Source organism: Eumetopias jubatus, unplaced genomic scaffold (assembly GCF_037043125.1).
Source record: "Eumetopias jubatus isolate StellerSeaLion01/CBP00866 unplaced genomic scaffold, mEumJub1_p1.0 scaffold_3, whole genome shotgun sequence".
In the NCBI taxonomy this organism is placed as follows: domain Eukaryota; kingdom Metazoa; phylum Chordata; class Mammalia; order Carnivora; family Otariidae; genus Eumetopias; species Eumetopias jubatus.
The window spans coordinates 5300372-5443269 of record NW_028274809.1 but is presented as its reverse complement, the minus strand read 5'-3'; the positions used below and the strand labels follow the sequence as shown (position 1 = coordinate 5443269).

The 142898-nt window shown below is 48.8% G+C and overlaps 3 protein-coding genes across 8 annotated transcripts in view; 1 reads left to right on the top strand and 2 right to left on the bottom strand.

The window, feature by feature from the left end:
* AGAP1 (ArfGAP with GTPase domain, ankyrin repeat and PH domain 1) overlaps nucleotides 1-4416 on the top strand; it is a 520576-nt gene extending 516160 nt beyond the window's left edge. For all 5 annotated transcript variants that reach the window (XM_028105330.2, XM_028105329.2, XM_088021480.1 and 2 more), the window contains 2 exons: nucleotides 2612-2867; nucleotides 4119-4416. In XM_028105330.2, the coding sequence (XP_027961131.1) occupies nucleotides 2612-2867; nucleotides 4119-4322 (460 nt within the window). In that variant the 3' untranslated portion in view covers nucleotides 4323-4416. The remainder of the gene's footprint in view (nucleotides 1-2611; nucleotides 2868-4118) is intronic.
* A 33840-nt stretch (nucleotides 4417-38256) lies between these two features.
* On the bottom strand, nucleotides 38257-40319 carry GBX2 (gastrulation brain homeobox 2). The gene is made up of 2 exons (XM_028105069.1): nucleotides 39797-40319; nucleotides 38257-38780 (listed from the first exon to the last, which is right to left on the bottom strand). The coding sequence occupies exons 1-2, from the start codon at nucleotides 40317-40319 to the stop codon at nucleotides 38257-38259; spliced, it is 1047 nt and encodes a 348-aa protein (XP_027960870.1).
* A 19348-nt stretch (nucleotides 40320-59667) lies between these two features.
* On the bottom strand, nucleotides 59668-119748 carry ASB18 (ankyrin repeat and SOCS box containing 18). 2 transcript variants are annotated; one of them, XM_028105087.1, is made up of 7 exons: nucleotides 119544-119748; nucleotides 118058-118060; nucleotides 99860-99979; nucleotides 96058-96325; nucleotides 76499-77003; nucleotides 60599-60712; nucleotides 59668-59853 (listed from the first exon to the last, which is right to left on the bottom strand). In XM_028105087.1, exons 1-7 carry the CDS (start codon nucleotides 119746-119748, stop codon nucleotides 59668-59670), a joined length of 1401 nt encoding a protein of 466 aa, XP_027960888.1. The 2 variants fall into 2 exon arrangements, with proteins under 2 accessions (XP_027960888.1, XP_087878138.1); XM_088022012.1 differs by lacking the exons at nucleotides 99860-99979; nucleotides 118058-118060.
* Nucleotides 119749-142898: the final 23150 nt, after the last annotated feature.

Sequence of the window (142898 nt, the reverse complement as noted above, 5' to 3'; positions counted from 1 at the left end):
CTTGGTAATAGTCACCTCGCTCCAGCTCTGCGGGGTCGCAGGTGGACCAGCCGTGAAGAGTTCAAGCCTTGGGCCTTCCCTTGCAGGAGCCCTCTCCAAAAGCCTGTTCCTAATTTCACACACATGACATCAGAGTCTTCCTCCTGAAGAAGCTCCCAAGATAGTATTCAGCTCCCTAAAATCTGGACCCACCCTTGTGACGTATTGTAAACAGCACCAACTTTGAAAAGCAAGGAACAGTGTAATAAACAGGACAATCGTTGAGACGTGTGTTGATTTCCGTGAAGCCAGGTGAGCTTGTTTGTGGGGTGACCCAACCCCAGGCCGGAAAGTCACCCTCACTTACCTGGGAGAACACGCCGGCTGCCGGACGGGGCTCAGAAGCTGCAGTCTGTCCTCAGTCTTAGGCCGGAGCGTCCGAATATTAAAAAGAGAATTGGATAATTACAGTGAGGACAATAGTTACCGTGTTCGGGTCTCTGTTTTATCCCTGGGTGATTTGGCATTGCGCATTAAAATCCACCAGAGCAGAATAAAACAGTTCTGATTTTAATGCCTACCCCCGGAAACGAGAGTTAGCAAATTGGAACTTGAAAATCTGGGCGCATCCTTCCCCGCTGTCCCTTTTCACTGCGTTCACGTTTTGCCCTTCTCTTGGGTGATTTATGAAATGCATCAACGTATGTTAAATACATTTTAAATAAGGTTTTTTTTAATACCATGAGAAACACGATTTGTTTGGAGCATTCTTTCTCCTGCCCTTTGCTTTTGTGCTTGTATTTTGTCCCAAGTAGGGACAGGGACAGGGTGCGGGCTGCCTCCCGCCACGGAGTCCCCAGTGGGGTGTGGGGTGTGGGGTGTGGGGTGGGTTCTCAGCTGTAGCCCAGTGTTTGTCCTGGAAATCTCCCCATGAAAAGGGTCGGGGGTCACTGTGGGGTCGCTCGCATGTACCAGGAAGTGAAGCAAAACTAATCCAGATTTACTCCTGGAAGAATTTGTTTGCCTAAGTATTTAAAAACAGATTAGGGCTAACCCGACACTAGATCACTAGGAGCAATGTAAACATGGGTAAAAGGTGTAAACAGGGCCTTTCTTCTGTACTTCGGAAGGAAAAATGTCACGGTTAATGAGTTTTCTTTCTAGAGTATCGCGGAGGCCCTAAGTGATTCTCTGTGTGGTGTGTAGCTATGTACCCTGATGCTTCTCCGGGGGGAAATGCTGGATTTTAGGAGGGGGCAGTGGCGAAGCAGTGTGTTATTTAAGTCTTGGTAATGACAGTCACTCTGCTCTCCAGGGCTGTCCTTTCATCTCTCATGGTCCTCATCAAAAAGCATCTGTCCGGCTAGCAGCGCCCCACCCGCCCCCGCCCCGGCGCGCTCGCCCCCCAGACTTGCTCGCTCCCCATGCTCGCCCACCTCAAGAGCTACTAGTGAAATCTCCCTCCGGGCTCCTGCCCTTCCTCTTTGCCCCAGGCAGAGCTGCAGAGCTGTGAGGATTGCTGAGGTGTTTTCAGTGTCTCTTGCACCCCGTTTTGAGAAACGCGAACACACCTTGCAGTTAGTTTCTTCCTTTCTCTCTCCGCCTTCTCTTCCCATTCTCCCTCCTCCTCTTTATGCCCGGCCCTCATTCCAGATGTCACAGGCGGCATCTTGTCCCGCTTGGACCCGCCTTCCCGCAGTTCAGGAGGCATGGTCCCGGCAGGCCGGGGCTCCTGGGGGAGGGGCACCTGCTGCAGCTCGTTGCCGCCTGTGTCCCCAGGCCCTTGCCCTCTCCTCCCTGCTGTCATCCCCTCCAGCACCCTTAGCTCAGCTCTGGCCCCGGGCCCCCTGCCTTGTCTCCTGGCCTGGACCCCCGAACACCTTGACGCTCTCCGCTTCAGCCTTCCTCAGGTCTCCAGAGAGATTTCAGAGTCCAGTCGTAACTGAGTTCGTTTGCTTGTCTTTGCCAGACCTCCCCACTGGGCTCTCTGTGGTTTCATACGTGGGTCTGTAACAATATGTTCCTTAACTGAAGCATTGGGAGACCCCAGGGAGTTCACACACTCCCTTCCTGGATGAGGCTCTAAGAGCTAAGAGTTCCAGGTCACACCCAGGTGGGGGGAGCCCACTGGCCATCCGGTCCCCTGGCCCTGAACTCCAGCAGGGTCCTCTAATCCCAACCAAAAGTTGTCATTGCTTACAGTAGAGCGGGCCTCCGGGCTGTGCTGCCTTGCGTCGGACCTCGGGCAGGAAGGGGGTTCCTCTGGCCACGGCTTCTGCACGAAAACCAAAAGAAATCACATGAGAACTCAAGGCCATGGGCCTCTGTGCACACCTTCAGGCATCAGAAACCCCCTTCCCCGAGAGGTTCTGATTCAGGAGGTCAGGGGCAGAGCCTGGGGATCTGCATTTCTATCAAGTTTCCCCAGGTGGTGCTGATGCTGCTGGGCCGGGACCCCAGTCTGGGAAACATGTCCCTCAGGGGGCTTCCTTGTGCTCTGTGAGGACACTCGTCTCCCACTATTGCACTTCTGCCCTGAGGCCTCCGGACCACCAAGGTTCTGGAGCAGAGGGGGGTTTTGCCTCAGTTGTCCTTCCTGACGGTGACCACGCCCATGTGGTGGCTCTTGCAGGGAAGAGAAGGAGCGGTGGATCCGGGCCAAGTACGAGCAAAAGCTCTTCCTGGCGCCGCTGCCCTGCATGGAGCTGTCCCTGGGCCAGCACCTGGTGCGGGCAACCGCTGACGAGGACCTGCGGGCCGTCATCCTGCTGCTGGCGCACGGCTCCCGGGAGGAGGTGAACGAGACCTGCGGAGAGGGGGACGGCCGCACGGCGCTGCACCTGGCCTGTCGGAAGGGGAACGTGGTCCTGGCGCAGCTCCTGATCTGGGTAGGTCACCCAGGGGCCGCGCACCATGCCGAGATGCTGGCGGGGGGGGGGGGGCGCGGGGCGCCTTGTTCTGCTCTGTGGGCATCTTTCTGGTGGAGGGTCACAGGTCTGAAGGTGGGAAACGATGTGGGCAGGGCATGGGGGATTTCGGTGTGGAGGCCCCCGGCTCTCAGGCTCCACTGCCTGAGGACACCCCCGAGGACTGAGTAAAGGGCGGGAGGAGGTGAACAGGACACGCTCTCCCCGCCAGGGGCAGGGGGTCTGCAGAGTTCGTGTTTCTCATGACCCCTCTGGCTCAAGCGTGGCTGGAGGTGTCCCTCTTGTTCCTTTTACAACAGACTCCCAGCATCTTTGTTTTGGAGCCGGGAGGACACAGCTGGTTTATGTGGTTTTGCCTTGGCCGGACACAAAAATACTGAGCCCAGAGTTCGATGTTTGATATGGTACGACTTTACCAAAGGGCTTCTTCTGGACTGTTCTGGTTAACTTCTACTAGGGAAAATTATTTCTTAAATTTCTATTGAAGCATTTGTCATAAAGCCTGAATAGGGACAGGGAAGGGAGAGTGTGCAGAGCAGGGCACTGCCTGCCTGGGCCACGGGGGGCAGCCTGCACACCTCTGGGGCTCAGCCACTGTGGGTCCCCATGGAAGGTGGCAGAAAGCTGGTGCTGAGAGGTGCCTGGCGGGCGCAGAGGGAAGCACTTGCCAGTGGTCGGACCGAATCGCACGGTAGTAGCTGACTTTCCTGCGCTCTTACGTATTACGTGTGTATTTCCTACAATGGAAAGGAATCACCTCCGAGATCAAGAAGTGATTATTTTTTGTTTTTAGAATTGGAAAGTCAGAATAGAACTAGCAACACAAGAATTATCCTTGGTCTGCTGCAGAAAGGAGGGGCTTTTACTTGTAAAGAGCATTTTTTTTTAAAGGTTTTATTTATTGGACAGAGAGAGAGCATGAGCAGGGGGGTAGGGAAGCAGGCTCCCCACTGAGCAGGGAGCCCGATGAGGGGCTCGATCCCAGGACCCTGAGATCATGACCTGAGCCGAAGGCAGACGCTTAACCAACTGAGCCACCCAGGCGCCCCAAAAAGCACATTCTTTCAAAGAGCACGCCATGGGGCGCGTTGTGGCACCCGGCCATCTGCCTCCCCTCCGGCCCATCTGTAGCCCGTCCCTGGGGGTCCGTGTCCCTACATGAGCTGAGCTGCCCCCCACCGGGGACCTAACGGCCCTCTGTTGCCTCCGCAGTACGGAGTGGACGTCATGGCCCGGGACGCCCACGGGAACACGGCACTGGCCTACGCACGGCAGGCCTCCAGCCAGGAGTGCATCGACGTCCTGCTGCAGTACGGCTGCCCCGACGAGCGCTTCGTGCTCATGGCCACCCCCAACCTGTCCCGGAAGAACAATAACCGGAACAACAGCAGCGGGAGGGTGCCCACCATCATCTGAGGGCCGCGCGCCCACCCGCCCGCCGCACCCGGGCGCCCTCTCTCGCAGAAGTCACGACACGTGAGTCCCGTCCACCCCCACCCTCTTCCCGGTGGTCACCCGCCCTCCCCCCACACGAAGTCACAAAACCTGACTGTCCTCGTGGGGCGAAGAGGAGGCCAGGAGGCTGCCCAGCAGATTCCTTTTCATAAACTCCCCTAACGACAAGCAGGAGCTCCCGGTGGGCCTTGGTTTGCTGACGATAGCACACGGCGAGGCACCCCCTGCCGCCATCCGTCCGCGGCCTGGAGACACAGAGCACGGTGCAAGGGATGGGGACGAGAGGGGGAGGGGAGGCGAGGAGCAAGGAGAAGGGTAACTCTCCTTAACTGGCAGTTAAGCACATCAGTACATTTCACCTCTACCAAACGGAACACTCGGATTTCATCTCCTCTCCGAGGAGCTTGACGGCATAAATCAGAAGCAAGCAGAGTTTGTCAGGTTTGAAGCCCCTATGATGGTATGTGTCAAATCAGTTGTAGCTAATCTGTCCAGGGAGAATACTGGCTTCATTACACTTGTATAGTTGAGTTCTTCCAGCATTACCGCTGTTTAATAGAACATGATTAGTCATCACCGAGAAGAAAGCATATTAGCCGAGGAGGTAGTTACGCAGTGCGCTCTGATGATTGCCACGATGTGATTGCAATACTTCTTAGCAGCACCACATCATCCCAGACGTGTTCTTTCGAGCCCTTGGAGCCCTCCTTTCTAAATTCACTGTCATAATTTAGTATCTGTTTAATTTTTCAGTCCAAAGAGAGGAAATCAGTTGCTGAGTATCATTTGACTGGAGTCTCCTTGGTGCAAATACAAAATGGAAAAAATAAATAAGAGTAAGTCAGAAATTCAAAAGGAAATCACGAATTCAAGCTAATAACATTTCGAGACCACGTAGTAAACTCAGTAAAGGCATAAAAGGCTACCCCCCGCCAAACCTAGGAGATATTTTACTTCCTTTTGCCAAGGTGGATGTCTTGGGTCTCGGTCACTGCCGGGCCACGCCAGAGTGTCCCACAGGCTTCTGTGTCATGTCTTTAGCTAAGATTGTGAAAATCTGTTTGAATAAAGGAAGTTCATAAATATGCATTGATTTTTGTACAGACAAATGGCACCTCTGTTAATTTATAAATTGAACTGGATGTGAACTAATAACACGCAACTAGTTGAGATAAGAGGGTTACAGATCATTGTACATGGAAAGCGCTCCTGGCAGCAAACGCTTCCATTACTGTGATCGACGGCTTTGAAAAAGGAACCTACCCGAAGAAGATGGTGGTACAATTTGCTTATTAAAATCGAGAAAGAAAAAGAAGACACTTAGATCCTATGAGAGAAGAGGGGGTGGGGAGGCGGCATGTGATTTCGCCTTACTTAGATCTGATGCCGCTTCTGCCAGCCTGGAGGAAGAGGCCGTGGGGAAGCCGGGGGTGAGTTTCTGAGTCCCGGCCCTGGGTGGTGGGCAGAGGCAGGCCATGACCGGCCGCCCACAGCTCGGTGGCACCAGCTGGCCCGCGGGCCTCGCTAACACTTCCCTGGGTGGCCAGGCCCTCCATCTCCTTTACTTGGTCACCTGACCTGCTGTGTCCAAGCTGTGGGGTGGCTTCAGACTTCCGCCACCTTCAGCCTGCTGGCCAAACGAAGTAAAAACCAGATCAAGACACCTTAGGTTAAAAAGGAAGCGGGGGGGGGGGGGGGGGCGTGCCTGGAGCCCTTTAGCAAGTCCGAGCAAGAAGAGGGTCGTCCCCCTGGCAGGCGACCCTGGCCCTGCTGCCACACAGGAGCAGGGCCACGTCCGCCCAGCAGCCTCCAGGCAGGTCCTTTGCTCTCCTACATTAAACCTTCTATTTTGTAAGAGTTTTTCCTCTTCTTTCACTTTTTAAGAAAAAAAAATTTAGGTGGGCAAAAAATAAAGCTTTACACAGAATTTATATGTGGGTCAGTGTTTCATGGACATTTGTAACCTTGATTCCGCTGCATGGAAGCCAGGAGGCTCCGGGAACAGCAGGTGCAGAAGCCACGAGGCTGAGAGCCTTGACAACAAGTCCCTAATCCTCCCTCCCCACCCCTACCCCCGCGATTTTTAATTCTGTGTTTCATCACTGTGTAGTTATTTTAAATGTGAATAGGAAAAAAAATGTCTGCCTATTTTTGAAGAACGCGTTACTGTTCTAATCCAGCTATACACATTCGCCTCCACACAGCCTTTAGCATAGAATTTATGTAGTGAACGCAGATATAGTATAAATGAAATTCTTAAATTATTTCACTGTAGTTAATTCCCACTATAGGAATGCTCTATCATATAACGAAGCCTTGTTTTGAAAAGAAACGGAATTCCTTGTAAGGCTTCTCTTTGAGATGTATATGAGTGTGTACATATTATTATATGTGTTTATAATATAATATTTTCCCAAATGACTTCTTTTTTCACTTAGCCTTTCACGACCTGAATGCCAGATTTGTTTGGGGGGTTTTGTTTTTGTTTTTTTCTCCCTTCCCTCTCTCCGGCGCGGGGACTTCATTGATTCCTTCTCAGAAAACTTGACCCCTCTTCTGCTATTTCTAGCAATGTTGATCTGCGCCAGGAGGCGGCCAGCCTTCCTGAGCCTGAGTTTGGGCAGCAGGGCAGGGGCGGTGGTGGGTGTCAAGGGTTTTCCTCAAAAATAAAGGTGGCTGGTGGCCGATCTGTTTGTATTTCAGCGTCACACCAGAAGGCCTTTCTTCACCGGCAATATGCTCTCATTCCCATCTTAAAGCCTTGCTAACACTCAGGCGGGGAAGCAAAAAGCCACAAGGGCCGGTGTTAGAAATGACCAGCTCAGGAAGGCGGCCGAGTTGTCACTGCTCCCACGGAAAACACCAGTGCATTATCTTCATAGCCTTTTCTCTTCAGAAGTAAATTCCCCTGAACTTGAAACCACCTGCTGGGGTAGGCACAGGTGCACATGGTCACCAGGGAGGGTAGCTTCACCATCTGGCTGGATTCCTTCTGTTGGCCACAGAAACCCTGCAGAGGAGGAGCCTTGATTCTGATCCTGTGGGAGCAGACTCCCAGGCCTGGTAGGAAGATGGCTCACCAAGCCCAAAGCCCAGTCATGGGGCCCCGGCCCCTCCTGTCTCCTGTCATCCCAGGAGATGAGCAGCTCGAGGGTGAGTGAGTGACACGTTCATGAGTCTTGGGCCCCATGAGCGGGCGCCGTTCCATGTCTCCCTGTAAGAGCACGCTGCGCGACTATCCCAGAGAACAGGGGAAGGCAGTGGGGTGCTTGCTGATCCCAGGGCTGTCAAGGGCCCTTGTTGGATTACTCTTGACCAGAATCCTAAAAGGAGCCCATTCTCTGCCCGTGAGCCCGGGCACCGAGGCAGGGCCTTGCTGTTCACCTGTCTTTTGAAGTTTCGTCTAGCCTGATGAGGTCGGCTCACACCCAGCCTCTGCCATCTGGCCTCAGGACCCGTCCTCCCAGTTTTGTAACACCTGCCCCCTCCCAGGGTCATTCTCTCCATCCGTGAAGGAGCGGTCACTGACCTGATGAGGGGGAGAACAGGGTCCGGTGATGAGAAGGACAGCCCTGGGGCTGAGCAGACCCGGCCTCAGCTTTGCTGCCCCTCCTGGGTGGCCCTGGCCAGGTACCCAGCCTTGGGGCGCTCTTTCCTCAGCTGTGAAATTGGGGGGAGTGGCCTTGCAGCACCCGATGACCGGTTGGTTTCCAACCAGTGTGATCACTGCCAGCCAGACACTCCGCCGGGGCTGGATGCTCAGGAAATGGGAGTGTTCATTAAGAACAGAAATGCTGACGGCCCCAAAGCCAGAGCGCCGGCCTGGAGAGCTTGCTTCCTCAAGCCGGCGCCCTAGGGAGCCCGGGACAGCATGCTCGCCAGCCCCCCTCCCCTCTGCTGAGCCAGCAGGGCCCTCCCCCACCCCCGCGGGCAGGGAGCAGTGTCAGAGGAGGGGTGAGGCTCTTTGTGAGCCCCGACGACGCCTACAGAGCCCCTCTCCCAAGGGGTGAGCCGCACTGCGCACTTCTGGCGTTTATCCCCGATTTTTGTAGTCTGAGTTTGCTTTCCCAGAGGCAAAGGAAAGGTTGAGTCTTACCCTCATGTGTTCACTGAGGTCACTTGAGGCCCAAGATGACCCCTTCTGTCCAACACCCTCTTGGGTTGTTGGCTCAGACAGGCCTCCCGCTCTTCAGAAGCCACCAGGAAGCTGCTGTCCGCACTGGGTCCTCAGAGCGCGCTGAAGAGCACGCTTTACTGGCAGAGCGCCGGGCCTTGCGGCCTCTTGCCTGGCGTGGACGGTTGGACGGTGAGCGAGCACCACGCTGTGAGCTACTCCCCCTTTTGAGGCTGGCGCTTGGCTTGTCTTGTGCCTGCGCTTGGTGGACGCGTCCTCCCCTCTCGACGGTGGCCATGGGGTCCTGCCCGGCCCCCAGCCCCAGCTGTGCTCCAGGGTGACATGAGTCACCGTGGCTCCAGCTCTGCCATTCCTTCCTCCTTGCATTTAGAATGTTCTGGAAATAAGAAATCCACATTCCCACCTAGGGAGGTTCAGAAGCCTTGCACTGATGTAGAGCCTCTACAAGTAAGTATGATCTAGGCTCCAAAACTTCTACAAAGGCAAAGATAATTTGAAAGCAAATCCATTACCCCTCCATGGGCTGTTTCCCCCTCCCCCACCTGCTCTATTTCCATCCCTCACGCGCCCCACAAGGTCGGCATGACTTTCTAGAACTCCCCTGGATTGTATTTATGTCCTTCAAGCAAACAAACTGAAAAGCAGTCAGGAAGGAATTCAAATAGAAATGTGCTGAAGATACACATCTTTCTTTCCCAGGAAATATAATTTATTCAAACTGCCTCCTCAAACGTGGGCTTCACACATTGTGAGGTACTGTCTTCAAGTGATTTTCACCCTCATCCTTCACCAAAAAGCTAAATAAGGGCCTTTGGCATCCAGAGTTGGATTTTTTCACTTTGGGCCATTATCGACACGTTGCTTTTTTGAATTCCCAAGAGGCTTTCTTCTGGAAGTCCTGTGGTCAGTGAGTCTTTGGTGTGGGCCCCGCCCCTGCCGTGGCCCCGCCAGGCCCCCAGGTGTGTGGCTCACGGGGGCAGGGGTCTGGCTTCCCCACCTGGCCCGCTGGGGGGTGGGGTCGGCTCCCTGCCCTGCTCGGTGCCCTGCACCCTGATGGGTCCTTCGTGGTTCAAGCATCTCAATCAGGTCGCCTTTCAGTCAAAACGTGGAATTGCTTTGTTACGCAGAAGAGAGAAGGGGGAGTGGGTCAGTCCATGGAGCAGACAGGAACAGCGTCAGGCTTTTATTTCCACCGCGGCCCAAAGTGATCCCTGGAAGCCAGAACGGCCAGGCGGCTGGGGAGGAGAGAGCATCCGTGCGGCTCGGGGTCAGCAGGCCCCCGCCGGGCCCTCCCCTCCCACCTCTCCAGGAAGAAGGGACAGGTGACAGCTTAGAACTCGTATTTCAAAAACACAGATGTTCTTCCCCTTAGAGAAAGGCTGTCCTTACAGAGATTTTTTTTAAGCAATATTAATGGATTCCCCATTTCATTTCTGATGTCTGCTGCTTTTTGAGCACAGAGTGACACTTCTTTCCAGTTCCAGTGTTTCGGTGTGGGTCAGAGTGGAAGGTTAGGGACATTTCATCAGCACGGGATTCCATGAGACCACAAAGTCTGGGTTTTAGTCCGTGATTTTTAAGTGCCCAAGTTCTAGAAGTAATTCAGTTTCACTGGTGTGGGAAACACCCTCCCAAATCAAGGATTCAGGACCGCAGATTTGAAAGCCTCTCCTTTCTGCATTTCATTTGGGGCCGGGGGCTGGTTTTGCTCTCAGAGGACAGCATTTGTTTCTGGGGCTCACACCTTGTTGGTAAAAACGCCCTTGTCCAAGGCCCTCATCCCATGCAAAGGGCCTGCGGTGCCCAGAGGCGGGCAGGGTGAGGCAGGCGTGCCCAGCAGCGACCCGCCGTGAGCCGCCCCCGCCAAGTGGACAGACAAGCTCGGGGTCTGGCCGGGTGTCACCCGGCACCCGGCAGCTGTGGGGTCCTTGCGGGGCAAGCCACCTTCGTCGGGGTGCAACAGGTCAGCTCGGGGCTTGTGTTTCGTGTGGGCCTGGTGTGTGGCTTCTGCAGAGAACGCCCCCCGGGGGTCATGATGGCGCCATAGGATAGAGACTCGCCTGTCAAAGCCAAGCGAGGTCTAGTCTAGAATTCATGGTCCGTGGGAATTCCGCGTCCTTTATCTTGAGACACAGGTGAAAGAAAGGAACCATCCTAGATGTAAGAGCTTTGGGGAATCTTCCAAACGGAACAACCAGGTGTTGGGAGCAGCCGCCCCCAAATAAGAGTGTGCCCTGATCTCCCCGTGCCAGATGGTGTCCACGATGGCCCGGGAAGCGAATGTCTGAGTTGGCCCAAACTCGAGTAATAGGATGTGGCACCAACCCCTAGAAGCTCACGTAGTCAGTGATGCCTCAGGTAAGCTGGTGAGTGTCCAGGCTTGACGAAAGACGTTGAAGGGCTTTCCACCCCTTGTCCAGAACCCAGATGTAGAGAGCCTGAGTGACAGGCCTCTTTCAAAGACGCTGGGGGCAGCCCAGCTGACGACCACTGCACCTAGCTCTGCACCTGACATTCCACTGAGTGGCCTGGGGGAAAGGTTCGTCCTGCCTGGGCTCTTCGAGGGTCAGAGGACAGAGGGGCCCAAGGGTGCATGAGCTGGAGCCAGAGCAGGGAGTTAGCCCTCACTGACCACTCCCAGGAGCACATCACTCCCTCCCCGCCCCGCCCCAGGGCGCACGGGCAGACCCGAGTGAGGATTGGGCTGTTCCATGGTGCATAGGCAACAGGTATGTTTAGAAACTGCTTTATGGCACATCACAAGTCTCGAGGTTAGAAGTAATGCCTTCTCCAAACCCTGAAAAACGTCAGCGGTTTCCCTCCTCCAACTGGGCTTTGGTCTAAAATATATCAAACTCTTGAGGCTGCAACCGCTGTCCTGATCTGAGCACCCACGTGCTGGGGAGGATGCCATGTGGCCTTGGCCAAGGGCACTGCACAAAGCCTTGGGAGCCATGAGCTGGCTGCCCTGGGAAGGGCTGGAGGAGTTGGCCGCTCCAGCCCCAGGCACGGCCACGTGGGTCCCGAGGGTGCTTCCTGCCCCCAAACAGCCCCCCACTCTCCTGCCGGTGACCTTGAACAGGGTACTCATGGGGCCATGGGTGTGTTTCTGAACGGGAGCCCGAGGAGGTCAAGGGTGACAACCGAGAGGCATTTCTCAGAGGGAACAGGGAAGGCCAAGTCTCTGCCCACCTCTCAGCACATTTTTCTGTTTCTGTAAATAACAATGTACAGAAGATGGAAGAGTGGCCCAGGGTTTATCCAGAGATGGGTTTGGTTTCTTTGGGGGTTTTTTTGGTCGTTTTTATATTACCTCATTCAGCAAGTTTGTTTCACAATGACTCAATGATGCTTTATTTATATTGTTTGTACTGTAATTAAAACCATTGACAGACATTTCACTTTGCTTATTATTTCATATGATTTTGTTTTGATTAAATATGCCAGTTTGTATTTTCCTGCATTGGGATTTTCTTTGTGTCAGCTGTACAGTATTCTAAGGGGGAAAAAAAGAGAAAAAGAAAGATGTGTAAAGTAAAGGGGAGAGGTGGCTATAGGGTAGAGGCCTCTTTCTAATAAAGAAAATATGTCTACACTGCTTCCGTGGAGGTTTTTGTGGGGCTTGGGGGCGGGGGGGTGTTGGCCATTGGTCACGACTAATTGGATGTGTGTGCTCAGGCGAGGTAAATCAGAGAGGAGAGGTGCTTACAGAAGGGAGGCGCTAGGCCCAGGCCACCTCTCTCGAGAGGAAACTGATGCACACACACGTGCTGTAGTCACGGCGTCAGGATGATAAGGAGCATCTCTTCCCACTTGTTCGTCTCCAAGCCACTCCGAGGGGCCGTGGCTCCCCAGCCAGGGATTGGCTGGGCCTGAAAGTTCCCGATGCTTGTGAAGTGTCTTTCGCTGGTCCACGCTGCCCCAGATGTGTGATAAGGACTCCCAGGTGGCTAGGAAAGAAAACTGTTCCGGAATGCTTTTATCAATACTCTCTGTGTGAGAAAAATCACATTTTTCTCACACAAAATACATTGTATCTTTACCCCCAAACTCAGAAAATTAAAACACCCAACTGCCACCACCCAGACATCACCAATTTGGTGAGCACCTTCCAGATGCTTCTCTCTGCAGACAGGTGGGTGTCCTCCCCCCTCACCCACGCTCGCAGGGCAATAAACATAAAGCCCTGTGATCCCACGACATGTCCGTTCTGATACTGGCTGCGGAGATTTTCTCACGGCATGGGGGGGGGGGCCACAGCATCCCACCCGGCCACACAAGGTCCCACGGCCCCTGGCAACGTGACCCCACAATAGCCGGCAGGCCACATGCAAAATGTGACGAAGGCTCCTCGTCTTACAGGGGAATCAAAGCAAAAGGAGGACAAAAAAGTGCTCGAGGAGGAATCTGTTGCACTTACACGCATGTTGGTTCTCTTGGATCTGGTAACCGGTGGCTTAAATGAAGTAAGGGACTGGGCAGCAAGCCAGGGCAGGCACGGGCACCCAAAGACCCCTCCGGGGCCCAGCCTCCTCCTGGCCATCTGGTCAGCCGTGGTCCGTGGGTGCGTGTTCCCTCCAGGGCCCCACATGAGGCTCTTGCATTCCACACAGGAAGGAGAGAAAAGGCAAGGGGAGAGGCAGCAGCCTGGCCCCTCCTACCCAGTGTTCCCCAAAGCCCCACTCGTGGCTCCATTGGCCCCCCATTCCTTGGCCACACCGGGCGAGGTCATTTGGGGCTGTGAAGGAGGCCGGGGGATGTGGCTCAAGGGGGCAGGTTCTGGTGGTAAGGAGCGGGGAGAACGGGTGTTACACAGGAAGCACGCAGTCTCTGCCCATCCACCCTATGGTTCCCCAAAACGCCCTCCATCACTACCCAGAACAGTGGCTCCCCCAGAGACATGCCCGGTGGGCTGCCTGCCCCGGTCTTGCTGCTGCTCGGCGGCTCCTCAACGTCCCAGTCGGCGCTGCCCAAGACCGTCCCCACCTTCCGTCCAGCGCTCCTGAGTCGACCTCAAAGGGTCCGTCCAGGCCCTGGAGCACTTTGTCAGACCGGCCAGGGAACACACGCAAGACTGAAGCTCTAGATTTTACAGCCGAGGGTCTTCTAAAGCGATCGTCAGCACTGGCCTGACTCCGGTGGGACTGACACGAACACGCCATTGAGGGAAACGAAGTCGACCCGCATTTCTGCAAAGCCGTACGGGATCGTGTAAAAGGCCCTGAGAGCCTTCCCTCGGGCGCAGGAGCCCGGGGCCTACACAACACCTCCACCCGCTAAACATGTGGTGACTACGTGAATGGATTTGATGCCTTGGAATGTGCCCGAGGAGTAACGTGGCTACTTCAACATTTGCATGAGAGACGTTCGTGACTACGGTATTTGTCATACTATATGGGGAACAAGCCCAAAGTCTAACAGGAGGGGGATAGTGAAATAAATCAGTGTACATCTATAAATGGAAAGATGAGTCATTTCAAATGTATTTATCGCATGGGGAAATGACACCACGTAAATTAAAAATTAGGATACAGAATATACTCTATTAGTAATGTATATAAGGTGTCTTAAAGATCTTTTTATATCCTTATTTCATATGGAGGAAAAAAAATCCAAAATGCTTGCAGTGCCACCTCTCTGGGGAGTTACTGTCCACCTTTTCTCTGTATTTTTAAAAAGTTATTTTGAGGTACATTTTAAAGCTCAAGGTTTGCCATTGACTTTGAAGAAAGTGGTTGGGTTTTTTATGAATACATTTTTCACTCCTACTAAAATCGGAGAAATGGTTGGTTAATTGATTAATAAATGCCTGAAACAAATTGATTAAAAATTAGGAAGCATTCGGGCTAGGAGCAAACCATAATTCGCAGAATCCGGAAGAATAAAGTTCAAAGAGACCTCTCACTGCTGACTCAGCACATAGAACCTTCTGGAAGGCCTAGCCACCCCAAGCCCCCTGGCCTCCTCCCCTCCCCTTGCAGGTGCTCTCCCTCTGCTCTCAGCCTACCCAGCCCTGCCCCAAGGGGCCACAGCTGCTCCCTCTGCCTGCTCTTGTCCACCCCACAACAATCCTGGGGATCTGATCTCGCTGCTACCTGCATGAGATCCTTTCACAGCTCCCCACTGCTTTGCTTTTCCCTTTTTTTTTTTTAAGATTATTTATTTTAGAGAGAAAGCAGGGAGCAAGGGAGAGGGACATGCAGATGCCCCACTGGGCACGGAGCCTTACCCTCAGCTGGATCCCACAACGCTGAGATCATGACCCGAGCCAAAGTCAAGAGCCCGATGGTTAACCAACTGAGCCACCCAGCCGCCCCCCAACTCCCCACTTCTGACAGCAAGTCCGCAGTCCTAAAGGTGGTCCCCCCCGTCTGCTTGCTCTGCCCTCCTCTCCCCCTCACCTGCTTCCTCAGGCCTCTTGGCCCTTCAAGGTCAGCTCCAGCCATGCCCCAGCATCCTGGTCTCTCCTGCTCTGGACCTTGGTCCACCTTTCCCTCCCCCCGGAAAGACCCCACTGTTTGTGGCTAGCTCCTTCTCATCTTTGGGGTCTCAGATGAAACGCCCCTCTGAGAGACATCCCCCACACTAACCCGGGCTCCATCAGGCCTCCCTGCACTTGCTCTTGGCACCCTCCCTGACCTTCCCTGTGCATTTTCTCTGTGGGACAAGTCAGCCCCCTCCTGTGCCTCCCGTGGTTCCAGGACCCTGGGTCTATCTGGGTCTGGGATACTGGCCCCGTTAAGTGTCCCCTGACCCAAGGCAAGCATGAAGAAAGGAACAAACTCCAGCCGCCCACGGCCTGCCCCACCCGGGCACCGGGGCGCCCAGGGTCCACTTGCACCTGCCATGTTCTTCAGGTCGGTCTGCTTTTCAGGAAACCGAGCCTCGTCGTCACCATGGAAGGTCTGAGGAGTGCCCCCCGCTGGACGCTCGGGGCCTGTGGGGACCACGCCCCACCAGGCCTGTCCCACATCCCCCCCAGCCATCCCAAGGCATGCGGGTGGGACCTCGATCGTGGCGGGTGGGCCAGGGCCCCCATCCGGGGCTGGATGTGCGGAGCTCGCTCAGGCCTCCCTCACACGAGGCCCCCCGCCCGGGGGGAGATGCCCCTGGTGGGTCCTGGCCTGCCCCCTGCCGCGGCCCACAACGGGACAAAAGCCTTGCTCGCCCGCTGGGCATGCCAGTGGTGAGCACGAGCTCCAGTGGCCCCACATCCCCAGCACGTTCCCAGAAGCCGTGGAGTCACAATTTATCACCGTGCCAGTCCAGTAAGGCGCCTAATTGGCCCATAAATGTGGCCCAATAACCGCACCTGACACCCAGAGACACTGCAGGCAATTAGCGCTTATTTATTTGCATATGGTATTGACCAATCCCTAGCTCCTTTCACGTTCAAGATCTGTTTATTTGCAAAGCTGGAGGGACACGAACCTCATTTACCGCACTAGACAGAGCACACTACAAATACACACCCATCCGGGCAGACACACACACACCCCACAGCCGGACAGACACACACCACACACACACACACACACACCCCACACATCACACACATACATACACACCACAGACACACACACACCCCACACATCACACACATACATACACACCACAGACACACACACACCCCACACATCACACACATACATACACACCACAGACACACACACACCCCACACATCACACACATACACACCAGACACACACACAACACAGACACACATCACACACACCCCACATGCCACACACATAACACATACCACACACACACAGACCACACATATACAACACAAACACCTTCACACATACACACCACACACAAACACACCACAAACATCACAGATGCACACACAAATCACAAACACACAACACAGACACACACTCCACGCACATCATAGACACACACACACAACTCAGACACATACACACATCACACACACACACCACACACACCACACACACCACAGACACACACCATACACTACACTCACACCATCCACGTTCACACATATACACCACAGACACACATACAAACAGAGCACGCATTCTCACACACACACACACACGCAGGGATGATGGGAACTTGGCACTGCTGCTAGCTGAGGAATTCAGTGATTAACATGTGTGCAGGGCCCTCTCTCGTGAAATACTCAACGGATCGGGCACCAGAGTGGCTGCCGGCTCAGGGCAGTCTGTCCAGGTGACTCTGCATGGGGCAGGCTGGGGAGAGTGGCCCGGGACCTGTGGCCTGGTTGTGCAGACTTTCAAAATGCACAGAGATTTGGTCACTTCCATTCTGTTCCATTCATCTTGGTTTTGCCAAACCTCACACAGGAAAACGACTTCCTGAAAACAAGCGATGGCCTTGTTGCCGAGTTCCCCAGAGAGCTGGGGCTGCAGCTTGTCCCAGCCCCTGAGCTGTTGGGTATGGAAAAGACATTACCTTCGAATGGGGGAATGCCATGCTCATTGCCAAAGCCACGTACTGGGCTGGTGAAGGCGGGGGCTGTGCACCCAGACAATCTGGGCTTCCGAGGCCCTGTGAGCGCTCATCTGTAAAATGGGTGTGAGTTGTGAAGACTTAATGAGTTAATAATACATAGAAAGAACTCAGAACCGTGCTTGGTCCTTCAGGAGCTCACAGTAAGTATTAAAACTCATCATCATCATTATTGTCACAGAAAATTTGGAACATCCAAATAAGGAACATCATACATAACATTAAAATTCTCCCTAATCCAGGTGCGCCTGGGTGGCTCAGTCGTTAAGCATCTGCCTTCGGCTCAGGTCGTAATCCCAGGGTCCTGGGATCGAGCCCCACATCGGGCTCCCTGCTCAGCGGGAAGCCTGCTTCTCCCTCTCCCACTCCCTCTCTCGCTGTGTCTCTCTCTGTCAAATAAATAAATAAAGTCTTAAAAAAAATAATAAAATTCTCCCTAATCCATATGCAAGGAAAAAAAACTATCCGAGATGGAAAAATGTTTATAAAGCAGAAGGAGAATGTGCAAAAGCAAGTTATCAGACAGCATGGATAGTGTGAGTCCTTTCTTAGCAGGAAACTATGTAGAATTACATACATGTAAACATCTATATACATAGAGACCCTCCTGAAGAACGTGCAGCAAGTGTTAATGGGAGTTCTCACGGAGATTAATCTTGATTTTAATTTGTTCTCTGCCTGTTTGGATTTTCTGATTCATCTGAACATCGATGACTTCCATAACTATTTTTAAAAATAAAGAAAATGAAATGAACAATTTCCACCCCACCCCCACCCCGGATAGTCACTCCCCACTTGAATGTGTGTCTTTCAGCCTTCTGAATTCACATATATGTGTACTTTTATTTGAAACACAAAATAGGGGTGCCTGAGTGGCTCAGTCGGTTAAGTGTCTGCCTCCGGCTCAGGTCATGATCTCAGGGTCCTGGGATGGAGCCCTGCCTCTCCCTCTCCTCCCTGCTCATGCTCACTCATGCTCGCTCATCTTAACTCATGCTGTCGCTATCTTTGTCTCTCTCTCAAATAAATAAGTAAAATCTTTAATAAAAAAGAAAATGAAATGAACAATTTCCAATCCCCCCAATAGTCACCCCCACTTAAATGTGTGTTTTTCAGCCTGCTAAATTCATATATATGTGTACTTTTATTTAAAACATAAAATAGGGGCACCTGGGTGGTGACGTCAGTTGAGCATCCGACTCTTGATTTCGGCTAAGGTCATGATCTCAGGGTTGGGAGATCGAGGCCAGTGTTGGTCTCCACACTGAGCGCAGAGTCTGCTTAAGATTCTCTCCCTCTCCCTCCCTCTGTCTCTCCCCACCTCTCTCAAACCAAATAAAATAACATTCTTCAAACTATTTTGTAGCCAACTCTTCCCTTCAAATATTGGTTTTGAAGCTTTTCAAGCCAACAGAAAAGTTGAAGAATGGAATATTTCAGCAAACACTCAGAGAAACCTCATCTGCATTCACCAATTATTCACATTTTCACATCTTGGTGATGTACAGATAGATGATACAGAGACGGTACATGGATGATACCTAGATGACAAGAAGTACACACACTTGCTGAGCCATTTGAAAGTAAATCACCAACATCATGATTTTTCACCCTTAAATAAATAAGCACAAGGACTTTCTCTGTCATAACTACAAGACCATTATCACTCCCCAGATAGTTACCATTGATATGATATAATATGCAGTCCATATTCAAATCTCCTCAATTGTCCCAATAATGTCTTTTATAGCTGATTTTCCTCTCATCCAAGATCCAATCAATAATCACACAGAGCCCTTAATTGTCACGATAACCTACTTCTTTAAACTTAAATGAGCATGAACAACTTTTCATGTCAAAAAAAAAAAAAATAGCTAATATGATTTAAACACTCACCAGCCAGGAAGGAGGCTGCCTGGTTCCCGGCACTTCACCAGGACCAGGACTAACATTTTATTTAAGTTTTTCCAAATTTAAAGGCAAAAATTAGTATCTCTTGGTTTTTCTGCATTTCAACACTGCTGGGTTGCGATTTTTTATGTTTAATGACACCTGGCATTTTGTCATTGTTCCCCCTGCATCTTCTCTGCTCACGTTTCTTTTGGAGCATTTATCTTTCTCTTAATGATGTGTGAACTTGGAGGGCGTTACCCCCTCATATGTCACATGTTATAAAACGTTTCTCATGGTTTTATTTCCCTTTTAAACTTTGCAAGTTTTTAATGTGCAGAATTTTGACACTTGTGACCTCCACTCAGCGTTTACTTTTATGATTCTTGGCCATAGTGCTACAGTTAGAAAGTCCTCCCTCACCTCCATTTCTCTTCTAGTACATTCCTATTGTTTTCTGGTACTTCATTACAGTTTAACTTTTCATCCCTCTTCCGTTTGTGAAAATTGTATGTTTCTCCAAATGGTTAGCTAATCATACCAATCCATTCATTTTTCTTTTACCAATTCCATTTATAAACAACAGGAGGGAAGTCCTTATTAAATGAATGACACATAAATTATGGAATTTCCATGTAATGGACTAATAATTGGCCGTTAAAAAGAATAAGGTAGACAGATAGGTCTTACAAGGGAAAAACAAAATTTCAAGCTGCAGAGCAGTGCACATACATGTAGCATGTGACCCCCAAAGCAAATGTGTATTTGTGTGTACACACATACACACACACAATACGCTCTCTTGTCCCTCCTGCTCTCCTTTGCTGACTGTTCCTCCTCCTCTTTTGACTTCCAAATATTTGGAGTCCCAAGACTCAGGCCTTGAGCTATTCTGTACCTACAGGGTCTCCCGAAGTGACCTCATCTAGGCCCATGGCTTTCAATATTTGCCCCTGACTTCCAAATTTATCTCTAGCCTTCCCTCTCTTCTGAGTTCTAGACTCTTCTATACATTGCTAAGTAGATACTTGGATAGTGTATAGTTAGGAATGCTTTTGGCTACAAATAATAGAATACTCAAGTAACAGAGGCTTGAACATTACAGAGATTGAATTGTATCACATACAATATTTTGAGGCAGACAGTTCAGGGCTGGTTCTGTGGCTCAGCAGTGTTATTTAAAAAAAAAAAATCAGGTTCTTTCATGCTGTTATTGTTAGCAAGATAGCTGCCACAAGAAAGGGGAACCCTCCTACACTGTTGGTGGGAATGCAAGCTGGTGCAACCCCTCTGGAAAACAGTATGGAGGTTCCTCAAAAAGTTGGAAATAGAGCTACCATACGATCCAGCAATTGCACTGTTGGGTATTTACCCCAAAGATACAAATGTAGGGATCCGAAGGGGTACGTGCACCCCAATGTTTATAGCAGCAATGTCCACAATAGCCAAACTGTGGAAAGAGCCAAGATGTCTATCACCAGATGAATGGATAAAGAAAATGTGGTGTGTGTACACACACACACACACACACACACACACACACACACACACACACTGGAATATTATGCAGCCATCAAAAGGAATGAGATCTTGCCATTTGCAGTGACGTGGAAGGAACTGGAGGATGTTATGCTGAGCAAAATAAGTCAATCAGAGAAAGACATGTATCATATGACCTCACTGATATGAGGAATTCTTAATCTCAGGAAACAAACTGAGGGTTGCTGGAGAGGTGGGGGTGGGAGGGATGGGGTGGCTGGGTGATAGACATTGGGGAGGGTATGTGCTACGGTGAGCGCTGTGAATTGTGCAAGACTGTTGAATCACAGATCTGTACCTCTGAAACAAATAATGCGATATATGTTAAGAAAAAAAAAAGAAGAAGATAGCAGGAGGGGAAGAATGAAGGGGGGTAAATCGGAGGGGGAGACGAACCATGATGGATGGTTCGATGGACTCTGAAAAACAAACAGGGTTCTAGAGGGGAGGGAGGTGGGGGGATGGGTTAGCCTGGTGATGGGTATTAAGAAGGGCACGTTCTGCATGGAGCACTGGGTGTTATGCACAAACAATGAACCATGGAACACTACATCACAAACTAATGATGTAATGTATGGTGATTAACATAACAATAAAAAATTTTAAGAAGAAAGAAGAGAAGAAATAAAAGCTGCCACAGCTCCAGACATTGCATTCACATCCATGGGATAAATGGATGGCAAAAGCCACGTCTATGCTTTTTATCAGGAAAGCAAAGATGTTCCCAGATTTTCCACCACCCTCCAGCAAATTCTCCCTATATGACTGTCTCATTGGGCAGAACTTGGTCATGTAGTCATATGCAGAGACATCGTAAGAGAAAATATGGGAGCTCTCCTTTCCAGCCTCTGTTCTGTGGGTGGAAAAGAGAAAATAGAGGCTGGGAATAGGTGTTGGGTTGGCCAATAATAGTGCCTCTGATAACTATCAGTCATCTCAAGTGCAGTTTCCAAACAAAAATCCAGTATTCCTTTCCAACACAACCCTCCCACATATGCCTCATCTTAGTAAGTAGCACCTCGTTCTCATCAGCACCTCTTGCCCAAATGCACAGGAACCATCAGGGACTTCTCTCCTTCTTTATCAGCCTGTTCTCTCTTCTCCAAAGATACAACCTAGTGCTGACTGCGTCTTATTCTCTCCAGCTCGGCACCCATATCCAAGCGCCAGGTTACTCCCATAGCCCCAGGCTGCTCTTCCTGCTTCTTCTGCTGACCTCTTTGTTGAATCTCCGTCTGGAAGCCAGAATGACCCTTTTATTTTTTTAAAATTTTTAATGAACAAATAACGTATTATTTGTTTCAGGGGTACAGGTCTGTGATTCATCAATCTTACACAATTCACAGCGCTCACCACAGTACTTACCCTCCCCAATGTCCATCACCCAGCCCCCCCATCCCTCCCACCCCCTCCACTCCAGCAACTCTCAGTTTGTTTCCTAAGATTAAGAGTCTCTTATGGAAAAAAAAAAAGAGTCTCATGGTTTGTCTTCCTCTCTGGTTTCGTCTTGTTTCATTTTTCCCTCCCTTCCCCTATGATCCTCTGTCTTGTTTCTCAAATTCCTCATATCAGTGAGATCATATACTTGTCTTGCTCTGATTGACTTACTTCGCTCAGCATAATATCCTCTAGTTCCACCCACATCATTGCAAATGGCAAGATTTCATTTTTTGATGGCTGCATAGTATTCCATTGTGTATATATACCACCTCTTCTTTATCCATTCGTCTGTCGATGGACATCTAAGCTCTTTCCACAGTTTGGCTATTGTGGACATTGCTGCTATAAACATTGGGGTGCACGTACCCCTTCGGATCCCTACATTTGTATCTTTGGGGTAAATACCCAGTAGTGCAATTGCTGGATCGTAGGGTAGCTCTATTTCCAACTGTTGGAGGAACCTCCATACTGTTTTCCAGAGTGGTTGCACCAGCTTGCATTCCCACCAACAGTGTAGGAGGGTTCCCCTTTCTCCGCATCCCCGCCAACATCTGTCGTTCCCTGACTTGTTAATTTTAGCCACAGAATAACCCTCTTAAAATGTAAGCTCCTAAAACACTTGTGTTCTCAACGCTGATGGCTTCTAGCATCCCTAGAATAAAATCCAGTCGCTTACCTTGTTCTGCCCTTCTCCTCCTCTGACCGCTCCTCCACAAGCTGCCCTCCCACAGGTGCCCTGGGCTTGCTCTTCCTCAAATGTGTCATTTGATGGCCTTCCCATCTTTGTACATGCTGTCCCCTCTCCCATTCTGTTCCTTGTCCTGTAACAAAGATATCAAAGTTTTATCTATGTTCTAGGAAATGGACCAGAGACAAGGGAATTTAGAATATGATAAAAGTAGCACTTCACATCAGTGGAAAATATGAACCATTTAATAAGTGAGGAGGGACAACTGGCTATGCATTTAGGGTCAAGTATACTTCAGCTCTTACTCCACCATAAGCAAAAATAAATCCCAGATAGATTGAAGCAAAACATAAAAACAGAAGTTACAAAAATACTAGAAGTGGACAGAATATTTTTATAATCCTGGAGAAGCCTTGTCTCATTGAGACATAAAAACCAAAAGCTTAGAAAAATGGAGAGTTTGACTACATAAAAATGAAAAGTTCTTATACAATAAAATGCACTGTTTTTCTTTTCTTAGAGCCATCCTATGCCCCAGGGACTTTAATTACCTATAGGAAACACACAGGACAGAGAAAGAAACACTATTTGGACAATTCTAGTCAGGAAGGCATTCTGTGAGAATATTCGCCTAAAGCCTTCAAAAAGTCAATGTCAGGGTCCCCCGGGTGGCTCAGTCAGTTAAACATCTGACCCTTGATTTTGGTTTAGGTTGTGATCTCAGTGTCATGAGATCAAGCCCCATGTTGGGCTCTGTTCACGTGGAGCCTGCTTGAGATTCTCTCTCCTTCTCCCTCTGCCCCTCATGCTTGTGCTCTCTCTCTAAAGTAAATAAATCTTAAAAAAAAAAAAAGTCGGTGTCAGGTGTGTAATTCTAGAGTAAGAGAGACTAAAATTTATAATCACCAAGTGCAATTTATGAACCTTGATTGGATGCTGGTCTTTCATGAAGCTATCACATGGGAGATGTTGGGGGGGGCGCGCCTGGGTGGCTCAGCTGATTGGGTGTCTGCCTTAGGCTCAGGTCATGATCTCAGGGTCCTAGCGCTTGCTCTCTCTCTCTCAAATAAATAAATAAATAAATAAAATCTTAAAAAAAGAAGTGAGGTGGTTGAGGAAATCCAAACATAGGCTGGGCATTGGAGAATTCCTGTTAGTCTTCTAAGGGCGGTGATTGTTCAAGTAATGTGGGCCCATGTCTTTACTCTCAGAAGATGAATGAAGCTTTAGAGTGACTCAACAGCCATAAATTATAAAAATAAGTTGTTGACAAATGGAGAATGTAAGCAAATGGTATACAGATGTTCACATGCTGTTCTTTTAACTTTTCTATATGTTTGAAACTTTTCAAAATAAAAATCGGGAAACATTTGTAATTAGATGAGGTGCGATAATGGAATGGAGTAAATGTAATCAGCTATGAAAATGAATAATAAAGTAACCCACCATCCCAGTGCCTCCATTGGAGATAAACACTACCTTGAATTTTGTGCTCATCTTTTCCTTGCTTTAAAAAAAATACTCTAGTCATATAGCACATTGCTTTTGTTTGTTTCTGGGCTTTCTAAGTCTGAAATCCTATTTTTTTCCCACTCAACTGATTTTCTAAGATTTATCTATGCTGTGTGTCACTGAAGTTCATCCATTTGTACTGTTCCAGAATGTGAATGGACCACAGTTTATTTATTCATTCTCCTCCTGATTTGAAGTTCCAGTTTTTGCCATCACCAAGCAGGCTGCCAAGAATATTCTCATACACTTTTCCAGCACAGGTTTTTGAGAGTTCCTGCAACCTGGTGTAATGCACCTAAGACTGGGCTTGGTGGAGGGAAAGTGGAAGACGGTGTCTTGGTGAAAGCAGAATGGGTAGAAAGGAGGACATTTGGAAATTTGATTAAATAGGTTCCCTTAAAATCATCAGTTTCTCATTACTCCTTGGAAAGTCTTTGTATGCACCACTGTTCTAGAATAAATACGTAAAAGTAAAATTGCCACATGGCTGTGTGCATGTTTGACTTCACAATACAAGAGACAAGTCATTTTCCAGCATGGTTGTATGAATTTACATTCCCACCATCTGTATGTGAGGGTTCCAGGTCTCCACACCTTTGCTTTTAAGTTTTTGCCAATCAGATAGATGTAAAATGATATTTCATAGTGGCCTTAATTAAATTTCTCTGGTTACAAACTAGATTGAGCATATACTCATAAGTTTGCTTGCCAATCATGTTTCTCATCTATGAAATATGTACTTTTCTTATTTCTTCCTGACCAGTCTGTTCCTTTTTCACTAGTAGCAGCTCTTTTATTGTTTTTTATACCAATTCCTTACAAAGATTTTCTTCTAGTTTGTGGCTTTTAAAAAATGCTCCCATTTGATGAGCAGTACATTTTGTAAACTGCTGAAGAAATCTTTTAGAAAACAATAGTCTTCTCTTTTTGCTTCTAATTTTTCTTTAACATGGGGCTTGAACTCATGACCCTGAGATCAAGACCTGAGCTGAGATCAAGAGTCAGACACTTAACTGACTGAGCCACCCAGGCGCCCCTGCTTCTAATTTCTTTTAGATTTTGTCTTTTCCATCAATATCTTTAACCTATTTGTAATTTGTGTGTGTGGTGTATGGGGGAAGCATCAGTTTCATTTTTTTTCTGGAGAGATAATCAATTGCTTTAGCACTATTTATTTAAAATGCTGTGATAAACCAAATTTCCATATATACATGGGTTATTACATGCACTAGGCCTTCAATTCTGTTTCACTGTTCAATTTGTCTATTCCTAGGGCAATACTACATTTCCTTAACTACCAGAACTTTATAAGACTTGATATCTTATAGGATATACCCCTCCACTCCACCTATTTTCTTCTTCAGGTGTATCATGGTTATTCTTAACCCAAGTTCTTCAAAAATCCTCCTAGGGTTTTGATAGGAATGACTTTGAATCTTAAAACCAGTTTGGGAATAATTGACACATTTATGACACTGAATCTTTCCATCCACAATCATGGTGTCTCTCTCCATTTATTTTTATATTCTCTAATGTCTCTCAAGAAAAATTTGTAATTTTCCCCAGTTACCTTATATCTTTATCGTTTTTAAATGTATGCTTTCATTTCCCCCTCTTCATCTTTACACCTTTTAATTTTTCTTATCCTACTGCTTTGGTTAGGACCTCTAGTTACAATCCTGACTAAAAGTACTAATGGTGGTTTTTTATTCTTTTTTTTTTTTTTTAGATTTTATTTATTTGACCGAGAGAGACACAGGGAGAGAGGGAACACGAGTGGGGGAGTGGGAGAGGGAGAAGCAGGCTTCCTGCAGAGCAGGGAGCCCCACACAGGGCTCGATCCCAGGACTCCCGGATCACGACCTGAGCCAAAGGCAGACAGACGCCTAACGACTGAGCCACGCAGGCGCCCCTTCTTATTTGTTTTTTGATAGTAAAGTTTAATGCTTAACAAATTTAAAATAGACTGAGAGAAAATTTGCCCTACCTCTTGAGCCTGGATCCTTTGTCTCTCTTGCCCACAACCACCTCTGTGGCTCCTTGAAGTCTGGCTTATGGTGGCTGCTCAATCATTATTCATTGAATGGACGTGCTTCCTCCAGCCATGAATGAGTGCCACCTCACTGTCCTGTATCAGTGTCTGGTCTTACAAACTTTTTGTATTGTAAATTCTTCTATTATTTTTATATTATAAACTTTGTTAAAGGATTAAAGTGTTACTTCATTTTAGTCTTAATTTATATCTCTTTGAGTTTGACCTATTTTATCTTTTTTTTTAATTTAAAGATTTTATTTATTTATTTATTTATTTATTTGAGAGAGAGAGAGAGAGCACAAGCTAGAGGGGGAGAGGCAGAAGGAGAGGAAGAAGTAGACTCCCTGCTGAGCAGGGAGCCCAGGGTGGGGCTTGATCGCAGGACCCTGGGATCATGACCTGAGCCTAAGGCCGACACTTCACTGACTGAGCCACCCAGGCGCCCCTGAGTTTGGCCAATTTTATATGTTTATTAGCAAGTAAAGAAAAAGTATGCATTCCTCTGCCCAAACCCCTCCAGTGGCTTCCTGTATCACTTGAAATAAAATCCAAGCTTCTTTCCAGAGCCTCCAGAGCCTTCCATGATCAGATGCTTGGTTAGTACCTCTGGGACCCCAGTGTCCCACACACCACTCTCCTCTTCCCCAGTTTGCTCCAGGCGCAGTAGTCTCATTGCTGGTCCCTCTGCCTGGATTGTTTTCCCCCCAGATCTGTACATTTCTTGTTCCCTCCTTCTTTCAGGGAGCTACCCACTGTCACCTTATCAACGAGGTTGCCCGTGACCTTCTTATCTAAAATAACACCTCCCACCCCCGACCTCTTTACCTAGGCTTGTTCTCCTTCCTATCACCTACTTGTCTGCAAAACACCTGGTATTATATGACATTCACTTATTGGCTTGTTTAATGTCACTCTCACCCCCCGGAATGCCAGCTACATCCCAAGACCAGAACAGTGTCTGACAAGTAATGTGTCCGCATAAATATTTGTGGGATCAATGAGTTTGCTTTTCACCTGCCGTGAAAGGCCCATCCATGCCCCTTCCCAACTTCCTTTCCCTTTTACTCTAGTCATTGAAGTGGAAACGTTTCTGACAAAGTATTTTTCCCAGTTGCTCCTGATATTTTTAATTGTTTTGTCTTTTTAATGAAAAGGAGGTTCCGTTTTTATATGTAGACAGCTTTGCTCTTCTTCCCTGTGTCCTCCCCACTCAGCAGATAATTATTTAGCTAATCCTCTTTTGGAGGTTTTGAAGGTTTCCCTTTATACATTGAATTCTGTAATCCATCTGTAATTGATCCATGGTAAGGTGGGAGGTGAAGATCTTCTCTTTTTTCCCAATTAACCAGTTTTAGCAAATACCATATATGTAATAATTCTTCATTTTCCACAGATTTGTGGAACTTTATCATAGATTCAATCTTCATATATTCTAGAGTCTATTTCTGAGTATCTAGTCTGTCAATTATATAATGTAATCTCATGAACCCTAACGCTACAGCCAGTCTGTCTGGATATATATTCTGAATCTACCAATTGCTAGCTGTGTGAACTTGGGACCATTACTTAGCCTCTCTGTGCCATGGTTTTGCCATCTGCAAAATGTAGGTGACAATAATACAAAATTGCCACTTTGTAGGTTCAAAATGCTAGCAAATACCAGCCATTTCATATGGTGAAACATAATACCTACCTCATTGGGTTGTTGTGAGGATTCAAGTAATTAATAAATGCCAAGTGCTCAGAGGAGGGCCCATCACCCATGGATGTCAGTTGTTTGCTCTTATTAGAGCAAATGCCCCTCCTCATTAGGCTTCTCTTTAAAAATTCCTGTCTTGGGGCACATGGGTGGCTCAGCGGTTAAGCATCTGCCTTCAGCTCAGGTCATGATCCCAGGGGCCTGGGGACTGGGCCCCGAGTCAGGCTCCCTGCTCAGCAGCGACTCTGCTTCTCCCTTTCTCTCTCCCTCTGCCTCTGCCCCTGCTCATGCTCGTGCACTCCCTCTCTCTCTCAAATGAATAAATACATCTTTTAAAAAAATAAAATAAATAAAATAAAATAAAAATTCCCCAGCCACATTCATCTTTTTGCTTTTTCCAGATGTACGTTGGAATCATTTGCTCACTTTCACGTAAGTCTTCTGCGACTCTGGTTGGGACTGCATGGAGGTAATCAGTTCATTTGGGGAGCCCTGGCGGCCTTAAGATTCCTGTGCTCTCCCCAGCCACGGGCTGGTCTCCAGCTGACTCCAGTCTCCTCCCATGTTTCTGCACAGAGCTGAGGGAGGAGCAGGATGAAGTACTGGGAACTCTCCCGCCTGGAGGGGGAGTCCGGGGGGGTGGGGCGTGGATCTGACCTAAGGGCTGGGGGGGCGGGGGGGGCACAGGGGGTCATCTTACTAAATCATTATTTCAAGACCAAGGCAACCCTGTCAAGGAGAAATCACGTCAATGAGAAAATTTCCTGAAAGCATCACCGAATTCCTCCCGCTGAGGCAGGTGGAGGCGCAGGGATGTTGGCCTGCTACAGGCCTCATCTGCTGAATTGCTCAGAATCTGTGGGCTCTGACCTCACCAAGGACTTCGCTAAATGTCTCCATATTAGGCTGTAAACCCCTCCACTTACTTGGCTGCCAGGTGGCTAGAGCAGGGTGATGCGGGGTGGAAGGACCATTATCATTAGTGGTGGTACTGTTATTAGGAGCAGGTGGGGAGCGGGGCCAGCACAGCCCCCAAGAGCTCAGGGCAGCCTGGGGCAGCCCACCATGGAGGCCCTCATGCCCCCAAGACACACCGAGGCCATGGCTGTCCTAAGTCCCAAGAAGTGGGATGCTGAACCAAGTGTGTCTCAACCTTTGGGAGCGGGAGTTGTCTCTGAAGAGAGAGACTGCCCCCGAGGTGGGTTCGTTGTCAGCTCAAAGCCCAGGTGCCCTGAGAGCTGGGTTTCCACAGGAGCTAGCCCAGCTGCTCAGCTCAAATGGGTGACGTTACTCCTACAGCTTCCGAAGCAGGATGCGGCTTATCCGGAGCAGGAACGCTGGAGCCAAGGGGGCATCTGCGTGGAAGAATCGGGTGACCCCTGAGGGCACGGAGCTCTAGGCAGCGAGTCTGGGGGAGGCTTGGACACGAGCCCTGCTCTGTGGATTCCACGGGGGACCTGGAGCTGCCCTGCACAGACTCATTGCCCGGGGAGCTGGGAGAGGTGCTGGTGAATACCTGCTCATCCCACAGCCACTGCCCAGGCTCCCCCAGCCTGTTTACCCTTTTTGTCCATGCTGGCTGGGGATGAGAGCCTTGCCTTTAGCCTCAGGGCACACTGGTCTCTCCACAATCAAAGTTGCTGTTTCACCCTTGGCTCCAAGGGCCCAAGGGCGTATACAGCACCCCGACAGTCCCGTCGGGCCCCCCATGCCTAGCACAGTGCCAACAGAAGTACTCTCAACCAGGGACAGTTCCCCTCTCCTTGAGGGCACTTTTGGCTGTCAAATGATGGGTCACACCTCTGGCGTTCTTGGGACACTCCCACACCACCACAAACAAAGACTGTTGTGCCGGCCAATGTCTGGGGGGGGGGCGGGGAGGCGCTCTGCATACAGGTGATGCTGGGGTAGGCAGAGTGCAGCCTCAGGGGCGCCCTCAGGAAGCCGGGACACTACTAGGGTCCTCTCATCTCACCCCCAGGCGGCCTCCACTCCTTCTGGAGGGAGAGAGTAATTAGGGGGAAGAATGGAAATCTCCTGACTTTACAAATGTGACTTTGCAAAATGAGGCAGGAAGACAAATCTGTCTTCACTATTATTCATTAAGGAAAGTCCTTTATAAATCCCAAATTAACAATTTCTCATTTAAAGATGGGCAATTATCATTCTTTTCTGGCAATTTATAGCTTTCAAAATGCCAAAATATGAAAATTATTGGCGAGAAAATTCCAGCCATGGTCATGGAAAATGGAAATCCACTTCAAAACTATTGATAAACATTTAAAAAATGACCCATCCTCTAAAGTCTAAAACCAAAAATCACATGCCTACCCGTGAAAGGACTGCTTTAGTATATTTCAGATGACCCCATGAAGGTCGACACACTGGATGGCACAGAGCTCCCCGTTCCTGGAAAACGAGTCTAGCCAGATGGTATACAACCCGGAGATTCACTGACCAAGGATTGTGACACCACGGCGTTTGCATTCTGAGTTTTTCAATGCTCAGGCTCCTACCAGCTTTCTAAATAATCCCTCCAGACACCTCTGGAGGGAGATGGGTGTCTGTGCAAAGGAGTAACGGCAAATATTAGAAATGATGAAGGCCTTTCTGAAATGAGACTTCACGTCATTAGTCATGATTTACACATCCACCGAGACCTCCCCTGCCGGTGTCCTGCTGAAGACTAAGAACAAGCCAGAGGAGGACTCCCGTGGACAGCCATGCCTCTCTCCCCCAGGGGCTCCTGACTCTGGGGGGTGCTAAGGTATCCCTGCACATGCTGAGATGGTCTCCGTGGGTTAACAGAAGAGGCAGCCTGCTGAGGTCCGAGACTTCATTGGCCAAGGATGGGAGCCCAGGCGGTCTGAGTTTGAGGCTGTGTACCTGGCCCTCCGTGGGCTGCTACCGTGGCAGGACGTTACTATTCACCTCATCTGAGTTATATCATTAACCTCCCCAGAAACCAAGACATCTTGAAGGTTGTGACCCTTGTGCCAGGTCATCAGGTGAAGAGACAATGGTTCAGATGGGTGAACTGGTTTGATCCAGTCCAGCTAAGGGGAGTCTCTACAAGGATCTGCCCCCCCCCCTTCCTGTGCCCTTTGCACTGTTCTGTGCTCCATCTCCCCCAAGATCTAGCCAATCCCAAGGAAAGATGCTGGACTCTGTGAAGAAAAAGGGAAACTTGAAACAGGACCAAAGTGCCCCCAGCACCCACCCCACCATCCCAGATCCACCAGCAAGAGTGCCGTCTGGAAGCCCTTTCCTTCCACCGGCCTCCTCTTCTCCCACCTCATCTCCAGCAGGCCTATGGCTCTGCCTCCGCCCCTGACTGGGGGGCCGACGGCCTTGTCCTGAGCCCCCAAGGCCTGTGCAGAGACAGAGATCAGGTTTTGCAGTGATCCCAGGACAGACCCCACTGCAAGCACCACCCAGCTGGAGGCGCCTTTCTTGTGGCCTAGCTACTACTGCAGACAGGTGGCCTCACCCCTGCCTCCCCCAGCAGCTGTGAGATCTGAGTGGGCAGGGCCAAGCGCTGAGTACAGGGTGGTGTCATTCCTGATTCTATTTGCACTCTAGGCCCCAGCTACCCTGGCTGGAGCCCTGGGAGCGGTGTCGTGGAAGCTAAGAGGCTGAACCACCCAGCTTGGGTTCAGACAGGCTGGGCTGGGCTGACCCTGCCTGCAGGGAGGCCAGTCCAAGGCCTGGTGGGGTCACCCCCGCCCCCCACCACCGCTGGTTTCCATCGCCATGTGGCCGGGCTCGGTTTTTGTCATTCAGAGCCAGGGCCATGCTCCCACCCTGGGGTCAAGCGGCCACTTCCAAACCCCCAAGGCGCTCAGCTCCCTGCAGGGCCGCCACACCAGGTGCTTGGGCAGAAGTCGGGTTGGGGGCGGGGAGAGAGGGAAGGGGCAGGGGATCCGAGTCCGCCGGAACCCGGGCCCTCCGGCCGGGCTTGGGGAAGCGAGGGTGGGGGAGGGAGGCTTAATGGGATCAGGTTGGTGTAATCCCATTTCAGTCTTTGTCGTTCCGGCGGCCGCGGAGACCAAGCTGGGGGGCCGGGCCCTTTAAGACGACGTGCGGCCACACCAGAGACAGACCAGCACGACAAAGGCCCCGAGGGATCCAGTGGCGGGAAATCAGGAGAGGAAGGCGGGTGGAGGAGGGAGGGTGGGTGCCCAGCATGACGTCCGCCTCCGAGGCTGGGCTCTGCAGCCTGGACACCAGGCCGCTGTCTCCAGCCTTGGGCGCGCCTTTGGGCAGGGCCTGCAGTATTGGGCGCAGGGCCCGGGAGAGTTACCCCAGCAAGGTCGGTTAGGGTCGAGAATGAGAATCACAGCGGGATGGGCAGCCGCGTCCACGGACGGCCTCCCGGCCTCCATCAAGCTCTGAACTGCGGGGGCCCCGGGGTGAACAGATCTGCTCCTCTCTCCTTTAGGGCCCATGGGGTGCACGATGGATGGTTCGGGCAGAACAGCCTCTCCTCGTGGTCTGAGGACCCCTCCCTGAGCTGCCCTGGCCTTGGCTTTCCCCCTCCTTAGCCCAGCGCATCACGCAGCTCCGGGGTGGACACGTGGAGTCGTTGGGATCTGTTCCAGGAAGAGCACAGTGGGAAGGAGTAGGCCAGGGTCCGAGCACTGGTGGAGGTGGGGGTCGTTGGTGGTGGGCTGCCAGGTTGGGAAGGAGGGACAGCCCAGAGGCCACACTCGGGGCTAGCTCAAAGGCCAGAGGGGGTGTGACGGAGCAGGACATGGACCTCAGAGGGGGTCATCCCAGAGACTAGAGAGGGGGGGGTTGGTGCCTGCATCGTGGAGGTCAGGGATGTGTGGGAGAGCACAGAGGCCAAATGCAGTGAGGGGACCCGGACTCTGGGGTAGGGGGGCCAGAGACCAGACTCTGGGCCTCCATGCAGTGGGAAAGAAATAGGGTGGAGCACAGAGGTGCAGGCCCCTCCCGTGGGCTTATGGCGGTGGACAGTGTGGTCCACGAGTCGGAGGAGCCCCAAGGCCAGGCTCGAGTGCACAGTGGGCGCTCAGCTTCGATGGGCGCCTCTGAACGGCGTTTTTGGTTCCTCCAGTGGGGTGGTTCTCTTGGCCGTTGGGGATCCAGGAAAACGGAGAAGCACGGCAAGGCGGGTAGAGACGTAGCAGGGAATTGCACGACTCCACACGCTCACACCCCCACCCACACGCACTCACACCCGTGCTCGCCAAAGAGCCCACTCCGTGGGGAGGGAGCACTCGCAGGGACCGCCGGGTCCGAGCTAGAAATCCAGCGGCCTCAGGGCAGCTAGAGCAGCACGCGCGGGGGGCGGAGGGGGGGTGGGGTCCTGGGACCCAGACGGGGCGGTAAGCCACTGCAGCCCCACCGGCACCGTGCCTCGCAGGGCGTCCATGGTTGCGGGCCTGTCCCCTTCCTGGGGCGCGGAGCTGGAGTGTGCGCCCTGCATCAAGTGCGCTTCCCGCCCTGGCGCCACCAAGCCGGTCCGCAGCTCCCGCAGGAGACTCTAGGCCCAGTCACCGGGTCTGCGGCCAGTCGGGGGGAAATGCGCTCCCTGACCTTAAACCAAAGCCACGGAGGGCGGAAGTCAGCTGAGGTCTCTCACTTCTGAACTATTCAAATAGGCAATCCATTTTTATGATGTAATTTATAATTTATGCAGGTTGTCTTCATACATATGGTGTTGCTTTTGTGTGTCGGGGTTTCAGGTGCTTTATTACTCTGACGCTGCGATTTGCATTCATGTTAGGTTACCAAGATCGTATTTCTCCTGTTTACACCATAAGGGCCCAAAATGAAGATTAATGCCTCCTCCCTTCGCCCGGGGCCGCTCCCCGTAGACCCTAGACCGCAGCTTCCCCCCTCGACCCCAGAGCCTGGCTCCCCGAGAGCCCCGGTGCCGAGCTTCCGGAGAAAGAGGCCCTGGCCTCAGGGTCTTCCAGGAAGCCCTGCCCTGCAGAGGGTCCAAGCAGGCCACCTGCTTAGGCTGTGCACGCTGGAGCAGAGGCCTGGGGTCTCCGGGGACAGAAAACAGGGGGGCGCATACAGGAGCCTCCTTCCCAGGGAGGCCATAGCTGGGCGTGGGCAGGCCATTTGGCTGCATGGTCACTCCAGTATCCCACAGAGCCAGTTGAGGTGGACTCTACTGCTGGGCTGCCGGCACCACACACCGCCCCCCCCCCCCCCCCCCCGCCAGCCGCAGATGGCAGATGAGATCTGGGAAGGCCTAGGATCGGGGAAGGTGGTGACCAGATCCTGAGGTTCACCGGAGTGACCCACCTGACTTCCAGTACATCCAGAAGCCCCTGCCAAGGGTGGGGGGGGGGACAGCGGACGACTCCACTTGGGACAGACCCAGGCGGAGGGAGCCGCCTTGGGGGCCCTCTGCCAGGCTTGCCCGACACAGCTGAAATGATTAAGCCAATTAAGCTCAAACAAACAGACGCTAGGCTAAGCGGGCTTTGACCCCGAGAGAGACCGCAGTCTTGGAATGCAGGTGCTTGGGCCAGCCATAGGCCGAGAGGGAACTGCAGAGGCTCAGGCAGCCATAGACTCGGGATGATCTTGGGAGGCACACCAGACCTGGAGGGCCCCCACCCCACCCCAGTCCACCCCAGTTAGCTGAAAAGCTCCTGTGAAAGAATAATCCAGGGGGCTGAAGACTAGGAGGCAAAAGCTGGATGTAGAAGCATGTGCTAAATCTCAAAAATTCCCTCCGGAATGGGGTTGGGGGAGGATCCAAGCGCTGGTGGCCCAGGCTGCCCCAAGGATGTCCCCAGCCCCTGAAGAGAGGGGTGGGAGGGGTTGCTTGGGGGCCGAAGACCAATCTCAAAAGGGCTCTGCTCAAGGAAGTGTAGATGTGTTTTCAAAGTACCCTTGGTTCTCCAAAAAGCGGGGGGGGGGGGGGTGTCACCCAACTCCCTGGGGAGCTAGGGCAGAGGGTCCCCGTTAGTGTGGCGGTTCCTTCACCCCCCTGCTACACACCCCTGTCCAGGTTGGTGGACAAGGGGTGCCGGCAGCCCCGGGGGGCTCTAGAGGATGGCTGGGGGCGCAGGGCCGGGAGCTCCCAAGCGTAATTATTTGATCTGCAGATGTAAGTGGAATTTATTGTAACAACAAATATAGTGATGTCAAAACCCAACCTTGGATTAAAGCCGGCAGCCAAAGGGGAAGTGTATTAATTTCCAACAGCATCTCAGGCCAGAGCCTATTAGAACAAGCTATTCTTCAGGCCCCCCCATCAGAATTAATCATTGGGAGTTAATTTGAAGCTCAGACAAGTTGCTGTTAATTTAGTGCAGGGAGGACGGGATGGAATAAAAAGCTGAGGTGCTGGCCGAGCCTCGTGGGTCTCATTAATCAGCCAGCTGAGACGGCCTGGCTTGATTACAATTTGCAAAAAAATTCATTAGGGCCCGGGCGATTGACAATTTTTCTCTCTGCCTGTGATGTGACTCATTAGGCAGCCAAATGAAAGCCATGATGACGGCCATGATGACAGCGGCCATCAAGGGCTGCTTGTTTATCTTCCTCCCCTCGGCCTGTCTCTCGGGCCTCGGCCTCCGCACCGAGCTCTCGGGGGCGCCCCGGCATTCAGGGGTTGGGGGGAGCAGCTTCCCGAGAGCGCAGAGGGGCTCCGCATCCATCCGCAGGCTGGGGGAGCCCTGGCCCTCTCCTTGTGCTTCCAAAGGGCGGGAGGGCCGGGCAACTTGGTGCCCCCGCAACCCCCAGCGGGGTGGGGATTCCTGAAGGTGGCCCCCAGTTTCTAGGGAGCTTCATTTTCCCGCGGGGTCCGTGTAGCCAAGGCTCTGGGTCCCTCTGTGCCTTCTATCCCTACCTTGGGCTTCTGGAGAAGATGAGTAGGAGTTACACCTGTTATGGTGTCAAGGTGTACGGGAAGTGAGGACACTCCAGGATCTGCCGCGGGTCCGGGGCTCTCCATACCCAGGGTTCTTCCCGCAGGCCCAGAGTGCCGAGTGGGGGCGCCCCCGCCCGGGAGGCCGCCGCTCCTTCGGCTGGGACTCCGCACCACCAGCCACAGTTCCGCCGGGGGCGCCTATCCTTCCCGCCCGGGACCAGCGGGCTCAGGGGTGTGGGGTGGGGGTGGGGGGGACGGGACGCGGTGGGGGCGGCGTCTCCGCTAGCCTCGAATGCGCGGTAGCGGCGTGTGGCCGGGGCAACCTGCCTCGAGCACATGACGCCAACGCGCGATCCGGGTGCGCTCGCCCGAGGGCCACTGGCGGGATCCCGGCGGGCGGCCGGGCCTGGCGGACCGGGCGCCGGGGCCTTTTGCCCCCGGGCAGTGGCCCTCCGGCGCGGGGTCAGCAAAAGGCCCCGGCGCAGCCCCCAACCGCAGGCCCCAGGGCCCTGGGGGGAGGGACCTCAAGGAGCCCTCAAGCTCTCCGCGCCCCGCAGAGCCGGCTGAGGCCTTCGGAGGTCTGGCCACTCCGTCTTATTGTGCTCGAAAACCAAGTCTGGGCCATTTTCCGCCCCTGGAAATCTCGGGAACACGGTGGGAAACGCTGCCTTGGTCGCCTCCGTCCCTCACCTTGCGCGTCAAGTGCCGGCGGAGGCCTCAGGCCCCATGGCCCTCCGGCGCGGGGAGGTGACGGGCTGTAAGCCGTGTAAATTAAGTCAATACCAGTATTGACCAAGGGCGACATGTCTCCCCTTCTAGGGCTGAGATCCGTGGTGGGCACCGCGCGCGGCTCCTTTGGAACCTGCTCCCCACGCGGAAGGCCGAGGTTGGCGAAGCCTCTGGCTTCTTTCTCTTCGCCCTTCAGCCTGCAGGTTAGCGGGCCGCGCTCACTCTCGCTCGCTCGCTCCACGCCCCTAGAGCAACCCCGGGCCCGTCCACGACAATCTCCAGTGGGCCTGGCTCCGCGCTTCGGGGTCGGGAAAGGAGCGGGCGTTCTGGGCTGGGCTCGGGGGCGCGGTGCCCAGGGGTGAGGGCAGTGGGACTTGGGGGGATCGGGGCACGCCCTTCCCGCGCCCGGTGGGCCGCCCCGCCGAGGCGGGAAGCTGCCCAGCTCTCGGGCACACTTGCGGACCCGGCCGCCACCCCGCCGGCGTTCCTCTCCCCTACCCTCTTTGTGCGGCCGACGGCCCCAGAGCCCTTGGGGTGGGGCGGTGGCCGGGGCCCGCCCCTCCGACCCCGCCCGGAGAGGGAGGTGCCCGGCCCGCCTGTGCTCGCTGCTCGCCTCCTCCTTCGAGCTGAGCGCGGCCGGCAAGCCCAGCTCGCTTGGGTGGGTTTCTGCTCCCGTTGCAAGATAACGCCCGGAGCCTGATTTATGGGCGCTTGGCCCAGCTTGGGGAGCGAGCACAGCTCCTTTTCCGACCGGGGATGTTGGTAAGAAAACGCGTTTCCTCCCTGGCAGGGGTCGGTTTAGAACATCAGGAGTTTGTGAAAAGCCGCCAATACCCGCACTCGCTTTCTCTCCTCCGGGCGCCCGCCTCCTCCTCTGGCCGAAGTTTGCCAGCCTTCTAGGTATTGATTAGATCATGCAAAAGGGGAGATGTCAGCTTTCTAAGATGAAAATTAGGTTTCCTTAAATTTATAACTCAAGTAGAGCTCTTGCTCTTCACGTGAAAACCTGGTAAGGTGCAGGGTGGCTAGTGTCCAGCCAGCCTGCAGAGACCAGGACAGCAGACCTTTATCCACTACTGGCCCCAGACCAGCCACCTGGTCATACCCTAGTAGTAGCCTCTAAACAGTCAAATCTGGACACACTTATGAGACCCAGAGATTGGTCCTTTTTTCCCCTTCTCTCTCTCTCCTTTTTATTATTCACAAGACTGCGATTGTTTAAATGTCATAACTTATAATAAGCTACATTGAAATAAATTAAACACAACGGAGACGTGCTTCAAACATGGCTCAGATAGGATGTGCAACCCCAGGAAAGAAAGCCAGGCAAAACCAAAGCAAAGCAAATTTCCAGGCTGCCCAAAAACATCTGCTTTTCAGTCAACTAAAAAAACAAAAAAAAACAAAAACAAAAACCAAGATAGAAACAAAAATGAGCGTAAACCCCATGGTTTGTTCTTGAGTGTCATGTTTACCTTTGGAAAAGTATGGAAAGGAGGCTGCTATGCATGGCGGATTACAGCAGAGGTTTTGTTTTCTTCTGGAATGTGAGTGGAGAATATTACTGGGTAGTTTGGTCCTATAACTTTCAAAATACTGCAGCTGAGATCCAGTTTATATAGATATATATGTACAAAGTAGGATAGTATAATAAATATTTAGTGTGTCTTCAGGTGTAGCTGTAGCCCCTTCAAAAGCAGTCTTTTAAGCCTTTTTAATGAATATACTCTCAATGTGCTTGGGATGTCCAAAGTTGAGGGGGGGTGACTTTGAGTTTTGCTTCAAACGTGGCAGAGGCCACCGTGGTTCCCTCCAGAGCTATGGCTTCTCCACGGTGGTCCAGGCCCTGGCTCTCCCTGGGCCCTCAGGGTCGGGCCTGCTCCAGCTGCTGATGCTGACTTCTGATAGCGAACCTGCTGACGTGGACGGGGATGGGGACGACGATCTTGGGGTTCCTGGAGGGCTCCCCTGTCTTGGAATTGGCATTGCCAGCCTTCACGCGTTTCCACTTGGCCCGGCGGTTTTGGAACCAGATTTTCACTTGCACCTCGCTGAGTTTGAGGGCGTGGGCGATCTGAGAGCGCTCGGTCAGCGAGAGGTACTTTTTGCAGTGGAACTCCTTCTCCAGCTCGAGCAGCTGCTCACTGGTGAAGGCAGTCCGCCGCCGCCGGTTCTTGCCGGTGGACGTGGTGCTGCCCGCGGCGCCGCCGCTCGGCGGGGTCTCCTCCAGCGCATGGCCGGGGTCTTCCTCCTTGTGAGCCGCCTGGCCAGTCAGATTGTCATCCGAGCTGTAGTCCAGATCACTCTCCAGCGAGAAACTCTCCTCCTTGCCCTTCGGGTCGTCTTCCACCTTTGACTCGTCTTTCCCTTGCCCTCTGACAGCCCCGACTGAAAGCAAAACCAAACGGCGTTTTATTACATTTCGCACACTGGCCTTCCTTTCCCCTTCCCACCCTCACTTGGGCCTTTTCCCCCCTTAGCGGATTGTCTTTCTATGACATTAACACATTGTGATTTCCTGGCCTTTGAGGGGCAAAGAAGGGGGGGGCGTGAGAAAGCTCAAAGGAGGAAAGAAGACAGTACAGACGACGGCCCTTTGCCCAGAACCATCACTCAAGGGGCCGCCAGGCCACGTCTGCACCCTCCCAGCCTCCGGCAGCTTAAGGCAGAAGTAACAGGAGGCGTGAGGCCCAAGAGATTGTCCCCTTTGTCCCCAGGGTGGGGGCTGGGTGAGGACGGAGGGGGAAATTCATGATCCATCTTGTGCCCCCCAATGAATATTTAGTGAACCTCAATTTACATCGCAGTCAAAGTGGGGACACAGGGAGGTACAGATCCCAGACCGTGTCTTTTTTTTGAGACAGATAATGTTGGTAAAAGGGAAGTTCTGTAGCCTTAGGAGAAGTTCCCACCAGACACCCCAACACACAGGCAGACGCACAACCTCCCAGGAATCCGCTTCTTCCGGGCAAGCCCAGTGAAGGGGTTTAATAGGTCTGGGCGCCCCCTTCCCCCCTCCTCCCGAGCACACGCACTGCTGAGACGCACAGCCCAACCCACCACCCCTAAGGGCTGAAACCTATCCAGGATCCCAGGTCTAGGCACGCGGGAGGGGGGATAGACTCATCCAAATTCGCCTCGAGACATCAGCCGCCCCGCGCAGCAGCTGGCCCCGGGAGCTAAATGCCACCCCACCCCCTAGCTTGTTGCTCGGCTCTAAATGCCCCCCGGAGGCCTCGCGGCACGGCTCCGCCGCGTCCTCCTGCTGCTCAGGAGCGGGGAAGCCGGGGCGGGGGTCGGGAGGGGGCTCGGCCTCGCCCCCTCGGCCCCAGCGGGAACCCGGAGCTGGCTCGCCCCCGCCCCCTCCCGCCCCCGCGCCCGGGTCGCGCGCGCCGCCGACTCACCGAGCGACGCCTGCACAGCCTCGGCCGCGGAGAAGGCAAGCAACGAGCCCTCCTTGGCCAGGAAGCCTTTGCCGTCCTCAGTGTCGGCTTGCAGCGCCTCCGCCTTGTCGAAGTTGCCGCCACCCGGCAGCGGCTGCGGCGCGAACTTGCGGGCGGCCGCCGCCTCCTGGTGCTGGGGAGACGCGGAGAAGCCTCCGGGCAGCGTAGCCATGAGCGTGGAGGTGAGCGCCATGCCCTGCGCCAGGCTGGAGCAGAAGCCGGTGGGCAGGCTGGGGATCTGGTGGTGAGGGTGCGCGGGCGGCAGCGCGGGCTGCAGCGCGGCCTGGGGCAGCGCGGGTGGCGGCGGCGGTGGTGGCGGCAGCACCACCGGCCGGTAGGGCATAAACATGGGGTAGCCGGTGTAGACGAAGTGGCCAGGGCTGGGCTGCGGCGGGCTGCCGATCAGCGAGTCTATGCTGAAGGCGGTACTACTCCCCAGCGGGCGCTGCATCATCATCAGCGACGGCGGGAACGCTGCGCTCATAGACGCGCTCGGGAGAGGCCAGCGAGAGGCGAAAAGTCCCCGCGCCGCGCCGCCGCCAGGAAGCCCGCCGGGCGCCGGGAGCACAGCCGGGTGCGCCGGGCAGGGACCGGCTGGGACCCTGAAAGCAGGCGCCGCCGACCCTCAGTCCTGGGCGGGTTGCATGCCCGGCGGGAGCGCGTGTGGGCGGTGCGCGGGGTGAGGCCGTGCGCCCGGGAGTGGAGAGGGCACCCGGGCCCCGCGGGCACGCTGAAGCCGCTGCCCGCCGCCTGCCCGTCGGAGCCCGCGCGCGTCTCGTCTGCCACCCTCGGCCCCGGCTCGCAGCCGTCGGTGCGTCCGTCTGTCGGATCCGCAGTCCGTCGCCTCCCGCGGGCCGCTGGGGAGCGCGCGAAGCTGGCGCACTTGTCTTCGGCGGGCGCCGCCAGCACCTTTAAATCGCGCTCCTCTTTCTCATTCACATTTTGCCTGCTGCCAGGCCGGGCTTACCTCACGTGGGGCCGGGCGCCACCGCCTATTGGCTGCGCCAGGAGGGGGCGGTGTCGAAATCGGGACTCCGCCCCTTCCACCAGGGCTGGCGGAGAGCGGGCTGCTGGCGCCACCGGCGGAGCGCGCGGGCCCGAGAGCCGGAACATGCGCCCCGAGCCCGCGCCGCGCAAACTTGAAAGGGGGCTGTTGGTTCCAAAGCTCCACGGCTCGAACCCCGCGGCCCGACAGCCTTGTCGAGGCCTCCTCCCAGGGCAGCTTCCGGAGTTAGGACCTACCGCGGCTGGGCCAAGGGCGTTTTATTTCTTCCTCAAATGCACTGGAACAAACCTGCCCGCGGCTCACCCTAGCGTTGGGTGCTGCTGCTGCGCCCGTGGTCCAGAAGAGGTTCCTGGAGTTGGGAACAAGGTCCTGCCCCTTCACATCCGCCCCTAGGGCCCTGGTCGGGAACTGGAAGGCCCCGGCCACCGGCGGGAGCTGGCCGGGTTGCTCGCTGCGCCCCCCGCGCTCCCAGGCGGGGCGGGGAGGCTGCTGGTTCCCCCATCCCGACCTGGGCCCTCCTGTAAGCGATCCCTTCTCATTTTTCATGACATTCTTAATCATCGCACCTATTTACACACTTTGCCTGCGCGCACCAAAATAACAGCCACGATAATTATGATAATAAAGCGAGTCCTTTATCTGCTCCATCCTCGGGGAGGAAGGGGGAGTTGCTGTGCCTCCAGATTGTATAACGTGAGATTATCCTGATGAAAGCTTTATGATGTTTGCTCAAATAAAAGCTGCGTTTTGTAAATAGGCGCTAATTAAGCACGTTGAGAACGGAGGGAGCGCTCACCCCGGCGCCGCCACCCGGTTTCCTGAGCGAAGACTCGAGCGCGCGCGGTTCCCCTTTGCCTACTGCAGGATGGAGCCAATTCCCTCAAGATGTTTCCCCTGTCTCAACAATGGTAAAACCCCAGAATTTGGGAGTAAGGGAACTGGCGGGGAAGGGAGTGGGAGCTAGGGAGGTGCTTATCTTCTTCTCTATGACAAAAACAAAAACTTCCAGGGCTTGAATTTCTCTTTAAAAATGGAATCGTTCGTGGCAAAGGCAGCCCGCGCAGTGCGCGCCAGCGCGCGCGGGGCTTCCACGCGCCTCCAGGGCCTGGGCTCCAACTTCCCGGGTCTAGACGTTCGCCCCGAACCGCTGACAAGCACCTGGCTCGCGAGGAGAGGAGAGAAGGGCATTGTTATATCAGTCATTAAAAATCAGCTCACGCCGAGGAGCTAGTGGTTGGGGAGTTGGCCCGTGTTGGACGTGTGTTATGTATCACTTACAAGCACATTTAATTGGGAGATAAAGATAAATCGATCTTTATGAATTTATCGACCCTATTCTTTGAAGCTCTTCTTTCTCGCTCTTCTTTCTCCCGCTCTAACCCCAAGGCCCCCAGGGGGACGTCTTAATTCCAGACCGCCTCTTCAGCCAGGAACCCACTGCCCACCCAAAGGGGCCCGGAGGAAAGAGAGGAGGGTGCATCCCCGGCGCCCCAGAGTGCTGGGAAAACTCGCCGGCCCCGCCGCCAGCCGCCCTCCTCCTGCTCGCCGCCTCCCCCCCCCCCCGCGCCACCGCCACCCGGACAAAGACGTCTCGAGCGCGTTTCCCCACTCCAGGCCGCAGTAATAGATGGCTCCGGCAGCAGGCGGTTTGAAAGGAATTCATTAGGACGCTGCTGACTGCACCGCCTGCACTCCCTTCACGCCCAGACCCCGAGGTGGCTTAGGCGGCGTGAGGGGGAATCGTTGGAATCCGCGGGGCAGGAGGTGTCTGTGGGGTCTCTAAGCTCTATCCCTCTTTCTCCACTCCTACAAAAGAAGAAAAAGAAGAAAAGGAAAAGAAACAAAAAAAATCGAAGCCCAGGGCAAAAGGCTGGTTTCTTTATGGGCATAATAAATACTCCATCTCATTATGAGATAGTTAACAGACACAGAGTCTCTGGTATGGTTACCTTGTTTTTTGAATACTAAGGAAAAATGTTCGACTCCTTGCTTGATTTACGTTGCTACAGCCGGGTCTTTTCGCCGCTTGACACTGGGCCTGTGTAAGCTGTTACTCATTTTACCTAGGCAGATTTGCCATTCACTTTGCTATTTCGCCGGAAAAATATTGTTCTAGGGACTTCCGTCGCCTGATTACCCTCCGAGAGAGACAGGGATTCCTTTGATTATTTTGGTGATAATTCTACATTTAAAGTTCAGCAAGAAGATTTAGGTCCGTTGAATTATAGCTACACTTGAAATAATTTGATGGCATATTATTTGCATCCATAAATTGCTGTGGAAAGTATTGACTGCGGGGGTTACAATACTAATCTTCTTTTATTAGTGAGTTCAGAGAATTCTCATCAATATGAATTTTATTTACTAGTGTGCTTTTTCTCGAATGCAATGCAGTGATATTTTCTCATCTAATGCTTAACTGCTCAGAAAACGACTGTTGGCGTCAAAAAAGGATTCTTGTGCTTCGCCGTGATTAACAAGATTCATTCGGGGCACCTCAGCTACCTGCAAAGCGTTCAGAGCACGGGGACTGCGTATAATAAAAGCCCCTAGAGTTCTTCCTCGTCTCCTCGGAGAGATTTATGGGTAGCGAGCGACAGGTACATGGTTTATCCATCCTTTGGATTCCTACCTGCTTACCTCGGAACTGCCTCAAACTGCAGAGCCCTTGGGGTGACTCGGCTCAGCCCAGGCTGCGTAGGAAAACCACCGGGCGCAGATCTTTGCAACTTTGCCTTAAGAGGTCCCCCACCCCCAGCTCCCTGGGATTAGGAAAAAGGAAGGACACAACCGCAGGCACCTCTAGGTCCTCCAACTCTAGTTAACTTCTGCGAACCCCCCCACCCCCCCGCAAGGCTCCCGCGGGGATGAAGGTGGCCCACCCCCTGGGCACTTTCCTTGGCCGGTGCCAAGCTGGTGTCAAGATCGTGTTAAGGCACTTAAAATCTCAGACGTCAGTAATACTGAGGGTAATTAAGTTGTATCCACGCTTCGGGGCTGTCCCAGTCAACGTTTGCATGCAGGTGTATGGAGGCTGAGTATAAAATGCTAAATGCACAAGTAAATGAATATTCATGTGGCAAACTTGCGTTGGCCCACCGAGTCCAGCACCGAGGAGGAAGCACCGCGAACCGCGCCTTTTCACGCCGCCGCCAGGGTGGAGGTCGCGGGCGGTCGTGGAGAAGGGGCAGCGTGGGCGCCCCAGGTCTCCGTGGGTGCGGAGACACCCGCAGACCTAGCGGGCCGGGTGCTCCCACCCGCCACCCAGTCCCAGGAGACAGGGTGGTTTCTCTGGCAACCGTGTTGTTTTTATTTATAGAGACTTTGAGTGGCCTGATCATTCGGTCATTGCAGCAGCTCTTGCTCCTGGCAATCGTTGGGAAATAGCTTGGGATGGGTTTTATTTATGGAAGGGCACTTGGGATTCACACCCAGCAAACCCACAACAGTCCCTCCCAAGCCCAAGACGCACTTACAAAGGGGTGCTTGTGTAAAATTCCCCATCAGACACACCAATTTGCAAGTAGCAGAAAGCATTGAAGCCTCATCTTTTTTAACTATTTTATTCAGTCTTTTTTTTTTTTTTAAATCTGAAAGCCCAAAATAGACTCCATGTGGTTCTAAGTGAAGTCAGCCCTTGGCTGGCTTTGAAATAGCTCCTGCAATTATGTAAAAGAGCCATTCACTAACAGGACGGAATTAAAAGGGATCTCGCCCGCTTCCCTTTCATTGCCAACTTCTCCTGTTTGGCTTTTCAAAGCACTTCCAACACGATGTCTTTCTCCAGGACAAAAGGCAGAACAAAAAAGTCTCCAAACTTGTAAATTGAACGTCAAGGGAACTTTAAACAATTTAAAGCCCATAAATAATGATAAAGGGGACTGGCAAAAAAGGCAAACCCATTCAATTAATAGAGTTTCCCAAGCAAAGATCAAGTGGTTTATAAAATGAAAGTCTTTGGTTTCATTATCCTCCTCCTTGACCATGCAGAAAGCAGGACAGGGGGTTTTTCTAAAGCGCCCTGAAGAAGAAACACTTTACGGGACTGTGTGTGCTGCGACATTCTTATGTAGAAAGTTTTGCTTTTTGTCCCCCACCCTCAAAGTAGCAGAAACAAAACCGCAAACCAGAAACGTGAGGGGGAGGAGACTTTTTTTCCTGGTGCATTTTCTTGGGGAAGTTGGAAGATGTTCCCGGCAGGCCTGAAGGCCGGGAAACCTGACCCTTAACACCTGCGCCGCCCTCCCCACCCCAGTGCAGAGCAACACGCGGAGCCACGGCCCTCTGGCCTGCGAGCGGTGCCCTCGTGGGATCTAGAGGCCGGGGTGAGGGGGTTCCTGCACCGCCTAGGAGCCTGGGGGCTGCGGGCCTGGACTCGCCGACCTGTCACCCTATCCTGGGCTCGGCTGCAGACCCCGGGCCTAGGCGTTCCAGGGTCACTTTTGGGAATAGTCGTACAGGTTGGAGTGGGGAGTGCGTGACCACTGGGGGTACTGGATGGCCCGGGAAGCCCCGCGCCCGCGCTCAACGCTAATCGCCCCGGGAATACCCAGCCCGGGGCTGGGGGGGGGGTAGTGTGGGGAGAAGGGGTATCTTCTGCAGGGACTGAGCCCGGCCGCCCCGGGGTTCCCAGCATGGGAAGAGGGCGCTCCAGGCGGAGGCCCGGCGCAAGCCGGGGCCCCAGGGCTGCAGCTGGGGGACGGAGGCTGAGGCGCAGACGACAAGGGACGGCGAGGGCTCTGGCTGGGCTGCACAGGAGGAGCGTCCACTTGGGTCCGGCCCGGGGCTGGCTGCTCGCGGGGTCCGGGAGGCCGTGCGGTCTGCGAAACCCCGGCCCTGGGGCGCTGGGGGAGGGAGGCGCAGGCCGCGGGGCGTTTCTCACCTGGCTCTATCTCCTCGCATCTGCCCCCTCGGATTCCCGCGGCCCCACCTTTCAGGGACTTCAAACGACCCCCTGCCACCCGGCGCCCGACTTTCATCTCCCCGCACAGCGGGCATTGTTTGCGGGACTTCACAGATATGCTAATCCCGGGGCCGCGAAACAGGCGGCCTGGGAGGCGGGCAGAGGGCACGGAGGGGTGAGGAGGGGCGCAGCCCGGACTGGGGCCTCGGGGACCGCCTGTCGAGCAGGCGTCCTGGGACGCCGGGGTCCACTACCGTCCGCGCGGCCCGTCCGGCCCGCCTTCTCCTGGAAGGCCCCGGGCTGGACACGGCCGACTTCCGATGGATGCTGAAGTCGGAAGCGTCGGGCTCAGCCGTGCGCCCCGCGAGCTTCCAGCTCCCGAGACGAGACCGTGGGTCGGGAGAGAGGCCGGCCAAGGACTCGCGCGCGTCTCCCCGATGGCTGGGAGTCGGGAGATCCCCCTCCCCCAGGTTCTCGCCAAGCAGGGCCCCTGCCGCCGCCCCTCGATAGCCCAGACTCCTGTAGGCGGGTTGTCTTTTTAAAAAGACACGGTTTACCGCGACTTCATCCATTTAACCCTTTCGAACCCACCCTGGAGGGAGCAAGAGAGTGTTTGGGTCAACAGCTACCCGCATCTGGGGCGGCGCTCCCACTTTAACTTCTGCGGGGACCGAACAAAAAGCAGCCATGGCTTTTAGGCGGAACTCCGCTTCCCCTTCTTCCAGAAATACTTGCAAAGCGGAGCCCGCGCTTGCATTGGTTACCGCCCCTTCCGATTGGAAAACAGAACCTAGAGAAGAGGTCTCCAGACTGGGGCGAGCCATTGGGTGTAAACACAGGGGAGAGAAGTTGGCTAACCGGGGAGGGAGCATGAGAATGGCCTCTGTGCCTCCTGTGGATTTCCGGGGGAAAGGTCTTTGTAAAAGTGCGCTTAGCAGTAAGCTCATCTAGAAAAACTCCAGGTGGGTATGTGTGTACCTGACCAACCTAGCTCCGCTGAGGGTTCCCAGGAGGACAGTTGTGACTAGTAGGGACAGCAACTCAAGGAGGGCCACCTTAAATGTCAGGCTTTCCCAAGGAGAGGGTGGAAGGGATGTGTGCTGAGGAGGCCTGGGGAGAACCCTTCTATTAGTCCACAATTGGAGGAAGCTAACAATAGATACCAACCCCTTCTCAAAAGGCAGGCGGGGACACTTGGCTTACAATAGAGCACCCAGCTTACAGAACCAGGGAAAAGACACGTGCTTGTTCCAAAGCCACTGGGATGGACGCATTCCACATTGGAGGAAGATCCCAGGGTAGATCTTTGACTCTTGTTTGAGGGACTAAAAAGACATTGAGCAGCACAGCCAGTGAGGAGGGCCGTGAGTAGAGACTGGCCACAGGACTTAGCACTCTCTCCACCCCCCTTTGCTCACCGATCTGAGGTTAGCTGTAGGCCATTGCCCGTAAGCGAGTGAGCCAGTTTCCTTCAGTGAGGTTTGAGAAGTGAAAATCTAAGTAGCCACCTGCATTTGCCAGGCGGGGACAATCTAAAACCATCCCCTAGTTAATCATACGTACTCACCATCTTGACTGCTCTCTGCTACTGCATGAGAAGCTTGCAGTGGTACAGGAAGGAGACCGTCCTTGTTTTTAGGCCTCTTAATTCCCTGCTGCCTCAGGTCCCCTAAATATACAGCCCCTCATTGGTGGGGTGATCGCAGAAATGATTGGAGATGCTGACCTGCCAGGCCTTGGAAACAGAAGAATCTCAGTATTCCCCCCCTCCCCGCCCCCCGCTTGTCATCTGAAAAAATGCAAGGGAACTGAATTTGCCTGACTTTGCTGCCGACAGTGATCTCCCTTATGGGAAGAGTTCCGGAACTTTAGGGAAAGAAGGAACCAAGAGCAAGGATGGAGAGCGAACTCTGACATCCCAGAGTGTTTTCAGCTAGGGGCCAACCTGCTAGAGCACCTGTGGATCACACAGGAGAAAAGGGGAATGAGGAGAGAGGAGCTCTTAGAGGCCCAGCAGGAAAAAATCCAGAAAACTCGAATGCTGACCCCATACTGTCCTAGGGGACACTTCTGGGTTTTGTAGGAAATGAATTTTTTTGTGTGTGGGGGGCATGTTGCCCTTGTGTGTGTGTGTGTGTGTTGAGAGTGTGCCTGCTTTTCCTCCCCCCTCCCTCCTTCCTTCCTCCTTCCTTCCTTCCCTCTTTCCTTCTGTCCTTCCCTCCCTCTTTTCCTCCTTCAATCCCTCCCACTTCCCTTCCTTCCTTCCTTCCTTCCTTCCTTCCAACAGAGAGTTAAAGAAAGCCTGCTGTTCCTCATACCTTACTATCTAGTGTTTATTCTGCACAGTGACTTTGAAACACCCTTTGAAGGGAAGTTATTCACGTGGGTGTCCACACTGAGGGTGACGGCTGCCTTCAGGGACATTGCCACAGACACCAGGAGAGGGGTTCAGAGGCTGCTTCTGGGGGCCCCTGTGGGTGTCCGATGCCTGTTCAAACCAGCCCACAGCAGAGCAGCGGTCCAGCGCGGTGACAGATCTGGTGATGGGGCAGGGGCAGGGCTGGGGGAGAGGGCCTCTTGCAGGCCTCTGCCTCAGGCTCTCCTTCCCCCCCCAGGCAAGTGTGAAAAACTAGGTTCTGCTGGGAAATGAACCACAGCCAGAAGCCATCCTGCTCATCTCCACCCGGACAAACCTTCTGTTCTCTGAAGTCTGGGACAATAATGAACGGGAAGCTTCAGAACTAGCAGAAATTGATCATGATGGCTCAGAGAGTGAGGGTGATTGGCATCATGTGACCAATTTGATGCATTCACTGAGTTCAGGGACCTCCCCCCACCCTGCCCCGCTTGCTCACCATGTCCTCTCCTTCTAGTCATTTTGTTTTTGAGAAGATGAGTATTTTAGAATCTGTTTGTTATTGTGCTGTCGATAGTCCTAGCTTATCTTTTGTTTATTATAATTTCCCCCTGTTCTAAGTTTCTCTCAGACCCACTTAAATTGCGACAAACACCCACCACCACCATCACCACCACCAACAAAACCCAAGAAAACCTCAGGACACTTAAGAAATGAGAGACTTTTTAAAAGTTCAACTTCATTCTAACCCAAAAAACATTCAAATTCAGTTCATTCCATATTACTGAATGTTATTTGGAAATTTATACTTTAAAATGTAATGAACTGAATACGTTCTTGTATTTTGCAACACAAATTTCACATGGCACATTTTCAATTTAATGATGTAACAAGGCTATTTCCTATCTGTAAACAGAACTCAAATGTGTATTATGTATTTTAATAAATTAATGAGGGAATGACAGGAAACATTTTTATTTGAGGCTTCCACAATTTCCAAAGGATTAACAGCCTGAAAAGACGTGGGTGTGCAGAGCGCTCGGGGATCCGCATCGCCCCCTATGGGCCATGGAAGTAATGGCATGTGCTATAGAGCCTGTTTGGGCTCCGCTGTTCCAGGGGAGTAGACCGATCCCCGGCTCCCCTTCTCGGAGATAAGAATGCCTGAGACGTCTATTTTTTTTTCATGCCTACAATTACATAAGAAAAAGATTCCCAATTTCTTTTCATTATAAACGTCCAGGGCACAAGAGAAGCTTTTGTGACAAACGAAGGGGGAAAATCAGAGGCACGAAGTACTAGGAAATATGATCCGATTTTGGATGTGATAATAGAAACCCCACCTCGGCTCTGTTTAAAACCCAAATTTTCCTTACTCTGACTCATCCTGAGCAGTCTCATCCAGGAAGTGGATGGAAAAGAAACCCTGTAACATCTGGGCCTGACTGGCATGGGCGCACCGCCGAGCTCACCGCGGCCTCAGTTGCTCCATCTGCGTAATGGGCGGGCTCTCTCCCACGAGCGGCCCGACTGCGTTTCTAAAACGGGGGTAATTAATAAAGCTCCTGCCACGGGTTGTCGCGGAACCGAATTAGATCACGTAGCACTCCTTGGCAGGGGGCCCGGCCCAGAGTGGTTGCTCTCAGTAGGGTGGCTGCACTGGGCGCCCGACTGCCAGCCCGGGGCGTCGCAGAGTGCTGGATGGATGTGGGGCAGCCAGGGCCGCAAGCCTGTGCGCTCAGAGGGAGAGTGTCAACTTGAGGGCAAGCCTCTGCTCACAAGACTCTCGAGCATTTAAAGACAAACCACAGGCCACCAATCGAACACGATACTGTGTAGTATTTAACACACAGGACTACTGGGGGTGGGGGTGGGGGTTGCAGGTCCCAAAGCACCGCCCCCGGGTCGGCTCAGTGTCAGCCCCTCCGCACGCACTGAGACAGGTGCAGAGGCAGTTCCCCGCCCTGGGAGCTTCCTCTGCAATGGGCTCTCATCACCAAGTTGAGCACCAGAAGGGCATAAAGCACCATCTTCCTAGGGAGATGGCCTCTATCTCATTTTAGATTATTTTATTTTAAATAAAAGCTCTGTAAATTCTGTTAACGAGCTAAATAAACAAAGAGACCCTAAATCCTCAACTCTTTGGGGAGGGAGTAGGCAACCCGTGCACTTTGCCCTCTTGCTCCCCCGCCCCCAAATCCATGTCCTCAGGGCTCCCATCGCGATCTCACCGTCGGAGTTTTGAACGTGGCTGGGGTACTGGGGTGGACGAAGCTGGGGGGCCGGACGCGGGTGCGCGACCAGGACCAAGGGCTGACCGCTGCTTTCCTCTCCTGGGCTCCGTTTTCGCTGCAGGACCCTGACTCGAGGGCGCCCCCTGCGGGCCGCGGTCGGGATCGGTCCCTCGGAGCGGGGGAGCCCCGCTGTGGCTATTCCGACCTGAGGGGCGCCCCGCCAAGGTCCCGGCAAGCTGGAGTCCCCCGCACTCCCGCACTTCTGGTCTCTGAGCAGCAGGGGCCTCGAGTCCTCGTTTCGGGTGTGTGTGCTGGGGGCGCTTTTACCGACCCCCTCCCCCGGGTTTTTTTTTTTTTTTTTTTGGAAAGGAGCAAACATCTCCAGTTTTAATGTGGCCCAATTATCTCGTTTAAACGACTTAAAATGTTTCTCTTTAACTCATTTCAATCTAGTAAATATGCTTCAGCAAGTAGCTAATTTCTCAGGGATGGCTTCGCCTCGCCATTTGCATATAAAGCGCGTCGGGGGCCGGCCCTCTCTTGGGGTGCCCAGGTCGCAGGCAGCTGGGCCATCTCCTGGCGTTGGTGGGGGGACGCCTGGGTTTGGCCCGGGAAGGCGGAGGCCGCGGTGGGCGATTGGGCCCGGGGACCAGAGCAGCAGCGGGGGCGGGGCACCTAGGCCCCTGGGAGGGGGCAACCCCTCCTCTGAGCGAGCGCCCCCCTCCGCGCCTGCGGCCTCTGCATCAACCCGCGGGCCCCCGCCTGCTCCCGTCCCAGGGAGGGGCAGCCCCTTGGATGCCACTAGGGCGCGAGGGTCGGGGGCGCATTTATCCCCAAGTGCGTTTATTAAATCGCGTCTGGAGAGAGATGGACGTGGATACGGGAGAGGAAATCGCAGCGCTCAGTTGAGCAATCTTCTGGCTTTAAATTCCGAATAAAAGTCTCAAATATTCCCGGGTCAGGGGGGCACTGTCTCATTAAAACCACTCTCGTCCTGAAACTGCAATGCAGACATTAAAGTGCAGTATTTTTCAATTAGAGCTGACGAATTCAATCAAAATTCCATAGATTAGGATGAAATGAGGCATGGGTCATTTACAGGGGAATTTAATTGCCGAGCCATTAGACAAATAGTATATTTGCCATTCCCGCGTTATCCATCATTTTCGACATCAATACCGGGGCCGCATCTCCCCGTCCGCAGCCGCCCAGCGTCGGCTGTAAACACTCCCTTCCCTGTATCTTCTGATTATATCTGATTTCATTTAGGGCCATGGGGGATTATAAATGTTCACGCAATCAAGTTCATTAGGACTTGAAATCGCATTTCTGATTGGGATCGCTCTGCCGCTGTCCTCGGTGCGCCTTTCAAACCCCAGGACGAGGCTTTCAAAAACATCTTTTTTGAATTTAAAGCTGCACATCCTTTTGTCTTCCGACGTCCCCTCCCGCCTCCCCCTCCCCCGGGGCGGCCCCCACGCCCCTCTGTCCTCCTTCACCCGGGAGCAGTCCCGAACCCCATCGCCCCGCGGGCTGGACCCCCGCGCCCCCCAGACCCGCCTTCGAGACCCCCAAGTCTGGGCGACAAACCCCCCGCGCGGCCGCGGGGCGCTCAGGACCCCCAAAGCATGAGCGGGGCGCAGGGGGGTCGGACCCCAGGCGCTGGCGGACCACGGGTGGGTACCCAGCCCTGCTGCTCGTGCCCGGGTCGGTCGCCGCGGGGAGCGAGTGGGGCGCCGGGCCCCTTGGAGTCTCGGGGCCGCAGGCCTCTTGGTGGCGATTGGGCCCGACCCTAGGGACCGACACATGGGACCCCTTTCCTGGCAGGCCTCTTTGACTCCAGAAAGGAGGGCGGGGGCGGGCCCCAGCAATTCTCTCTTCCTCTTAGCACACCCAAGAAACAAAGGAGCAGACTCTTCTGGGGAGAGCTCTGCAAGGAAGGCTTGAGACATCCCTTCCAGCACAGTTGAAAAATAACAGCTTAATATTAACTGCTTCTCATAAAAATATACTTTCACAGTGATACAGTTACAAGAAGAAACCCTCATTTTACCCCCGTACTTTGTGCTCATCGCTGTTAGCTGCCTCAGTAATTTAATTGGAATGAAACGTGAGAAATGTGTCATTTTTGAAGAATTTATGCATCACTTCCTAGAAATCTCATTGTGTTAACTAGGAGCCTACTGCGTTCTGTTTAGAACCCATAATCACATTTTTATGTGTCTGTATTACGAGTTAATGTGACTCCTGTCTTTAGCAGATAAAAAAATATTCTTTTTCCATAACATCTACATCCAACTCCGGTTTGCATAAAGTACCTGGAAACCGTTTCCCCAGTGTTCTGCAAACTTATCAACTTTCTCTAGAGCAGGGCAAAGACACGTGAATGGAAAAAGTACCTACTAAATGAATAATTACACACCAAATTAAAACCCTGCATTAAACATAGTCGACAGCAAATACTGCATTCTCAATCATGTTTATTGCTTACAAATTGCATTACAAAGAAATCTACTCTTTTTATTGGCGTGATTAAGCAGAGTGTTAGGACTGCAGAAATACCATTCTGTTAGATTAGATGGAGGCTGAAGCCGGGCTCATTCCATTGCCATGGTGAATGTATAATTTTGTTAAAGAACACGTTTAACACACAAATGAGGATTGGCTGTCATTATGGCATCATAAAAGAGTCCTCTTAAAGTTATATTTATTTATAAACACATCGCCTATAAAACGTGCACATTTAATACAAAAGAAGTAGGCAATTCCATAATCAATATTTTAATTACTGAATTTTTTATTATAGCAGCGCAATTCTATATGATACGTCACAATTCTGTAGCTTTTCTACATTCTCCTCCCCTTTTTGCTGTGAGCTAAAACCTTGTTTTCTTCTCTTCAATTCTGGGGAGAGTGGGTTGGTGGTCGTGGGGAAGACGTTTGCTTATGGCGCCACCTGCAGGATTCTATGGAAATGAGTTTCAATCCTTGCAATCCTCCGCGGGGCTCTAGGAATGTAACCTCAGGCTTGTTGTAGCAATTCAGTGAAATTAATTTTTGTTTTAAAATAGAACGATGTTGACAGTTTCAAGACAAAATCCTGGGGTTTGAAAAGTATACTTACATCCACAAGTAAGATGCGGTAGTGATCACAGCTGATACTTTGGGGTTTCTGAATATCCCAGGGGCACATCGAAAATTTGAGTAAGGAATGGTTTATTCTTGAAATAATGGGATAAAAGGTGCAGTATTCCTGGCTTATCACTTGGTCCTTGGGCAGCCCTTAAGAGATGAAAAGCACTTGGCAAGCTAATAATATCTGCGATTGCAGTGATTAAGCTTACCCTCAGTTGCCCCGCATCAGGACCAAGTCACTGGAGCAGACCAGCTCATTCTCCAAGCCTATATTTTATACCATTTTTGTAGAGGGTTAAGTGTTCTTTGCAGAAGTTCAACAGCCTGCCCCATCAATGTGTGTCTAAAGGGTTATTTCAGAGATTGGAAAATGTGACAATTGTATATAGTTACTGCGATTAGCAAATGCTTCCTAAGGAGTCAGTCGTTTTGATTTTCTTCAAAACATGCTGCACTGGGGCAGCTGGGTGGCTCAGTCGGTGAAGCGCCTGCCTTCGGCTCAGGTCATGATCCCGGGGTCCTGGGATCGAGCCCCGCATCGGGCTCCCTGCTCAGCGGAGAGTCTGCTTCTCCCTCTCCCTCTGCCTGCCACTCCCACTGCTTGTTCTCTCTATCAAATAAATAAATAAAATCTTAAAAAGACAAAAACAAAAAACCATGCTGCATTGATGATTATCATGTAACTTAAAATTGAACAGACACAAAGACACTAAGAGACCGGTCCAATGCTGTGTTCAGAATTTTAGACATGACACGTCCCAGGGTGCCATGTCCACATACTGACCGCCTGTGGACTGTGGATTGTGTCTGGCCATCCCGCTGTGCTGTGGACGGTTCAGCCTGTGTGGGGCAAAGCCAGGACGCGTGGAGGCGGACCTCCTCAGGACCACTGCTGGTGGAGAACCTCACTTGTGTAGTTTTGAACTCTCAGGGGTCGGATGACAAGTAGTATCGTCAAAGACACTCAATAAAAGCGGAAGGAAACTATTCCTCTGTTATCTTTTTTTAGTGGAAACAGCATTTACTCTTTTGTTACCTTCTGATTCTTGAGCCGTGTGAGTCCATCATTAAAAACTAAATATGAAGTTAAAAAAAAACAGTTTAGGTCTTAGGGAATTGAGTTTATGTAATATACTCAAAGGGAAAAGTAATGATGTCATAGGAACCGTTTAAGAATGGAAAACATTTTTAGATCCTTTAATAAAAATATACCAGGGTACATTGTGTTCACTGGAAGAGAAGTCAGCCAGGATAATTCTAGCTTTAAAGTAGAACGTCTTGGGGCGCCTGGCTGGCTCAGCCGGAGGAGCATGTGACTCTTGATCTCGGGGCTGTGCGTTGGAGCCCCACGTTGGGTGTGGAGATTACTTAAAAATAAAAAAAGTAAAGTAGAATGTCTTTTTGGATATTTATTTCACCTAGCTTACTTCTCTCCCTCCTCCCTCTTCTTAGTCCTATCCCCACCCCCGTTTCTCTTTCTTGTCCTTGTAGACTTGGCCAGTCCCCCAGGAGATATGAGAACCTCCTAACACCTGTAGCGCATGCTAGACACAGTCATCAAAACAACAAGTTTTTTTTTTTAAATACAGATTTTATTTATTTGTCAGAGAGAGACAGCAGTAGCAGGGGGAATGGCAGAGGGAGAGGGAGAAGCAGACTCCCCTGCTGAGCAAGGAGCCCCATGCAGGACTCGATCCCAGGACCCGAGCCGAAGGCAGACGCTTAACCCACTGAGCCACCCAGCCGTCCCAAAACAAGTTTTTTGACAGGTATTTTATTTTTGGTTGAACAAAGCAAATTGCTAGCAGTAATTGCATTCTGAAAAACTATGAATGACTTCCATGGGATTTGATGATTAAGATAGCCCCAACCAACCCCATGAGGCATTTTTGTCCCATACAGTCATGACCATCATTTGGGAGCAAATGGGTGGCTGTGGATGGCCACTAGAACCCAGGGGATTTGAATGAATCTCTAGTGCCAGTGTATTTTCTGCCTTTTCTCGTGAAGCCGTGATGTCATGTTCCCCATGAGCGGAAGTACTCCTGATATCGTTGCTAGTTTCCTGTCGTGCATGGGGGCAGGCTGACCAAGAGTGTGGGACTGGCTGGTGGAGTGGGCTGAGGGTGCTTCTCATGGAAGTTTCCCGATGGTGTGTAGGACACAGTGGGGAGAGTGAGGGGTGGGGCGGTGCCTGAGCTTCCACCTAACCTGGGACTAAATAAGCATCTCTCATTTGATGCAGAGCCGAAGCCAGGGAGAGAGTGGCCCAGAAGGGGACCTTTCCTCTCCACAGCCCACTCCACCATGTGCCAGGTCTGTCCAGCAGCCAGGCTGACAAGTGGGTCTTTGCTTGGCTGTGAGCTGCCCAAGGAGGAGGAGCCCGTGAGCCTGTCTTGTTGATGATGGGCCCTCAGCCCCAAGCTGAGCAGGCTCAGTCAGGGTGGGTTAAAGCAATGAGCAAAGGACTTAATCGGTGAGTGAACGATTAAACACAAGGACCTTTTTTTTTTTTTAAAGATTTTATTTATTTATTTGAGTGAGAGAGCACACGAGCAGGGGGAGCGGCAGGCAGAGGGAGAGGGAGAAGCAGACTCCCTGCTGAGCAGGGAGCCCCATGCGGGGCTCAATCATAGGACCCTGGGACCATGCCCTGAGCGGAAGGCAGACGCTTAAATGACTGAGCCACCCAGGCACCCCACCCTGCAGAAAAATGAAACCCGAGGAACTTTAGAGATTAGCTCTTGTGGGAACATCTACATGTTCTAAGAAAGTTCTTGGAGGTGAAAACAATGAAAAAGGATGAATTTCCTCCAGGCTGCTATAGGGAGCCATCTGGGCTTCCCGGTGAGAATCCTGTTGTCATTTTAAGCTGTTATTTGGGGGAAAAACATGTTTTGGGAAACCCAATAATTGATCATCATTTATCAGAGTTTTAGAAATATAAAGTCAGTATGTTTTAAGGGAGTTCTGCTTTGTTCCAGGACTCTAAGACCTCTGTAAATGTTAGTGCATTTCAGAAATACAACTGAACTGTTTTCTATGGTGGGTGGGCTGGGGAGGGTGGCTGGAGAAGCCGTCCTGTAAGGACAGCATGTTTGCTCAGCTTCTCATTTGCAAAATCCAGTGAGGACAGGGCTCCCTGGGGGCTGCTGCAGCTGTTTCTTACCCTGTACTCTTGTCCTTACTGTTTGTTCTTATAAGTAACATGACTTTGCTTTTCCACTTTTTATCCCTTTCTCGGGCCATTTTCTTCTCCTCCTCCTCCCCCTCCTCCTCTTCTTCTTTTCTTCTTCTTCTTCTTCTTCTTCTTCAAGATTTTATTTATTTATTTGACAGAGAGAGACACAGCGAGAGAGGGAACACAAGCAGGGGGAGTGGGAGAGGGAGAAGCAGGCTTCCCGCGGAGCAGGGAGCCTGATGTGGGGCTTGATCCCAGGACCCCGGGACCATGACCTGAGCTGAAGGCAGACACTTAACGACTGAGCCACCCAGGCGCCCCTAGGGCCATTTTCTTCTAATAATAATGCAATCATATAACAGAAAGAACCATTTATTGAGTTTCTACTTGGGGCTGGCTCTGGATCTGGGGCTTTGCGGTCTGTGTACTCAGTGGGGACAGCCCACCAGGAGCCGGGGTGTCACCCATGCTTGTGACCCACACAACCTGCCCCCCACCCCCCGCCCCATACCTCCAGAGTCAGAATCTGCAATTCAGCAAGATCATTTTAGAGTTGGAGAAGCCCTGCCTTCCATCAGTTCTCTCATGGAATTCTGATCCAACAAGAGGGGTGCAGATACTTGCACCTTCCAGCTGAGCAAATCACATCCGATTTCGGTGAAGTAACTGTTCTTGCTCCATGGGGCAGCCCCATCTCTGGGGGGTCACTGTGGGCTCCCACCTGTCCTGCAGTGTGCTGCATGCCTTTCCAGGACAAAGCCATCTCCCCAGAGTCCCACTGTGACCACATCTACTCACCTGCTCTGCGGATCCTCATGGCTTCTCCAATGAAGTTCAGAATCCCTAGTCTGGAAGCCAAGGCCCTCCTAGTCAGCCCCCATGCTGTCCAGCCCTTTCTTCTAGTTGCCAAAGCGTGGGGACCTTCCCCTCCAGGAGGACGAATCTCTCTTCCTCCATCATGCCCTGTACCTTCTGGCATCTCCCTGGGAGGAAGGGTGTGAGGAGTCCTGAAGCCATGTGCACGCAGGCCTTTTCTAGGTCAGGTGAGTTGTCTGTCTTAGGGATGTGGGTGGGGGCGCCTGGGTGGCATCCGACTCTTGGTTTCAGCTCAGGTCATGATCTCAGGGTCATGAGATCAAGCCCCACATCTGGCTCCATGCTCAGCAGGGAGTCTGCTTGGGATTCTCTCTCTCCCTCTGCCTGACCTCCACTGTCTCTCTCAAATAAAAATAAATAAATACAATTTTTTAAAAAAAGGGTGGGATGTGGGTGGGTCAGCTGCAGGTGCTGGGGGATGTTGTCCTATCACCACCTTGGCCCACTGTGTTGAAATCAAGGCTCAGCCTGGCTACCTGCTTTGGGATGTCTGTTTGGGATGTCTGCTCACACTGGGGCCCTGTATGGCCCCCTTTCCAGCTCTGCTGTAGGCTTCGTCATGGTGCACACACGGTCCCACCTGTGGGGCAGGTGTTTGCGAGGCTGTCCACTCCTTTCCAGATTGCAGCAATGGGACGCACGCCCTGCCCCACTAGGTGTGTCTGAGCAGCACCTGACACAGGCTCAAAGAGGAAAAAATGGACTCACTGCTTATCCACAGAGGATGATCATAAAGAGCTCTCGTTTTAGGGGCGCCTGGTTGGCTCAGTCAGCTAAGTGTCTGACTCTTAATTTAGATGCAGGTCATGATCTCAGGGTCATGAGATTGAGCCCCGTGTTGGGCTCTGCACTGAAGGTGGGGGCTGCTTAAGATTCTCTCCTTCTGCCCCTTCCCTGCTTGTGCTCTCTAAAAAAATATGGCATATTAATAGAAAATTTGAGGTCTAGTAAGGCCAACAGATCGAGACAATTGCCATGGAAAAGATAGTTTATTACTCACCATTCCCAAGAGAAGGGGCATATCATACCATGGGGGGGGGGCCACATGGGGACGTACCAGGGTTGGTCAGGAGGTCGGGGGAGGGGATGCGGTCAGAAGCCTTTATTGTGGTTTTCATGGATGGAACAGGCCAGGCAGGATAGATGGTCTGAATAATTTCAGCAGGCTCTGGGGTATAAAGGCTGTCTCTACCTCTCTGGCACCTCGCCCTGGGACAGTTAGGACTGGTGGAAGGTAGCCCAGAGTGTGACAGCCCTGGAAATGTGGTGTTTAAGGGGGTGGTGTGTCCTCTGGATTGGTTGGTTTGCATTTGAAAAGCATGTTTGGGGGTGAGCTGTCTCTAGGAATTGGCTGACCCTGGGAGGGGCAGTCCCTCCAGCGTCAGCAAGGCCCCGGATGTCAAAGCACCAGAATACAGAAAGTAAAAGATAGGGTTTATACCTTGACCCTTAGAACGTCTCTCTTGTTATGTGATGCTCAGGCTGATGGCAACCTCCACCAACCCGTCTATTCCTGGCATCTGTCTTCCTGGACTATTGGCCGCAGCTGAATCCGTTGGGGTTCGGTGAAAGTGTCAGATAGAAGACTCACATGGCATCACAATGTTGGGCTCACCACCTCTCCCATGTCCTTTAGGGAGTTCTGGGCTGTAATGAGCTGGGAAGCACCAGTGGGCTGCAGAAGGGCACACTTGTTACAGAAACAGGTGTCCTCTCTCAATATGTTGTCATGTGTTGGGGACAGAGCCTTTCTAGGTGACCAGGCTCCAGGAAGGGTGGGGCGCTCCTGTGAGGCAGTCTGAAGGCTGAGGGGCAGCATGGATGTTGTTTACCCTTTGCAGGAAAATATGTATACCTTTTAGTTCAACTTCTGTTGAAAAATACTTTCTGATCCAAATACTATATTTGCAATCTTGATCCTCATAAGCAACCCGGAGGGGCAGAAAGGCCTTTTATTACCAGTTCCATTCCAAAGCGACGGTGAAGCTCAGTGAGGCCGCTGCATCGGCCAGGGGATGTGGGAGGTGCCATCCAGGTCTGCCCGTCTTCGCCCGCGGTGCTCTCAACACACAGCCTCCATGGACGGCAGCCTTACTACCCCCCCCCCCCCCAAGGAAGCCTTAGTCCAAACGCTCTGGTTTTCAGTGCAAAACACCCTCTGGTTCCAAAAGGAGGTAATTTTGCAGGGACTTTGGCAAGGGTAACAGGGGTACGAGGTGAAAGCACTTTTTGCCAAATAACTTCCGAATGGCACAGCGACAAAGATGCTGCAGACAGCGTGGGGTGTGGGCCAAGGCGAAGAAAGACTGGTAGAAGGCCTGGTGCATCTGGAAGGAAGGCAGATGGAACATAAACCCGAGCACATGGACCCGACAGCCAGAAGACCCCATGTGTGCAGTGTCCTCCACCAAGAGGGTGTGTATATTTTTCGGAGGTGCAGTTCCTGTGGGGGTCCAAGGGAAGTCCGTTTTGGGTGGTAAGACAGATAACACAGGTTAATCTCCTCACATCCCTCTCTGCTCTGCAACCCCCCACCCCCTGCACAGTGCATTTGCTGTTGAGCCATGTGCACAGAACTCAAGTCAATGAGACATGAGGGGAAATCTTCTAGAGGCTTCTGGGAAAAAAATGCCCTCACTGTTCCTTAATCGACAGTGACTGTGGACTCTTTTGGGTACATATGTGGTGCCTGCTGCTGCGTCGGCCACATCTAAGCTCTCACGGGGAGGCAGACACATAGGAGCAGAGCCTGTGGATTCAGGTGGCTCGGGCGGCGCCCACCCTTCTCTGGGGGTGGGGGGTTACGTAAGCCCTGATCCTCCTCAAGCCGAGCCGGGTGGGTCAGGTTTCTGCTCCTTGCAGCCAATAGCATCCCAACTGTAATAACAGCTCTTGGCTGCATGATTCCTCCCGAGGAAAACCAGTGATGCTCGGCTATGCTTCCACACTTTCCCTTTCTCTGTCCTTCTTCAGATGCTCTACGCTTCCCTGGGGATAGTGCCTAGGCGCACACAGCGGTGAGCAGAAGGACAAGGCTCTTGTACTGAGGGGAAGGAAGGGCGGCTCCCTTACCTGAGATACTTCCTCAGGAATCACTTCCCTCCAGGACTCGGACACGCGGAGCTGAGGGTAGGCGTTGAACAGAGTCTCAATAACCATGGGAGCCGGGGCACAGGTCTTCAGCACCTGGTTGGAAGTGGTGGGAGACCAAGCTCGCGTTGACTGGGTTTTGGGTCCAGGTAGGGGAAGGGCCAGCAGATACGGCGGTGTGTTTGGGTCTTACTTCTGTCACCTCCTGGCCGTGGGACTGAGGACAGTGGGGCCATGGGAGTTCGTTCCCAAAAAGCACAAGGCAGCGCTCTGGGAGGGGGCCTGTCTTAGCACCATGATGGCTGCAGGTCCCAAGTCTGGGCTTAGGAATGGCTTGCTCATTCCTGTGCCCAGGAGCAGAGTCCCCACAGCTCCATGGGCTCTCCTGGTCTCTGCATTGCTGCTCAGAGCAAAGGGGAAAGTTTGGTCCAAGGATGGTGTTTGTAATTTCTTATCTCAACTTTCTAATATGTCAGGATAATGAGGGAGAAGAATTGCTTTGCTGTTGAATTTCCTCCCGGCTTGGCCTTTCTATTTTCTTTTCTGTCCCCACTGGCAAAGGATTCCTGTTTTCTTATTAGCAAGTTTTACAATTCAGGCTCATCAGTTTCATCATGAAGATGAGAACACTATTTGCTTTTTTTCAAAAATAAATTTCTTGTGATGGTGAATGTCAGTGAGCCCAAAAGTAGACCCAATGGTATGATGACCTCCATGTACCCACCATCAACCCGTGACCAGTCCTGTGCCATCCACACCCCCGTCACCTCCCCCAGGATTATTTTAAAGCCAGTGCAATGGGTCCTGTCATTTCATCTGTAAATATTTCAGTGGGACTCTTATAGGACACTTTAGGAGAAACACAACATCATTATAAGACCTGAGAAATTAACAAGCTTCTTAGCATCTTCTAATATATGGCCAGTGTTTAAATTCACAAATTTCTCTTAAATGCCATTATACGAAAAAAAGTTGTTTGAATAAGAACTCAAGTAAAGGCCAACAGGGTTGAGACTGGTCAATGTATTATCAGATCTCTCATTTTTGTGTCATGTTACTTATTTGTTGAAGAAACTGGGTTATTTGTCCAGCAGAGTTTCTCAGTGTTAGGATTTTGCTCCTGGTATTCCTGTAGGGTTTTGGAACATGATGCTCTTTATCTACTTTTTATAAATTCATAGTTGGATTGGGAAGATTGATCAAATTCAGATTTGATTTTGGGGAGGGGCAGGGCAACTTTATAGTCTTCTGTTTTTGAGGTTAAAGACTTACCAAGTGTTGTAAAATTAGTATTTCTTCATTGAGAAAACTGAGGTTAGGCAATTTTCTTAAGATCAGGCACCAAATATCCACAGCAGACAATTAACAGGCAGGCCCAACAGCTGAGCACGCTGGGGCTCTCTGAACAAAGTCAAATAGAAGACAGACCTAAATCACTCAGTATGGTTGCTCCATTCACAACTCGCTGAGTTCCCTTCAGATATGAAACCCCTTTTAAATATATTAAAACAAAACAGGAAATTAATATCTCTGTGTTTAGACATAAACACTATTGGCATTTTGTATATACTAATGTTTTACGCATTTAGACAAAAAATTAATATATACAGTAAAAGTGGACTAATATTTTGCCTATTATTTTGAAACTTGATTTTTGTCCACTCAAAATCAATTGTGAACAATTCAGAAATTACAAATGAGCATTTCAACATCATTTCAGGAGCCATATATTTTATGAATATATTATAACGTATTCAATGGAGTGACTAATGTAAATGGATGTTATAAACAATGAACACTCTTGAATATAATTCTATCTCTTTCTGCCTCCAACAATTCTTATTTAGATAACAAGATAAATCTGTCCCCTTCTGACACGGAATTCCTGGAAGTAGAAATGTAGTGTCAAGGATTATGTACATTTTAAAGGTTTTAAAACATACTGTCAATTGTAAGTTTGTAAATGATCACAACTTTTTGAAGAAATGAGTATGAGAGTGTCTCTTTCTCCCCTACCCAAATCATCTCATTAATTATTTAAATTTGATAGATACAATATGGAATATTTACATTTTTGTTGACCATTTGTCTTCCTTTATAAATTGCTAAATTATATCTTTTGCTGTTTTTCTATAGTATGTTCATTTTCTTTAGTGATTTGTAAATACACTTTATTAAGGTTATTTTTTAGTCAGTTAGTCATATTTTTTTTAGATTTTATTTATTTATTTGACGCTTAACAACTGAGCCACCCAGGCGCCCCACAGATAGTCATTTTTACAAATAACAGTATTTTCTCCTCTCAGTATAAATATTTCACATTTATTTTTCTTATCTTATTACACTGACCAGAGCTTTAAAGTTCAGTGTTAAAGATTTGTTTGTTTATGAGAGAGAGAGATATATCAAGCACATGTGTGTGCAGGGAGAGGGGCAGTGGGAGAGAATCTTTAAACAGACTCCCCACTGAGCTTGGAGCCCGGCCAGGGGCTCCATCTCACAACCCTGAGATCATGACCTGAGCCAAAACCAAGAGTCAGATGCTTAACCAAATGAACCACCCAGGTGCTCCTAAAGTTCAATGTTAAATAACAATACTGATAGCAGGCATCATCATCTTATTCCTAATTTTTTAGAAGATTTTATTTATTTATTTGACAGAAAGAGACACAGTGAGAGAGGAAATACAAGCAGGAGGAGTGGGAGAGGGAGAAGCAGGCTTCCGCGGAGCACGGAGCCCAAAGTGGGGGCCCGATCCCAGGACCCTGGGATCATGAACTGAGCTGAAGGCAGATGCTTAACAACTGAGCCACCCAGGCGCCCCAATTTGCTAAGATTTCTGTATTTAAGAACTAAATATGGTTTGTCATCTCACTTTTTTAACCTACTTTTGTCAGGTTTTAATGTGACTTTATGCCAACTTAGTCAATTTAGAAAATTTCTATCTTTTTAACACCCTGGAAGATTTTAAAAGTACATACTTATTGGAATTAAGAAGGCACAACAGATCTTGCATTTAATTCTGTCTAAGCCTGGCCTTAAGCTGCAGGTAATATCAAATTATCATCACTTTCTCTTCCATGGTTATTGGTATACTTTGTTTTGATTTTTTCTTTTTTGAAAAAGATTTTATTTTTAAGTAATCTCTACACTCAACATGGGGCTTGAACTCACAACCCCAAGATCAAGAGTTGTATGCTCTACTGACTGAGCCAGCCAGGTGCCCCTTGATTTCTTCTTGAATCAATTTTGTTAATGTATATTTCCTGAAAAACAATCATTTTATTTTATTTATTTAAAAAAAAATTAATTCCAGTATAGTTAACATACAGTGTTATATTAGTTTCAGGTATACAGTATGGTGATTCAACAATTCTATACTCAATGCTCATCATGATGAGTGCACCCTTAGTCCCCTTCACCTACTTCACCCAACCCTCCTCACTGCCCCTCTGGTAACCACCAGTTTGTTCTCTAGAGTTAAGAGTCTGGGTTTTGTTTTGTTTTGTTTTTTGTTTTGTTTTGTTTTTTGTCTCTTTTCTTCTTTGTCCATTTGTCTTATTTCTTAAATCCACATATGAGTTAGATCATATGGTATTTGTCTTTCTCTGACTGATTTATTTCACTTAGCGTTATACTCTCTAGCTCCATCCATGTTTTTCCAAATGGCAACAATCTTCATTTTAAAGAAATTTAGCATTGCATATGTATCCATCAGGGTTCTAATAGGAAATATATGACACGTTGATATAGGATCCTTCTGGAAGGAATTTATTTTTATTGATTTTTGTTTTATTATTTTATTTTATTGATACAAGGGCTATTCAGCCAGGTGTGAGTATGGGGGAAGTCAAGGGACAGTGCACTAATGTGGAGCTGGTTTCACAGCTATTTCCACCTCTGGGCCTAAAGAGTGGAGAGTCAAGTAGGCTGTCTGGCAAGAGTAGTGATCTTGGGTTGGGGACACATAGCCAGCCTGAGGCAGAGAGGGGTCCAAGAGGAGACATCCTCTGACCTCACCCTCCTCTGGCTGTCTGCTGGGAGACTATACTGGTGAAACCCAGGAAGGCAGAAGGCCCAGAGCCTTGTCAATGTGTCCATGCAGGTGTAGAGCAAATCTGGATGGGAGATATCCCCACTATATCTAGAAATAAGCACACTTCTTCATTTGAAGTGAAATTATATATATATATATATTCACTATAATTGTATTTCCAGTGTTCTTCCTTGTTTAATCTTGCTGGAATTTCACTAGTTTTTTTTTCAAGGAATCCCCTATTGGCTTTTGGTGACCTGTTCTCTTTTAAAATATTCTAACTCATCGATTATTGTGTTTATTGTTATTAATATTCCTTTGTCTCTTTCTGACTCCTTGGATTGACTGCTCAGTTAATTTAGTAACCTTTTCGGGGCACCTGGGTGGCTCAGTCATTAAGTGTCTGCCTTCAGTTCAGGTCATGACCCCAGGGTCCTGGGATCAAGCCCCGCATCGGGCTCCCTGCTCAGCGGGAAGCCTGCTTCTCCCTCTCCCACTCCCCCTGCTTGTGTTCCCTCTCTCACTGTGTCTCTGTCAAATAAATAAATAAAATCTTTAAAAAAAAATTTAGTAACCTTTTCTCCCCTTGAGTCATAATACAAGCAACTTCGAAAATGGTGTGGATTTTCCTTTGAACATAGGTATGGTCATAGCCCTAAGTTTTGAGGCACAGTGTTCTATCTTTCCTAAATATTCTGCGATTATATACCCATTGACACAGTAATTATTTGGGTGTTTGCCATGCAATTTTCAAAAGATTATTTTGTAAAAATTAGCTGTTTGCTATTAATCTCCTGGTGTATTGTATTATGGCTTTAAATGATGCCTGCTTTTGGAGTACCAAAAGTTGTACTCTGTTTGCAGGTTCAAAATTCAACATGCACTTGTCTCATTTACCATTTGAAGCTTCTACTTTGCCCACTTGATCTGTGAAAGACTGAGATATGAATTAAAAATCACCCAGAATTATTATTTTTTGTTAGTTTCTCCATTTTAACATAATGTTTCTTTGGCAGATAGGTTCCTAATGGTTATGTCTTCACTGTAGCCTGTACTTTTTATCTCTGTCAGTGAATCTTCTCTTCCCTTCAGTCTGTGTCTCTCCCAGGAATTCTTCTATGTTGCATATTAATATTGATCCATCATTTTATTTTTCATTTGTTTTTGCTACAATTACCTCTGCCTGCTCTCTAATTTTAACCTTTTTAAAATTCGTTTTGTTTTAAAGTGTTTGAGAGTCTCTGTATTGGTAATAGGGCAGTTTAAGAAATTTATAAGAAATTTATATTTATTGTTATAAACAGTCTATTTGGGTTTACTTCTGTTTAACTTTATTCTTTTTAAAAAATGTTTAAAAGATTTTATTTATTTATTTGAGAGAGAGAGAGCAAGGCAGAGAGCACAAGCTTGGGGAGAGGCAGAAGGAGAGGGAGAAGCAGACTTCCCACTGAGCAGGGAGCCCGACACGGGGCTCGATCCCAGGACCCCGGGATCATGACTTGAGTCGAAGGCAGACATTCAACTGACTGAGCCACCCAGGCGCCCCTGTTGTCTGATTTATGTTATACAGATTTGTATTTTCCTTGTGTTTATTTTTATATTTTGGAAGTATGTATCCTATTTAAAATTCTACTAGTGCTTACCTTCAAAATAAAAAATGATGGCCTATATTTTCTAAACATCAAAATTGTATCTTTTGTGTTCTAGATGTGCCATTATCTCTACTCTCCCGTTCCTCTCATAATCAATTCTTCTCCTTCCTTAATAACATCTGGAGTTTTTGTCCTGGATTATGATTATTACAAGATCGTATTTTATGTTATGTATCTCCTCCAGAAATAATTTTTGGTGTTAGCGTTTAGTTTTACAACCTGCCTTTCAATTACTGAAGTTGTTTCTATTTCTATCCCAAGCTCCTACTAGAAGCTGGGGATTGTGCTATGTCAGCGTGATACAGTGACAAGATCTGCCCTCACAGAATTTTACAGTCCCAAATAATAAAAGAATAAAAAAAGAAACAATAGAAAACAGGTGCCACAGTACTGTGGTGGGGGAATCATAAGGTACTAGAAATGGTACCTAAGTCAGACCTGGATTTGCAGTGGGTGGTGAGTTGGTTGGTCAGGGAAGATTTCTGGAGGAGGTGACATTGGAGCTAAGACCTGGCTAAGGAGGAGGAGTTACATAGGAGAGTTCTGAAGACAAGAGTGTTCCAGGTGAACCAGCCTGGGAGGTGAGGAGGAGCTGAAAAATGTTGGCCGGGTACGGAGCCTGACGTGGGAAGTGTGAGCCGGAGACTGGGGACGAAGGCAGGGCATGGGCAGGAGGAGCGCCAACCACTGTGATGAGGCTGGACACGACCTTGAGGACACAAGGGAGCCCTGGGACAACAAGCGAGTTGGGGAGTGACAGGATCAGATTTTAATTTCAAAAGCATCACCATGGCTACAACATAGAGAACAGTTTCCAGGGGCCATATTGGAGGCACAGAGTGCAGCTTAGGGGACATCTCCACAGGCTAGGAGAGATGGTGGCAGTCAGGATGGAAGGAGGAGGAAGATCCTGAAAGACAGTTAGGAGGTGGAGTTGAGGGAATCTGCAGACTTGAGTTTCCCATCCCTGAGATGGTCTTTCACCTCATCTCTTTGGCAGTTGGGGCATGTCCACCCCACGGGACTTCAGCCCAGGGCACCCCAGACAAGCTGCCCTTGCTAAGAGCACCCACAGGCTCCTACATCCGATGGTGAGTGCTCTGCCTTGCCTTGTGCTGCATCGGCCACATCTGACACGGTTAGTCAGGTCCTCCTCTATGATATGTTCTTCACTTGGTTTCTAGGAAGCCATGCTCTCATTCCACCTCCCTCACTGGCCCCTCCTGTTTCCTTGGTGGTCTTCTCATCGCTCCCTCTTCTTGATGTTGGCACACCCCTGCATTCAGTCCTTGTTCCTCTTCGTTTTCTATGTATTCTCACTTCCTGGTGATCCCATCCAGTCTCCTGGCTTTAAATACCATGTGTATGTAAAGAAGGTGTGGGACATATGCACGATGGAATGTTGCTCAGCCATAAAAAAGACCGAAGTCTTGCCATTGGCAACGACGTGGATGGGGCTAGAGAGTATAATGCTAAGTGAAATAAGTCAGGCAGAGAAAGACACATATCATACGATCTCACTTATATGTGGAATTTGAGAAACAAAACAAATGAGCAAAGAAGAAAAGACACAAACAAAAAAACCCCAGACTCTTAACTCTAGAGAACAAACTGGTGGTTGCCAGAGGGGATGCGAGGGGGGATGGGTGAAGTAGGTGAAGGGGACGAAGAGTGCAGTCATCATGCTGAGCACTGAGGAATGTACAGAATTGTGGAATCACTGTATTGTACACCTGAGACTAACGTAACACTGGGTGTTGATTCTACTTGACTAAAAATAAATAAATACCACCCACATGCCCCTGGCACTCAAAAGTGTATCTCCAGGTCAGTCAAATCCTTCCCTCAAGCTCTGGACTGGAACAGCCTACTGCTTCCTTGGTATCAAAACAAGCCCCGAGTTCTGTTACTTACTCTACCCACAACCTTCCCACCTCAGCTGATGGCAAACCCATCTAACCAGCCTCTCGGGCTGAATGCCTTGGAGTCATCTTTGACCCCTCTCTTTCTCTCATGTCGCACATCCAATTTGCCAAGATATCCTGGTGGTTCCACCTCCAAAATACATCCAGAATCAGAGCGCCTCCCTCACGCTTGCCGCCAGCGCCCCTCACGTGGATTCTGGCAACAGCCCCCTAACTTGTCCCTCCACTTCTGTACTCCTCCTCCTGACGTATTTCCTCAGCACACAGGCCAGAGCGTCCCCATCAAATGTTAGTGGGTCCCGCCACTCTGCTCAAGCCCCTCCCATGGGCAAAGTCATGACAGTGCCTTATAAGACCCCATACCATCTGAGCCTCTCCTCCACCGCTGGTCTCATCTCCTACTGTCACCAGCTCTCTCCACCATCAGCCACACTGGTCCCCTCATTCTGCACACAGGTCAGGCCCACTCTAGTCTCAGGTTGCATACTGGCTGCTGGTTGGCTGGCCCCTTCCCCCCTAGATACTTGCAATGCCCACATCCTCACCTCTCTCAAGTCTTGACTCAAAGCCACCCACCCTTGCTACTGCACTGACAACTGCAACTGCTCACCCTTTCCCCCACTTTCTCTCTCTCTAGCCCTTATCATCTTATTGGCTCATTTTTTATGCTCATGGTTTAAAGACTGTCTTCCCCTTAGACTATAAGCCCCACGAAGGCAGGAATACTTCTTTCCCGCTTGAACTGTTCACTCATATATCCAAAGCACCTAGTATGTTGCTGACACATGGCTGGTGCTCAATAAATATCTCTTGACTAAATAATCAAATAAATAGCAGTATTTTTTTGATGCATTAGGAAGGCATATCTTATGAGCCCCTGATATCTAAAAGTGTTTTACTTTTGCCATCAAAATGAAAACCACCCTGGATGAGTCTAAAATTCTAGCATCCAAACTTTTTCTTTAAAAATCTGAAGATGGTATTTCCTTATCTCATGATACTGTGGCAGCAGAGAAATCAGAGTCCAGCCTGAGTTTTATCCCTTTATGAATAACTGTTTTCTGCTCGGATGCGTGGCAAGATTTTTCCGTGCTTTTTTAGAACACTTTTGCTAGAATGTATATAGGAATGTGTCTCCCAGGACGCCTTGCTGGCTCTGCTGGTAGAGCACGAGACTCTTGATCTCAGGGTTGTAAGTTCAAGTCCCATGTTGGGCATAGAAATTACTTAAAAATAAAATCCTAAAAAAAAAAAAAGAAATTAAAGAGAAGGAATGTGTCTCTCATCACTGATTTGCAGAGAATATCCATTCAAATTCTAGGAGTTAAGACTTCTAGTGCAGCTAAGTTTTCTTCTATTATGTCTTTAATTACTATTTTTGATCCATTTGCTCTAGGCTCTTCTTCAGTAACATCACTTTTCTGTAGGTTGGCTTTCTACCCTCTGCTCTTCATGACCACCACTTTTTTTTCTATTTCTTCATTCTTTTTTTTTTTCTTTTGCACTTAGGAAATGCTTTTAACATTAGTCCTCCTTGTAGTGAACACACTGTGGTTGATTTTCCAACACTTCAAAGGGTTAGTATAATTCAGTCGGGGTAACTCCATTTTCCTTGTCATCTCTGGTTTGGGAAAGTGCATGTTTAAGTCAGCCTGGGCCAGTGAAACACAGGAGGGCCACCTCAGGGCTTCCAGAGAAAAGCAATTGGACTTGAAGCTGGCTGGCCCAGTTGTTGCTGGAAGCCATCTTATGACCAAGAGGTGAGACATTCTGAGGATAAAGCTGACTCACTGAGGTTGGAAAAATCTGGTTCCTTGATGGCACCATGGGACACAGAAACAACCAATCCCAAAGCCTGCCTTGCTTCTCCATTTCTTGTTATTTGAGATACAGTGGAGGCTGGAACTAAGTCAGGAGCTGCCCAGCGGGGGCTGTGACCATGAGGAGGAGCCGTCAGGGTGCCAGAGCCTTGGAGATGCAGGTGCTGCTGGCAAAGCTACCAAGGCAGAGAAAGAGGAGAAACACCCTGGCTTCATTTTCCTTCCACACCTAGTTTTCCATGGTGTCACCTTCTGCTGAAGCTGGCCAGAAGCCAGCTGGTATGGGACTTTGAGCTCAGCTTGAAAGGTCTAGCTGCGCTGCCCGCCTCCCCTCAACATGCAGAGTAGACTGTGGGGACACCAGGGAGGGGATCTGAAGGCACACGTGCCAACAGCACAGCTCCCTCACTTACATCCCTGGCTCTGTGCCCTTTATGAATCGGTTCTGCTTTTTGCTTCCTTTCATGTGCTCTCCACCCTCCCACTGTATAACCTTGCGTCCTCCATCTTCCCTTTCACGCCATTCTACTGCCTTGTCCCCGTAACCGGCTCTGTTTGAGGGACTTAGAGGCTATGTCTTGCACTCTGTAGATGAGGCACCCATGGCACACAGTTTCTGATTTTCTTCTGGATCTTCTGATGGGAGGTATGGGTCTCCTTTCTAGTCTCTGGATGCTGTCTCCGTTATTCGTTTTTCTGCCCCCCTTTCCCTGTCATGGATCCATTTATTTATCTCCCTATTCATCTGTGATTAAGGCAAGATCAGACACGAGGTCTGTTAAAATGCAGGAGAAGTCCGTGGTGCCGTTCTCATTCCACTTGGGAGACTGTGGAGGGGCCGCGTGGAGGAAGGCTCGCAGGGACGACGCCCAGCCCCGTTCCACTTCCACATTCACCTGGTAACTGTGCCCCACCGGGAGGTCTCTTCTCCTACCCTCTTCCCAGCAGAGTCAGCTGGTTGCTATGCAACCCGGGTTCCTCGGTTTCCACCTCTGCACTTTGCTGCATCTCCTAGAATGCACTGCATCTCCAAAGGCATCCCGTATGGCCTGGTCGACTTTAAAAACATTTTTGTAATGTCTGCCTGATTGCCTGAAAACTTAGGGCAGCGTGGCAGAGGAGCGGGGCTCCCTGACTCCGACATGAGGTCATCGTGTTGGTGCTGCGGATTTGCTCTTCTCCCCGCTCCCTTCCTATCTCCCTTCCCTCCTCTTGCCTGTCTTTGCAGATGTGACAGTACGAAGACAGGAACAGCTGCCCTTCAAAAGCTGGTACTCACATTACCACTGTAAGAATGATCACCACTGGGCCCCTCCCTACCCGAAATTTGTTTTTTGTTTTTTTTCCCAATCCATTACTGTTTTGAAGTCAGATGTAAGCGGGCTTTGGAGCAGGAGAGAGATGGAATGGCAGAGCGAGAGCCAGGCAGGCAAGCGTCTTCCTACCCGAGCCTTGCCCAACCTTATCCTTTCACCATTGCACAGTGTGCCCCCGAAGTGTGGATATTTCTGGCTTCCACGAGCCACCACTAACATGCCATTTTCTGGAGCACGGCAGTCTCTGATTTCAGTTGTCCCCCTTGTGCGCTGGGAGGAAACCAGGCCATGAAGAGGAGCGGTTCACACTGGACCCCTCCAGATCTAGTCTCCTAAGCCATTCCTGCTTCTTCAGACCTTCCCCCGGCTACCCTCACCCAGCCAGTGACCCTGCGTTGGCCCCCTCCCTTCTCTCTGCAAAAATGTTAAATGGTCCCCAGGGACTGCACGCGACAGGGAGGCCTCTCCCGCACTGTCCCCCCAGGAAGAGCTGCCCTCCCTCGGCAGATGCTCCCCCTCTTCCCTGGGGCCCCTCCTCTCTGGGTCACAGACTGTGACCAAGTCTTATTGCCTGTCTCTGGGAATTCATTTCCTGTCTCTCCTCTGTTCCACTTCTCTGGGGCTCCGCGGCCCTCCCCAATCCCCCGGCACTGTGCCCCCTCATGTTTGCCAGGCAGCTGGCTGCTTTCATTATTTTTATGCCAACACAGTTTAAAAATCTCGGCTGCCTCCTTGCTGTCTGCAGAGATGCAGACTGACATCCTGGTGTCATTAGGGTCCACGCACACTCTCCTCAGCTAATGAGGCGGCAGAAAGAAAATTAAGGGGAAAAAAAATCACACAGGCACATTGCTCTATATGTAGATGGAGAAATAAAACAAGAGCAAGAAAAACAGAGGTGCACCATTTACGAGGGCTCGCCTGCCTCCTCTCCCCTGGGGAGGGGTGCACATGCAGCTCGGGTGGAGACAGGAAACGGAGTCTGGTTTTTGACTACTGCAACCCCAAGATTCTCCCACTAAAAAGCTTGTGAAATTGGGAGTATGGTGAAGTCACTTTACCTAATTCTGTATGTAGGTAAAACGGAATCGCAAAAACTTGAGGTCCATCCTTCCAGCGTGGTCAGTGCCCAGAAAGTGAGGAAAGACTAGAGCTCTGCAGATGTTTCTAGAATCTGTCATTCTTGCCGCCAACCTTCATTTCCCATTGTGGAAGCTATCTGCATGCCTCACCTAGATCGCCACAGCGGTCTGTGCTTTTCCACCAGTCCCCTGCCCTGGCATGTTCTCTACACTGCAGCAGAAAAATCAACCCCGGTACTCATTTGATTATGCCACCTCTCCTGCTGCAAATGATGTAATACATTCCCATTGTTCTTAAGACAAAGGCCAAAACCCTTAACCCCTGAAGGCTCTTCCTCTGGCCCCCTCTCACTACTTCCTCCCAGCTCCTGGGGCATCTTTCAACTGCGCCCATTACAGTGCTCCTTCCGCCCTAGGACACTTGCCCGTGCTGTTCCTTCTGCCCCCAATGGTCCTTCCTCTCTTCACAGGGCTGAGTCTTCAGCCTTCAGGTCTGGGCTCACTCCACACGTGCTTGGAGGGGCCTTTCACCCCATCCTCTGCCCCAGCCAGCTCAGGCCCCCTGTTTGGCACTTTCCAGCTGCAGAGGGCCTTGTTCGAACAGCTCTCTGACCGTGGCAACTTCACCCTGGGTGTGTGGTGGTCTAAGTCAAAGCTGGCCTCCACTCAGGTGGCAGGCAGCTCCAGGAGGGCAGGACATACGCATGCTGTGGTCCAACACGAACTCCTGCCCTGAGCACAGGAGTTCCGAGAAGCGTCTGCAGAAGGAGTAAGAAAGTGCGGGTGGGACACACAGCCCGTGGGTGTGGTTCGGGGACAAAGGCTCACCGCTGCTGCTGTCCCTGCACGTCCCCCGCTCCTGGACCCGGTCCGAACCATTCAGACGGCCCAGGCCAGGGGCACAAGGAGCAAGAGACGTGAGCAAAACCCTTTATTCCAGACCAAGCATCCGACCCCCAGTCAACTAGTGACAGTTGCAAAACAAATTCGGGTCCCCAGGTGTGTGTTTCCCTGCCCTCCTGCCTGCTCTCCTGCAGGCCGGGCCCCCGCCTACGCTGACAACTCTCAGGATTCAAACCCGGCTGCAGCCTGCCACTGCGCCTGCACCTGCCCTCGCGCCCCGACGTCTGACTCCGGTGTTAACTAGCGGGCAGCCGGGCAGAAAGGCCTGGCACTGTCAACATGCTCGCTTCCCAAGCCGTGACACCACTTTGATTTTCGGGGCAGAGCACTGCGCACGGCTCCGATGGATGCTTCGAGTCCGCCTGCCGCGGTGACGGTGCCTTTGTCTGGGCATGGGGGAGCTGTGATTTATGTCATAAGCTCGCTGTGAAACCTTTGCCTCAGTAATTCTGAGCTCCGTGGGTGTCTCTTTACATCTATTTAAAGCACGGCTGCTGCCCACGGGCGGCGTGCTCTGTGACATTCCCCGGTGCCTCTGCGTACGCCCCGCCATGGCGCTGAGTCTTGCCTGCAGAGCATCTTTGTGGCTCGTTTCAGTGTTGGCTGCGCACTCCAAGTCTGCTGAGCAGAGTCGGATGTGTCCCTTTGATGTCCTGCGTGGTGATTAGACCCGTTCCCTGGTGGACCACGTGCAGGGGGCTGGGGGGAGGGGCATGCTGCTGCCTGATTTCCAGAGTTTGCCCTGTTTGTCTTGGGGCGGCTAGTACAAACACGGGCGCTTGTATCTGTGTTTACAGGATTCTCAGCGGGGTGGTAAATGCGTTCCCCTTTGCAACCTGCTCCAGATCGGAGCGCCAGGAGCTGGTGGCTGTGGACCCCGTGGGCACTCCTCCGTGGGGTGCCCCCTAGAGGTGTGGGGGACCTCAGCGTAAAGAAGTCAGATCCCCATTTCCAGAGATCTAACCTGCAGGCCACTGGGCCCTGGAGTTGCTGGAATCCCCTTCATTCATTCAACAACACTGAGGAATTGCAGGTGTAGGCACTGCCCTACGTGTGTGTGTGTGTGTGTGGGGGGGGGTGACAAGGTGGCAATGCTTTATTGTGAACGCTTCCTAGTATTAAGATTTCTCAAGGAAGCTCCAATCTCTTCCCGAATGGTGTGAAATTGCTAAGAGATTCATTGTCACTTTTAGGAGCCAGGCGCTTCTCATGCCCTCTTGGTCCCTGCTATATAATAAACGGCCTCCAAAGTCAAACCTACCTGCAGCTTGCACCCCCAGTGATGATGCTCTAGTGTCATGTGGCTGATGAAGTATGTGGGCATCCCAGGAGAGGGCCCTTGGAGGCCCAGACGGGAGACGCTGTGCCTTCTCCTGCATCTTGAGGTGAAGGCAGGGTAATTCTTATAGCTCTGAAGACAGTTCAGGTGCTAGAGGCCCTGTCCCCAGGGATGACGTTCGTGGGGCTGCACTTAGGACTTGGAAACCTACAGAGATCACTCAGATCGCACGACTCCAGGGCTAACAGCAGATTATGACTAGTCACTACTGAAATATATTGACTTTTTTTTCTTTCAAAGAATTTGCCCCAAATATTTTTCACTTTTGGCCCATTGCGTAAAGCCATTTGTGTGTTTCTTGTTCCTTCTGTACGCAGATTCATGCTGGGAGGGGTGAAGTGAGTAATGCAAACATGGTATGACCTGGAGGGGCAGCAGGGGTGGCCTGTTTCCACTGTGCCGGCTGATGAACTAACACTGCTAATATTGGGACACATTGCCATGTAAATGATGACTATAAAAGGTAATTTATATTATATTATATATAATATAAATGCTGGTGTTCCCTTTCCAGAATCTGCCATACTGAAATCCTGCAGTAGTGGAGTGTAATGGAGAACAATTCAAAGATACTGTGAGAGGTAGGGGAAGAACCTGGTCACAGTGTTGGTGAGGTAAGGACACACCCAGGGAGTTGTGTGGGTGGATTTCCCCCCTTTCACCCATGTTTCACCCAGCACGCATCTACAAGGCAAAGTTGGCATTTGAGAGAGATGTGTGGATTTCACTATTTCAGACCACTTAGAGTGCTGTCCCCCCCCCTTTTTTTAATTGTTATTAGAGTGCTGTCCTTTTAAAGTAGAAGCTTTTTAGCTATTTGTTCAAAACTTACCTGGCCAAAGTATGTCTCCTGCATATGATCAGTGAGTCTGGGGATGATTTTTAAGTCAAGCACACTCAATTTATACCTAATGGAATGACTTCTCTTCTAATGGAGTCTTTTTAGGAGGACGAGCCCTTATTCCAACCAATATTTGGGGGACTTTTTTTTGGGAAATATTTTCCATCTTCTAAGTACTTTCTCTGATAGGCAATCTTTACTCTTTATCTTTGTCACTTCAGGGTAGATCTGACACGTGGAAAAAGCGGCAGGCTGGTCAGAGTCAAGTCTGCAAAGTGGGGCTGAAGTCCCAACACAGCCCTGACCCTGAACTGGGCATTTCACCTGGTTGAAACCCAGGTAGGAGAATCTCATGTGCCTGGGTCATGTGCCTGGCGTATTTTGCAGGAGTGTGGTTTGTACTGAATGACAGAGATCTGCACCACGTGTCAAGTGCTTTCATTATGTCATCAGTAAGGTAGGTGGTCAGATTGGGTATTTCGTTTCAGATCAAACACTGGACTGACTTTCATTGTTTACCAATTAGATAAGCTGCCAAAATATTTTGAGCCATGATGGCGTCATCCAACTAAGTGCCCAGGGTCCCCAGTGTAACCAGTTTTCTTTCTTTCTTTTTCTTTTAAAAATTATTCTTTAAGTCGGCTCCATACCCAAGATGGGGCTTGAACTCACAACCCTGGAATTAAGAGTTGCATGCTCCACCAGCCAGGCACCCGGGCAACTGAATTTTCTAGCAACTCTGGCCAGGAGGCTTCGGGGCCCTGCCTTCCAAGTGTGGGTCCGAGTCCAGCAGCCTCGGCCTCACCTGGGAACCTGGTAGAGCTGCACTCCCCCACCTCCTGCACCTGGGCATCAGGAGCTGCATTTTGCCTGGTCCCGGGGGGGGGGGGGGGAGTTGGGGGCCCCTTAAAGTTTAGGAAGCGCGTGGAGCCCCGGCTGCAGGCTCGTCCCTGGGGCCCTCTTCTTACCTTGGGGAAGGCGTCGGGCCACACGGTGGGGGAGCCGTGGTTGAGCAGCGCCTGCACCGTGCGCTGCGGCGCGGCCTCGGGCGCGCAGGCGGCCGTCTGCAGGGCGCGGGCCAGCGGCGAGGCCCCGCCATAGTCGAGCGCGCCCGCGTCGGCGCCGTGCCGCAGCAGGAGGCGCGCCAGCTCTGGGCACGCGCGGCCGCAGGCCTTGTGCAGTGGGCTGCTCTCGTCCTCGTCGCGCGCGTCCGCCGCCGCCCCGCGCCGCAGCAGGAGCGCGCACAGGCGCAGGCAGCGCGCGTGCTCGTCGGGCCGCCGCGCCGGGCCGCACGCCGCGCTCAGGGGCGTCTCGCCGCGGCCGTTCCTCGCGTCCACGCGCGCGCCGCAGCGCAGGTAGAGGCGCGCGTGCTCGTCCAGGCCGCGCTGCGCCGCCACGTGCAGCGGCGTGTCCCGGCCCGCGCCGCTCGCGCGGTGCACCGAAGCGCCGTGCTCCAGCAGCGCCTGCGCGCACCTGCGGGGAGGCCAAGGCGGGTCACCCGGAGGAGGCCGGGGGTCGGGGGGGGTGTGGGGGGGGTGGGGGGGGTGGGGGGTCGGGGGGGAGTGGTGGCGACTTCCAGACAGCCTCGACCGGCCGCCTCCGCCCGCCGCTCCGCTCCACCCCTCGGGACGAGTTGGCTCCCTGGAAAGCAGGGGCGGCTCTCAGTTCAGCTTTTCCGTGCCCGGGCGGGGGGGAGTTCGGACTGAGCGGGGGAGGAAACGAGATTATGGCCAACCCTGGGGGCCACAAATGGTGGAAGTAGCTAGGAACGTTTCCGGAGAATCGCCGTGCGGAGTAGGACCTTAGGAGGAATTGGTAAGGGGCTTGGTGCTACTTTGCAAGGTAATGTGGTTCAAGTGGCAGTGCTCGAAGCACTCATTACCGGAGCTCTTTGTCACAGCTGGCAGTCACAGAGGGCCTAGGAGTCCTGGTTCTAAAGAGGGGCCCTTAGACTGTCAGGCTCTTTCTCCTCCCGCAGGTATCTCTGCCGTAAACTGTTTGGCTTTGGTGATGGTGTGGACTCTGCCTCTTCAAGGCACTGACACAGATTGGCACTGGGGTGTCCTCAGGACTGGAAGAAGGGGGTGGAGCACACAACCGTGCCTAATTGTGGGGCTACCTTTGTTTCAATCGGACTTTCCTTGGAGACTGTGAATCTTGGCTGGGCCCATTTGGGTACAGACCCCAGTGGTTTCCTGGGGGGGGGTCCCAGACTCCCACGGGACCCTGTGGTTCCCCCCCCCCAGAGGTGGGAGTCTTCTGCTGCCTCGAGGTCCACCAGCTGGAACCCCAAGACCAGTGCCTCTCTCAGGAGCGCGGCTTCCGCAGAGCCTCTCGACACCTGGGAGAACGCTCACACAACTACCGAAGCGCAGATGGCGGGCTGCTGACCAGGCCAGGCTCACGCTGGGCCTTGGGCCTCAGACCCCGATGGGAAACTGTAGGCTGAAGGCAGGAGGCCCGCCGCACAGATCCTCCGCCCTGGGGCCAGCCCTTGTCCTTCGTGGGCACTGCCAAAACACCAGCACCACTTCAGAGCCCTGCTCCCGGGTCACCGTCTGGACAAGCCATGAGTGTGCTTGCCTCACCCGTGGAGCCTCTGGCCGCGCCTGTTGGTCCCCTTCTCATCTCCGCCCTGTTGGGACTTGAGTCGTAGGCCCCTCATCCCTCAGCCCCCCCTGGCATCCTTCCTTCCCCGGGCGGCACTGTGGTCACTCTTCTCGGCATCCCGGCCCCTGGAACTGGGGGGACGTGGCCGTCCCCCACGCCAGATGGCCGCGTCTTCCATGCGGAGCCCGGTGGTCATCCACCTGCTCTTCCCCACTTGGCTGCTGAGTGCCCTCAGAGGAAACGCCGTTCTTGGACCCTAGCCTCCGGCCTCCCTGGGCCCCGGGGAGCTCGCGTTTGCCCGGCAGTCCACTTTTGAAGGCCAGTTCCTCCCTCCTTGCCCTTTGATAGCAACTCCAATTGTGGGTCCTTAGCCTCCGCTCCCTATTTCTCCCGTCTGCTCCATCCGCCCTCTCGTCCTGCTTCCTTCGGAGCTCCGGCTCTCTCAGGAGCGGCCACCGGTCCTGCCTTCTGCGCACGAGTCCACCCTGACACCCACTAGGATCTGTTTCTGCAGCAAGCATTCTGTCCTTGCCCCGTATGTCTGGGGAAGGGAGTCCCGTCTCCATCAGCTGCCCCCAGATTCAATCCTCTTCCGCCTCCCTGGGGGTCTTGTTCTGTGAGTTACTTGTTCTTTGCCTTTTCCTTGTCACCCAGCTGCCCCGCATTTCAACTGGTCACTCGGCCCCGGGGACTCCACCTGGTCAATGGTCACCGGAAATGCCTCCTCCCTCCACTCCCACTTTCACTGCCCTTTGCGGAGGCCCACATCATTTCTAGCCTGAGCCTTAGCCACGGACCCCTACTCTGCCCCCTACTCTAATCTAATAAGCTCCATACTACCTGGAAAGAGCCTTTCCAGTGTGACTTAAGACATGCGCCAGCTGAAAACCCGACGGCTCCTCCTGCCCACTGCACAAAGCCTGTGCCCCTCCCCCCCTTCCCCTCCCCACCCCCCCCCCCGGCCCCCACGGGACACGGCCTGACGCAGCTCCCGTGGGCCTCCCTGGCTTTATTTCCTGGAGCTCCACCTTGTGCTTCAGTCCTGCCTGGCCAGGTTCTTAGAACACACTTGCTGTGTCGTGCCCTCACACCTTCTGCATGCTGCTCCTTCCTGAGGGCAGTGCACACATTCCTAACTTCCCCTCCTCTTATTCTGTGTCGACTTCCCTGTGTCATACCCCTGTGTTGTCCTATTCCGTATACATGAAGTGCCCGGGCATCGCATTTATCACACCAGGTTTCAAACGTTCACTAGCACGTCTGACTCCTCTCTTAAGACCGGTGGCTCCTTGAGTGTAGAATCAGGGGTTTTATTGGTCTCTGCACATTGGTGCCTGGGGCAGAGCTAGACCGCCATGGGTATTTTCCGAAAGCACGGTGCACCAAGGCATCTGGCTAATGAACATCTTTCAGCTCTCCTTCCTGTGGCTGCTGTTTTTCCTGTTATTTACCTGGCTGGGGCTCCGAACGAGATCCCCCATTGAGGGTGTCCAGGCTGGAGGTGGTTGCTGCCCTTCGATCCGTTCATGTCTCCACCCCAGGTCTCTCAGTATTTTTAATTCTGTCTATTTCTCTAGCCTCCCGATAGCAGTATCTGGAGAAGTGGTCTGTCTTGGGGGAAAAAATCTTTACAAATAAGTACAGTTTGATGTGAAATGTCCTTTGGGACAATAACCAGCTAAGAGAGGATGCAAATTTCACAATCAGAGTGCTTCACATTTGCTTCCTCCTTGCCTCTCTGGGAGGCATTTTGAACAGTGCAGCAGGAGGTGACAAATCAAGGGTTCTGTCTCATTTTGCCGCTGAGCCTGTGTGTGCTCACAAACAATCACAAAACATTTTCTTCTACTATTTTTTTTTTTTTTTTTAAAGCGCCCAGCCTCTCCAAAGAAGTCTGCTGGGAAATACAGCTGGGCCTCTTTTCCCCGTCCAGAGCCTAACTGGCGGATGGCCAGGTTGTTGTTTGCAACAAGGATACCCTTCAGAAGAATGAGGGCACCGGTCCAACCTCCGGAGGGCTGCAGGTGCCCTTTTTTGTTTTTAATGAAGAGCCTCTAATTGGTTAAACCTTGGCACTTCCTTCGAGCAGGTAATGATGTAAGTTGCAGACCACAGGCACAAGAGAAACAACACAAACAATTCACTGAGGCAGATCTCTGCTGGTGCACACTGGGCAGTCATCAAAAATGAAGGTGTGGGAGCCTGTTTAATGACATGGAAAGCTATTTGCAGTGTTATGTGAAAAGATTAGGTACAAAACAACACTGGACAGTCTTGTTTAAAAAAAAAAAAAGCAGAGACGTAGGCATCGAGAGCAAGCAAGCCCAGAATTCGAGAGGCCGATGTGTGTTTACCTATGGCTGATGGGGTGAGGGGTGCTTTGATTTCCTTTTGGCTTGCCTGTATTTTTCAAAATGTCCGTAATGAATCAGAGTTACAGTTTGAGAAGGGAGCAAGAGAGGCTGATAATAACAAACCCATTCCCCGTCGGCTGTTGCGACAGTTCCTGGATTCTAAGAGTGTCAGCTCAGTTTTCCAGGTTCCCAGAATGAGCTCAAAGTTTCCACTGCTCTGTCCAGGTCCAAGCCGTGCTCCCAGAAAGTATGTATGGCAGTACCCCCGAGAAGGTGAGCCTGAAGGTGGGCAGGGGCTGTGAGAAGCAGAGTGATAAGTGATAACAGTCTTGGGGACCTCCTAGACCTGACCTTGTAGGTGTCAAGGTCTCCAGTGGAAGAGGAAATGGCCCAGCAAGGAAAGCCCCACCCAAGCTTTTGCACGAGTCTGTGGGCAACTCAGCTTTGGCTGAGTCCTTTCCTTGGGGGCAGGTTTTGTGAGGTTTCCTGCTATCCTGCTAGGCAAGTCAGGAAGGCCTGGAGCTAGTGTCCAACAGTCACTGTCAGGACCCAAGGGTATGTTCCCATCTAAGCATGTCAGAACCAACTTGTCTCTGTTTTACAGGAATTCAGGAGACACTGTGCTGTCTGAACAGCCTCTGATCCAAAGCAGCTGGGGTGAACACTAACGTCTCCTATTCCTCGTCGCTGTCTTTGATAATGATCGTGGTGACAGGTTGTTACAGTGGCCCAAGGTTCACAGTACACGGAAAAAGTAGCTTGAGCCAAAAGGCAGGAGTTAATAGAGATGAGCCTATTAAGGGCTGTTGAATCAGTGTCATCTTAACTTATTTCTAAGTGGGGAAGTAGGACTCTGAGCCCACATCCCCCACACGGCTCCCATCTACCTTCCAATGTCTTCCTGGGGCACTGCCTAGTTACCTCCCAGGTGCAGAAGTCCACACCAGTCCTTCACCTGGGCTTTTCTGCTGTTTCCTCGCTCCTGTACCGTTTGATACCACCTGCCAAGCCTCCCTGCATCCTGTGAGGCAATGCCTACTCCAGGCTTTCCTTCTTCCATCCTCCCTCCTCCTCATTATTCGGTTTACACAAAGCCCTCAACAGTGGGATTTCAGAGCCTCTGGACCTGAGCTGAGAGGTCCCCAGTATTTGATTTTTAAATTTATTTTTAAAAAATGTTATCTGCGGTTTTTGCAACAAATCTGCACTGTGGGTGGAATTTGCAGGTGGGAAAATTGAGGCTTAAAAGACCAGTGACTTGCATAAGGACATACAGCCAAGGTCTTCCTCCTCTAGCTTCAAAGCTCTCAGCCATGCCACCCATCTGCTGCCTGTTCCCATCGGTATCATCTGTTAAGCACTCTCTCCGAGCAAGGCACTGTGCGACGAATTTTCCGTAAGTTATTTCTGGACTTTTCTGCCAGTGCTTCATGCATTCACTTGCTCATTCAATAAGTGGGGGGGACACTGTCCGTGCTGTGTTTAGTACTGCCCTCAAGGCAGGGAGAAGTGTGTCTTGTCTGAGCACGTCATAAGAATTTCTGGACAGACTTGCAGCAGGACAAGGCAGGGGAGGTCACCGGCCTTGGGGACTTGGTGCTGAGGCCACAGCAGCCTGCTTCTCATCCAGTTATGCCAGCAGCTCTGCATGCGAGATCTCATTCCTCCCAGCTGGACTCAGTTTTTGAGGTTTGGGCAATGATCTCAAGGGTAGGGACGTGGGAGATGAAGGTGAGCCCACGGCCAGCACATCTTGCTTGGGATGGGAACCCCAGCTATCACTGGATAATAGCATGACTCAGCAACCACCAAGAACCGGTACTGAAAGAGCAATGCAGCAAACAGTGAGAAGGAACTATTCAAAATCACATGAAATTCAAGATTCAGAAACCTCGCTTCATCTTTTTTGTGGGGAAACAGACATGGCTCCTAAGCACTTTGTTCGCGTGTTAAGCATCTGCCTCCTGAGCAGCGTTTCCTATGGCTGGAGATCGCCAGCATCCTTGGACAACCCCGACTGCCCTTCACCATTCTCCTTACATGACTGCTGCCCAATCCCTCTGACAGGCAGAAGGGGTTTCACGCTCGATGATGTGCACAGTGAGTGTTATGAACCCCTCTCCTTGGATCATCGTTGCTACTGTGTTTCCTCCTCAGAGCTGACATGCAGGCTGATGGGCTGGAGACAGGTCCCCGGGGCAGGGTGGCTGGAGCCCCAAGACTGGGGTGGAAACCACCATCTGAGCCCTGGGCAAGAGCCAGCCTGTGGGGGGCAGGGGACATGGGGGAGAGACTGAGGAGGAAAATACAGCCCTGTTTTCTTAATGAAGCCATTGCAAGAAGTTTCCCTCCTGTGATTAGACACCCCAGCTGGCTCCGAATGAGGGACGGGGAAGCCACTGCCCCAAGACTTTGATGGAGGAGCAGTTCCACTTTATTTCCCTGGACCTTCTGCTGAGGTTCTCCTTTGGGGACTTGCCACCTGCCCTTTTCTGTTCTGTCTTTCTTCTCTTTCTCTTTCTTCAAGGATGCTAAGCTGTGAGACTAAACAAGCATACATGTTTACAGTTGAAATGGCTGATGTGAATGGACAAATCCTTCAGGGTAGGGGGAAGATTGAGAGAGAAATTGGCCGGCCATTTCCATCCGTATGGTTTCTCTCGGAGCAATGGCCATCACTTACATTTTTTCTGAAGTGAATGATGGCTGTGGCTGGTGATGATATCTTGGGCAAATTCTCCCCAGATTGCAAGTGAAACCCTGCATTTTGGTGAACTGAGAAATGATTTAAGGAACAAACTGTGAATTCTGCTTCGCTTGCCCCTGAAGTAGTATCTGACTTTTTAGAAGCTTCACTAGTGTCCCTTCCTCAACAAGAAATGGACAACCTCTCTCTCCTCCCAATATACTGAAGAGGAAGACCCAGAAGCATCAGAATGATGAGCAAAATGAAGAATGGCACAAGAAGAAGGAAAGACTCAACTCCCTTTTTAAGCAGGTGTAGGGATAAGGTGGGGGGGGCTTTGAATTGGATGAGAGAAAAGTTTTATGTATGTATGCATGCGTGAATGCACGTAGGTATGGATTTTAAAGTGAGGGAAACTTTGCAGACAGAGGAATGCACAGGACTTAAGACTAGAGTTGTATACATTTAGACAAAGGAATACACCTGTGTAAGTAACATCCCAGTCAAGATGTCGAATATTTCTATTTCTCCAAGAAGTTCCCTTGTATTTGCTACCAGTCAGTCATCACCCCCATAGGCAACCACTGTTCTGATTTCTCTCATGATTTAATTTTGTCTTTTATAGAATTTTCTCCTTTTTGGTATCTGCCGTCTTTTGCCCAGCATAATGTCTGCGACGTTCATCCATATTGTTGCATGCATGAGTAACATTCATTTTTATTTCGGAGTCGTATTTAATTGTATGGATATGCCACAATTTTCAAATTCCCTCTTCTATTGAGATCGACAGACATTTGGGCATTCCTGTTTTTTTGGCTATTATGAATGAAGCTGCTATGAACATCGTTTTTAAAAAAATATTTTATTTATTTGAGAGAAAGCACGAGCAGGGGGAGGAGCAGAGGGAGAGGGAGAAGCAGACTTCTCACTGAGCAGGGAGCCTGATGTGGGACTTGATCCCAGGACCCTGTAATCATGACCGGGGCCTAAGGCAGATGCTTAACCTACTGAGCCACCCAGGTGCCCTGCTATGAACATCTTTGTGTAAATCTTCTTGAGGACATATTTTCTGATATCTCTTGGGTAAATATCTAGAAGTGGAATTGCTGGCAGGTGTATATTTAACTCTAAAAGAAACTGCCAAACATTTTTTGAAGTGATTATATTTTTATACACTCCCAACAACAGTGTCCATGAGTTCTGGTTGTTCGGCATTCTTGCTGATGTTCAGTATTTGTCAGGGGTTTTGACTTTAGCCATTCCAATGGGTGTGAAACAGTGAATTTTTCCTTGTGGTTTTAATTTGCATTTCCCCGGTGACTAATGATGTTGAGCACCTTTTCATTTGCTTATTGGCCATTTGTATATCTTTCTTCAAGTGTCTGGTCAAAGCTTTTGCCCTGAGGCTAAAGGTTTGATTCAGCCTGTATTACCTCTTTTCATTCCTGACAATGAGTTGTAGATGTTCAAATAGGACTTGGCAAGTGACCAGAAAGCGGACACATCTGCCTGAGAGGCCGTCCAGGGTCGGGGGAGGGGAGTACACCTGTGATAGTACGTGTCTGAAAGGTGGTGGCTAGATAACCGAGTTTTTGAAAAGAACTTAGGTGGGGATGCCTGGGTGGCTCAGTCGTTAAGCGTCTGCCTTAGGCTCAAGGGAGAGGGGATCTTTCAGCGTTGGTCCTTCTTACAACACTTGGCTTTTGACAATTTCCACCGTGTGCCACCTTACTAGCAAAACATGGGCCTTCGATGAGCCTCAGTTTCCTGATCTGCAGACTGGGGATAACCATGCCTTGAAGGTCTGCTGGAGGACTGTAGGAAGTAAGACAGTTGCAAGTGCTCAGGAATGTGTGATGTTCTGCAAATAATCAAATCACCCGATGGGGTCATCCCCTCTCTGACACCTTGCTCTTCAATAGCCTTCTGCTGCTTCAAACTCCTGTTGGATCAGACCATGTTTTCTCCCCTCAATAAATCACTCACTCATCTAGGGTGTGGAAAGTGTGGACAATTTTCTGGATTATGTATCAATGCCCGAGAGCCTGGCACCTTATGCAGGTAACTCTTCCTGTTATTCGGTGGAGACTTTTGGGGTTGGTGTGGGGACTTTGAACAGTTTTCCGTGCTTGAACCTGACCAGAGTGTGCCTTTCTTGCCTCAGGAAACATAATACCTTCTTTCTCTCTGCTCAGATTTCAGCCTGCCTGGTCTGAATTAGAAAAGCATTGTCCAGTGATTTTCTTCAATGATTTTAAAGGTAATTAGCTGCTTTCTCAGGTCCAACGCTGGCTTATGAATTATTTTTTATTAAGTTAAATTAATCCAGCTGGGACAAAAAAAGTAAACACGCGTGCTTTTTACTCATGTTCGTGAAGGAAGCGAGTCCTCCTCCCTTCTATTTAAGTCAAGATAACTTTACGTGAAAAAAAGAATCAGGACTCTACTAATTCTTTTCTCATTTTAATTATTTCAGAATTTAAAAAAGGGTCACGAGGAGTCTGATAATAAATAGGGCGAGGCTGACATGCAGGCTACTAACGTGAAGAGAGTAACTTTACTGGAAGTTTTCTTTTTGGGAAAATCTCTTCAAAAGGCTCCTAGATTAAAGCTTCGATATCCCTTTTTGTGTGTTGAATTCTGAATTCTGAAGCTTGCTGGTTGGAAGGAAGCACAGATAATTTTTCTTTTTTAATCCCAGGAACTCAGAGATTCAAAGGTTTTAAAGTCCTGCACCCATGGTGAATTGCTGACTAAAAGGGGTTGGAGCAGAAGTGGGTCCCTAGGTGTGGAGACCATTGTCATCAAGAGTAAGAAAATGAAATGGCTCTGTATGTAGGTCAACGACCCCCTCTCTACTGTAAGGTAAAAAAATTAAGGATGACCTAAAATCTACTATGTATAAAAAGATTCTGGAGAAAGTAGCTCTTTCTTGTCAAAGTGATAATATGTTTATACTACCTGAAGCCAGACCTCCTCGGAGTCTAACTTTAGGGGGACTCTTTAGAGCTGAAAAGCTGTGGTCGAAACCCCAAGCCCTTTCTGACATCTATTACCTTTTTATCCTTCAAGGTAGTTGGCTATGTTATTGTAGAGGTGTTCAATGGAATCCACCAGCATTTCCCATTATAATCATTGATATCGAAGGGATTCTCAGTCAGCTGTTGCATAGTTCAGCCTGAACTTCTGGTATATTCATCACTTATCTCAAACTTTCCCCCACTAACCAGGACTTAAATAAGTCAAGACTGTCAAATGAAAGCACCAGGGAGAAATAGTCACATAGAGAGATACGCAGAGGCAGAAGAGAAATGAGAAGAAGAGGAGGAGAAAGAGGAAGACAAAAGAAAAGAGATTTAAAAAGCTCCACATTAATACAGAGGCATTTCAAAAGTCCTTATTAAACCATCTTCTGGACCTGTATGATTTCTGAAAAGCCAACTCAAGCCAGGAAATTAGTTCTTATCACACAGTGTATAAGCTGCAGCTCTAGTGATCTGCATACATCTCAGATCTTTATGATATCCAAATGTGAGCTTGGTGGCTTATTGGAAGAGCTATTGATGGGAGTCACAATAATTTGTACTCTGAGTAGGTGTTTCTATCTCATTTTCTTAGTAAAAAGCAATACTTTTCTAATATTGTAATGGGAGGTTGGAGCCTAGGGTGTAAAGCCAACTTGGTTTTAAAAACTCTTCTTATTTTAAAATTATTTTAGATTTATAGAAGAGTTGCAAAGGTAGCACAGAGAATTTCCAAATGCCTCTCATCCAGCTTCCCCTAAAGTTAAGCTAGAAAGTGGAGAATGCCTGCAGCTGAGGACAGAAATGGATCACAGGGTTTGAACTTACCAACATGATTGGCAAACACTGAACTGCTTGACCTCTCAAAGGACCTCTGGGCTCCCAGACTGGGGCTCAGTGAAGGGGTCCTAGACAGAGCCCAGTGGACTCAGAATTGAGGAGCTGGATCTAGGAGTCTGGGGAAGCCAAGGCAGGTGGCGTTTGCAAGGCAAAGTACCTGGCAGGGGTGTCTTCACAGAGAAAGAACTTTGCAGAGGGTCCCCCTGAGTATGCATTTGAGCACTGATTAGTGTATGTGTGTGAGGGAACTGCTCAAGACTGGGGAAATAGCCCCCCAAAAGGGCTAGAGGGAATTGTGCTCATAGCATGTACGGGTTCAGGAATAGTGCCTGTTCTCAACAACCAGAGTGTAAAACCTCAGAAATAATGGGGCATGGCTTAGAGTACTAAGAAGGGTGTTGTCTCAGTAGTGGGGAAAAAAATTAACCTTAGACTAAATACTGCTCTGATCAAGACCCAGAAAGATTATAAAGTTTTTCAAAATAACTTTACATTCCAGGGCAGAGATCAAGAATATTGATAGGGATACAAAAATATCCAGCACCCGGTGAAATAAACAAAGGAAAAAAAAAGAAACTGACCTAGATGACAGAATTAGTAGATAGGTAAAACAGTTATTACAATTATTTCCATATATTTGAGAAGCTAGAGGAAAGACAGAACACATTAATGTTTGGAAAGATGTGTTCCATCTTCCACAAATGTGTGGAAGATATAAAAGAGACTTAACATTGGACTTCTAAAGTTGGAAACCATGACTGAGATGAAAAATACACTGGATGGGAATAATGGTAGATTAGGTATTTTAGAAAAAAAGATAAACTAAGTACAGAAGAAAAAAATGAACAGAGCATCAGTGAGCTGTGCAACAACTTTGAATGGTGTCACATACATGTAATTGGAGTCCCCGAAAGAGAGGAGGGGATGGTACAGAAAACATGTGAAGAAATAATTGCCAAAATTTTTCCCAATTTGATCAAAAGTATAAGCCCACAGATGCAAGAAACTCACTGAATCTCGAGGACAAGAAACATGAACATCAAAACACATTATTATCAAATTGCTTATAATCAGTGATAAGGAGAAAAGAGTTAAGCTAGGAAAAGGGCATTATTACAAAAGAACAAACGTAAAAAAGACAGATTTCTCATTTAAAAATGGAAGTTAAAATATAGTGGAGCTGTGTCACTGAAGGAAAAAAACTCTGCCAACCCAGAATTCTCTACCTAAAAAAGCACCTTTCAAACACTCAGGGGAAATAAAGACCTTTTCAAACATACAACATACACTGCAAGGATTCACCACCAGCATATCTTCCCTATAAGAACTATTAAAGATAGCCCTTCAAGCAGAAGGAAAATGATACTAGATGAAATCTTTGATCTATACAAAAGGATGAAGGAAACTGGAAATAGGAACTCCCTGGGTAAGCATAAAAACTTTTTTCTTATTATTTCAATATATTTAAAAAATTATTGACTAGTTGAACAAAAACAGTAACAAGTTATTGTGGGACTTATACGTAGAAGTAAAATACGTGATACCAATAGCACAAAGGCTAGGAGGAGAGAAATGGAAGTATACTGTTGTACTATATGTGAAGTAGTATGGCATTACTTGAGTGCAGACTGATAAGGTAAAGATGTATACTATAAACCAAAGCAACTACTAAAATAACACAACAAAATATTGTATAGGTTAAGCCAAAACAGGAGATACAACGGAATCACAAAAAATCCTCAATTTTTTTAAAAAGATTTTATTTATTTATTTGAGAGAGAGAGAGAGAGAGAGCAGGGGCAGGAGAGAGGGACAGAGGGAGAGGGAGAGCAGATTCCCCGCTGAGCAGGGAGTCTGATGTGGGGCTTGGTCACAGGACTCCGGGATCATGACCTGAGCTGAAGACAGAGCTTAACCAACTGAGCCACTCAGGTGCCCCCCAAAATCCTCAATTAATACAGAAGAAGGTGGAAAAAAAGAAGAGAAAGGGAACAAAGAATGGATAGAAAAAAAAATAGCAAGATGTTTGATTCAAACCTAGCCATGTCAAATCACAGTAGATGTAAATGCTTTAAGCATCCCATTAAAAGGCAGAGACTATCAGACTGGATTTAAAGAAAGATCCAATTATAAGCTGCCTACAAGAAATCCACTTTAAAAATTCAGACACAAAGTGAGATTGGCCTTCAATCAATTGTCAGCAAGAAACTGAGACCCTCAGGGGCGCCTGGGTGGCACAGTCAGTTAAGCATTGGACTTTTGGTTTCGGCTCAGGTTGTGATCTTGGGGTTGTGGGATGGAGCCCTGTGTTGGGCTTCTCGCTCAATGCAGAGTCTGCTTAAGTTTCTTTCTCCCTCTCCCTCTGCCGCCACCAAGCACTCTCTCTCTCTCTAAAATAAATAAATAAAGCTTAAAAAAGACCCCTGAGACCTTCAGTCCACAGTCCCTGAGGAACTGAATCCTGCTGATGACCCTATGAGTGTGGCAGCAGATTTTTTTCCAATTGATTCTTCAGATGAAACCCCAGGCCTTGATGACATCTTGATTGCAGTCTTGTGAGTGACTCTGAAGTAGAGAACCCAGCTAAGCCATTCCCAAACTTTTCACCCACAGAAACTTTGAGGTAATAAATGTGTGTTGTTTCAAGTCTCTAAGTTTGTGGTGATTTTTTTTTTTTTTTAAGTAGGCTCCAAGTCCAACATGGGGCCTGAACTCATGACCCTGAGATTAAGACCTGAGCTGAAATCAAGAGTTGGGGGCTTAAATGATTGAGCCACCTTGGCGCCCCTGTGGTGATGTTATGCAGCAATAGAGAACTAATATAGATGGAAAAAGATATACTAATGATAACACTGTTCAGAAGCAATTTATATTAACATCAGACTAGATATATTAATATGAGACTAAGTAGTTTTTATTTTATTTTATTTATTTTATTATTTTTAAAGATTTCATGTATTTGACAGAGAGAGACACAGTGAGAGAGGGAACACAAGCAGGGGGAATGGGAGAGGGAGAAGCAGGCCTCCTGTGGAGCAGGGAGCACAATGTGGGGCTCCATCCCAGGGCCCCAGGATCATGACCTGAGCCGAAGGCAGACGCTTAATGACTGAGCCACCCAGGCACCCAAGACTAAGTAGTTTTTAAAAAATTAATTTATTTTATTTTTAAAAGATTATTTATTTGAGAGAGAGAGAGAGCAAGAGAGTGCAGGGTGGGGAGGGGCAGAAGGAGAGGGAGAAAAGAATCTCAAGCAGACTCCACACCAAGCATGGAGCTGACATGGGGCTCGATCTCATGATCCTGAGATCACGACCTGAGCAGAGTTGGATGCCTCACAGACTGAGCCACCCAGGCGCCCCAAGACTAAGTAGATTTTAGAGCAAAGAATATTACTGGGTGTCATATGCAACTGATGAATCACTAAATACTACCCCTGAAACTAATCATACACTATATGTTAACTAACTTGAATTTAAATAAAATCTAAAAAAAATGATAGAGGCCAGTTCTTCAAGAGGACATAACTGCTAAACATCCATGTATCTAATAACAGGGCTTCAACATATTTGAAGCAAAAACTGATAGAACTGTAGAGAGAAACAGACAAATCCACGATTGTAGTTAGAGATTTCAACACCTCTCTTTCAATAACTTGTAAAATAAGTGCGCAGAAAATCAGTAAGGATATAGAAGACTTAACACTAGGCAACTTGACTCAGTTGACATTTATAGACTACTTCTCCCAACAACAATTCCTTTCTGGTGTACATGGAACATTTGCTAAGACCGAATATATTTTGTATAATAAAAGAAGACTCAAATTTAAAAGGAGCAAAGTGATACAAAGTAAGTTCTCTAATCACATGGAGTTAAATTAGAAATCAATACTAGGTATCTGGAAAATACCCAAATATTTGAAAACTAAATAACACACTTCTACATAATTATGGCTCAAAGAAAAAAAATAAAAAGAAATTAGAAAGAATTTAAAACTAATTGAAAGTGAAAATATGACATTAAAATTTGTGAGATTTTGCTAAAGTAACACATAGGGGGACATGTATAGCACCAAAAGCATATATTAGAAAATTAAAAAAAAATCATCAAATCAATGACATTAGTTTCTATCTTCAGAAATTAGAAAAAGGAGAGCAAATGAAATTCAAGATAATCAAAGAATGGAGGGTAAGGAAGGCCACCAGGGAAGTTAGTGAAATAGAAAACAGTAAAACCAACCAACCAACCAATGAAATCAAAAGCAAGACTGATCAGGGAAGAAAATAAAAGAAACGATATAATGAATTCCAATATCATGAATAAGAGTGGTGATATTACTATAGGTTCTACAGATTAAAAGGATGATAAGAACAATTTATGCCAATAAATTCAACAATGTAGATGAAAGAGCTAAATCTTTTCAAAGATACAAGCTATCAAAGCTCACTCAAAAATAAAGAAATATTTTGAGAAGTACTATAGCTATTAAAGAAATTGAATTAGTAGTTAAAAAGCCTCACAAAGAAAACTCCAGGCCCAGATAGCCTCACTGATGGATTCTACTAAACATTTAAGAAAGAAATAACAATTTTATACTAGCTCTTCAAGAAAATAGATAAGGAAGAGACACTTTCCAACTCATTTTTGAGACCAGCATTACTCTGACACCAAGACCAGAAAAAGACATTACAAGAAAAGAAAATTATGGACAAATATCTTCCATGAACACAGATACAGATTAAATTTTTTTCCATGTAATGAAACTCAAGATCCTTTATTAAAAAGGATAATACTCATAGACTGCAGTTTATCTCAAGAAGGCAAGGTTGGTTTAACATTTGAAAAACAATCACTGTAAATCATCATCATCATAACAGACTAAAAAAACACACCATATGATCATCTCTAAATGTGCAGAAAAGGCATTTGAGAACATTCTATATCCATTCTTAATAAAAACTCTCAGCAAGCTAGGAATAGAAGGGAGCTCTCTCGATCTGAAAAAGTTCAGCTACAAAATCCAACATCTAATATCGTACTTAATGGGGGAAGACGTAAGGCTTTCCTCTAAGATCAGGAATAAGAAAAGTTTTCTGTCCCTTACTACGTCTATTCATCATTGCAATGGAGGCTTTAGCCAATGCTATAAAGCCAGAAAAGGAATAAAATGCATCAATTGGAAAAGAAGTAAAACTGTTTATTCAAAGATCACATGGCTGCCTACATAGAAATCTTATGGAATTTACAATGAGTTATGAGAACAATTAGTGAGTTTAACAAGGCTGCAAGATACAAGATCAATATGCAAAAAATAAATTATTATTTTATATAATAGCTACATATGATAAAAATTTAAATTTAAAAAATACCATTTACAAAGCACCAAAAAAATAAAAAAAAATATTTAGGGATAAATCTGACAAATATGCACTAGTCCCATACACTGAAAACTAAGAAACAGCAGAGAGAAATTAAAGACGTAAAGAAATGGAGAGCTTTATTGTGTTTGTTATATCAATTCTCCCCAAATCTATAGATTGATCCACAGATTCATAGCAATCCCAGTGAAAACCTTGCAGCCTTTTTTGTAGAAGCTGACAAACTGGTTTTTAAAATTTATATGGAAATGCAAAGAGCTAGGATAGCCAAGAACAACTTTGACAATGAACAGTGCCTGAGAACTTCTACTACCCGACTTCGAGATTTCTTCTAGAGCTATAGTATGTAATACAAGTGGTACTGGTGTCAACATTGACAAAGAGATCAACGAAATAGAATACAAATTCTGTCATGGAGCCCCGGCAACCTTGTATGTATCCACATAGGCCATGCAAGCGAAAGTCTTGACCCACTGCTGATCTAAGTCTTGGCAGGACACTCTGTGATCTTTATGGATGGGAAGGTTGTAAGGTGCTGCTGTAAGGCCATTGTCCACTTGCCTCCCTATCATAAGAGTTTTTCATCATCTTTTGGGTTCTGATGAGGCTTGGGACTTCCTGCCTTGCCTCCTCAGAGTGGAGCTGCAGACTATAGAGCCATTCAGCTCAAGTCTATAGTTGGCTGCTCGGCAACTGGATATCCTACAACTCACACAGCTAATCATCTGGCCCCTTTCATTTAGGTGTTGGCCTTCCTGATGTGTGGGGGGAAGAGTTGGCACCTTTGGCTATTCCTCTCTTCACTGCTTCTATAGGTGATAAATGGTCTGAATTTAAGGGTGGCTCTTTGGGTCTTTACCAACTGAAACAGTCAGACCTTGTCCTGTCCTGTGTGTACATGACGAGAGAGTCCAGAAAGAAACCCACACATATAGTCAGTTGATTTTAGACAAAAGTACAAAGGCAATTCAGTGGAGAAAGGAAAGGCTTTTTGACAAATGGTGCTGGAACAATCGGACATCCATGTGCAGAGAAAAAAGCTTCAATCCATACCTCACACCATATCCAGAAATTAACTAAAAATGGATCACAGACTTAAATGTAAAATATACAATTATTAAATTTATAGAGGGAAATGCAGGAGGAAATGTTTGTGACCCTAGGTTAGGCAAAGATTTTTCTTTTAACGTATAATAACCCAAGATAATCCCCAAAAGAAAAAATTGATAAGCTGGATTCCACCAACATTAAGAATCGCTGTTCTTCAAAACACACTTTTAAGAGAAGAAAATATAACCCATAGATCAGAAGATAATATTAACAAATTACATGTCTGATGAGGGACTTGCAGCCAGAATATATAAAGAAATCTCGAAATTTAAGAAGAAAACAGCCCAATTTAAAAACACGGGCACAAGGTTTAAAGATACTTCATTAAAGCGAATATATGGATGTCAAATAGGTACATGAAAAGCGGCTCAACGTCACTTGTCATTAGGGAATTTCAAATCAAAGCTACAATAGTGTAGCTTTTCTACACACCTATTAAAATGTCCACAATTAAAGAGTGATCATACCAAGGACCACTGAGGATGTGAAGGAACCAGAACACCATTGGAGGGAATGTAACATGACCCAGCCACTTCGGAAATCAGTTTGGCAGTTTCTTAAAAGGTGACCTTTTAATCATATCATAGGAGTCAGACATTCCAATCCTAAGCCTACATCCAGAAGAAAGGAAAGCATACACCCCTACCAAGGCTAGTACACAAATGTTCATAGCAGCTGTTTTTGTTATGGCCTCGGACTGGAAACAATCAAATGTCTTTCAACATGTGAATGGATAAACACATTGTGGTATTCCCAGATCACGGAAGACCACGGAGCAATGCAAAGGAGTGAATTGTGGATCCGTGAAACAACATGATGAATCTCGAAGTAATTATGTTGCATGAAAGAGACCAGACAAAATAGAAAAGTCTGGCAAACTCAGACTAAATTAGAGTGACAAAAAAGCAGATCAGCAGGATAATGGAAGAGGTAACAGTGGGGCAGGGAACCTTCTGATGGGGATGGGTGTGTGCACTATCTGGATTGTGGGGATGGTTTCATGAATGCATATATATGTCCACATTTATCAGATCCCACACTTAAAACGTGCAGTTTACTGTATGCCAATCACACCTGAGTAAAGTTACTTACAAAAATACATTGTTAGAATATTGTTTCCTTCAGTCGCTCTGAAGACCTGGTGGTCCTCGAGCCTTTCTGAGTCCCTGTTCTCCTCTAAAGCGATACTGGTAGGTGGTGCCCCTCCTTGGGTCACCGAGAGCCCAATAGCCCTCCCTGTCTGCTCTTACAATGGTGATTTTATTTAATCCTCACCCCAGTGATAGAAGAAATGATAACCCCAAGGGCAGGGACTAGAACATTTTGACTAAAGAAGTGTCAAGATGACAAAATGCAAGCCGAGAAACCCAAGCGTAAGTCCTGTGCTACGACGCAGTGGCCCCCCCCCCCCGCGGCCTCTCCCGGGCCCTCGTGGGCCCCGTGGGGACAGACACCCTCCAAGGTCAGCCGCGGGGCTGGGCAGGCTGCTGCAGACCTTGCAGAACCCCGGCGCCTGGGCAGGCTGAGGGCTCGGTGGGCTGCGGTGCCCCCGCAAAAGCCGGGGACAGCTCGGCTTCCTGTGGGACTCCGAAGCCCCGCCCGAGGAGCCTACCATTTATGTCACACTGTGACAATTATTCTGCATAAAATTATCATTAAAAACCCTAATTTTTCAGCCTCCAACCCCGCCAGTGGCCTTTTAGCATTCTTCAGCGCCGGCGTCTGCAGGCCTGTGATCACCGCGCTCATTACCTCGGTGTGGCGCCTCCCGCCTCGCGCTCGCAATCAAGCGCTAATTATACCCGCCCGGGGGCCGGGGGCCGGGGGCCGGGAGGTCTGGGTCCGGGGTCCGGGGTCCCGGGCCCTGGGCCGGGAGGAGGATCAGTACAGTCCCGGGGCGTGGGGGGCCCTGGGTCTGGGGTCTTAGGAGTTCGGGTGTGAGTCGCGAGGCAGGGGCAGGGGTAGGGGCTCAGGTCGGTCCGGGGTCCCGGGTCAAGAATCAGGGGTTCAGGGTCTGGGTGGGGTGGTGGGGGCCGGGGTAGGGACCAAGGGCGGGTCGCGGTCCGCGGTCAGGGCGGGTGACCAGATGGAGCGGGCCATGTGGCCGCTGCGGGGTCCCGCGTCTGGGTGGGGTCAGGATTCAGGAGGTGTCTGAGGTCCGCGGCCAGGGCCCGGGACCAGCTGGGTTCTGCAGCGGTGTTGGGGGGGGGGGGCGGCCACAGGGTCTGGGGGCGGAGTCTGGAGGTGGGGTGGGGCTGGCTGGGTTCCGGAACGGCGACAGCGGCCCGGGTCCGGATTCGGGGTAGGGTGAGGACGCGGGGTGTGCCCGTGTCCTGGGGCATGGGCCGAGGCTGGATGCAGGGTCCAGGGATGGGGCGGGGAGCCGTTGGGTCCTGAGGCGGGACCTGCGGGGCCTGGGGGCGGACCCAGGAGGCGGAGCCAGGGGCGGAGGGGCGTGGCCGGCTTCTGGAGCAACGGCCCAGGTCCGGTCCGGGTCTGGTGCCGGGCCGGGCCGCGTGTCCTTACCCGAGCGAGGCGGCCGTGCGGCAGAGGTGCAGGGGCGTCAGGCCCTCGGCGCTGAGCAGGTCGGGGTCGGCGCCGTGCTGCAGGAGCAGCTGGGCGCAGGCGGTGTGGCCCCCCAGGCAGGCCTCGTGCAGGGCTCCCTGGCCGCTGGGGCTGGCGTCGGGGTCCGCGCCGCGGCTGAGCAGGTGGCGCACGCAGGCCGTGTGGCCACGGGCCGCAGCGATGCACAGGGGCGTGGTGAGCTCGCGCTTGTACTCTAGGGTCCAGAGGCCTGGGGGAGAGGAGAGGTAAAGTGAGTGGGGGTACCGGTTGGGCGCGGTGTCCATTAAGGCCGAAATAGGGTGAAACCATCTCTTAGAAGTAGCTACCAGGTGGGCATGTAGATACATAAAGATACACATAGACCATATAGAGGTATATAAAGATGCGGAGGGTTGGGGCCAAGAAACCCAGTGAAACCCAGTGAGTTCCACAAATGTGGGAGGGGGGTGGATATCTTCTACCCTAGGGAGATGGAGGTGGGAAGACAGAGGCAGAGTGAGGCAGAGAGAGATCTTGAGGGAAAACGGGGTATGAAGTTGGAAGAAGGAGAGCCAGGAGGCCCAGGAGAGGCCTGGGGAGGGAGGTGGAGACGCAAGGGGGAGAAAAGGAATAAAAAAGAGATTGATAGGGGCCACAACTGAGCCAGAGGGAATGGAGGGTATTGAGAAGCAAGAGGGTCTTGCCAAATATGGGGGTAGCTGGGGACTTGGCTGGGATTTGAGGAGTGAAGGGCTGACCCAGTGGGTGGGTGGTGGGAGAATGTAAGGCAAGAATTCACATTTTCCAGCCTCTGAATTAGGGACAGCTTGAGGCAGGGAAGTGAGCTGTGGATTTTTCTGGAATCCAGCTTTCTCTCATTGAACCCCAAACTTATCCCTTTATCATTAACAGGAGAAGACAGCAGACAGAATAAACTGACCCGCTGAGCCAAGGTTGCTCAAGGAAAGGCCTTAGAAAGTTTAGTCCTCTTGGAAGCGCTGCGTTTCAGAGGCTCTCTTTGATGTGGTGTCCACATTCAGCACAATTCTGGTTTGTTTCTTTGCGCTTTTTAGGGTTGTGTGTGTGTGTGTGTGTGTGTGTGTGTGTGTGTGTGTGTGTTAGGTTGCTCTTTCTTGGTGGATGAATGAAGCAGGTGCTATACATTGTACTTGTCTGAAAACTTGGGGCTTTCAAAAGGCCCGTGGAAGGTTGTTAGCGGCCAGGAGCGCTCGTGGAAATGGGGAAGCAGTCCCCGGTGAATACACTTCAAGGGACAGGATTTCACATGGCAGGAATGCCTTCTGATAATGATGGAAGAATCGATACCATGGCTGTAATGAGCTGCAGAGGAGACCCTTTTCACAGGCCACCTCCTTCCTGGGACCCATGCTGAGCAGGTTTTGAAAGACCACTCATAATTACCTACCTGCATGTGGTGCGGAGTTCCAGCCTGCCCCGTGTCCCCAAGGCCCAGCTCTGTGGGCTGTTGCACACTCGGTGGGGGATGTGGGGCCTATTGTCCTGGTAGTGGATGATGTTGGCCAGAGGCCCTGGGGATGTGGGCCTGCATGGGTTTGATCTCCCCTTCTCAGGGAAGCCCAGGGCTGATTTGGAGGGGGATGGATGCATATAGTTCTTGGTGATAGCAGTGGTCTACATTCCTAGAGGGGCCAGCTCCTGGTTTTGATTGTACTCATTTTCCTGAGCTAGGAAGTCTACTTACTGGGTGGGTGGGGGGCTAGGAAGGAGGTGCTCCATTCTCCAGGGCACACCAAGTTCCCAGCCCAACTCTGCCCATGCCAGCAGCCCTGTTCACCCAGCCTGGATTCCTGAGACTTCCCGTGGCCTGATGGAAGGGGTCTCTGGTGGACCTTTAGCTCAGCCACTGTGTATGGCCAGCACCCCTGTCCAGGTCCTGGGAGACGGTGATAAGCTTCCACAAGGCCTTCAGGAAAACCTGACTTCTGAGGCAGCTGTCTGGATCAGAAAGCTTGAATCTGCTGCCTATAATCCCCACTCCCCGGTCTAGGTTCTGCCACCAGGAGGAACAGGGACATAGGATTCTCTCCATGTGCTACATCCCTCTAAACATCAGCTGCTCATGCCAACGCTCTCCTTGGACTGTGAGCTGGATGAGGCCAGCATCGCGTCCTGGATGTACTGAGGTACTGGGGGGCTGCTAGTGTTACCCCCTTGCCCACGGCCCCCTTCAGGGGGAGCTGTAACTGGCCACCAGCAAGTCCTCATATGAGAGAGGGCACTGTTCCCAGGCTGAGTTTGGTCATTTCTGTGGCTTGGGTGAGCTGCAGGGAAAGCAGAGTGGCTGAGCGGAAAAGAGCAGGGAATGCAGCAGTCCCCAGTGCCACCCACCTTCTCTTCCCAGTCTGCATGGAGGCCACAGGTCAGCACCGGCTCTCAGGGCTGCCCCTTCCACGGCAACAGCTTATCGCCTTGGTGGGCAGCATGTCCTAACTTTCTGTGGTTCGGGTATGCTCTAGAAAACCAGCAGAACTCAGGAGTGGAAAGAGTAAGGTGGAGAAAAGGAAGGAGCCTTTGGATTCAGACCATGGGTTAACATTAATACTTATTTGAAATGGCAACATTTGAGTGTGGTGAGTGTGTCCAGGGCTGGGAGGCATGTGATTAAAAAAAATTGACATTGATCGAGCATTTGAGCTGTTGGCATTCTTGGTCGAATTACCACCCAGCTCCTTGGAGGAATGTGTGCCCCTGTCTGGGACAGATGAAGGAGGGGAGGCCCAGAAAAGCTCTGGGACCCCCTGAATTGGGGGGTGGTGTGGCCCCAGACCACAACTGCACTTGCCTCCCCTGAAGCCCCCGCCGCCTCACTGGTTGCTCTGAGCTGCTTAGCCCTTTGACAGTTTTGGGTTTATTTCCTTCTCCCCGTGGGGGGTATAAACGGGATGATGTCCGTTCTTTGGAAGCTGACCTTCTGATTCTTTGCCTGCCTGAACCCACAAGGTAGGTACATGGGACACGGGACATTGGCCGTTGGCCCACTGACCCCAGGGTCTCAAATCCTTTTGGTCTGGCAGAGCTGCAGTGGATTCCAACACATGAGCCCTCTTGGTAAATGTCTTGCATCTGGACACCCCAGGGAAAGGGTGCCCAATGCAGAGTGTCAGCCGAGAAAGCCCTGGCTGCAGCCTGGTGGTCAGCGAGTCTCTTTATCCCAGGTTGGGGGGTTAGGGGAGTATCTCTCTCCTTGGCGGCTCTCTTGCCAGCCCAGCATGTAGTGGTGTTCAGGCTGCAAGAATGCACTCAGACATATGACTTAGGGGACCTCTGATTTCTTCCCCCTCCCTCCCCCACTCTCAGGCTCCCCTGGGTTCCTGGAGGAGCACCAGCTGAGTGCTCTCCCTCAGTTGATGCTGGCTGTGCCCCAGCCACCCTGCTGTAGCTGTGGTGTTCACAGGTTCATGGAAGGACCTCGAGCAGAGCTGCGTGCCAGGGGACCTGCCTCCTTGGCTGCCAGACACAGACACTAGCAGATCAGCACCCAAACCAGTGTTCTCTTTTAAAGACAAGAAGAACCTTCCAGCCTCAGGTGGCCACTTCTCACCCACATTTTGGCCTAATTTGATTTCTCACATCTCATCATCTAAAACATTGTGCGGACCAAATTTCATTTATAGACGTCCCTCGCTCGTGTATGTTAAATGCGGCGCCTATGTGAGCAGTCTGCACACCAGAGTTACACATCCAGAGGAGTGTTAGTAGCTCCTTAAACATAAATAGCTGAGCTTTAAAGGAAAAAGGGTACCTGACAGTCCAAATGTGGCTAGGGATTTCACCTGCCACTCCATCTCATCCTTCTTGATCTCAAACACCGCGTTGGCATCCTGGAAGAACCGGTTCATGAGCTGCTCCAGACGGCTCAGATCTCCCGTGACCAAGGCAGCATGGTACTCGAGCACTGGGGACCCAGCTCTAGCTTGAGGCTCTTTTTTCATCTTCTGAAAGATTTGAAGTTCTCCTCTAACTGGCTCTGGCCATCTCTCCATTGTAATGCTGTTGGTTTCAGAAAAGTTCTCCAGGAAGGGGAAAGATGGTCTTATGGAGTGTGAGCTATTTCTATTGTCATTACTCAATTGTCATCCAGTCGGGGCTTGGTGGTGGTGTATTTATAACTCCTGCGGGCCCCGGTGTGATCATGGTTACTTGATATGACCAGCATCGTGTGACCACTGACATGCCAGAGTGCTCAGCCACCCTGTTGTGATTATACAGATTCGACTTCCAGAGACAGACACATCTGTTTACCTCCACAACAGCTCTCCACACAAGGGCAGACACCCAAAGATGGGTGGGGCTTCTTTTCCTGCTCTGTAGGGTGTCTTCTTGTTGGCCTATCACTTTCTTTGCTGCTGTGAGCAAGAGTGGGTGGACGTGTGTTCTGAGGGCTGTGTCAGCCCTGAGCATGTATAAGGGAGCCCCAGCTGGACGCTGCAAATGACCAGGCTCTCTGCAAGTGTCCCTGGGTGGGAGGCTCCATAGGGCAGACCAGCGATTCCCAAAGGCATCATCTGGGGCCCCTGGTGGCCTGTGAGTTCCTTCCAGTTGTTGAGAACTCATCCCCAAAAGTGCATCCCTTGCTGAAGATGGGAAATGCCACAATTTCTGTTTCCTAAATGAATGGTAACAGCTTTTTATTGGCAACTTACTAGTTATTTGTTACAGTTTAGTTCAGGGCTTTATTTTATTGTCTAAAAGTTAATAAAGTCATCTTTTTCTCATAATATAGGTAATACACAATTCTTACATCTTTTTTTCCCAATTCTTGTTTTTCTCCTACTAGGAAGTTGGGATGGGCCACTGTGGTTGGGCAATCACATCCTTTGCCATGTCCGGTGTCAGTGATGATAAAACGTGTGACCAGAGGCTAGAGGGAGGACGGAGGCTCAGGGAGGGTGCTGCCTGGATGGGCCAAAGGGGACATGCTGAGCACGTGCCTGGGGCAGTTACGCACAGAGCTGCTGAGAGAGGGTAAGAACAGGAGCCACCACCCACAGGGTACCAGCGCTGGACACGCACCTGTGGGATCCTGTCGCTATACGGTGTTGCAGTCAAAGGAACGACAGAGATGACAGGAAGAAAGACTTGAAGTCAAGGAGGAAGCACATCTTTCACAGCCACACTTCTTAAGCACCCTCTTCCCCCATGTTCCTGTTTCTTGATCTCCTCTGTACCTCAAAGCACCCCTTGACTCGCTCTGTTCTTCTAAGCACGCTCCCCCCATACCCCAGCCTGAGCATGCCCTCCGTGTTGGCTCTTTGTTTTGAACCGTAATTTGGCCCCTGGAGGGCCCCTTTCACCAAGACTTTCCACAACAATAGGGGGCCCAGCAGAGTACCCTCAATCTTCCTTAGAAGAGGTAAAGGGTGAAGGTGAAATCACCTGCATTTATCATTTAATAACGATATGTTCCCACCCTGGTTGTATATGCCTACCCTACAGGCGTAAATGTACATGCATGGACTGATCCAAAGCCTGGCGTTTCCCTCGCATGGTAGAACTCACATCTCCTCTGCAGAAGAGGGCTGCAGGGTTCCTGGGAAGAGGGAGATGTGCTCATCTGTCTGGTCACTGTGATGCCTTCAATGCAGGCAGATAAGCAGTGTTGACCGTGTCCCCAAAGTTGAAGGGCTCTCATTGGTGACAGACAGCTTGGGGGTGGGAGGGAATTGGTCACTGCCTGAGCTGGCTGCCATGGGGACTGGGTCTATTATCCTCACTGTGGTTGTCTGACGCCTGGGCCGAGGCTCAGTACAGAGGATGCAGAAGGGCCCATGGAGTTCGGCTCTTAGGGCATGGGGTGAGCTGCAGGAGGAGGCTCCTTCTACCCAAACATCCCCAGCAAGTGGCTCTCTGTCCAGGGGCCCCATAGGTGGACAACCTTGGTGCCATATGCAGAAGAGGAAACCGGGACTCCGAGATTCAGGTTACTTGCTCAAGGTTTCTGGATCCTGAGATGGTCAGCACCCGAACACCTCCTGTGAGCACAAAGACTTCCTACCTCACCCTCACTGCTGTTGTTGACCGTGACACATTTTAGCACAGGGATCAGTAGTCCCCTGATGGTGTGTGGTGTCTCGGGCCTCCAGGTGTATGCACACGCTGTCCCCTGTGCCTGGCATTCTGGTGTTTCCCTTGTCACCTGTCTGGTGCCACCCATTCTTCAACGCTCAGCTTAGATTCCCTTCACCTCTATGGCTAGTCCTGATGTCTGTCCTGGCACTCTGTCCATGGTACCCGGCTCACTGTTGGTTACTGCTCTCGTCTGTGCCCCTACTTGACCACGAGCTTCTGCTTCTTAGTACCTAGCACAGTGTTGTCACTGTGGTCCTCATCTGGTCCTCAGTGCAGATAGTGAAAGAATGAATGGACTGATCTCTTTGAAATTTGCTCAAGTGCATTGAAATTCCTCTTGTTCCTGGCCACCTGCTACCTTTATCCCTTAGGGAATTTAGATGGTAACCTGGCCCCTTGGCTGGCCAAGGACAGGGCCTCAGATGCTGGGGCTGAGGTTCTACCTCAGATCTGTGACCTTCACTGTACACCCTACCTTTCCCCACATGTCAAGATGCCTTACCAAATTTCACAGGACTGTCTATTGAATGCTTCATGGGGGCTCTTTGTTTTTTTTTATTCCAGTATAATTAACACATGGCATTATATTAGTTTCCAGTGTACAATACAACGATTCAATAATTCTATACATTTCTCAGTGCTCATCACGGTAAGTGCGCTGTTAATCCCCTTCACCTATTTCACCCATCCCCCATCCACCTTCCCTCTGGCAACTACCAGTTTGTTTTCTGTCTTTAAGAGTCTTTTTTGGGGGTCTCTTTTTTCTTTGTTCGTTTTGTTTCTTAAATTGCACATATGAGTGAAATCATGTGGTATTTATCTTCCTCTAACTGACTTATTTCACTTAGCATTATACTGTCTGGGTCCACCTGTGTTGTTGTAAATGGCAAGATTTCAGTCTTTTTTACAGCTAATATCCCATTGTATATGTATACCTCATCTTCTTTATACATTCATCCATCAATGGGTACCTGGGTTGCTTCCATATCTTTTGTACATAATGCTGCAATGAACATAGGGGTGTATATGTCTTCTTGAATTAATGTTTTTGTTTTCTTTGGGTAAATACCCAAGTGGAATTACTGGATCAAATGGTAAATCTATTTTTAATTTTTTGAGGAAACTCCATACTATTTTCCACAGTGGTTGCACCCATTTGCATTCCCACCAACAGTGCATGAGGGATGCTTTTTCTTTACATCCTTGCCAACACTTGTTATTTTTTGTGTTTTTGATTTTAGCCATTCTGACAAGTGTAAAGTGATATTACTTTGTGGTTTTAATTTGCATTTCCTAATGATTAGTGATGTTGAGCATCTTTTCGTGTGTTTGTTGGCCATCTGTATGTTTTTGAAAAAATGTCTATTCAGGTCCTCTGCTCATTTTTAATTGAGTTATTATTATTTTTTTTTGGTGTTGAGTTGTGTAAGTTCTTTATATATTTTGGATTTTAACCCCTTATAGGATATATCATTTGCAAATATCTTCTCCCATTCAGTAGGTTGCCCTTTTGTTTATTGATGGTTTCCTTTGCTGTGCAGAAGCTTTTTATTTTGGTGTAATCCCAATAGTTTAATTTTGCTTTTATTTCCCTTGCCAAAGAAGACATATCTAGAAAAATGTTTCTATGATTGATATCAAAGAAATTAATGCCCATGTTTTCTTCTCGGAATTTTATGGTTTCAGGTCTCACATTTAGGTCTTTAATCCGTTTTGACTTTATTTTTGTGTGTGGTGTAAGAAAGTGGCCCGGTTTCATTCTTTTGCATGTTGCTGTCTGGTTTGGTGGAGACTGTCTCTTTCCCATTGGATATTCTTGCCTTCTTTGTCATAGATTAATTAACCATATAAGCATGGGTTTATTTCTGGACTCTCTATTCCGTTCCATTGATCTATGTGTCTATTTTTGTGCCACTACCATACTGTTTTGATTACTACAGTTTTCTAATGTATCTTGAAATCTGGGATTGTGATACCTCCACTTCAGCTTTGTTTTTCTTTTTCAAGACGTCTTTGGCTATTTTTTTTTCAGTTCTCTTTATATTTTGGGATTATTTGTTCTAGTTCTGTAAAAAATGTTGTTGGTATTGGGATTGCATTAAATCTGTAGATTGCTTTGGGTGGTATGGACATTTTAACAATATTGGTTCTCCCAACCCATGATAATGGATCCATTAGGGCTCTTTAAAACCTCATTTCACATGTTTTAAATTTTACCTCCCTTGTCTCCATCAGCAGCGGCAAAGACAGAATCAGTGTCATCAATGGAACAGCTGAGATTTTTTTCAAGGCCCCCCTGTGTGCCTAAAACACTGCTGGGTGCTATGGACAATGCAGTGGTAAAGAATATAACCACATTTGCAAGGAACGCACATCCTCCATCAGACATTAAGAGGCTTGTGCATACAGAAAATGATGAAAGGCAACACTACATAGACCATATCCCATATTGGTTGTACACTAAAATAAAGCCAACCACTCTCCCCACTTCATTCACATACTATGCAGTTACTCTATTAGTTCTTTGGATTTTTCATTTCTATAACCTTAGCCATTTTGCCATGTTATTTTTCTCAGATTGACTGTGATTAGATTCATTTCTGAAGGACTTATTCATACACAACTATAAAATGATCCAACTTGGACTTCACTTTAAACCAGAGAATTCCTTTGTTCCTGATATATTTTGTCATGGGTTATTTTTAAAAGGGGTGGGAAAATTGGAGGTGAGTCCAGGGATAAGAGCCATTCTGGCCTGTGTTCTGTGGTAAATTTAGCTTTCCATGCATTATATTTGTCAACAGCGCCCTAAATATCCAAGCTTGATTTCGGTGGGTAGGGAGTAGTAGTCCAGAAACAGACACGGTTCTTTGTGAGAGCTTTAAAAATAGCTTGTGGTAGACAGCGTTGATTTTACAAGTAGGACATGTAGATTACTTCAGGAGCATGATAGAGGCATCTTGTTTTTGTTTTTTTAAAGAGCAATAATAGCCATATGTGTGATTATTACATTAAAAAACAAAATAAAACCCAAAAGACCCTACAAACACATAAACCAATCCATTCGTTCATCTATTCATTCCATAAGCATTCATGGAATATTATGCTCTAGGGTGTGTGGTTAGGTGTTGGGGATACAGAGACAAAACATACAATAATCCTGCCCCCAAGGGTCACACAGGAAAGAGCAGGGACCACAAGACCCTAACACACAGGGGTCCTCCTTCCCACCAGCCGAATGATGTCCTTAAGTGACAGGTGAACGGCACTGTTTCCTGATCCAGCACTGGGCTCCTTCTTGCCCATTGCACAACAGTTCTCTCCATCCATACCTTGCTTGGGTCAGGCCATTTTAATTTCATTTTCATTGTCCTTACCCTTCTCAGCTTAGTCAGAGCCAATGCATAAGCTTCAAGATATGACTCGAATCTTATCTTCTCTGCCTATTTCAGTCCATATGAAAACTCAACTTCTTCCAGGAGTGAATTTGTATATGGTGTTGCTGAGCAATTACCAAAATCCTTGAGGAATTGTGATAAAACAGAAGGACCAGAAAGACTAGAGTTTTAGTTTTCAGATAAGTAAAGAATTTGCTTCCTCAAAGTCTGAATTGACATCAATGCTGGGCAAGATCCCTAAAAAGGATGAAAAAGATGGTCTGGGAACATTTAGAAGAGGGAGTGGGGGTACTTGGAGCTCTCTGGGTCACTAGGAACAAGTCACGGTGGATAAAAGAATTTTCCTTTGTGACATGGAATTATTCATTAGTAGGTAGAGGGGGTGTAGGCATGGGGTATAGTTCTACCTGCAGTGGAAAGTTTCCTGGAAACCTTTTAGAGAAGGTGGAAAAAAATATGGGTCTTTTTTTAGGAAAGTCTTGCTAAAAACTCCAACTCGAGAAATAATACACATGGTACGTGCAGAGCGATGGTTCAAATCTTGGCTGTAAAGTGGAACCACCTGGGGAGCATTAAAAAGATAAGGATGTCTGGATCCCAACCTGAGAGGACCTGGTGTCACGGGTTGGGGAGTGCAGCCTGGCCATCAGGTCTGTTAGACACCCGCCCCCCCTGCCCCACTGGTGCTTCTAATGTGCAGACAAGGTTTTCATTCTGATCCCGTAGGATATATGCTTATGGATGATTTAACTGAACATATAGAATATAGATGCCCCAAGGTGACATTAAAACCCCAGTCACATAGGATCCCATTGTCCTCTGGGTCAAGTGGCTGAGACCCTTGCACAATGCCGCGGGCTCCCGTTTATGGTACTAGACTTTTCTTCTTGATTTTAGGGTCAGAGGTTAGTGGTGCTATTGTTGATATTTATACCCAAATTTAGGTGACATAAATGCAGCAGATTATTTGACGGTATTTTAAGCCATTCAGAGAGCATATCGGTACAGAGTAACTTGTGTCAGTCAGGTGTCAGTTTGAGTTCCCTTCCTCCCTGGGACCCTGACCGCACCTGGACTTTGCCTCCTCATGTTTTTCTTGACCCCCCTGTCTGCTCAGGCTGTGTATGCGCTGCCCTGCCCCCACGCTGGGGCACAAAATTAGCTCCTTAGTTTTTTGGTTTGGTTTGTTTGCTTTTAAGCCCAATACCAACATTATGTAGGAGTTTGGCGACTCTCCTGAAGATATGAAGGGCCTGGCACCATGTGCACAGTCTTACCCCTCCTCTCTCCTCCATGGGCACTTCCTCTGTCTCCGCACAACCACCAAAGTCCGCCCCCCTCCCCCCTTCCCCTTCAGCGTGGTTCCACGCATTCTCAGAACCTGCCAGTTTCAGCTTCTCCTCCAGGGACCTGGTCCAAGGAAATTCTTCTGAGCAAATACAGCACCCTTCTTGAAAGAGGGGGATTCTGATGAAAATAATCTTCTCCAAATCGGTATGCTTACTGGTTTTGGTTCCTCAGAAGAACTATCAAATGGTACCTATTTGATGGAGGAACTTCCCTTGTATCTGTGGACCACTTCAGAGTACTAAACAAACTTGATTGTGGTGGCCTTTTATTGCATATGGTGGAGTAATCTTGGGAAAAGAAGGACAAAAATCCAAATAGGGGTGGACACCCAGCTTCTATCTGGACAACTCAGTGAATGGACTAAATATCTCCAATAACTACCCAGGTAGTCAACTGGATTTAAATATAATTTTGCAAAGAATATTTTTGGGACTTAAATGATAAACATAATGTTTTATCCATAGAAGACACAAAAACTGAAGGGTAGGTAGCTAATGAGAGGGAGTTCTGGCCTCGGGATCAAATGAGACGAAAAAGTGAAATCCACCTTAAAATTATAATGAGATATACAAATGGTAAGTGTTTGAATGAATTATAGTTATTATTCTCAAGTGATGTCAGGATCTTTGTATCCTACCATTGAACTGACGAATGATTTTCTTTTTGCTCAGAAGTGTCTGAGGATGAGCTCTGCTGGTAGTTGGTGGAAGAATCTAGTTGAGCTAGAAATGTGGGTTTTATTACAGGCTCAGGCTGTTGTTTCTCTAGGACAGAGACTTTACATGTGCTCAGGCCACGAGGTAGAGTTTCCAGGCTGCAAGATGCTCTGCCATTTCTTTGTGTTCTTGGAGAGAGCCAAACATATGGATTCTTTCCTGGGTCATTGGGCAAATGTCTGCTTCCTTCTGGGATCAAGTATCCAAGTAAATGGACAAGCTAGGACAGCAAGTCATTCCCCAGGTGGACATTGTGAGATTCTGAGCACTTTCTCAAATATGTGAGTGTGTATTGTTAGCCTGGTCAATTCATACTTCCTACATGAATCGTTTCTATAAATGGCCATGTATGAAATCTGATCAGACCCTAGGATACTCACATCACTACTGCTTGGCCAATAGCTAAGGTCTTACAGTGAACTACTTTCATTGTAAATCATTTTTTCTTGTTTTGGTCCTCACTCTCCCATTTAATTTCTAAAACCCACTCCTCCTTCATCCCCACTCCCTGTAGCTTTTTCAAATAAAAAAAAAGTTTTTAGAATAATAAGCTAGGCGGGTGTTTAAGGCTCTGCTTTTAAGAGCTCCAGGACACATTCACCCATCTACCAGAGTTAGTCACACAGACATTAATATAAAAAATGTTAAAATATCTCAACCTTTTCTCTGAATAACAATGTTAGCACAGCACACCTCATTTAACAAAACATTAAAACATTTTACTTCCTCAGATCAAGTGTATCTATTAATAATGACTTAAATTGTCTGTACTGATTTCACATTATTAAGAAATCTCATTCCCATCATATGGAAGAACACAATATGGCGGGGGGGGGTGGTGGTGCAGCGGGAACACCTCGCTAACCTATTTTCCTGACATTGCTACCCAGCCCAACGAGGATCACACCAAACAACAGAGTCTCCTTACGAATGTGGTCTTATCCAAAGGTCAAGTGCTGCTTTCATCCATTGCCCAGGAGGGCTTTTTTGGAAGCTCAGAAACAAAGGTGCCCTTGGATGCCGCATAGCCACTGTGGTGGAGTGTGGGACAGAACAGCCAGATCCTCAGCATGCACAGCCACGAGTAAATAGCCCTGGAAGCACATTTATAGACTCTGGGGACGTTGCTGGAAAGCATATTATCGAAGCTTTCCCTGATAAAGGTGACAAAGTTTCTTTACGACTGTCATGGGGATTTAATTACATGATAAAATTGCAGCTCCTGCCCTCTTGAGACAAATTGCATGTTAAGACTGATTGTTTTTTTATGAATCTCACACAGGGAGCAAAATACTTCTCTCTTGAAGTTGCTTTGATCTGATCGTTATACCCCGTCAGCCTTCATATCCCTTCTAGAAATGAGAGCTTGGCTGATCCTGCAGTTGAGGAGGGAGGGCTCCTGGTGGGCTTACTTGGTTGCTTTGCAACTCTGCATGGAGCAGAGTGGGGCCAGTTTTTACCTGATGGATTTAAAGTCGACTTCACTTATTTTTCTGTTGGTAAAAGATGAGAACTTTGGGCTTCCAACAGAAAGATAGGAAAAAGACATTCTAAGACATGTAAATGATTATTAAAGACATACACAATGCACAATTTTACTAATTTCAAATGCAAGTTAAAAATAACAAGATTTTTTAGAAGTCAAATTTTGGAAAACTTTGGTGAAACTGATGCTTCTTAGTTTGCAGGTGGAAGGGTAAATTTCTGTGCAATTTGGAAATATTCTATGTTGAGCTTATACGTACAGGGGATTTTTTCAGGTGCCAGCAGCCTAGCAGCCTACAGAAGCAAAGAGTAGAAGTCTTTGCCTGTAAGAAGTGTTGCACTCCGTGGGTGAGATAGATGACGCAACCAGTAACTAGTGAGCGGGATGAGGTCACTGCCGTCAAGAGGCACAGGTCCGATGGGGAGAATGCATCACAGAGCATTATAGTGATAGGAAGTAGGGATGGGACAGGCTTTCTCCACAGGTGGCGTCCGAGCAAAGCACAGAAGGGCTCGAGGGATAAGGCTGGCTCATGTCCCCTGGAGGGTGTCTGTTTCCTTTCCTTGGCCTCTGGTGGGGGTGAGGAACTGTATCCTATTATTTTTGGCTGAGTAAGAGGCAAGGTGTAGCCTTAGTGCTGCATCACATGGGGCCCTGGGTGCTGTCTGGAAGGGGGGTCAGGCAGAGGGGTGGATGTGGGTAGGAAAGAAGCAGTGGCCAGTGCGCCCGGGGGGTCAGAGCCGAGGTAAGTGGCAGGGACTAGACCTTTAGTGGACATGAAGATGGGCCGCCCAGACCCCAACGTTAGGGAAGACTTGTCGCCCCAGATGGTAACTCCTTCGGGGTTTGCCTCAGCTGCTGAGAGCCTCCTCACTCTAGAATACACTGTGAGAGGGGTCTCAGCTCCCGAGCTCCCCCAGGGCTGGCCACGCATGGCACTGTGGGGTCCGTGTCACAGATCAACTTCTCCTCTGCCAGTCTGATTTTCTCCCTCTCTTCATAGGTGTTCACGCCCTGCAAATATCCTGTGAGGCAAACTCCACACAGCGTCAGACTGTGAGCCTGTGAGCCCCTGAGGCTCTTGGGCCCTCTGGAAGGATGGGGGGGGGATGTGTTGTTAGAGTAGATGAAGACAGGAGAGCAGAGACATGGCCTGCCCAAGAGCCAAGAAGCCCAAGGTAAGGGATTGATGGTATCATTCGGGTATGGTTTTGACCACAGTTTCTAACCACTGGTAAAGGACCTGGGAATTTTTTTTTTTTTTTTTTTTTTTTGGTCTCAATTTGCCATGGGCTGATTCTTTTTTTAAAATACAATTAAACTTAATTACGAGAAAAAACATAATAGAAAAAAGCCCAGTAATCACACACTGTCGTATTGTCAAGTTGCTGTCAATATTTTTTAAAAGCTTACTGTCAATTTCCATGGCAAACACTTGCCAGAGCATCATCTGCCTCCTGCTGTGCTCTGACTAGTGCTGTTATCCATCACTCACTGGGGTACAGGGTGGGTGAAAGGGCGCTGGCAGAAGTTGTGGGGTAAGTTAGCTCCTGGCACATCTTTCAGGCCCTTGAACACTTGCTATAAAATTTCAACAGGAAGTTGTTGCACAGGGGTCACCAGGCTTTTTCTGTAAAGTGCCAGATAGCAAATATTGTTGATTTTGTAGGTCATATGGTCCCTGTGGCAACTATTCAGCTCTGCCATGATAGCATGAAAATAGTCATTGACAATATGTAAGTGAATGAGCATGGCCAATCAAACTTTACTTGTAAGAACAGGCAGCCAGCCCTCAGTCCATAGTTTGCTGACCTTTGCTGTAGACAGTAGGGAGCTACTGCAGGTTTGTGGGAAGGGGAGAGACATGTGCTTCCAAATAGGAAACTGTCGTTGCACCCTTTTCTCTGTGTGCCTTTCTCACCCCTCACTCCAGTTGAACCTGCTCTCTATTCTCAAGGCAAACTTGACTCAACAACAGTCAGCAGAGCATACAGGTACCCTGGCAGACATTTGGCTTATTTCCCTCACCTATATCCGGTTCCAGTTTGCGGAACTTCTTGAATCTGTAAATTTATGTCTTTCATCAAATTTGGGAAATGTTTGGTATCTATTTCTTTAAATATTTTTTCTGCTCCATTATCTTCCTTCTCTCTTTCTTGGACTCCGGTTGGATGTTAGATCTTCTCAATTGTCCCTCAGTCTCTGTTCATTTTATTTTCTATCATTTTACTTGCTGTTCTTCAGGTTGGATAGTTTCTATTTTCAGGTTGGATAGTGATCTGTTTTCAAATTCACAGACCTTCCTCTGTTGAGCCCGTTGTTGACTAGAACAAAGCTGAACAAGGCCAACTCTAGCTTCAAGGGTGGTGGGCACATTATATTGCCTCAGGGACTCCATTAGTAAAGAAGGAGGCACCTTCTCGGCACCAGTCTCTCCACTGCCATCTTTCCTATGTAAAAAGAGTTTTTGTTTTTTCCAACTCAGGTGATCTCATTCCACTGCTGAATGGATCCTCACTGCCTTTCCAGGTAAGTGTAAACACCTGCCTAGAATTTGTAGTCTCACAAAGTACTGTCCCAACTTACTTACCTTGACTTTCCTCCCTCTGCTCTGATTTACACACCCTCATTTCCAGGCAGGTCCCTCTTCCTTGCACAGGGTGGTATGCCCCCTGTGTGCTCCACGTTTGCTCCCTCTGCTCCCTCTACTTGGATTCCCTTCCTTTCGATCATAGCCTGTTAAGAACAAGTCCATCTATCAAGAGCCAACGCAAGAGAATTTTAGTGTCCCCCATATGCTTTTTTGGTCTAATTAATATTTATTATGTGCCTGGTGTGTGCCAGGATATGGTGAGTAGGACAAACCCAGGCCCTGTTCATATCCAGTTGCTGACTTTGGTATTGGAAATTAATGGGCAATGGGACGGAGAAGTAGAGCCAGGCTACAGGTAGTGAATTTGCCACTTCCAATTAGTGCCTTAGGAATGTTTTTCCTGAGTAGAGCACACTGTTGCAGGAACCATAATCCTCCTGGGAAGGAGAAAAGCCTCTTTGCTATCATCCTCATTTCTTTTTGTTCTTTCAAAACTCTCTAGTGTGCTTGGGAGTGATGCTAATAGAAGTATGTCATCAGCATACATTATTTCTTTATTAGGCTGTTTCTCAATTTTGATTCTGAAAATATCCTGATTTAGTCTAATTGCAATTTCACTGTGTTCCACAGGCAGTGACAATTCATACTGGGGGGAGCTGAGACGTGACCCTGTAGGATTTTTCTTCCTGCCCCATATGAGCTGAAGCTGGACCATTAGCTCTAAGACATGCATCTCATCTCATCACAGTGATTCAACCTGCTTCTGGGAAAGAAGAGAGCCTAGGGTGTGTATCTGGTTGAAAGAAAAGAAATATCTTTATTCTAGGTGGTGGGAGATATTTTTCTGTATCTAAAGCAAAAGCTTGAGCCATTTTATTCCTAAATAATTTAACTATATTCAAAGATAATCTGATGTTATTGTAGGAAAGTGTATTTCTAATAAATTCCACTTGATCTGGGTGAATCAATTCAGGCAGCGCATAATTGAGTCTGTTAGCAAGGACTTTAGCAAGAATTTTGCAATCAGTGTTAATTAAGAAGATGGGACAATAATTTGTGCATAATTCCGGATCTTTTCCTGGCTTGTGAATCAAAGTAATAAGAGCAATGCTCCGGCTGGTGGTGGGATAGTGTCATTAGGTGCTGATTTATAAGTACTTAGAAAGGTTTAATTTCATTTTGCTTCGAGCAGGGTCTCCCTGCCCCCACACTGTTGGCTCAGGGTGTGCAGCCAAGATGGCGGAGTGTTTCCCTCTCTATGCTTCCCTGTCGCCGCTGACCTCCTGCTTTCCGTTTCTATTTTATTCGGCAGCGAAAGATCCCACTTACTCATCCGTGTTTTTTCTTAATACTCTTATTTGAATTATTTGAAATCAGAGACTCCATGCTATTGATGTGTGTGGGTATGAGTATATGTGTGTGTAAGGTAAAGTAAAAAGGTTGTATGCAGCTTCCGTGGGGAAATTTGTTCATGGATCTTCCTGTAAAATGTGTCTGGGTGGGTAAGTATCAAGAGCCCTTGACAAAAACTCAGGAAACATACCTTGTTTACACACTGCTGCTAACTGGCTATTGACCAGTGGAGGAACAAATGTGAGCCTCAGTGTCCCCGTCTGTAAAATGCAGCTGTAAGACAGACGAACTACAGGCATCATGGAATGCTGGGAAGAGCATTGGATCGATACTTTCTACCAGCTGTGGGACCTTGGGCGTGTAACGTCACCTCTTAGAGCCTCGTTTTCCTCAGCTGGGTAAGTGGGAAAGACAGAAGCTCTTGGGAAATGCATACTTCATGAAGGTCCTTGCTAACTGTGATTCCTCTCTCTTTGCCTCCACTTAGAGCTGGTTCCAATCCTAGCATGTTCTGGTTTGGTGACATATTCTTCCTAACAATTAGAACAGGCTGGTCCTGTGCCAAGCTGCTGCTTATTTGGTGCATTCAAGTTCACAAACCAGTCTCCCACCAGCCCTCCAGGAGATACCTTCCTTCCCTCACTGGTGTGGAATCAGCCATCTCTTTGGCCTCTGTTAGGATGCACCACACTTCCGAAGGCAATGGGGTTTTGTTAATGTCCTCCACAAACACAAGTCATTGGTCTCAAAACCTTAGCGCAATTTGTAAAGACCCTGAGAGATGACCTGACCAATCCCATTTTTTTTAAAGGGAGGATATTAAGGTTCAGAGAGATGGACTGACAAGTTCGAGACCACAGAGGCAGTGGTAGAGCCAAGGCAAGAATCAGGGTCATCTCACCGTTAGTCTCTTGCCGTTCCCAATACACCCCGTCTCAGAGCCACCAGCAGCATGCATGCTTCTGTCTTTAGTTCAAATGTGACTCCTACAAGGGAGGGGCTGTGCTCATTTAACTGACGTTTGACTGTTGGGTTTGTCCTGGATGATATTCTCCTCCATGCGTGGTGGAGGGGTGGCGGATGTGGCCCTAAAGTGATGGCAGATTCAGTGTTAAGCCTGCAGGGGTGCTGGTTGGATGAGAAGTTGAATTCCACAAAGAGACCCCATCTTGACATGTATGCACATGCCTATCACACGTTCCCCACACTCATTCCCCACGTATATACATGCTGCCGGATGCGATCTCTTAATAAAAACCCAATTAGTATTTCTTTAACTTGCCTCCAGATGCTTAAATACCATTACCCCAAACACAACATAATGTCTCTAGTTTTCTGTTTCAATCAAGAATTCAAGTAGCATCTTGACTTGTATATAATATATCAGCAGCAAAATCATGGAATGCTGACATCCTTAATAATAGCAATTAGTAATCAGTTGTTTCTTAAGTAGTTTGATTACGCCAGTTACCAAATTGTACAGTTGATGCATTTGGGGGCAAGAAGGGTCTCGCCACCCCTCCCCCAGCCATCCTTTCTCCCTTCCCATGTCTTGGTGGTTAGTGAGCTGATAGGCATTGAAGAGAGGCAAGGACAAATGATACAAATGTCACTAGTATTAAACAGCAGAGACTAGGTTTTGGCCGAAAGTAGAATTAAATATTTCTTTGCAGAAAGACTAACGCCAGTAGTATCTATGGGAAGGCAATCTGTGCCCACCCACCTAATGTCAGCAAAGGAGCTTAGCCTGTCTGTGCCAGGCAGGATGCACAGATTTTGAGCTCCTTCTCAGGGCAGAGACCCTGTGCTAGGCTCTGGATACCAATAAGCATTCGGCAAGGATCTCACCTTCAAGGAGTTGTTTTTAAGTTTTAAATATCTGGTGGGTATAACAGTTAGCCCAGCAAGGCCATGTGTTTCAGTAACCAATGGAGACTGAGGGCATTATGTCCTCGTGGAGGGAGGAGAGTCTCCAGCGGAGGCCATCCACCAAGCAGGGTCTGGAAGAAAGGGGTGGCCTGAGCAGAGGAGGTCCTCACGTGCCTCAGAATTTGGGTGCAGCCCTGGTGGGGAGGTTCCTATTGGAATGGGGTGGATGGCATAAATGGGGGAGCTGGTTATGGGGGGTCTGTGTGCTCAGCCCTGTTCAGCTTATCACACACACACACACAGAGAGAGAGAGAGAGAGAGAGAGCATGCCCCACTCCCAGTCCATCCCAGTCCATCTTTGCAGGGGCAGGTGGCTCTGCAGGGGACACGTGAATTGTGTCTTTAGGGAAATCCCAGTCGATGACCATTCCCCTGACTCTCTACCAACTGTGTAGGGAGGATCCATGCTGTACTTTGCCCCATGATTTGCTAGGGCTTAAAATTTCAAGTTCCTCTGACCGCTGCCCTCATCAAGGGGGGACATGTACACCTGGGGAGGCTTCTCCAGAAAAAGCCATTCCCACCATTTTCTCAGCTGGTGCCTCTTTTTCTCTATGCTTTTATTGTGACACTGACGTGGATGCATCAGAATAGATTATTATTATTTTTTGTGTTCCCTTTGGTGGAATAATAAGTTCACAGTGCAATGAACACGGGGATTTCCCTGACAGATAAAAGGTCCTTGTGTGTTCATAATGACAGGAACATAGGAGAGAACGGTTACTTTTCTTTGTCTTATTTCTGCAAATCGTCATCTTTGAGCAGTACTCAGAAACCTGTCAACCAGGGTTGTCCTTGGGATGGAAACTTTCCTCCTCTCCCCTAAATGCACTTGCCAGCATGCTGCTTGGCTCCTGCCTCTCCTGGTCCGAGTGGGCATTCCCCGTGTTGGTCCTCGCTGCCCAGCCCCATTCCCCATCGGTTCTTCACAGTATCCATTCCTAGTATGGGCTGCATTTCAAGGTATTGCCATAAGTTCTGACCACTCTTCAAACATTCTAAAGACCCCACATGTATATTTAAATCCAAACAGCTCTCGTTCCTGCCAAGCATGGTCCCCAAGGACTCACAGTGGCCTTGAGAAAGATCTCATTTGCTCCCACACTCAGCACAAAGGAATCCATGCTCCATTGCAGGCTGTGACAATGAGTGTTTGGGGTCGTAGCCTCAGAGAAGCGCAGAGATGGACGGGACCTCAACAGTGAATCAAGTCAGCGTTTCCCAAAAAGCATCTACAAACTACCAATTCCCCCGGTGGCAAAACCACAACGAGCCTTTACTATACGATTGTGTCGAACTCCAAGCGTATGATTCTGCAGGAAGCATCTCCCAAGCTCATTCCACCATGGACCTCTGTTTGGGAAGCCCTAATTGAGTTTCATGTCACTGGCCCAGAAAGGGGAAGAGACTTTCCTAAGGTCACACAGCTCATTGGTGGCAGAGCCCAAGTTTCCTTCTGGAACATCCCACTCCACAAACGGAGCTTCTCCAGGCCCCTGATAACTGCCCGGTACTGATGTTGCCTGGGCTGTGAGCCTGGGAGGCATCGTGCGTGTTACTCCTGTCTGCCTTCTCCACTCTCCATGCTGCCAGGCACACAGCACAGGCTCAGCACACTGTCACCATCAGGTCCCTCTGTTTTCAGTCTCCGTTGGTGGCACCAGCCTCTACTTGTTACTGAGACCTTCCCATGGACCCACCCATGCAGTTCTCATCTTTGTCACTGATCTTTGTGTTTATTCTGCTCTCTTGGTTGAGACCCTTGTCGTCTCTCACCTGGAAACTGCCTTCAGTCACCTTCTAAATAGGGTCTCCTCCCCCCTCTCGTTTCCTTCAAATCCAGCTTTCACATTGTGCCGAGAGCAGCATACCCAGAACACAAGACAGCATACCGCACTCTCTGCCTCAGGTTCAAGGCCAGCCTGCTTTCCCTATAATAGAGCCACTGGTAACAAGATGTGCCTTAATCATTCAGGGTACGATCGCCCTGAAAGGAAAACAGCCCTGAGCTAACCCAAGCCCTTAAAACATGTCATCAGCAACAAATTTTTCTTGCCCTTCTGAATGGTGCAGTTCGGCGGGGAGAAGTATACACATATGTGATTTAGAATGTAATGGGTTCATCGTGGGAAGGAATGAAACTCTCTTAACACAAATGTCATTGCTTTCAAGTGTTCAGCGAAGTTGTGGCGCGGGGACAGTAAAGATGGTGCCGGGCAATGAGTCATGTGGAAAGAATGCTATTTTAAATTGGGGATTTCAAATACACAGATCCCCAACCAGCTTCGATGGCTTTGTAAAGGGGGATGTGGAGAGGGGGGACTTGCTTTTAAGCACAGCAGAAAACGGAGGGCTTAACCACGGGGTATAACAAAGGTAGGCGGGGTTCAGGGAAGCCAACTAGGGGTGGCATAGCCAAAGTGGGCACCCTCATCCCTGTGTCTGAAGGGGCAGGCAGGGAGGTGAGAACTGTCAGCCAGGAGCTGAGCCTTCGGCACAAGGATCAAGTCAAATCAGAGCAGAGATCCAGCAGGGAGGGGTCCCTGGAGCAAATACCCCACTTTCCCTGCTCCTCTTAGCACTTTCCCTTAGCTGCCTCCAACAAGAGTCAGAGTGCTTGAGGCAGGTGATGCAGTTCATAAGGTCAGCTTCACAGGTGGGCACAGGGCAGGCAGTGTGCAGCGGGAAGGGTGGCAAATGCAAAGCATAGAGCTCAGTGCTCCTGGTGAAACGGCAGTTTATGATGACAATTTCCCTCCTCACAACCCAGTGCGATCTCCTGCACTGGGGAGCGTACCAGGCGTTGGCTTGGCGAGACTGCAGTGCCTGTCTGCGTAAAGCTAAGGTCAGAACAAAGGCGTGTTGTTCTTTGGGCTCGTGGCTCCTGGGCCCTCACCCTGGTCGTGGCCACAGATATTAGGAAAACCAAGGAAAGAAGGAGCAGGAGACAGTTGCTCCCTAAAGCCTAATGCAGCTTGCTTAAGTCCCCCGTGAAAGGCAGCTGAGGGGGTACACGCACGCCGTGAGGGAGCAGAGGGATTGTCACCCCCTTGCAGGACTGATCTGGATCTCCCTCTTCATCACATGAAAGCCCCACTGGCTAGCACCAGTGGCCCATGCACACTCCCTTTTGATATACTTTCTGCACGTGGGAGCATGTGTTTGTGTGTGTGTATGTGCTGGTGTACGTGTGTGTGCACGCACCCATGTATGTCAGGAGGGACTCAGTCTAGTGGGTGGGAAGAGCCTTCTGTACACCTTGTAGGGGCCAAGCACATCTGACAAGCTAGAACACAGCAAATATGGAACATAAGGTAAAGCATGGAGGTCATTAGGAGAAGGAAGGGAAAACTGAAGGGGGTCGGAATCGGAGGGGGAGACGAACCGTGAAAGACTGTGGACTCTGGGAAACAAACTGAGGGTTCTAGAGGGGAGGGGGGTGGGGGGATGGGTTAGCCCGGTGATGGGTATTAAGGAGGGCACGTACTGCAATGGGCATTGGGTGTTATACGCAAACAATGAACCATGGAACACTGCATCAAAACTAACGAAGAGTACTTCATTACAGTAGTATGGTGACTAACATAACATAATAAAAAAAATAAAGTAAATCGTGCACCTGGGCAAATAGTTCCATTTGTTATACAAAGAAGTTCCACAAAATTTTTGACCAAAAAAAAAAAAATAGAAATGGGGAGAGATTGCCCATCTGAATAGACAGGTCCCATGTGAAGAGGTCTACAAAGAAAAACAAAGCCTTGTGGCTAAGACTTTGTCCCGAGCAGCAAAGGAAGGACGGGTGGGCAGGCGGTGGACAAGGGCCAGCGCTCACTTTTTCAGCTGGTGGCTCAAGGATAAATACTCATCACCAGCAATGTTCAGGGTGTGGTGAGACACACACACACACTGTCAGAGGAAATAGAAAACCTTTCAGAAAACAGTCGGGTGACGTTTCTGTCCTTGTTTTTTGTCCTTGGAATTCTGCTCTTAGGAATTTATTTTAAGGATATAACCTGAATAGGAAAAAAAAGCCATACGAATGCTAATAAAGATGCTAATTACGGCATTACTGATAGTGGTAAAAATGTAAACAAATATTCTTCTCTTGTAGGCATTTGGTTTAAGTATTTTGTGATTAATCACCTCAATAGGTGATTGGAATTAAGAAGACTATGCAGCATCACGGAAAATACTTTAGATATATTAACTCAACAGAACAGAACACAAAATTATATCGAAGGCATGGCTGTGGGGGAGGGGGATTTACACATGCATTAGCAGTGGAGAAACGGAAACGGGCTGTGGGAGGGCGGTCGCACCACGGAGTGCTTTCCCTCTGTTGGAGCTGTTTGTAGCTCGGGCCAGGGGTTACATAGCAACACACGCAGTATATGCGGCCTGTGTGTCGGGGTATAAACAGGCGAGCAGCCAGCAGGTGGGTTTTTCACGCATTCACCCTTCCACCTCCAGGAATGGCCCGCCCCTGACACGCGCTCATGATGGGGAATTCGGCGACAGATCACTCCGGTTACCTGTGAGCACGCTGGCGGGCAGCTGAGCCGAGGGGTCCTTCATCCAGTCATCATTGGCCAGTTCTATCACGGCGTCCACGTGCCCCACTTCGGTGCAGATCAAGTGGCTCACTCTCTCCTCATCCCTGGCGTCCAGCGCAGACTTTAATCTCCTCACCAAATCTGAGTCGAGCGGGTAATCCGGAAGGCGGTCAGAGCCGGACATTGTGATGTTGTTTGTGCATGGACCAAACTTCTCTTCTCAACGGAGTCCAAAGGTAGCAGCTGCGCGGCGCAGGGCACTGTGGGCGTTGCTATAAATAGAACAAACCTGGCTCGAGTTCCAGGGGCTGGGGAGGGCCACTGGCTGGCGGCCTTTTTCTTCACGGGGCCCTGGGAATCAGTCTTCCTGAAGGTCTCGGTTAAAGATTATTCTAGAGATGGGGCAGTAGACGTTTTGGTAAGTGGGGGAGGAAAAAAAGGGACAGCATTGTAAAAGAGAACTCTCATAGGTACTGTTGAACAAGGACTTCTTTTAGCAAACGTGAGATTCTGTCCTGAAACGGATTGAAAGGAGAAGTAGTAGCTGGAGCTCCCCTTTCCTTCTTTCCTTGAACATGACCGTGATGTGTGGAGATGTGGCAGCCATTTTATAGCCATGAGGTAACAGTCAAGAGCGAAGGATTAACATACTGAGGAGAATGGAATAGAAGGAGGGGAAGAGATGGCTTCTCAGTGACATTTCTGGACCTTTGCTTTAGCTCTGGGTCGCCAACTACCAGACTTCCCGTCTTTATTCCTTAAGCACTGTTCACGAGTTTTCAAGGACTTGCAGCTCAGAGTGTTCCTGGTTGATGTAGGTAGTGTATTCAGTCTACCTTTAAAGTCATGGGAATGTCCCGGTTCAGTCTACAGAGATGTAGCAGAAGTGGCTCAGCCTGTCAGAAAGAATGTGGATGATCTCCCCAAGCCTTCTGGTCTTTGGCAATTGAACTCTTGCCTTCCTTAGATAAAATCCCACTGTATATTGCTTGGACAGCAGCCAACCCCAAAGTCCTTGAAGGAGGGGCAGTGGCATGGTGGGCTTGCTCATCAATGAGCAAGCAGCCAAGGCCACTTAATGGACTGCCTTCCAGGGTCACAGGAACTGAAAGTGGACCTTGCTGGAGACGTTCTGGGAATCCTGGGCAATGTGTTTTTGAGATCTTAACTCAGTGGATCAGTCTTCAGTTCAGATGTCTGACCAACTTGCAGAGAGGGTGGTTGGCCTCTGATTCTTCCTTCCACCAAAGAATTATGAGTTTTGAGAGAGATTTTTGAACGTGAATTTCCACGCACAAATGCTTGGCACTATCAAATGCCTTATGTTTAGGAAGAAATATAACAACACCAGCACCATTTGTGTAAATACAAAGAGAGGGAGGGTAGTGGCCATAGGAAAATTAACGGAATTTGGGTAAGGTAATTTAAAGAAAAAACCCAAGAATTATTGAGATTGCTATCAAACTTCAAATCAGAAGGGAGGTAAAGATGAAGCACTTGTTAGGCAGATAATAAGATGACAAAGCCTCAAAATATGGCACTCACTGATCTTAATTACCAAGCTATCTGCTGGGTGTTTAATCAGTAGCACATATACTATGCTAATTATTCTGGCTAATTTTGTTATAATGTAATTCTTTATCAACCCTGCTATGTATGAATTAGGAATCGAATTGTAACTAACACAAATTATATTTAAGGCAACATGAATTTCTTTATTTCAGTGTGAAATCTTCTAATCGTTATTTCTTTGTCTTTCCTTTTTTTTTGATCAGCCCATGTGAACCGCCCCCTCCACTGCCCACCCTGCCTCAGTGCCCAGCAACCTGGCTATTATTTGAGGAGAAAGGAGCCCAGCACCAATACCCTCCCCCTAACTTCTTGGAAATCTTATATGTGACTATCTCCTTCAGTGATTGTCCTTGAAAGGTGCAGAACGTATTTAAGCAATCAGTGGTAGACAGACACTGGCTTTCTCTGAATCAGATAAAGGTTGCTTCATTGTTCTACCTTAATGTTTAAGTAATCACCAGAGGGTACCATAATTCATGTATTTTCAGTGATATATTGTATGTGACTTATGTCAGTTTGTTTACAAATGTGTTTAGTTGAGAACTAATAACACAGATCCTCACAGAAAAGCACAAACATTATCTAGAGGTTTTTTTTTTGTTTTTTTTTTGTTTTTTTTTTTGTCATTCAAGCTTGCAACCCAGTGAGGTCAGGCTGGTACAGAAATTGGTGGAGCTGTGCGGAGCACACTGGCATGCCTTCAGAGACTGCGGGGCCATAGAGCTTTTTAAAAAAATCAGTATTTTTGGTTTTGAATTATTTTGCAGCAAAATAACAATGCTTGTTGAATCAATGGGTCCAGTGTGGGTCTAATTTAGTCTCAACAGCATCAGTGAGAGTCAGTTGCCGATGGAGGATCGTGGTCTGGGAGAAATGGCTAGTCCCAAATACTCATACCCCACTGTGAGCTCAGCGTAAGGGACAAGGACTGGGCCTATTTGGACTAACTCCAAGAGACCATGAAGAGGATCCATTTCTGAGACTGATTTTCTTCTTTGACCCTGAAATGCCCCTGCTATTTCCCGAGATTCTAGAGAGCTGCTCCTTTGACATACAGGTCCCCCGCTATTGGCCCCTGAGTGCCCTTAGCTCACACCTCACCTTTAAATCCAGCTGCAGAGGCTTCCAGCTTGGGGCTGCTCTGGGGCTCCCTTCCCAAGCCATGCTCCTATCTCTCACGATTCTGTCTTCTCTCGGGTTCCCGCAGCTCGAGTCCAGAGTCTCCCACTTCCCTGCTCCAGCAACATAGATCTTCTCCCTGTGGTCAGAAGCTTTTTGATTTGGCTGAAGTTTCCTCTAAATCCCTTTTTAATGGGTCTCTGATAGCTTTTCAGTCCTGATGGTTTCAACCAGGACATTTGTGTGAATGTATTTACCATTGTGTGGCTGGACTGGCTTGCCCATCAACCTACTAGGCCACGGGGAGCCACTTTGTGAAGTGGCATTGTTAGGTGGTCTTTATGGGCAGCTCTTTGTGCAAGGAGAAAACAGAAGCCCCTTTCATTCCCTTTGTATTTTCCAAGGCTTGAAACAACACAATGGGATGTGGGCACAAACGAGATGTGATGAAAGCCATTTACAACTTTTGCAAGTTTTTTTTTTTTTCCATTGGGGCATGATTTATGATGGCACAAGGATGGAGTTGTACAATTGGAGATGCAGACATTTCCATTAATAAAACCCTCAAAGACAAAATAACAAATGAGTTTCATTCAATGAACACTTTTTGAGCCCTAGCATATGCCAGGCACTTCTCCATGTGCTGGGAGTATAAGATACTATATACTGCATACTGATTATATGGTTCGTGACACACCAGGCACTCTTGTAAAGGTATTGTGTATTCAGACTCTTTTTCTCCTCACAACAGTCTTGTGAGGCAGTGCTATCACTGCCACTTGACAGAAGGAGAAACTGAGTAGTGAGACAATTTGTTTGCAGTCACACGGCTGCCAAGTGGCAAAGCTAAGATGCAAATATGTGCAGTCTAAGTGTGCTCCTTCAAACTCCGGGTCGAGCTTCTCCGCTGTCTGATCCCTCCCTGCAGTTCCCATTCTGCTCTCTTGTCATGTTTCTTCCTCATCCTTCCTTTCTGTTTTTTTTGCCTTTTTTGAGATGGAGTCTTATGAGAAAAAATGAAGAAACAGTGGGAGGAAGGAGAAAGGCACAAGGGCAAGGTAGGGACTGAGAGTATTTGGGGGAACTTTGGGAGAAAAGGGAGTTGGAACAACTTTCACGAGTGCAGGAAGTGGACAAAGAAGGAAGGAATCTTTGGTTGCTGGATGGTGTTCCCTTAAGCCAGACATTGTGTTGAGACTGGACCACCAGGGCATGGCTTTTTACGAGTCTTACCAGCTAATTATGTGTTATCAGTGCCACTGACTGGGAGACAGACAGTGAAGCATCCATCAGGTGCAATGATGGGAGGTGAGAAGTTCGCCTTCTGAGGAGTGAACGTGAAAATCAACAGATAGTGCCGTCTTTGGGGACGCCGAAGAACTGTTTGAGGGCAGTAATCTGCTTTCAAATTTAACTCTTCTCATTTCAGATAATATTAGCAATAAAGGAAAAGGAGAAAAATGGAGAAAATCTATGTCAGTGGTTGAACTGAGGGCAGAGGGCATCACCATGACAAAAATGCTGAGAAATTCCTGTGAGAAATAGCACAGGCAAGATTGAGAAAGGGCTGACCAGCTCACCGTTGGCGTAACTGGAAGGAAATGCAGAGAGGAGCCCTGGGGTGAGTATGGGGCTGATCTTGCCTCATCAGCAGGTTCAGAGAGGGGCCCCGAGAACCACAGTGCTTCCAGAACACCAGCGTCTCATGTCACATCCCATTCCTGTGCCCGGCACACGCAGGCAGAAGCAGCAGTGGTTTCTCGGGGGGACAGTCATGCATGTTTCAGAAAGGGGCCCCACATTGGCCATTTCAAACTAGGAACAATCCAAATGTCATCGACAGTAGAATGGATAGATAAAATGTGGTATGTTCCCGCAGGGGAAGAGTTAGAGTAACGAGGAGGAATATTCCGCGGTTACTTGTAACAAGTGCTTGACTCTCACAAATATAATGTTGAATAAATGAAAGTTGCCAGACACAAAAGAATAAATGCTGTAGGACATCATTTACGTAAAGTTTTATAAAACAGGCACAGGTAAACTATAGGGATAGAGGTCAAGACAGTGATGACTTTTTCCAGAGAAAGTGGAGGTAGTGAGTGGGAAGGGACGTGGAGGAATTTCAGGCAGTGTTTTCCTTCTTGAACTGCTTGATGGTTACAGGGGTGTTTGTGATAATTCATTGGACTGTTACGTCGTCTGTGTGTGTGTGAACTTTTCCATATGCATCTTGTACCTCATAATATAAAAAAGATAGACATAGACTGTTTCAAATAAAAAAGCAGCTGACATAAATACAAGACAGAAATAGTCTGAAGCGCTTTTGTTGAGAGTTTCTTCATACTTTGAAACCAAAAAATGATGGGCTAGGAGAGGTGGAGTATGGATGACAGTATCCCCCTCCCCCACCCCGCCACGACAGATGAAGACCTGGACTTTCCATTATGAATACCAGGGAGCCCCATGGGGGCTGATTCAGGGCTGAAGGGTCCCTTAGCTCATCTTCTAGACCCAGTGTTTCAGAGGTCAACCTGTCAACCAATCAACATCTGGTTTGGATGATATGTGTTGTTTCCAAGATTGTCCAGTTTCTTCTTCTCCCTCTCATTGACTTGTCACTTGTGGGAAACTCACTCTTAGTGGTCTGAATGCTCAGAATCCTAGTTTCAATTAGAAAAAGGTAGGCAGCCGAGTGGAAAAGTGGACAAAAGACTTGTGGTGGAATTGTGCTGTGAAGATAAATACTTCTGATCCAAGATGAGATGGGACGATAATCAGTAGGAAACAGCCCAATGTTCTGGGTGGTCCACTATTATATGATAGATAGATGTAGAAGATACATATTGTACTTTGCAGTATGTTAATCAATAGCACATAGTTTTTTCAAATGTCCTTGCAATGTTTGTTGATGCACAGACATTTGTTCTTATCCAAAGCCATACAGAAAGTATTAATAAATTTCCAGAGAAACATATTTATATTATCTGACCATAAGTGTATAAATTGAAAATATAACAATATCTTTAGGACAAGCAAAGACTATCAAAGCACTTGGGTATTAAAAACAAACAAAAACATTTTTTTAAAAAGATTTTATTTATTTATTTGACAGAGAGAGACACAGCGAGAGAGGGAACACAAGCAGGGGGAGTGGGAGAGGGAGAAGCAGGTTTCCTGCAGAGCAGGGAGCCCGATGCTGGGCTCGATCCCAGGATGCTGGGATCATGACCTGAGCTGAAGGCAGACGCTTAACGACTGAGCCACCCAGGTGCCCCAAACAAAAACATTTTTTAATGGGGAGCTCAGAGGTTATAAGATAAATCAGTGATAAGAAATTGTTTCACGACAGATGTTGACGAGGATGCGGAGAAAGGGGAACCCTCCTACACTGTTGGTGGGAATGCAAGCTGGTGCAACCACTCTGGAAAACAGTATGGAGGTTCCTCAAAAAGTTGAAAATAGAGCTACCATATGATCCAGCAATTGCACTACTGGGTATTTACCACAAAGATACAAATGTAGGGATCCGAAGGGGTACGTGCACCCCAATGTTTATAGCAGCAATGTCCACAACAGCCACACTCTGGAAAGAGCCAAGATGTCCATCGACAGATGAACGGATAAAGAAGATGTGGTATATATACACAATGGAATATTATGCAGCCAACAAAAGGAATGAGAGCTTGCCATTTGCAACGACGTGAATGGAACTGGAGGGTGTTATGCTGAGTGAAATAAGTCAATCAGAGAAAGACATGTATCATATGACCTCACTGATACGAGGAATTCTTAGTCTCAGGAAACTAACTGAGGGTTGCTGGAGTGGTGGGGGGTGGGAGGGATGGGGTGGCTGGGTGATAGACACTGGGGAGGGTATGTGCTATGGTGAGCGCTGTGAATTGTGCAAGACTGTTGAATCACAGATCTGTACTTCTGAAACAAATAATGCAACATATGTTAAGAAAAAAGATAAAGAAGAAGATAGCAGGAGGGGAAGAATGAAGGGGGGGAATCGGAGGGGGGACGAACCATGAGAGACGATGGACTCTGAAAAACAAACTGAGGGTTCTTGAGGGGAGGAGGTAGGGGGATGGGTTAGCCTGGTGATGGGTATTAAAGAGGGCACGTTCTGCGTGGAGCACTGCGTGTTATGCACAAACAATGAATCATGGAACACTACATCAAAAACTAATGATGTAATACATGGTGATTAACATAACAATAAAAAATTTTAAAAAAGAAATTGTTTCAGATGAATGACAATGAGGGCAAAGTATAACAAAATTTACCAGAGATGGCCAAAGCCATCCTCAGAAGAAAATTCATAGCCTTCAATGTTTTTATTATGAAACAAGAAAAAAGGGAAATAGAAGGACAAGCGTTCACCTCAACAGCAATATAAAGGTAAAACCAAGAAGGCAAGAATGTAGGACTAATAGATTTAGAAAAGAATGACACAGAATAAATAGAAAAATAATCAAGATAATTTAAAAAGGCAATATTTTGAAAAGAAAATATTAAAAAAGCTTCTAGCAAGATCAATAAAATACTAAGAGAACAAGCACAAATACTTAATCTTAGGGAAAAAGAGCTCTCTCTAGATAAAGAACATAGTTTCAAATCTTCAAGAAAAATATTTTTTAACTCATCTGAAAGTCTTAATGAAATGAGTGATTTTTCAGGAAGATGAAAAGAAATAAAGATGAAATAAAGGGCAGAAAATCAAAGTACATCAGTTTTGTTGAGGAAACTAAAAAATTCTATCAAAGGAATAGTCACAAAAGGCCCAGGTAAAACACAACAAATCCACCAATGTATTGAAAGAATAATACATGTGACCAAGCAGTGTTTACTGTGGGATTGCAAAATTTAACTTTAAAAAATCTACTGATATGTTTTATCTCATAATATGTCAAAGGAGAAACAATATAGTTATCTCAATAGATGCTAAAATAACATTTAATGGCATCTAACACCCATTTCTTTTTTTAAAAAAACTTTTATTTATTTATTTATTTTAAGTAATCTCTACACTCAATACGGGGCTTGAACTCAGGACCCTGAGATCAAGAGTCACATGCTCTATCAACTGAGTCAGCCAGGCACCACCTAACACACATTTCTTATTAAAACTCCTAGTAAGCTAGAATTAAAGGATGTTCTCCTACATGATAGAGGTTATCTTTCTAAAAGTAACAACTAACCTCATATTTAATGCTGAAACAGAGATATTTTTACTATGATCAAGAACAAAACAGGCAAGCTCACTATTGTCACTTCTTCCCTGTCTCAGTTAGGAATCAATTGAGTGGAGGCATCAAACAGATGTGGCTCAAAAGGTCAGCTTCATTATGATAAAGCCAACTGAAGAAGGTGGCTTCAGATCTGAAGCCAGAGAAGCTGGCTAGCAATCTCTGAATTAGGCAAGATGCATAGTCACTGGCAGCTCTGACCTTCCTTTCCCCACCCACACCCGACTAGGACTGACTCTTTCCAGGAAGCAGAGAGATCAGAGAGTACCCTCTCAGATGGGCAGACCCATAGAGAATCCAGAAGGGGCTGAGCCATGGGAGCTAATTCTTTTTTCCCAAAGATACCAATAAAATGTTCCCAAGGTGAAAAGATAGGAGATGAGAGGGAAGCCAGGAGCTCTATAAAAGTTCAAGTTCTACATATGGCAGCATGAGGCCAAGGGGACCTCTGACAGTATTCTATGCTCCCCGATAAGTTTTAGCTAGTGTGATAAGCAGAAAAAAGAAATAAGAACAATAAATATCTTTAAATAAATCAGAATGACCAATTATTATCTGCAGATGATGCAGCTCTTTGGAAAACCCAAGTGAATTAACTGAAAAAAATATTCATTTGAACTTCCAAAAATGTTCTGTAAGCTGGCCTATTACCCTTCCAAAATGAAAAAATTAATAGCTTTTTTATATATTACAGCAAAGTTAGAAAATTGGGCAAGGTGTGGGGGAGGGAATCCTGGAAAAATAAATTAATTCCAATGTCCAACAAGCTACAGTAATTTTTAAAGTGTGGTTGTGGCAGAAGAATCTAAGGAAGATCAATGGAAGAGAATAGAAAGTTCAGAAACAGAACCAATAAGGTTTTGAATATGAAATCAGGCATTTAAGTCATCAGGAAAGGAAAGATTTCAATAAATAGAGCTGAGATAATTGGAAAAATAAAATGTCAAATTTGTCATATTATACACCAAAAGAAATCCCAGATGATTTAAAAATTTATTTATTTATTTATTTTAAAGAAAGATTTTATTTATTTATTTATTCGAGAGAGAGAGAGAGAGAGAGAGAGAGAGAGAGAGCATGAGCAGGGAGGAGAGGGAGAAGCAGACTTCCGGATGAGCCGGGAGCCAGATGTGGGGCTCGATTCCAGGCTCCCAGGATCGTGACCTGAGCCAAAGGCAGATGCCTAACTGATTGGGCCACCCGATTGCCCCTAAAAATTTAAGAAAGGAAATAAAACCATGTAACCATTAAAGGAGAATATAGATGCATACTTTCATTACTTTGGGATGAAAACGATCTCTCTAAATATTAAAATAAAGGCAGAATCTGAAAGAAGACAGATTTGTCCAAACAAATAAGAACTTTTAAATATCAATAGCCCTAAAAGCAAATGGGAAGAGCACTTGTGAGAAATATGAAAGATGATCAACCTTCAGATGTAAAGGACTTCTTAACAGTCAATAAGCACAACTCCAACTCTCCAATGGCAAAAAAAGGCCAAGAATATTTATGGATGTTTCACAAAAAATAAGTTAACATGCCAATAAATTGCTTAAAGTAATGCTAAACTTCACGAACATTCAGAACAATGCAAATTAAAACAAGATATTAAACTGACAAGGTTTCAAAAACATGTTTATTTGTGTGTTGAAGTGACTGTAAGAAAAGGGGCATTTACAAACACTTCTGGTGGGTATAAAATTTCTGGAGGTCAGAATGTATAGGGTGATTTTATTTTTGGTACAGTACCTATGATAGTATGCTTAGAGAAAGACTGGAAAGACGGATTTCAAATACTAACAGTGGTTATCTCTAAATGAGTATTTTAGATTTTTATCTGTACTTTCTGTTTTCCACAATGAAATGATTACTTTTGTAATCATGCTGAAAAAGCTAATTTCTTTAAAGACAAGAATACATATGTGTGCTAGTTCAGGAAACTTTGAGGAACGAGTGAAAGACGAGAGCTTCCCCAGAAGGTAAACAGGGACAGTGATTAGAAGTGTGGCGCAGTGTGGGAATTAACAGACCAACGGAGCAGGGGAGCTGGTGGAGAAATAGTCCTCAGTGGATATTAGATCTTAAAATTGTTGAAGCTGAAATACTCTCACTGGGAGGATTGCAAGCCGTTTCTATGGTGGGATTTTTCTCTGGAAGGGTCCATTTGGCTAACCTCTGCAAGTTGGAAACAACCCAAATATCCAACAATAGGGATTTGGGTAAATAAATTATGGTACATTGATTCAGTGGAGTTGTACAAAGCCATAAAAATGCTGCGATGGTAGAATATTTAATGGCATGGAAATTTGTTTACAGTTTATTGTTAGTAAAAATCTTGTTTCAAAACAACACATATTGTGAACCAATATTTATAAAAACACGCATTTATTTAAAGACTTGAAGAACGTATTTTATTCTGCTCACTTAATTGCGGTTTTTTTTTTTTTTTGGTATAATGAGCATCTATTTCTTTCAGAGAGAACACACGATAGATAGAGTTTATATAAAAATGTAAAAAGGTAGAATTGTTTTCCGGTCAGCAAATTCAACTCTAAAATGACTGGATGAATAAACACATCCAAGAAGGAATCAGTTAGAAGAGGGTTGATCAGCAGAAGACAAGAGGAGAATGCTAATGCCGAGTCCTGCTCAAGGGAGAAGACCTCTGGCCTCTGGACCCCAAATAGTAAAGACCCACAGGTCATTCCACCTACTTTTCAAGGTGGAAGTTTGAGGGCACCCTAGCCTGGGGCCGTGACACATTCCAATCATCACCCCTTTAGTTCTCTAGATTTGGTGCAGGGAATTGATTCGCATGATTATGGAGACTGAAAAGCCCCACAGTCTGTGGTTTGCAAACTGGAGATCCAGGAAGGCTGGTGGTGTGTTTCCAGTCTGTTTGAAGTCCTGAGAACCAGGAGGACCACAGGGGCAAATTCCAGACTGATGGCGGGGGCAAGACCAACGTCCCAGCTCAACCACTCCAACGGGCCCGATCAAGTCGACACATAAAATTAACCTTCACGAGGATGAACCTGTAATTGTGAGATGCAGAGATCTGAGCATTTTGTATTCTAGGAGGTAAAACCTTATATAGAGAGAAATATTGAAAATTCTCCGGAAAGGGGAAGAAAGTGATGGAATTAGGGCTGGTGACCGAACAGTGGGGCTGGTGAGGGGCCTGAGTTGGGGCCGGTGATGAACACAAGGGCTGGTGACGGGAGTGAGTGTAAGGCTCAGGCTGCAGAGGAGCAGGAACATGCCTGATGCTAAGGGAGGGAGGATGGGACAGGTGTCCTAAAGACAAGGTAAGTTTGTCCCCAGAGTCCAGATTCTTGCGGGAAGAGGTCTAATGGTGTCTTGTCTTCGGTGAAATTAAGAGTGAGAGTCTGTGGCTGAGAGGGGGAAGAGGGGATTGGGAAGGGAGTGTGAACACAGCAGTGGAAATTAGAAATATATGTTGTGGCTAATGGAAGAGGTTGGTCAGGAGCAAAGAGAAAATTGGTGGATGGCACTGCAAGCCCGTGAGTTTTGGCGGCACCTACAGCGGAGGAAGCATCCGGCTCTGAACTCATCATGTCTTATTCTTCTTTCATCTGTCAGGAAGGGTTAAGGAGGGACATGGTCTCTCTCTCAGTAATCTTTAATCCAAAAGCATCGGCTCAGGGAACTCCTATTTTAGGCTACAGAAAGGCTTGCAGAGCAAGGCTCCTGGTTCTGGGCCAGCTGGACAGAATGCATACTATGGAACTTGATCAGCCCAACCAGTAATGGTGGGGAGATGACTTCTTGTTGTAATCATCAGAGAATTTATGGGCAGGTGGCATTTGAATGGATTCTTATGGAACGGGGAAGCTTTTGATAGATGGCAAGTTTCCCTCCCAGATGGAGGAAGAGAGTGAGCAAGGGGATGTGGAGGGACCACTTGGTGTGTAGACCAGGCCAGCAGGGGTGGAAGGTGTGTGTGGGCATGGTGTCATGGGAAGGGGGCATGCGTCAGCATGCGGGGCCCTAAGGGCCGGGGATAGGCTGTTATGAACAGTTCTTCAATTACTTGGAGGATGTTTGCGAAATGACCAGAGTGGTGCTTTAAGCAGATTAATTTGGCGTAGTTTATAGGAAGGAGAGGAAGGGGAGCCTCGGAAGAGGGGGCAGGCCCCGTGTCAGCGACATCTCAAAAGAGTGGCTAATGAGTGGCAAAACAATGAGATTAAACAATCCATGTGATTATGCATTTATACGTCTAATTTTAAATCCAGCACCCTAATTAAGCATAAATTATTTTGCCATTCAAATGTATTCTGGCTTGAAGCCCCCTCTCTGTTGGTGGCAAGAGGGGAGGAGGGTGGAGGGGAAGTGAGCACAAGCCAACAATCAGAATTATCTGTACTTTCTACCATTGAGCCCCGAGGGCATGCGGACGTTCCCCAGGTGTCTTATCTTTTAAATTGGGCTCGCCCTTTGCCAACCTGGCTGATTTTGACCTTCTTTGAGAGGTTGCCATCCCAGGATATGGACCCCATTCTTAGTGGCCCTCCCCCCGCCCCCCCCCACGTCTGCAGCCGAAGGGCGCGGGAGGAGAGCATGGCAGGGTCCAGCCGGAGTGTGGTACGGAAGGGTTCTGGGGTCTCCAGGTCTGGGGGAAATCAGAGGCCCAGGATCACCAAGAAGAATTTCCAGGCACCAACCGGGGTCATCTAGGACATCTTTCCATCAGGGAGGGCACGTCCACACCCAGCTGGGGGTGGGGGCGATGAGCAGCACCATTGAACTTCGATGGGTGCTTCAGACTCTCTGAAGGGAAAGTTAGGTAGAATCAGAGAGGGAACACAGCAAGGAGGGGACACCGGTTTCATATAAATGTGCAAGAGCCTCCCGTGCGTGTGAGAGCTTGTGGTTCTGCCCCTTTGCTGCTTCCCTGCAGACTGATGGGCCAGGGGGCTAATCTGTCATGCAGTGGGAATCCCGTGGCCTCACCCGTTCTACCCCCGCAGGGGGAAATGTGTGGGGGTCAGGGCAAAAGAGTTACCACCTTTCATGAGTCTGCGCTCAATGCCTTCTCTGTTCCTGACCCTATAAGAGGGTGGAGACAGTAACCACACAGTCTCTCCTCCCTAGGTTTTATAACACGTTGACAAGACAGCTAGACAACTAGTCATGAATCTAGGGAATGCTTTTAATAGACTCCGTCAAAGGGAAAGGTGGTAGAGATGATGTGTAAGTGAAGGAGTTCATAGGAAGAAAGATTAATGTGATTTTGGGATTTTTTTCTGAGGACTTCCTGGAGGAGGAGAGAGTGAACCTGGCCTTAGAGCAGAGCATGATTTGGAGAGACAGGGGAGGGCTTCCTGGTCGGGACACCACGACAGAAGCAGGGCCAGGGTGGAGGGCAAAGGAGGGACCAGGACTGACTGATCAGTTTATGAACTCCACCAGTGATCCTCTGGTCCAGCCCCGTGGCTGGAGGCACAGCCGTGAACCAAAGCAGCAAGGACCCCACCCTCCGCAAGTGTCCACCGCGTGGAGACAGAGGGTGCAGGGTGCCCCGGAGGAAAATAACAGGGTGGGAAACGTGGGTATCCAGGATGGTTTCTGTTTGCTGTGGGTGATTAGGACAGCTCCTTCAATGAGGTGACGTTGAGCAGCAACGCGGAGGGCGGGTGGGGGGGTGGAGAGAGAGCCTTGCAGACGGCGGAGGGAAGAGCGTCCCAGGCTAGCGGAACGGCAGGTGCGAAGGTCCCTGAGCAAGGAACACACTAGGTGTGTGCGAGAAGCAGCCAGGACGCCGCGGGCTGCAGTGCCACGAGAGAGTGAATGGGGCCTGAGTCCCGGAGGCGCTTGTTGGTCATTGTACGGATGCCGGCTGCTCTGTGGGGAGCGATGGGATGCGGCTGGAGCGTCTGGAGCAGAGCGGAGCCTCACTGTCTCGGTTGCGGAGCTCAGGGCAGGTTGCGGCGACGAGGGTAGAACCAGGGAGACAAGTAGGAACTTACTGCTGCAATCCAGGGGAGAGTCGATGGCGTGGACCGGGGCATTGGCAGTGGAGGGCATGGCAGGAATTGGGGATCTGGATATAAGCGGAAGATGGAGGAGACGTGAGGTGGAAACCCTTCCCCAGGATGAACGAGAGCTCCCGTCCAGGGCTCCCTGAGAGGGGCCGACCTCAGTGGGGGGCTGGGGAGGATGTCTTCAGGGTGCTCTGAAATCCGCTCACAGCTCCTTCACACATTCCCTGGCAGGCCTCGGGCCAACAGTGGGGACAGATGACTCCCCCCATCCCTGGCCACACGCAGACCTGCCTCCAGCCGCTCACTCCTGCTGTGCCCCCCCCCCCCGCCCCGAGGTCGTGGCTGCTGAGCCCAGGCCGCCCAGCAGGGGGCAGCAGCGGCCAGCGGTCAGTCCTCGGGCTGCTACCGGCAAACCGCCCGGCTCACGCCCAGGCTCAGAAGGTTCAGCACAAAGGCCTGGTAGGAGAGGCTCTTGAGGTGGGGACCGGGTACACCCAGCAGGATACTGTCTGTCCGTCTGAAGGAGGAGTGGGATTAGCTGTAGGAGTTGGAACCACAAGGACCTGGGATTTAAATCAGTCAACTTGAGATGGGGCAGAACCCCCTTGCCATCCTAGTTAGTCTTTGGAGCCAGTCCAGGTTCAGTTTACCAGCCAGGTGCCTTGGGCAGTTAACTGATTTCTCTGTGCCTTCGTTGTCTCACCCATAAAATGGAGGAATGTAGTGCTTTCTTGTTCTGATACACAAACAGTGCTGGCCCATGACAAGGACTCAGTGAATGTTCCTTTATGGTTCTGTGAACGTTGTTCAGTGAGGCGTGAACGTGGCACCCTCTGTGTACAGTGGGCATATGAGGACCTTTAGGGGCACAGGAGCCTCTCCTTCCTTGCAGGGGACAGTGGATCTATTCAGCTCATAGCTCCTGTGCACGACAGTGCTCCGTACTTACCCCCGGGCGGCCCCAGGTGAGAAGTCCAGGCCCTGTCCTCCCGGGGTTCTTGGACTGTAGTGACAACCTCACCAGGGCGGAGGGGGTGGCGTAACAGACAGCACAAACTATCCAAGGCTGGCTGCAGGACACGGGGTGGTGGCCCGGGTCTGTCCCTTCCTTCTGTGATGTGTGGTCTGCTTCCCCAGGTGGGCTTGGATGAAATGATCTCTAGGGTCCATTTTAGTTCAGAAACCCTTGATGTCTGAACAAGTTCGTACTTCGCATCCCCCAAGGCAGGTATGGCGAAGATAAAAAAAAATCAGCGAACATCTCCTCAGCCAACAGGACCTGAATTTCCGTTAAATCCCTGCTCCAAAGCCAGCTTTTCCTGCTGCTCCGAAGGCCGGAGGAGTGTTGCCAGGTGGACCTCACTTGCCAAGCTGGACCCAACTGCTGGCAAATAGAACAAGCTTCACTTTGTAAGGTAATGAGAAGTGGTTGCCAGGTTGTTCCACTTTACTCTTTCCTGGAGGTTTGGGGAACCGACGCAAGCCTGTAACCGAGAAGAGCAGATCAGAGTGTGTTTGAAAGGAAATAGCCCATTTAAAAAAATTATAGTAAAATATACATAACGTAAAATTTGCCATTTTAACCAATTTGAAGTGTATGGTTCAGTGGCTTTCAGTATATTCTCACTGTTATGCAACCATCCCCACCACCCCTCTCAGACTGAAACTTCCCAGACTGAAACTTTGTACGCAGTAAACTCTAGCTCCCTATTGCTCCTCCCCAGCCCCTGGTGACCACCTTTCTACTTTCTATGTGACCTTGACTATGCTAGGATCTCATATGAGTGGAATCATGTTTGCCTGTTTGTGATTGGCTTATTTCATTTAGTATAAGGTCTCCAAGGCCCATCCATATTGTAGCATAGACAGATTTTCCTTCCTTTGTAAGGCTGAATGCTATTCCATTGTATGGATAGACCACATTTGTTTATCCACTCATCTGTTGATGGGCACTTGGGTTACTTCTACATCTCAGTTCTCATGAATATTGCTGTTGTAAACACGGGTGTGGACATGCCGGGAGCCCATCTTGCTCCTTCCTTTCACCATGGGCCCTTACCCCTGCTCAGAGGGGTTGCAGAAGTTCCTATCCCCAGAGCTGGGGCTTCTTGCAAACAAAGTGATTCCAATCTGCTTACTTTCTCAAACATCCAGGTGTCTTCCGAAATGCTGCAACATAGAACAGAGAAGAAATGAGTGTGGTCTGGAAAATTGTAAGCCAAGAATTCCTTAATGTCCACTTCTACCAAAATAGAGTCTTACTATGCTGCTGATAGCACTGTGTATTAGAGTCAGCCCTGGGTATTAGGATTAGGACCGCATCCTAATGGAGCCTCCAGGACACATTAGCCACGTTATGAACACACCCATCCCCCTTCAAATAAGTACAGACATTAATCTGTTGAAGAGCATTGTATAGAAATATCTTCCAGAGCCTTCAGAGATCTGGCAGAAGCAACTGAGGTTTTGGCTTGTGTGTTTGGATGCTCTTCTTGACAATAGTTGTCCAGTAAGTGCAGCTTATTCTAAAGGCTGTTTCTGCAGGTCTTTCTGTGAATGTTTGAGCATGCACATCTCCTGATTTTTTTTTTTTTCCTGGCAGGGATGCATGATTTCTATTCCTCTGAAAACAGCACCGAGTTTTTTAGTTAATTAAATTTAGTTAAAAGGAGGGAAAGTGGGCAAAAGATGCGAACAGACATTTCCCTGAAGAGGAGATGCAGATGGCAAATAAGCCCACGAAAACAGGTTCAACATCATTAGCCATCAGGGAAACGCAAATTACAATGACAATGAGATACCGTTGCCCACGTAATCCGGAGGGCTAAAGTAAGAAATAGTGACAACACCAAATGCTGGCGAGGCTGCAGAGAGGCTGGATCCTTCAGCCATCGCTGCTGAGAATTTAAAACGATGCAGCCACTCTGGGAAACAGAATGACAATTTCCTGTAAAACTAAACATGACATTTTCACAGACCCAGAGATTTCATTCCTGGGGCATTTATCCCAGAGAAATGAAAACTTGTGTTCACACAAAAACCTGTGCACAAATATTCACAGCAGCTCTTTTTGGGGGGAGGTAATAACTTCAAATAGAATAACCTAAATGTCCTTCAACAGGTAGGTGGTAAGCAAACTGTGGTATATCCACATCACGGAGCCCTACTCAGCAATAAAAAGGAATGAACCATTGACACAGGTAGCGTAATTGTTGATTCATTGTTGCCAGGGGTTAGGTATGGAGGAGGCAGTGGGGAGGGGGCTGGGGCGACTCGAGGGATGGTCGTGATGGAAATGTGCTGGGTCCTGAGTGTGGTAGTGGACGCAGCAACGTGAATGTGAAAAAATTGCATAGAAATACACGACATACACACACACACACACACACACACACACACACACACACACACACGGCTACAAGTGAAGCTGGAGAAATCTGAATAGGAGCAGTGGAGTGTGTGTGTCTTTGTCAGTGTTCTTGTTGTGACACGGTACATTGTGCTATAATTTTGCAAGACGTTAACACTGGGCGAGACCCGGTGGAGGGTGCACATGATCTGTCTGTATTATTTATTAAAACTGCTTGTGAATTTACAATTATCCCAAAGTAGAAAGGCTAATTAAAAAAAAAAAGAGAGGGCTGAGCTGTCAGACTTTGTTTACTACCTTTAAGATGGACGTTTGCTCTACCCGAGGGTGGCCCCCGCCCATTCTGATGCTTACGGTGCCCGTAAATTCACCAAGGAATTGGGACAAGCCTGGTCAGCAACAGCAATTGACTTAATAGACAAGGAAACACTTATGGGCAGGTTGCACCAATGGGTAAAACTTCCAGGAACCAGGTCTTTTCTCTCTGGGATCTGCAGATGTTTTGGGAGAAAAGGAAAAACACAACTATCCACACGCAAGCATGGTGTGTAGGGTCTTGAACATAGTTTAATTTGCAAGTGGAGCCATGCGATTGTATTTGCAGTCAAAGCTCTAGCACGTATCTGGTTACCTGAGCAAAAGAAGATTGCAGAAGGAAGACACATAAGGATAGAGAATACGTTAGAGAAAGAATATGAAACAGTAGTGCGGGTGTTGTCTTCACTGTTGTTCTATGCAAAACAGGGAAACTGTCCATAAACAGACTTGTAACAAGAGCAGAGGTTTATGAGGGCTGTGTTTATCACTTCTGCTGGGGCTGGAGCCTTTTTGTCCACTTACTTAGCCTTTTGATGACCTCAATTAATGCAGAGGAAGATCTTGGAGAACCTTGGGGATCGTTTCATGTTCTTGGTGAAGTTGTTTATAATACTCTATCAATTGGGGTTGGCCATAGACTGCAAGTCTGTGTCCCCCCAGAATTCCTATGTTGAGATCTACCCCCTCAATGTGATGGTATTGGGAGGTGGGGTCTTTGGGGGGTGATTAGTTCATAAGGGTGTTGTTTATTAGCCACTGAATCTGTGATACCTTTGTTGTAACAGCCCAGATGGATGAGTACAGGGTTAAAAAAAAAGAATATGGCAAATAGCAAGCTCAAAACAATGAAAGCAAACCACACACACACACACACACACACGTAACCCTAGTGTAGCTAAGAGTACAGAGCACCCGAAACTCGGATACTTTGCTGGTCAAGCGTAAATTGCAGTAATCACGTTGGAAAACTGTTTGGCAAATATCTAACACTGAAAACATAGAATAGAGCATACACCCAGCAATTCTACTCCTGGGTGTATGTCCATCTTATATACATACACTCTTTAACTGAAAGTCTTCTACAAGAATGCTCTTCGTGACATGAAGAAGGAACTGGAAATCATGCAGACACATACCACCAGTAGCGTAGTTAAAAAATCATGTTCCCATAATGGGATGGTCTGTAGCAGTGGGAATGAACGATCTGCAGCTATATGCACAGAATGGATGAACCCTGCAGAAGGCTTGAGTAGAAGAAGCCAGAAACAAGAGTACACAGAGGGTGATTTTATATAAGGTTCAAAACAAAGCAAAAGTAAGTGGCGGTGTTAGAAGTCATGACAGCAGTTATGCTTGGAAGGAGGGTAACTGGAGAGGGGCACAGTGGCTTCTGGATGCTCCTTACACAGGGAGCTTCGGCTGGTGAAAACTCATTGAGTTGTCCATTCATCACATGGCTCCTTTCTCGTTACGTGTTCTATGCCGATTCAAAATAGATATAGGGGTTTCGTGGCATTCTTTCATTCATAAACAGGTTTATTGAGATATGTTTATTAGTATAAATAGATAAGTGATAGTATAACATTGTGAAAAAATTGGGGAGAAAAGCCACCACAATATAAGAGTGATTACCTTCCACAGTGCCTCATTATTTCTTGTTTAATATAATGTCAAAGTGGTTGAGGATAGCCTATTGAATAGGGTTCAACCTAATAAGTTTTTAATTGCACAATTTCCAGATATAACCATTCCTTGAACTTCACAGTATCCTCTTTAAGTGAAGTGTATAAAAAGAGATTTATAACTTAGGCCTATTTCCAGTAAAGTTTTCCATAGTTTTTCATGTTACCTAGAGACAAATAGCCACATGCAAGTTAAGGTTGTATACTTGTTTTGAATCATAAAAAATGTGTTGCTCATTATCAAGATTCAACAAGGAGCCTATAGATTGTTTTCAAGCCTTTGACCTCATGTATTTCCAGCTGGGAGAAAGGCAGGGGAAGAACACGTGCCACGAGGTATATTGTACGTGGGAGTGGAGACAGGTGGCCTTAAGCCGGCAGCCCAGGGCTCAGAGGACAGGGCGTTTTGCCAGCCCTGCAGCTTTTGTGCTAGGGGAGGCCAAGCAGAACTTATACCTTCATGAGGTATAAGTGACATATAACGTTCTATTAATTTCAGGTGCGTAGCATAATGACTTGATGTTTGCAAAATGATCACCACAGTAAGACCAGTAAGCATTGGTCATCATACATAGTTAGAAAGTTTTTTTCTTCTGATGGTAACTTTTAAGATTTACTTTCTTAGCAACTTTAAAATACACAATACAGTAGTATTATTAACTAGCATTACCATGCTATGCACTGATCTCCAAGATGTCTTATTTATACCTGGGAGTTTGTACCTTTTGAACCCCTTTACTCATTTCCACCATTTCTTTGGCACATTCTGTAACATTTCTTAATCATGAAAGTAATCATCAGCTCTTAGCTCCACCAGGCAGAATCACCGAGTCTCCTTTAAGCCGTTGGTCATCGCGGCCACACAGGCCAGTGGCCTCTAGCACCTTGTCACCTGTCACAGCCTGCAACGCTGCCCCACCTGTTTTATTCCCCACAGTGGTGATCTTTGGGAAGATCTGAGCACTCTGAGGGTTGTCTTTGAAAGTCAGAATCTTTCTGAGTAGAACGTCAGTTTCCTGCAGGCCCTGCCACCTGGAAAACCCGTCTTCAATGTCAGGTGGTACCCAGCTTGGCAGAACGCGCTTCCTCTCGGCCACTGATCCATCTCCATTGGGTGCCAGTTACTGTCTTCACTCTAGCAAATGCCTGAGCACTCATGACTTGGTCCCTCTGAAACAAGCGAACTGTGGGACCGTATGCACCATTATCATGACATTTCTTCTGTCAGGGAGTGAGTCCATCATCCCGAAGATGCTGCTGCGCAGATGACGTCTAACTGGACATGGATAGGCAGGGCACCTGGTTATATATTTTGTCTCCGGTGCTCCCGGGTATAGCGCACTCATGTGGTCATTTGGCTATTTATCTAATGGCAATAATGCCCACAATGATCTCTGGTTTGCCCCCTTTCTGATTCCCAGTGCATAAGTGGTGCCTAGAACAGAACTCCTGAAACTTTATGTGTATTTGAGTCACCTGGGGCATAATAAACTGCAGATTCTTATTTAGTAGGTCTGGGGTGGAGCCCGAGATGATGTATTTCTAATAACTTTTTTGGGGACCAGCTGCATCAGTACCATCTGAGAGCTTGTCATAGATGCAGAATCTTGGGCCCCAATCCTGACCTGCAGATGAAGAATCTGCATATTAACAAGATTCATAGGAGATTCAAGTGCATAAACTAGCATGAAGAAGCGCTGCTCAGGGATGCAGCAGTGCAGGCCACTGTAGGAGGCCTGGTCTGCAGGTGACCCTATACACACAGCAGCTGCATTAGGTTATGCCGGGAGCCCTCTCATGCTGTGCAAGTCCCTGAAGACCAATCTGGATCATTCCTCCTTTACCTTTCAGGTGACTTTGATGACCCACCACCCTTCCCTACTCTTCCCATCCCTGGTGGTATGTTTCCTATGGCATAAACACTTTCCAAATCTGCCATGGTCCACTATGAACTCTTCCTACTTAATAGGCATCTGTTTTGTGCAGTGGGCCTTCTCCCCACCTTGCTATCTGTGTTCCCTAAAATTCCAGAGACCCCAGGCAGAGATGGGGTCTGGTGGGTAGGATCTGAGGACATTTTGTTGACCTGTAGCACCCTAAGGCACCCTGGAGGCAGCCACATGCCACCAGCATCTAGTTTCAGCTGCCCTTCACAGAAGTCAGGCCCTGGGCTCTGGGGATGATGTGCAGGAAGAAATCTCAGGAGAGTTTATTGACCTAATAATGCCAGCATGACACCTGGGTGAAAGCACCATGGGGTCCCCTTGTGTCTCCAAGTAGCTAACTTTCAAGATTTTATTGGCCCCAATATACTAATATCCCCTCCACTCTCCTGGTTTGGCTTCCTTCTTATCACCAAGACAAACTCCATTTCAGAGGGATTCATCAAGGCAACCAGGAGGAAGGCTCTGACAAATGTTTCCTATGACAGGGGCCTAAGCTCTTTCCTCCACACTTGATGGAAGTCATTAGGATTTAGCACTTCCAAATTATGTATGTCAGCTGAGATGTGTGTGCATGTGTACACAGGTGCACATGCATCTACATTTGGCAGTGATGGTGGTATGATCAGGTAAATGCAGCGGTCATATTCCAATATAATGGCCAAGACAAAAAGAAGATCATGGGCAAACACAGTTATTTGGCTCTGGAGAAGTCCCATCCAATCCTAGTTCTGATAAGGAGAGAAGGAGAAGGAGCAGATGTCAACTTTTCTATTCTTTGGCATTTCTTCTAACTCTGTTTGAATATTAAGCCCGTCCAGTTAATATTCATGTCTTGAAATATCGGGTCTTTGCAGCCTTAACTTGCTACTATTACTCTGTGTATAAATTATCATAGACGTTAAAATAGGTAATATCCCCTTCCTCACAGCATAACCCCCTCTCATTCCGCACCCCATTCTCTCCACCATTATGACACATGCCCTTGTGATAAAGTGGGGTATCTTTATGAAGATGGGGGACTGAGCTTGCAATGGAATCTTCACTTGAACATCAGAAGTGTTTGTTTTCAGAGGTGAGTCTTGTCCTCCTTCAGCCTTGTGCAGGCAGTACTGCCTACATGAAGCATCTGGTCCCTTAGGGTGTTTGGGACTCAAGGGGAGACATTAAGATGGATTCATCTATTCCTGGATTCTTGGTGCTAAGGATTTGCCCCTTAAGCATCTAGCACAAGAAGAGCCCCTTTAGAGCATCCATCTCCAGCATCCTCTCTCTGTCCTATGGTGCACCAGTCATAACTACATGAGGGAAGGTAGAGCACCACCCAGAGAGCGGGGAGGGGTAAAGGTGGGGAGGCTGCTTAGTGCGGGCCTCTGCCCCTTGAGCTATGGCAGTGCTTACAAATCTCCACTGGAGGGCACTGTGACCCTATTATTGTTTTGGTGTCCCCTTCACCCGGGCCCTTGGGCTGGTGGCCAACTGGTCCACCTCTTCATCAAACTCTCAATGTGCTGGTTGAGAAATGAGAGCATTTTCCATTTTCCTCAAGGATGGAGGCCTTGAGGCAGGTGACTGGCATGCCCGGTATCTCTGCACAGAGACAATATTGGATGTGAGTGAGAAGAGTTGGTCCAATCTCTGCAGGGGTAGTCAGTTCTCCGGTGCTGCCAATGCAGGGGTGGCTACCCCAGGTTGATCTCTGAGTGGTGGGAGAGGGGCTGGGTCTACCTTCCTCACAGGGCTGAGGGCCTGGGTGGAGTGTCCAGCCTCGGAAGCCAGGCCTGAAGTAGCAGCAGAATCCTGTCATCCTGGGGTCATCTCCGTATCAGTTGAGCTCAGGAAGACCTCTCATTCCTTCCCTTCCTGGAGAGAGCAGAAAAACTAGGAATAGGCCTCACCAAGGCCAAATGTACTCCAAATTCAGGTTTTGAACATTTGGAAGAGGGCACAGGCCAGCCTCTGTAGGAGCAATGTGCTCCCCGGCAGTCCTGAAGTTCTCCGCCCACCGGACATGGCACCGCCACGCTCCAGGGACAAACACAAAACCTCAGTAATTCCATTTTCCATCAG

Coding starts and splice junctions, on each gene's coding strand:
- GBX2 (XM_028105069.1), bottom strand. CDS start 40,319: ATGAGCGCAGCGTTCCCGCCGTCGCTGATGATGATGCAGCGCCCGCTG. Junction 38,781..39,796: donor GGCTGTGCAGGCGTCGCTCG/GTGAGTCGGCGG, acceptor TTTTGCTTTCAG/TCGGGGCTGTCAGAGGGCAA.
- ASB18 (XM_028105087.1), bottom strand. CDS start 119,748: ATGTCCGGCTCTGACCGCCTTCCGGATTACCCGCTCGACTCAGATTTG. Junction 60,713..76,498: donor GGCCCGACGCCTTCCCCAAG/GTAAGAAGAGGG, acceptor ACTTCCAACCAG/GTGCTGAAGACCTGTGCCCC. Junction 59,854..60,598: donor TTCCTGAGGAAGTATCTCAG/GTAAGGGAGCCG, acceptor CCTTCCTTCCAG/ATGCACCAGGCCTTCTACCA.